Source organism: Lynx rufus, unplaced genomic scaffold (genome assembly GCF_022079265.1).
Source record: "Lynx rufus isolate CCGP_SWC_20201006 ecotype Redwood Valley unplaced genomic scaffold, mLynRuf1.p SCAF_4, whole genome shotgun sequence".
Lineage (NCBI taxonomy): Eukaryota > Metazoa > Chordata > Mammalia > Carnivora > Felidae > Lynx > Lynx rufus.
In genome coordinates this window covers 6940288-7066964 of record NW_025814856.1, presented here as the reverse complement: position 1 = coordinate 7066964, position 126677 = coordinate 6940288, and the positions used below count along the sequence as shown (strand labels likewise).

The 126677-nt window shown below is 56.4% G+C and overlaps 11 protein-coding genes and 1 long non-coding RNA gene across 19 annotated transcripts; 8 read left to right on the top strand and 4 right to left on the bottom strand.

Annotated features, from left to right (window-relative positions):
• Nucleotides 1-10555: 10555 nt before the first annotated feature.
• Nucleotides 10556-19746, top strand: CDC37 (cell division cycle 37, HSP90 cochaperone). The gene is made up of 8 exons (XM_047096157.1): nt 10556-10723; nt 16075-16356; nt 16702-16810; nt 16919-17034; nt 17115-17237; nt 17784-17966; nt 18056-18127; nt 19163-19746. Exons 1-8 carry the CDS (start codon nt 10622-10624, stop codon nt 19316-19318), a joined length of 1143 nt encoding a protein of 380 aa, XP_046952113.1. The 5' UTR covers nt 10556-10621; the 3' UTR covers nt 19319-19746.
• An 8303-nt stretch (nt 19747-28049) lies between these two features.
• TYK2 (tyrosine kinase 2) lies at nt 28050-47665 on the top strand. Of its 3 annotated transcripts, XM_047096950.1 has the most exons (25): nt 28050-28115; nt 28984-29162; nt 29428-29643; nt 33373-33496; nt 33629-33776; nt 34129-34292; nt 36129-36495; nt 36902-37099; nt 37199-37356; nt 39191-39299; nt 39391-39580; nt 39655-39758; nt 39843-40025; nt 40112-40199; nt 41125-41252; nt 42137-42272; nt 42356-42510; nt 43258-43408; nt 43835-43932; nt 44201-44393; nt 44722-44840; nt 45171-45343; nt 45558-45675; nt 46095-46205; nt 46291-47665. In XM_047096950.1, the coding sequence occupies exons 3-25, from the start codon at nt 29448-29450 to the stop codon at nt 46423-46425; spliced, it is 3546 nt and encodes a 1181-aa protein (XP_046952906.1). In that variant the 5' UTR covers nt 28050-28115; nt 28984-29162; nt 29428-29447; the 3' UTR covers nt 46426-47665. The 3 variants fall into 3 exon arrangements, with proteins under 3 accessions (XP_046952906.1, XP_046952907.1, XP_046952905.1); XM_047096951.1 differs by lacking the exon at nt 28984-29162 and having other exon boundaries at nt 28085-28115; XM_047096949.1 differs by lacking the exon at nt 28050-28115 and having other exon boundaries at nt 28395-29162.
• Nucleotides 47666-53905: 6240 nt separating this feature from the next.
• ICAM3 (intercellular adhesion molecule 3) lies at nt 53906-61641 on the top strand. Its single transcript, XM_047096952.1, has 8 exons — nt 53906-53999; nt 54124-54215; nt 54790-55056; nt 59383-59688; nt 60027-60314; nt 60657-60911; nt 61026-61274; nt 61360-61641. The coding sequence occupies exons 2-8, from the start codon at nt 54134-54136 to the stop codon at nt 61551-61553; spliced, it is 1641 nt and encodes a 546-aa protein (XP_046952908.1). The 5' UTR covers nt 53906-53999; nt 54124-54133; the 3' UTR covers nt 61554-61641.
• Nucleotides 61642-62128: 487 nt separating this feature from the next.
• RAVER1 (ribonucleoprotein, PTB binding 1) lies at nt 62129-77726 on the top strand. 2 transcript variants are annotated; one of them, XM_047095476.1, is made up of 14 exons: nt 62129-62587; nt 64161-64227; nt 66773-67242; nt 71456-71647; nt 71804-71933; nt 72276-72370; nt 73272-73359; nt 73650-73861; nt 73970-74063; nt 74139-74275; nt 75047-75121; nt 75623-75763; nt 76176-76259; nt 76357-77726. In XM_047095476.1, the coding sequence occupies exons 1-14, from the start codon at nt 62318-62320 to the stop codon at nt 76501-76503; spliced, it is 2202 nt and encodes a 733-aa protein (XP_046951432.1). In that variant the 5' UTR covers nt 62129-62317; the 3' UTR covers nt 76504-77726. The 2 variants fall into 2 exon arrangements, with proteins under 2 accessions (XP_046951432.1, XP_046951431.1); XM_047095475.1 differs by having other exon boundaries at nt 62131-62587; nt 73970-74275.
• Nucleotides 77727-77798: 72 nt separating this feature from the next.
• Nucleotides 77799-82346, top strand: FDX2 (ferredoxin 2). Its single transcript, XM_047095477.1, has 5 exons — nt 77799-78115; nt 78202-78256; nt 78454-78560; nt 81599-81686; nt 81915-82346. The coding sequence occupies exons 1-5, from the start codon at nt 77962-77964 to the stop codon at nt 82069-82071; spliced, it is 561 nt and encodes a 186-aa protein (XP_046951433.1). The 5' UTR covers nt 77799-77961; the 3' UTR covers nt 82072-82346.
• Nucleotides 82347-82850: 504 nt separating this feature from the next.
• Nucleotides 82851-85858, top strand: ZGLP1 (zinc finger GATA like protein 1). The gene is made up of 6 exons (XM_047094539.1): nt 82851-82949; nt 83183-83595; nt 84449-84534; nt 84887-84980; nt 85126-85251; nt 85398-85858. The coding sequence occupies exons 1-6, from the start codon at nt 82851-82853 to the stop codon at nt 85525-85527; spliced, it is 948 nt and encodes a 315-aa protein (XP_046950495.1). The 3' UTR covers nt 85528-85858.
• Nucleotides 85859-88665: 2807 nt separating this feature from the next.
• Nucleotides 88666-95075, bottom strand: ICAM5 (intercellular adhesion molecule 5). Its single transcript, XM_047096776.1, has 11 exons — nt 94994-95075; nt 93793-94062; nt 93282-93602; nt 92758-93045; nt 92121-92375; nt 91739-91987; nt 91032-91274; nt 90667-90945; nt 90345-90584; nt 89664-89930; nt 88666-88943 (listed from the first exon to the last, which is right to left on the bottom strand). Exons 1-11 carry the CDS (start codon nt 95073-95075, stop codon nt 88666-88668), a joined length of 2772 nt encoding a protein of 923 aa, XP_046952732.1.
• A 1549-nt stretch (nt 95076-96624) lies between these two features.
• Nucleotides 96625-97800, bottom strand: ICAM4 (intercellular adhesion molecule 4 (Landsteiner-Wiener blood group)). The gene is made up of 3 exons (XM_047097317.1): nt 97407-97800; nt 96982-97287; nt 96625-96836 (listed from the first exon to the last, which is right to left on the bottom strand). The coding sequence occupies exons 1-3, from the start codon at nt 97798-97800 to the stop codon at nt 96694-96696; spliced, it is 843 nt and encodes a 280-aa protein (XP_046953273.1). The 3' UTR covers nt 96625-96693.
• A 205-nt stretch (nt 97801-98005) lies between these two features.
• Nucleotides 98006-107590, bottom strand: ICAM1 (intercellular adhesion molecule 1). Its single transcript, XM_047097198.1, has 7 exons — nt 107501-107590; nt 105606-105863; nt 101006-101311; nt 100333-100620; nt 99996-100253; nt 99565-99813; nt 98006-99478 (listed from the first exon to the last, which is right to left on the bottom strand). The coding sequence occupies exons 1-7, from the start codon at nt 107565-107567 to the stop codon at nt 99306-99308; spliced, it is 1599 nt and encodes a 532-aa protein (XP_046953154.1). The 5' UTR covers nt 107568-107590; the 3' UTR covers nt 98006-99305.
• A 164-nt stretch (nt 107591-107754) lies between these two features.
• LOC124524319 (uncharacterized) lies at nt 107755-111622 on the top strand. Of its 5 annotated transcripts, none has more exons than XR_006965215.1 (3): nt 107755-107978; nt 109255-109401; nt 111578-111622. XR_006965215.1 is itself a non-coding variant. In XM_047096525.1 (3 exons), exons 1-3 carry the CDS (start codon nt 108225-108227, stop codon nt 110358-110360), a joined length of 606 nt encoding a protein of 201 aa, XP_046952481.1. In that variant the 5' UTR covers nt 107755-108224; the 3' UTR covers nt 110361-110908. The 5 variants fall into 5 exon arrangements, 1 of the variants encoding a protein (XP_046952481.1); XR_006965214.1 differs by lacking the exon at nt 111578-111622 and adding an exon at nt 109895-110908; XR_006965213.1 differs by lacking the exon at nt 111578-111622 and adding an exon at nt 109733-110908.
• A 1664-nt stretch (nt 111623-113286) lies between these two features.
• Nucleotides 113287-117385, top strand: LOC124524320 (uncharacterized). Its single transcript, XR_006965217.1, has 3 exons — nt 113287-113388; nt 113796-113906; nt 117298-117385. It is a non-coding gene; the product is annotated as an uncharacterized LOC124524320 (long non-coding RNA).
• On the bottom strand, nt 117182-124269 carry MRPL4 (mitochondrial ribosomal protein L4). Its single transcript, XM_047096524.1, has 9 exons — nt 123949-124269; nt 123797-123863; nt 123560-123710; nt 121597-121648; nt 120534-120651; nt 119544-119650; nt 119337-119446; nt 119182-119258; nt 117182-118054 (listed from the first exon to the last, which is right to left on the bottom strand). The coding sequence occupies exons 1-9, from the start codon at nt 124003-124005 to the stop codon at nt 117909-117911; spliced, it is 885 nt and encodes a 294-aa protein (XP_046952480.1). The 5' UTR covers nt 124006-124269; the 3' UTR covers nt 117182-117908.
• Nucleotides 124270-126677: the final 2408 nt, after the last annotated feature.

Here is a 126677-nt window from a genome sequence, read left to right as displayed (position 1 = left end):
GCTGGAAGTGTGTGCGCGCACGTGGTTGGCTGCTGCGGTCTGCCTGTTTCTCTGGATTTCGCTGTGTGTGTATCTGTGTGTCTGTGGGTGAAGGAGGTGTGCGCACGTGTGCCGCTTGTTTGGCGGGTGTGCGCCTCTATGGGGTCTGTTCTGGTGGCCTGGGGCTGTGCATGTGTACCCACGCGTTTGGGTGTGTATTGTTGGTCTGTGCTTGCGGAGTTGTGCAGGCAATTCAGCCTCCGTGGTTTGACTGTGGTATGAGGTAGTCTATACGTGTTGGTGTGTGTGTGTGTGTGTGTGTGTGTGTGTGTGTGGTCGGCCTGAGGGCAGCTCTGGGGTGTTTCTGGGGTGTGTCCCTTTGGTTCCCGTGTGGCTCCAGGAGGACACCGCAGCTGCCCGCCCACCGCTCTGTGTATCGCCGCCTCTTGTAAAGCGCTTCTGCAGGAGGTAAACTGAGGCAGGTCCCCGGCAGCCGCGGGATGCATCCCCATGCCCTTTTCAGGCGAGTAAACAGCCGCGCCTCCTCTCCGCGGCCCCCGCCGGCAGAGCCCCCCTTCCGGCACCTAAATCGGGAGTCGCCGTGACTCACGCTCCCGCCTCCCCCAGCGCCGCGCCGAGCGAGCAAGCAGAGAGCGAGCGGGATCTGAGCGCCACCCTCCCCCCATCTCTGCCGCCCTGGCCGCGACGGAGCCCTGGTGGTGGCCGGGCTTTGGGAGCGCATTCGCCCGCGTGCCCCCACCTCTTGTGGCCGACGCGCTCTCGGATGCTAAACGGTTCTGGTGCGCGTCCCCGGAACCAGGTCCCCACCCCCGCGATCCCCCCCTCGTGGACTCCCCCGGGCAGGCCGTGCCGTCTGCCACCGCCCTCCTCCCCCCGCCCCCCCCCCCGCACTGTTCTTAAAGGAAAAAAAAAAAAAAAAGAGCCCGACTCCAACCCCCACAGCCGCTTTTCTCCCCTCCCGAGGGGGCTCCAGGCGTGGGCGAACGCAGAACAAGAACCCGCCCCGCATTAGCAGCCGCGGGGTATCCCAGAAGCTAGAACTGTGTCTCCCACTTCTCTCAGGGACCCTCCCCCCCGCAGTATACACTCAGAATGGCTTCTAGGTGATCGGCAAGGGCTGTCAGTCCTCCCCAGATCATTTAAGGGTCCTGGGCTGGGCCAAATGCTTTGAGCAGGGGAGTGGAGACTGTAGCGTTGGCCCGGGGTTTTGGGTGGGTATCAGGGATGGGGGTTGGGGGGAGGGCTTGGGCCCCAGTCCGGGGTTGGGAGGACGGTTTGCAGAAAAGAAGCACAAGGCAGTGGGCCAAGGCTGGTGTTTGGAGCTCTGGTCTGAGTCTGGGATGGATCAGATTGGACCTGAACCTGGTAGAGAGTAGAAGGATTATTTGGGGGGAGGGGGAGGAGGATATATTAGACGGAAAGAGGGGGGGGGATGACAGTCATTTCCCTCCCCCAACTGGAAATGAAGCATTTTTACCATGACCTAACCAGAGACCCTGGAGACCTCCAATTGAGTAGATAAGGGGACAGGAAGAGGCTGGAGAGAATGGTGGCCTGAGGAGGGCAGTAGGGGCAGGGGCCTGGCCACTTTCAAACTCATCCTCAGCCAAGATGTGGGCTACAGTGCCCTCGGAGGACCCCAGATGAAAAAGAGCAAGAAACTATGTGAAGCCGGGGCTCACATATACCTCTCACATCTACCCAAGAGAAAGAAAAATGCCAGGCCAGCCCTCCTCCAGGGTCTCACCAGCCACTTTAAGACCTGGAAGAAAGTGCATCCTCGCAGGATAGGAAATAGGGGTGCACAGCTGACTGGTGGGAGACCCACCCCCTAGCCTCTCCCCGCTCTCTCATGGCGGGGGCATCTTTGGGGACTCGAGGGCTGAAACCCTTTCCACAGTCCTGCCTCTGTGCTGACTCAGCCAGCTGCAAAATGGAAGGGATTCCTAGAGGCCGCAAGGGGAGCCTTTGGGGAAGGGATGTCACAGCCTGATGTACTGGGATCCAGGAGAAGATCCAGCTGGTTTTGTGAAAAGCCAGGGGCCTGAAGCATGGAAAGGGCTGGCGGCTGGACCTAGCCCAGCTTGCCCTAAATCTGCACCCCTCCTCCCAGCCTGGTCCCCTCCTGCCTACCTGTCGGCTTTGGTGATGGAAATCCTTGGAGGGACCAGCAATGGCAGCGTGGTGGGCCTTGGTGGCAGAGGGATCCCAACATCCAAGGGCTCAGTCTCAGCCCAGCCCAGGCCAGGACCTGTGGAAAGGCGACGGCGAGGGCGTCGAAGGTCGGCCCCCAGCATGTTGGCACAGGTGGGCTCGGGAGTCTCCCACAGCCTCTGAGGAAGGACAAGGGCAGAATAAGGGCGCAGCCAGGCTGCTCTGAGCCCCTCCCTCCAGTAACACCCTTCTCTAGACACCTGAGAGAGTGGCTGATGGGGATATAGGCTCCTCGTGTCCCCCTCACGGCTTAGCCACTCGCTGATCCCTCCCTTATATCTAAGGGGTGCCCCTTCTCAGCCATAATTCTTGTAGGGCTCCCTTTCGATGTTCCGGTCCTGGGGCTCTGGGTCCTTATGCCTGTACAGGCTGTGCTTCACTGTGAAAACTCTCTAGCACGTCCCCACACTCCACGTCTACAAAAGCCCCTCCTGGCCTCACAATCTGTGGCCCCTCCCCCCTTCACATCACAGACCTTTTTAAGACCTTACCCCCAGCACCCCTCCTCCACCCACTTGAGAAGCCCCTTGGAAGCTCCTGCTTTCTGTCCCTGGGCTGAGAGCCTCTTGATCCAGGCAGCAGGAAAATAATGGGATCAAGGGTGTAAACTGAGGCACAAGGCGATGGATGACACTCCTCAGACTTGAGGATATGGAGAAACACTTAGTGAACAACCCATTGGTCACAAGAGGGCGCCCGTCCCCCGCCGCGGCCCAAGTCCCGCCCCTCAGCCCGGGCCCCGCCCCTCGCACCTCGTCCCGGGTCCCAGCCACGGACAGGACACTGCGACTCCTCTTCATCCCGCCAACCTAGCGCGCCGTTGGGGCTGCGGGGGTCATGTTGGCGCGGGCCAGCGCCTCCTGAAGGAGGGAGCCGAAGACATCCGCCATTAGTGCCCTGGGGCTCCCCCTGCCGACCGAGCCTGAATCCTACCCCCCTTGCTAGTTTTCTCTCCCGAGGCGTGACGTCATCGAGTAGCTGACGCACTGGCCGTCGGTGACGTCGCTCGCCCGTTGCCAGAGCGACAGCTGACGCACGGCTGGGGTCTGGACGGCGTCAATGCCCGGGTTGGCCACTGGGGGGCCGGGAGCCTCGAGACCGGGTCGCCCCAGCCCCCACCCGTCCTCCCGCGGGGGCTTTCCCCGGCCTGGGGATCCCGCAGAGAAGACCGGGAGCTCCCAGAGGCGGCCGCGTGTGGCGCGTGGTCCGAGCCGGGGGCCGGAGGAAGCGTCTCCTCCGAGCTGTTGGGATTTTATGCCTAAACCCGAAATAGCTCCGATGTGCGGGGGCCGGGCACAGCGAGACGGCGGCTTGGGCACAGATGGGGGACGCGCAAGCAGAGGCGCGCAGAGACAGACAGGGACGCGTGGAAATAGAAACAGACAGACAGGGACACAGACGCCGCTCCCGATGATGAATGCGCTCTCCTGCCGGCGATCCTGGTCTGAAAGCCTGGATGGAGGGGGAGGCTGGTTCACTCCACCTTCGCACCCAGGTGCCGTGAATTACTGCTCTGTGGCCATGGGTCAATGACTTCAACTCCCTGAGCCTCAGTTTCTCCTCTGTGAAATGGAATGATAAGCCCTGCAAGGTCCGTGTGAGAATGAAATGAAATCAGACCGTGTTGAATTCCCACAGGACAGTGTCTGGCGCTCAGTAAGTGCTTAGTACTGCCAACATCTGAGCCTGCGAGAGCCTGCTAGAACCCATGTCAGATCATGTCCCTCCTCTGGTCGGAGCCCTCCGTGGCTTTCACCTCACTCAGAGGAGAAGTCCTCAAGAGGAAGCCCACACAGTTCTGCAGGATGTGCCCAAGCACCTCCCTGTCCTCACCTCTTACCATTCCCTCTCAGCTCCTGCTCTAGCCACACTGGTTTCTTGGCTGTTTCTGGACCCACCAGGCACGCTCCAGTCTCAGGGCCTTTGCACCTGCTTCTCCTTCTGCTTCCTCGCTTCCCTTAAATATCCACTGGACCCTCACATTCTTCAAGTCTTTGTTCATATCTCACCTTTTCAGGTGTTTCTCCCGGAGTTTCTCTCCATCCCACCACGTTTAAAGTTGCTAGCTCCGGGGCGCCTGGGTGGCGCAGTCGGTTAAGCGTCCGACTTCAGCCAGGTCACGATCTCGCGGTCCGTGAGTTCGAGCCCCGCGTCAGGCTCTGGGCTGATGGCTCAGAGCCTGGAGCTTGCTTCCGATTCTGTGTCTCCCTCTCTCTCTGCCCCTCCCCCGTTCATGCTCTGTCTCTCTCTGTCCCAAAAATAAATAAACGTTGAAAAAAAAAATTTTAAAGTTGCTAGCTCCTCAGGACTCCTAATCTCCCTTATCCTGCTCTATTTTTCCCTGGGACTTATCCCCTCATAACACACCATGTAATTTATCTATTACACTCATGGTCTCTTCCCACACTAGAATATCAGCTGCAGGAGGGCAAGAATATTTTATGTTTTATTCATTACCATATCCCCAGTGCCTAGAACCAAATCTGGAACATAGTAAGTCCTTATAACTATTTGTTCAATGTCCGGTTATTATTTTGAGGGCGCAACAGGAGAATTATAAAGTTCCTAGCTGGGCCCACTATGGACTCGCTACTCTGCCCCCTACTTTGGCTGTTATTTCTTTTTCTTGCCTTATTGCACTAAGCAGCACTTCAGTTCAGTGTCAACCAGTAGCAATGAACGTACATATTATCTCCTCAACCTAGGCGAGCCTGTGACAGACGGTCGTTGAACAAATGGATGAATGTGTAGAGATAGCTTGAAGGTCACCTCCACTTCTCAGCCAAACCGAGCCAGTCGGTGTTCTGAGCCCCTACCGCTGCTTATCCTGCCCCCAAGAAAGCACTCATCATTCTGAGTTGTCATTATCTGTACGAATGGTGCCCATTCAACACGGCCCCCCACACGTAGTCTCAATGAATGCGGAATGAACACGACGGACACAGGGAGAAAGAACAACTCCCTCTCTGTGAATGCGGTCAGATACACAGAAAGAGAAAGGGCCATGTAGTAAGGGCCAGGTTCAGGCTCCGAAATTACACTCACAGACCTGCATTCAGATCCTTGCTCTGCCCCTTCTTAACTGTGTACCCTTGGCCAAGTCACTCAGAACCCTACCTGTGCTGCATAGTCGGTGCTCACAAAATTAGCCATTATCCTAGTAATAATAGCAATTCGCATCATGGTGGTTGACTGTGTGGAGCTATGGACAGACATGGAAGACAGCAACACATTCACAGAAACCTCCCATCCTCCCCCTAGACCCACTGGCTGACTCACTGTTCCTCAACCCCTTCACACATATTCAGACCTCAGGGCCTTTGTACTTGTAGTTCTCCTGACCCAGAAAACCAGACTCAGATATCCTGTGTTCCTCCCACCGCCCGATCTCCTTGACTGCTTTCCTCTTGTCTCTTTTAGATTTATAACATTCTAACAAGATACAGACTCTATTATTTTTATCAGTTATTGCCTGTCCTTTGATTAGGACATGAGGTGGAGACCTTGGTCTATTTTGTCTCCAGCTGGATCTCCAGTCCTAGGACCATGCTGGCATACAGTAGGTGCTCAACAAACATCTGCTGAATGAATGAATAAATCCACTTGACTCCCTTACCTCCTCAGGCCTCTGCTCAAAAGCACCTCATTCCAGAGGGTTTGTTTCCCTGACACAGATGCCTCCTTCCATGCCATTGCCCTCACTCGGCTTTACTTTTCTTCTCAGTTCTCCTCACCCCTGACATATCGTATATTTACATTTCTGCTTTCAGCAGCCTGAGTTCCACGAGGGCAGGGGATTTTTCAGTCCTGTTTTAGCTATATCGAGACCCAACTTCGCAGACACGTGACCTGTGCCATCGCTCGCGGTCCCACGCTTAGAAGGTTTAATGCACTGCCCTTGTCTTGAAATGCTTCATTCCTTTGCCCGGGACCCCTGCCTTTTCCTCTTGGCCTGGGCTCTTCAAATTCTGTGGCCAGATCCCCAATGCCTGAAACAGCCCATGGGTTTGCAGAATAAAGGAAGGAATGGAGAAGCGGATGGCCAGCAAAAGCCCTGCAGTCCAGGAGAGAGGGACAGAGGCACACAGCGCCGCTGTCCAGACCCCTCTGTACATCTGCGGAAATGGGCCTTGGCAGAAACCCAGGCATGGAAGGCAGGGCCTCACGAACTGGCCTGAGTGCCCGCGGTAGAGGGGTGCCTCTAAGCCTGCTTTCCCTCCCCTGGGCAGCAGGAGGCTGGGAGGGGGGTCCAGATGGCAGAGCAGACTGCTCTGGGCAGCTGGCACCAGGCTCGGGCTGAGTGAGACTGCTTCCCTCACCCAGCTCGTCAGCGTGATCAGCCAGCGGCCCGGTCCGGGGGGCCCTTGGCCCAGCCGGACAATAAAGCGCTGGCTTCAGCCAAGCCCACCGCCCTCAGAAGGATGGATGGCTGACAAGAGGGAAGGAAGTGAGGATAAATGCCCTTATCCACACCTCGGCCCTCCGCATTCAGGCCTGAGAAGTAACAGTTACTAACCAGCTCTATGCCTGGGGCTAAAGCAGGGCTGGGAAGGACTTTCAGGGACGCCAGGCGTGTGTGTGTGTGTGTGTGTGTGTGTGTGCGCGCGCACGCGCGCGTGCATGTGTGTGCATGAGACCATACACGACTGTCGATGTGCAACTGAGCAAATGGAACTTTCGGTGAGTCCGTGACGTGGCACAGCTGAAAGCAGACCATGCCTGCTGGAGTGTATGTACCTGACAGGCTGAAGCCATACCAGCCTATGTAGGTGTGAGACTGGATGTACCTCTGTGTGATTATGGTATGAGTGTGTATGTGGGGAGAGGGGACAGTACGTGCCTGTCGATGCAGTGGGAAGCAGCATTTTACAGCAGTTAGAAATGCAGGTCTGGGGGCGCCTGGGTGGCGCAGTCGGTTAAGCGTCCGACTTCAGCCAGGTCACGATCTCGCGGTCCGTGAGTTCGAGCCCCGCGTCGGGCTCTGGGCTGATGGCTCGGAGCCTGGAGCCTGTTTCCGATTCTGTGTCTCCCTCTCTCTCTGCCCCTCCCCCATTCATGCTCTGTCTCTCTCTGTCCCAAAAATAAATAAACGTTGAAAAAAAAAAAATTAAAAAAAAAAAAAAAGAAATGCAGGTCTGAGTTCAAATTTTTGCTCAGTCACTCCCTGGCTATGTGGCCTCGGACACATTCTCTGGCTATGTTGGCTCTGGCCTGTATATGGTGTTTGTTAGTAAGATTATGTCTGTCTGGATTTAAGTGTGCGTGTGTTCGAAGAGTAATTCAACTCCTCCAGGAGGTTTTTTCTGGATACCCAACCTGAATTGGACCCTTCTATTTTTCTCTCTTGCCAGTCTCCTAATCATCACTGGTTTTTTATAGATTTGTGTTGTTTATTTTTCTGTCTTCTCCATTAAATGTCACCTCTGTGGGGGGCAGGGAGTTGCATTCTGTTCACCCCAGCACCTGGCATATAGTAGGGGCTGAATAAATACTTGTTGAACAGATATGCATCACAGTAGGGCTGTGTCTGTGTTGGTATAGAGAGAGAGGTGGGAGCTGGCTGGGTATCATGGGTTCCTGGAGGGTCCTGTGCTCAAAGCTGGTGTCTGTTTTCTTTCTTTCCTATTCCTTCAGCCATGCTCACTTTATGAAAATGATGCTAATGCCTCAATTCCCTGTATTGCCTTTGACAACATCTTCCCCCTTTTCTGGGTCTTAGGGACTCACTCCCCTCATCTGTAAAACAGAAGGATGGATCGGTTCATGATGAGCCTCCTTCCTGATCTAAAGTACTATGAAAATAGTCCTCATCTAATACCCTCTTTAATTCATTCAACATTTATTGAGCACCTATTGTGTGCCAGGCACTGTTCTGGACCCAGCCCTGCCCTCATGGAGCTCCAGGGAATAAGGGAGGCGAATACCCACCAGAAATCTCATTTCCCCCCCCTCCCCAACCAGATGTGTCATTTCATCCCAAGCACCCTTACCCCGGTCATTCTCTCTGCGCTATAAGATTTTATGGGTCTGGATTCGCCAGTGGGTATCCCTCTCTTCACACACTGACCTTGCTCCCTCGCCAGGCTCAGGTATAGGCACGGCAAGCATCAGGCTGTTCTTGTTGGTTGCTGTAGCCCCACCACCTGGCTACAGTGCTGTGGAGCATAGTAGGCACTTGGGAAATATTCTGTGAAATGAGCTGAGAAATCAATGACGGAGCAAAGGCAGGCTCCCGTGCATGACCTCATGAAATCCTTGGTGTCGTTACCCACTTTGCGGATGAGGAAAGCGAGGCTCAGGGAGGCAGAGCCGATGCTAAGTGGTGTGGGGCTGTGGGATGCAGCAGAGAAAGCCTAGGTAGCTCAGAGGACCACCAGCCGCCCACCCCTACCTCACAGGTACGAGAGACACAGCAGAGGATGCGCTGATGGGGGGGGGGGGGCGGTGGGAAACCCAGGGACGGTGCACATCAACTCGGAGGGCTCCGTGTGTGTCAGTGCCCAGCTGGAGATGCTTTGCTGGCAGATTAGGAAAGTCTTGGCGCTGATGGGGAAGCTTCCGGCGCCTTGTCCCCAATTCTGGGAGCTGGGGCTCCCAGGACCCCGTTTCACTGGGGCCGGTCGGCTCCAGTCTCCAGAGCCAGGGAGAGACCTCCACGGCTACCCGGGGATCGCTGGCATCTGGGGTCCTCCCCACACACCCACAGCCCGGAGGCCAGCCTGAAGCCCTCAAAGGGCGTACGGGTGGGCCCCGGCTTACTTGGGGAGCGGGGAAAGCCCACAGCGTCCTGGTCCCCTCCCTCCGGGGTACCGGGTCCCCTTCCCCACCGCAGCTCGCAGCCCGAAGCTTACCTTGCAGTGGGGCTGGGGAGGGGATGCCCGGCCCTCTCCGGCCTGAGGGGCGGGAGGGGACAGGGTGTCCAGACCCTTTGTTTGCTGTTGTGTGTGTATGTGTGTGTGCGCGACTGTGAGACCCGCTGGGGTGTGGGTCCGTGCGCGCGCGTGCCCGGGCCTTGACGGCCGCGGAGGTGCTGGACTGCCCGGGCTGGCGGGGGGGGGGGGGGGGAAGGGGAGGGGGAGGAGAGGGGGACTCCCCCGCCCCCGCCCGCCCACTCGCGGGTTTGAAAGATGCTCGAGGGGGAGGGGTTGGCAGCGGGCGGGCGCTTTTGTCTGGATGGCCCCTCCCCTTCCCTGGGTAGGGGAATCCCCCCCCTCGGGAGACCTTCAATCCATTTCCTCTAGTCCCTTCTCTCCAAACACCCTTTGGGGTAGTCTGGGGAAAAGCGCCCCTTACCCGAGGGGCTGGAGCTCCTCCCATCTCACCCGCCCCCACGGAACGCCCTTTAATCTGAGATAATCTTGGCCTTAGGCTGCAACACGGCCTTTTATCCCGGTATCAAAACGAGGGTTGGGATGTACGCAAGGGTGCAGCTGGGGTCGCCCAAGCTCACAGTAATGGAGTCTTTAGAGCCCCTGCCGAGGAAGGGGGCCCCAGACCAAAGGGGAGGGGCTACGAACGATTCTAGAGTACCACCACGAGGAAAGCCTCCTTCCGCACCTCCACGATCCCCTTCCCGTCCCCAGTTTGCGCGGGGCCTGGAGCACACACACCGTTGGCTTGACATTAGCGACACCCAGCGGTCGCACAGGTAGACGCCGCGGACAAGGCTCCGGAGACCGTTAGGGTGATCCGGGTGATTTTTAGAGGGGGCGTGTGTGTGCGAATCCCAGCTCAGGAATGGTAGAGGGCTGGGACGCCAGCGGGAGGCTGTGGTCCGAGTCAGGGAAACACAGACCCCTAAGGCAGCGCCACGTCGCCCCCACATCCCCAAAGGCAGGACCGTATTCCTTCTCCGCTTAGACCTTTCCAGGGCAGGGCCCTGTACCCCTCGCTCTGGGAAAGTGCTCTGATCAAGACACCTCTCCCCAGCCTTGTGTGTGGTCCTCGTCTCAAGGGGCAGGGGGAGAGGTCTTCCCGCCGAAGCCCGCCCCTGCAGAGGGCTCGGGCTGACGTCACTGCGGCGTGGCTAAGGGGACTCGCTCTCTGCCCCGCCCCTCGCGGCCTCCGCAAACGCCCAGCGGGGGGCAGCAGGAGAGCGGAAGGGGGGGATCGAGGTCGGAACGCCAGTCCGTATGCCCCCAGGAGGTGCCCAGTGGAGGCCCGCGCCCAATGAGGCGGGGTCTTTGCGGGGACTCCCGGGGGCCGGAACACGTGCGCAGGACCCTTTAAGGTAAGCAGGGTCGCCAGTGCCGCCACCGCGGTTACTAGGGATATAACGTCATGCGCGGGCGGGGACGTGCGCGCCCGGGCGGAAGCGGAAGGGGCGGGGCTCCGCAGGCCGAGTCTCCAGCGCCGCCGCCGCCAGAGTCAGAGCCGGAGCCCGTGCGGGCTGAGCCGCTGAGGCAAGATGGTGGACTATAGCGTGTGGGACCACATCGAGGTGTCTGACGATGAGGACGAGACGCACCCCAACATCGACACGGCCAGTCTCTTCCGCTGGCGGCACCAGGTAAGGCGCGCGCGCCCATCCCCTTCCTTTCCCCCTCCCCCCCTCCCCCGGCCCGGGTCTCCGCTCCAGAGTTCTGACCCCTAGTACTGCCAGGGACCCCGCCATTGCCACCTGGGGTTCCCAACGCATAGTCTGGCCTTTTAATATCGCTTAAGGGTTCCTCGATTCAACTCTAGACCCCAGAACGACATGTCAGGGCGCTGAGTCCCTACCTGAGATCCCAGGCCTCCCCTCCGATTTCTGTGTGGAACTCCCTGTTGACCCCTAGGGCACCTTCCTCCGAGTACAAACTGATAAGACAAGCTTTGGGGGTGTTCCCCGATCCCATCTGGGACCTCCCACTGACTCGCAAACCTCTGCCTCAGAGTCCGGACCCTGGTAATATTTGGGGACGCACTTCTGATCTCGGATAGACCATCGGTCCCTCTCCAATCACTAGAGTCCTCAATAGTTTGAATTTATTCTGCGATCTTCCTCCCTAGTTCTTGGCAGAGATTCCCATTCAGATCCAGAGATCCCGCTCCTTCTCCAAACAGAACAAGGCTCTCTGTCCTCCCCTGAGATTTCTGTTCCTGGCTTGAGATTCCAACCCAGGACCCCTTCCCTAGAATGCAGACTGGTGCTCCACCAGGGCCTTCGGTCCCATCCAGGCTGGAGTTTTGGAACCCGTTTTCCCTCCGGACTGAACCACCAGCTCCACTCTGATGGAGCCTCCAATTCCAGCCACTCTAGCCTCACCTGCTGTGGACCCCATTTCCCACTAGTCCAGGAAGCCCTACCCCGCAGGGCTTCCGGCACAGCCAGAGCCCCTGCCCCTCCTTGCTTTTGCAAGCCCAGGCACCAGCCACCCCCAACAGCTTCCTGTAGGTAGCCTAGGAATGCCTTATACCAACTCAGGTCCAACATCCAAACCCACCTGGCCTCCCTCCTGTCCCCAGCTTGGTCTGCTGCTGTCAGGCACCCCAATTGCCCCTGCTCTCATGAGGGACCCTCCCAATCTGATTCCATATTTACTTCCCTTTCTTTTATCTATTTGCCCCCCAATCCAGATCCTGGAGTCCTACCTGGGTGTCCTCCCGCCTCTCCCTGCCCAGCAGTGCTCACAGACCAACAGAACAGGTCTCATAAGACCTAATATTCTAACCTCTTGCTCCCCCAAATCGGAGCTCCTACACCCACATACTTGTGCATGTTACACTCACACTGAGGGTATATATTTCTCAGAACCTTCCACTTAGGAATTCCCCACCCCACCCTCGCATATAGCAACTCCCAGTCATTTATCCAGAACCTCCTAGAAGGGCCCTTCCCCATCCTGCAGTGTCTCTAGTCCCTACATCTGGTCCCCAAGCCCATGTCCAGCCCTTACCTTAAAGCAGCAATCTCTTGGGCCTTACCTGCCAGGCAAGCCACTGAGTGTAAGAAGAAAGTTCTAGCACTTTCCTTTACTTGCCGTGTGTAACATTTTATTATGAAATGCTTAAGACCTCCGCAGAGCTCTGAAGACTATTCTTGGGAACACCTATTTCTGTCACATAAAGAGGTTAATCTATACAGCTGTGTGAAGAACAGTTTGGTCCTGCCGGGTGGGAAGGCTCCCACCTGGTGCCCCCTCTCCTGCAGAATCCTGCCCGCCATGCCTTCCTCCCTTTGGGCACAGGACCTTTTCCCCGTCCTGCCGAGGGCCCTGTAGCTGTAGCGGAGAGTGTTGGGGCGGGGGAGGGGAGGGAACGATCTTTAGCGCCCCATTCAGTGGCAGGCAAGCTTGGGTTCTAATCCCAGCCCTCCCACTTACTCCTTTACTTTCCCTGCCCCTAGAGACCATCCTAAGACTGAAACGAGATTAGGCCCAGCTGGTACTTGGCTCGGGGCTGGGAGAGAGAGTCCCCACATGGGACGGGGAGGGGGGATTAGTGTAAAGGTAGCCTGGTGTGCTTCCGAGCCGGGGCCAGCACACCTAAGTTCCAATCCTCGCTTCTCAATCACTGACTTACTGTACGACCTCTAGTGAGTCGTCTTCTCTCTTTGTGCCTAAATTTCCCCGGCTGGGAATACTAAGCGTGTCCACCCAATAGGGTCATTGTGAGGAGTTACCTTATTTTTTTAATGTTTGTATTTTTTATTTTATTTTATTTTATTTTTGAGAGAGAGAGAGAGCGAGCGAGCACGCACAGGGGTAGGGGGAGGAGCAGAGAGAAAGGGACAGAGAATCCCAGGCAGGCTGACACGGGGCTCCATCCCATGAACCACGAGATGACAACCTGAGCTGAAATCAGCAGCCGGACGCTTAACTGTGCCACCCAGTCGTCCCTGGGGTTCCCTTCCTTACTTAATGTGTGTAATGTCCTTGAGACAACATCTGACGTGTGATGAGCTGTCCGTAAACTTGAACCGCTCTCTGTCATCATTGTTATTTAGGTAATTCGCGTTCGTGGTAAAGAAAAATTCCAGAGGTTCCAGAAGGGGACAAGGGAGTCTCCCAGCCCCAGTTCCCTGGCTTCCTTGTCCAAATACAGCTACTGTTACTGGTTCCTCGTGGCTCCTTCCATTGAACTGTATGGCATTGAGATTCTGTGAGCCTCGGTCTTTCTGTCCGTACGGCAGGAGGGTGGTGAGCCCTGCCGGCCCCTTCTCTCTGCGGTGGCTTCTGCCCTGCCCAGCCCGCCGCCCCTGCCAGCTCCGGGATGGCTTTATTTAGCTTCAGCCTCCCTGGCGGCCACTCAGAGGACACCGAGAAGAGCTTGGTGGCCGCCCAGCATAGGCCAGCAGGGTGATAGTTTCCCGCCACCACCTGAGGCCAGCTGTAATGCCAACTCCAGAGAGCTCCTCACAAGGCAGCAGGAAGCCTCCAGGGCCCCGCAGGCCCATCGTGGAGGTGGGGGAAGTGATGGAGCCCGCGGCTTCTTTCTCTTTCCCCTCCACGAAGCAAGGGCCTCCTCAACCTTTGACCACGTGGGGGGAAAGTGAGGCTTGGGATTGATTGTATGGCTCCTGTGGGGCATTAGAGGAGGGCCCCGTCTCCTGACCCTCACCCACCAGGTGCCTGGCTCTGTGCTAGAACCTGGAGATGCAGCCCCGAATAAGGCACAGAAGTGACTTAGCAGACCTTTCTGGTGGCGGCGGCCGCGACAGTGGTGATAACCGTGGGGTGTGTCCGTTACTGAGTATGAACAGTATGCAAGCTGTTTCCTTGGAATAGCTCTTGAGGGCCCACTTCACAACGAGGAATACGAAGGCCGTGAGAGTGGAAGCGACTCAGCCAAGGTCACGTTGCCCGAAAGTGGTGGAGCTGGGTGATGTGACTGTGGCAACAACCACTCCCAGTTATCGGGCGTTTGCTCTGGCAAATCCGTCTAAATGCTTGAAGTGCATTTTTTCTTGTTTGAGCCCCAGAAGAGTCCCCAAAGAGAAAGGCAGAGAGAGGGAGTGTCCCCTCGGATAGTAAGGACCGTAGCCACCATGGCTGAGTATCCAGCATGGCTCTGGACCATCTGTCCTAACTTGTAACCTTGGCTTCTCCCGGTGCAACCCCGTGAGGGTGCTGTTGTCTGCATTTGACAGATGAGGAAACTGAGGTCCCTAGAAGTTAGGGGATTGACCCAAGGACATCCAGCCTTTACTTGGTGGCCATGGGGTATGACCCCACATTTGGGGTCCTGCGGCTGTCCTCCAGCATCTTATCCTATGTTCTGATGATCGCGAAGGGGCCTTTGGGGCTCACTGATGCAGAGTGGGGGCACTTGCGGAAGGCGCTGTGTAGGTGGAGTGAGGGGAAAAGAGTTCCAGATGGAAGGAACAGCATGTGCAAGGCTAAGAGTCAAGAGAGGGCTGTTGCATTTGGGGAACCTTAAGGGCCAGCATCTGCCTGGGACCCAGAGTTGGGAGAGGAGAGTGGGACCCAGGCCCCTGTGGGGCCTTGGTGCCATCTGGGCGGCTTGGGGCAAGGGTCAGGGTTCCCATCTGAACCCAGACAGTTCAGGTTGGGGTATCCGGGAGGACTGAAGACAGATGCGCGTATTTCAAAGACTCCTCTGGCAGCCTCTGAGTCTAGATTGGGGGACCAGCGATGGAAGGCACTGGTACTTTTCGGGGCCCCGTCAGTGGCTCTGGATTGAGCAGGCACTGAGATGATGGAGCTGAGCAGGGATGGAGAGCAGACAGGGCCATGCGATGCTACAGGGGGTCCAAGGAGGAACTGAGCGAGAGCAGGAATGAGGAGGGGTGCTATCTGAGCTTGGGGTGCAGCAGAAGAGAAGGTCTGGGGAGCAATAGCTGGGGTGGGGGGGATGGGAGACTGGGGGGGTACCAAGCTAACGCTCAGGGTGGGGTACTGGCCCGGAGAGAGCTGAAGGGGTTTGGGCAGCGGTCCAGGAGCCGTACTTGGGGTGGAGCAAATTGGAGGGACATCTGGAAGTGAGAGCCATCAGGACTGGGTAGCGTAGAAGGAGGGAAAGACAGGGCCAGTGAGCAGGCCTCAGTCAGGGGCAGAGATGGCTGGAGGAGGTTGCTGAGCAGGGGAGGGCACCCGAGTGTCACTGAGGGCGGCTCCAAGAAGAGGGGGAGCCTGAGACCCCCATTCAGTATTTCATTACTTTATTCACCCAACGAGTGTTTCCTGAGCCTTTACTGTGCACTTGTGTGTGCAGACACGAGAGTGAGCAGAGCCCCACCTCCACGGAGCTATTACCCTTAGAGGGGTACGGTGTCTAAAACACGATAAGGGGGCGCCTGGGTGGCTCAGTCAGTTAAGCGTCCGACTTCAACTCCAGTCATGATCTCACGGTTCATGGGCTCAAGCCCCACGTCGAGCTCTGTGCTGACAGCTCAGAGCCTGGAGCCTGTTTCGGATTCTGTGTCTCCCTCTCTCTCTGCCCCTCCCCTGCTCGCTGTCTCTTTCAAAAATAAATAAACATTAAAAAAAAAAAAAAAAAAAAGACTGGTAAGCACGGGAGGGAGTAAGCGGTGGTGGGAGGGAAATCTGGAGAGAGAGCCAGCAGCCGGTACAAATGCCCTGAGGTTTGAAGTGGGTTCAAGGAAAGTGGAGGCAGCCGTTGTGACTGGAGGAAGAGGGCAGGGCAGATGGTGCACAGCCTTGTGGGTCAGGGTCGGGGATAGGACTTGGGCTTTTGCTCCGAGTGACGCGGATGCCGAGGAGGGAGGGTTCTCAGCGGTGGGTGGACTCGCGCAGGTGTGTGCAGGTGGGGCGGAAGGGAAGCCGCGGGTGTCTGTGGTGCAGAGGGTGGTGCGGACACCCGCCTGGGGCCATCCCCGATGCTGCTGGACGGGATGGGGCGGGGCTGGGGTCAGGGGACGGGCCCTTCCCCAGAGTGAAGGGCTGCCTCTGCCCACAGGCCCGGGTGGAGCGCATGGAGCAGTTCCAGAAGGAGAAGGAGGAGCTGGAGAGGGGCTGCCGCGAGTGCAGGCGCAAGGTGGCCGAGTGCCAGCGGAGGCTGAAGGAGCTGGAGGCGGCGGAGGGCGAGGGCAGCAAGGCGGAGCTAGAGCGGCTGCAGGCTGAGGCTCAGCAGCTGCGCAAGGAGGAGCGGAGCTGGGAGCAGAAGCTGGAGGAGATGCGCAAGAAGGAGAAGAGCATGCCCTGGAACGTGGACACGCTCAGCAAGGACGGCTTCAGCAAGGTGCGGGGGCGGGGCCGGGCAGGGTGCACTGGGTGGCGGGCGGGCAGGTGGGGGGCAAGGATTGTGCGGGTGGAGGGAGGGATGGACTGGCGGGCCCCGGGCGGGGAGGGAAAGGCGTGGGGCTGGGCGGATGGAGCACCCCACTGGTACCCCCCTCTGATCTGCCCGAAGGCCCTAGTGCGAGGCCACACCTGCCACACCCACGCTCCCGCCGCCTCGATGCTCACGGCGCCGTCACCGCCTCCGCCGTGGATGGGATGGGCGCTGCGGCCTCGGCCCAGCCGGCCGAGCTGGAGGCGCCGTGCGGCCTCGCCCCAGCCCACTCCCCCTCTCGCCCCATCACAGAGCATGGTCAATACCAAGCCAGAGCAGGCGGAGGAGGAGTCGGAGGAAGTGAGGGAGCAGAAACACAAAACGTTCGTGGAGAAGTACGAGAAACAGATCAAGCACTTTGGTGAGTTGGGCGCGGGGTGGCGGGGGCCCCCTGGTGAGGGGTGCGGACGACAGGGGCTGGCCCCCCGCCTCCTGGGCCCTTCAGCGCCTCACCGACGGTGTCTCGTAGGCATGCTCCGTCGCTGGGACGACAGCCAGAAGTACCTGTCGGACAATGTCCATCTGGTGTGCGAGGAGACCGCCAACTACCTGGTCATCTGGTGCATTGACCTAGAGGTGGAGGAGGTGAGTGGAGCCTGCCCTGCGACTGGGAAAGGCCCTGCCCTGAGGCCACCACTTGGTGACACGCTGCTCTCCCTCGGCAGAAATGTGCACTCATGGAGCAGGTGGCCCACCAGACCATCGTCATGCAGTTCATCCTGGAGCTGGCTAAGAGCCTGAAGGTGGATCCCCGCGCCTGCTTCCGGCAGTTCTTCACCAAGATCAAGGTCGCGGCCCAGGAGCCGGGTCGGGTGGGGCGCGGGCCTCCTCGGGGTGCGGGCCACAGTCCACGTGTCCACCTCAGACTCAGGCCCGTGGGATCAGAACCCGCGATATCAGGAGAGGGCAGAGACGTGCAGGGGCCACAGACCGGTTGGCCTCCAGACAGAATCTAAAAGGGGAGCTGACAGGACGTGCCGGAAGTCCCTACGGGGGGGGAGGGACAGAGCCAAGGGCACCTGGGGTTTCTCACCCAAGCGCCTGGAGGAACAGAGCTACCCGGGCAGCCGGTGGTGGTGATGCAGAGATCGGGTTGGCTGTGCCGACCTTGAGGTGCCTGCAGAGCCCCTCGGGGACGTGCAGGAGGTGAGCGTCACATCACAGGTCTGTAGCTCAGGAGGCGTGCAGGCCGGTGGCCGTTAGCATGTGGACGGTGGGACTGGCTTGGAGGTCGTCCCGTGGAGGAGACTGACCGAGGGTCTGAGGGCCTGCTGCGGGGGGCGGGGGGGTCCTGGGTCCGGCCCAGTGAGTGCCTCCCGGCCCCGACCCTGCAGACGGCCGACCGCCAGTACATGGAGGGCTTCAACGACGAACTGGAGGCCTTCAAGGAGCGCGTGCGGGGCCGCGCCAAGCTGCGCATCGAGAAGGCCATGAAGGAATACGAGGAGGAGGAGCGCCGGAAGCGGCTCGGCCCCGGCGGCTTGGACCCCGTGGAGGTCTACGAGTCTCTCCCTGAGGTGCGGCTCCGGCTCCCCTGCCCCGGGTGGGCAGCAGGCGGGACTCCCCGGGGACCCGGCTCCTGACCCCGGCCCATCTGCACCCGCAGGAACTGCAGAAATGCTTCGACGTGAAAGATGTGCAGATGCTTCAAGACGCCATCAGCAAGATGGACCCCACCGTGAGTAACCGCGCCCCAGGCCCGTCCCTCCCCAGCCCTGCCTGCCCACGTTGCCGGTAGCAGTGTCCCCTCTGGGCTTCCCAGAGGAACAAGGGAGGTCGCGTCCCCTCGTGGCCGGCACGGCAGGCAGCCAGGCTTTCGTGCCACGCGCTCGTTTACGTACGCGGAGCACCTCCGGTGTGACTCCAGCAGCGAACACGGAACTTTCAGCATATCCCCTGCCATTGAGTGTCACTGTCACCATGGGCCGTTTATGAGCATAGTGGGCACACCAGGCTGACTCCACCTTTGCCCAAGAAAGGGGCTCTGCTCCCCAGCCTTGGTTACCCCATCAAACCACGGTTTCTACGCTAGTACGGAAAATGGTTGAACACTCGGTAAACGTCAACTGTTTTATTAAGTGAGGTCTACGCCCAGTGTGGGCTTGAACTCGTGACCCAGAGATCACGAGTCGCGTGCCCTACTACTGACTGAGACAGTCAGGCGCCCCTGGCTGGTGGTGTTACTAGGAACAGTAATAGTGCTGGTAGACAGGACTTTGTGTCTTCCTAGACCTTGGTTTGATCCCATTCCTGCCACTTGGCTCGCTCGTTGGCCACACTAGTTCCGCCTCTGTGAAATGGGTCTAGTCGCAGGACCTGGCCCAGGATTACTAGAAGCTTCCATGAGAATGGCTCTCTAGACCTGGGGTCTTCAAACTGGTTCACGGGCTCAGTGCCTGTCTTTACAAGTAGATGCATTTTACCGGAACGTAGCTTTTGTTCTGGATGTACGTTGTTTAATTTGAATTAAAGTTAAGTAAAATGTAAAGTTCTGTTCCTCCCCCGCACTGGCCACTGAAGTTTTGGCAGCCACATGTGGCTGGTGGCTGCCGTGTTGGATGATGCCGATTACAGGCCACTTCCATCGTTGCAGAGTCCCTTGGGCCAGCTCTGGGCTAGAACAAGCAGTAAGAACGTCTAGGGATATGCAGGGCACGGGCAGGGCCCCTAGAAGGCCGCAGCCCGGCCTCACTCACCACCTCTCTCCCCACAGGATGCGAAGTACCACATGCAGCGCTGCATCGACTCTGGCCTCTGGGTCCCCAACTCCAAGTCCAGCGAGGCCAAGGAGGGGGAGGAGGCAGGCCCCGGGGACCCCTTGCTGGAAGCCGGCCCCAAGCCAGGCGACAAGAAGGATGTCAGCGCGTGACTCGCCCCGGCTGCCGCCTGCCTGCCCGCAGGCCCCCGTGTGCCCCTTTTCAGAAAACAAAAATAGATGCCTCTCCCCAGCTCCTGGCTTCCTCCACTTTCGCTGCTCCCGCCCGGCCCGGGTCAGGGAGAGAGCTGCCCCCATCCCACTGCCCCCACCTCAGTGCTCATCCAAGTCTCTGCTTTGAGTCAAGGGGCTTCACTGCCTGCAGGCCACCCCCCCACCCCCCACCCATCAGCATTATGCCAAAGGCCTGAGGGTCCAGGGAGGGGTGGAGGTCGCTAGGCTGGTCCGTGGGGTGTGGGGAGGGTCCCCAGCCCAGAGGCCTGCTCCAGTCACTATGGGCTCTGTTTTCACTGTTCATCCGCTCTCGAGTCTTCTATATGGTAAACAGCAATGATCTACCAATAAAGGATTTCAGATGCTCAGGGGGGCGTCTTGAGGGCTGTTGACACAGCTCTTCTCTTGGGGTGGGAGGGGAACCCAGTGAGTGTCAGAGGCCTGGCCTGTGTTGCCCCAGGCCTTATCCTCCAGCTATCTCTATTCTGGTTCTCTCTATTCTGGTTCCAGGCTCTTCTTACACAAGCTATTCCACTGCCTAGAACATTCTTCCCCAGGATGCCTTTACGTTAGAGTTCTCAGCCTCACCCCCCACTCTTTGTGGCTTGTCCTCCCGGCCCCCTGCTGCCACCCATTCAGGAACATCATCCTCAATCTCTGACCACTGCCCTCGGTCTCCGTGACCTCCTCCCTGGTCCGGATCCCCGTCACCTCTGGCCTGCAGCCTGCCCCAGCCTCGTCCCCATCTCCCCCTTCCACACCAGACCCCAACAGGCCGTGGCCGGAGGGTGGCCGTGAACAAGGTACATCCTTCCCTCCCAGCAGAAGCCAAAAGCCCTCTCCGCAGCAGACAGGCGTGCCCCTTCTGCCCGGTCCTCTCTCTGCCCTGGTCTCATGTCCTCCCCTCTGTTCTCCCTCTCTCCTTGCAGGTTCTTGAGCACTTTAAATTTCTCTTTATCAGTGTGACCTTGGCAACTTCCTTAGCCTCAGTGTACCCCTCCTGTGCACAATGAGTAATGTTAGTGCCTTTCTCCTGGGGCAGTACTAAAATGACATCATACCACAGGGCAAGCATGGCGCCTGGCACTTAGATGCTCAAAATGCGGGCCTTGGTGTGTCTGTCCCTTTACCCAAACACCCTTCCCTGCAGCCCTCACGGGGCTCCTTTATAAAGTAACGGAACGTTTGGGCCACAGAAAAGGGCCTCAAGAATAGTATGATGAACAAAGACATCAGTTTAAGATGAAACCAACCAGTGAATCCCTCTGCCTGCCCCTTTCCAGGAGACCCCACTCCGGGCAGCTGCTTGTCACTCAGACCAGAGCTCAGTACCACTTTTTCCCAGGAGCCCTCCCTGACCCACCCGAGTTGCCCCTCACTTCCAGCCAGGCGGCTCGGCTCGCCTCACCTGCCATGTGCCAAGCTTTGTCAACCTCGAGTCGTCCTCTCCCTGGCGCTGTGAGCACCACCGGGGCACAAACAGTGTCACGTGGTCCTCGGGTGCTCACAGTGCCCTGGAGGGGTCCTGGCGCGCAGTGGGCGGTCAGTAAACCTCTACCAAAGCAGAGCCTCTAGGTGGTGTTGGTGCACGTTGGTTGCCACCAGGGGGCAACCGTGAGCTGCAAACCCCAGTGGCATCTCCTAAAGCTTTTCATATGGTGGGAACGGCAGCCAGGGATCCAGAGGGCTTGGGCAGGAGGAAGGCATCCTAGGGTCCTTGGTAAATCTCGCCTGTCCAGGATTCATCCAGGATTGGCAAGTTCATTGTTTACTGTGAAAACTTTCCAAGGTAGAATCCATATTACTGGCTTTTCCTTCTGCCTCAGGCTCCAATACAACTCAGCACTGTTACTGATTCTTTGCTTAAGATTTCAATATTTTGTTCGTGGATGGGTTTTGTTTTTTTTTTTTTTTCACATTCATTGTGCTTTTTAAAAATATTGCATTAAAGTATTTATCTTGGTTACTGAGCTTTTTGGTGCCCTCTTTTGCTTTCAAGCCTCACCTGCCTCACCCTAGTGTTGGCTCTCGTAGGACACGGGATTTAAAACGCATCAAGCAATATTAAGAAATAGGGAGACAGCTCCATATCTGCTCATTATCTACCCAGGCGGTTCCCTTCCCCCAATCACAGGACCCCACTGTCCATGGTTTCTTGTGACAACTTCCAGAGTTTCTTTTCAGAAACTTGTTCTTACCCCCCTCCTCTCTTTTACCCAAAACAGCATATCCTATAGTCGGAAATGCATCTTTTTTTTTTTTTTTTCACTGAACAACAGACCTGCAGACTGACCTCCCCTTATCGTCAACACTTCCTCATTCCTTCTATCCTGTGTAGAAAGCTCCAATATACGCCTATCTCAGCGTTGGTTTCACTGACCCTTTTTGATTAACATCTGGGGTTTTCCCAGTCTCTATCTTTGCAAGCAAGAAATACCCTTGTGCACCACTTCCCATGAGTACGGGCATCCTACCTGTAGGAAAAATTCCTGGAAGCAGGATCTCTGGGTCTTAGCTGGGGGGGGGGGGGGGACAGAATTCAACTCAAAAGGGTTTAACAACAATTGCAATCAAGGGGTTGATGTCAGGGATGTGAGCGGGGCAGGGGGATTGGAGAAGCAACAAATGTATACCCAATGTTTTGTTTTTCTAATTAAAAAAAAAAAAAAAACGTTTACTTAGGAGAGACAGAGTGCCAGCGGGACAGGGGCAGACAGCAAGAGGGAGGCACGGAATCTGAAGCAGGTTCCAGGCTCTGAGCTGTCAGCACAGAGCCCGACATGAGACTTGAACTCACAAACTGTGAGAGCACGACCTGAAGTCAGATGCTCAACCAACTGAGCCACACAGGCATTCTTCAAATGTATTTTCTACAGCTGCTGTAACAACCACAAACTTAGCACCTTCAACACAAATTTATTATCTTAGAGTTCTGCAGCCCAGAAGTCTGACACGAGTGTCACTGGGTTAAAACTAAGACATTGGCAGAGCTACGATCCTTCTGAAAACTCGGGGTAGGATCCATTTCCTTGCCCTGTCCGGTTTCTAGAGGCTGCCCACAGTCCTTGGCTTGGGGCCCGACGCCATCTTCAAAGATGGTGAAAATAAGTCAGACTCTCACATCACATCACTCCGACTTCTTTTTCTTTTTTTAAACTTATTTATTTTGAAAGTGGGGGGGCGGGGGCAGAGAGAGAGAGAGAATTCCCAAGCAGGCTCCACACTGTCAGCGTGGAGCCCAATGCGGGGCTTGAACTCATGAACTGTGAGATCATGACCTGAGCCGAAACCAAGAGTCAACCGCTTAACTGGTTGAGCCACCCAGGCGCCCTTCTGATTTCTTTTTCTGCCTTCCCCTTCCACTTTTAAGGATCCTTGTGATGACCTTGAACCCAACAGGATAATCTCCTTACCTTAAGGTCAACTGATTAGCATCCTCAATTTCCGCCTGCAGACTAGTAACGCTCCCTTGTGATGCTTCTCCCTAACGAAGCCTGACATGTTCACAGATTCCAAGGATTAGTTCAGATGCTACACGGACACCTCCGGAAGTCTTTCATTCTGCCCACCACAGGGAGGCACCACATCCTAGGCTCAAGGGTATATGCAGGAAACAGAATTAGCAGAACTCACCGAGATCTGGAGCCATGAAGAAAGTGCTCTTTGCAGAATATGTGGTCACAGAGACACAGCACAGCCACGGCCCAAACTGTGACCAGGCAGGGAGGGAGCAAGGGGACAGATATCCCTTCCTGGACTCCTACTTCTGGTCTCCGGCCAGGCTCCCCCATTGGTAGAACCCACCAGAAGCCAGGGACGTGGAAGCTGGATGAAGCACTTTGTTCTCTTGTGGCCACAGAAGGAAGCCCTCTAGAAAAGCTGCTCTAAGGCAACAAATATCCTGGGGCCTGGGGACAGAGCCTAGAACAAGTTACTCCAGCCCCCATGCCCCTTACCTGCCTACCCACCAAGTGAAAAGCCGAGATTCTCCACTATATTTATGCTGTTTCTTTTTTCCTGAGTGGGCGTTTTGTTTCTTTATTAATTACGATAAAATAAACATATGTAAAATTTCCCATTTTAACCACTTTTAAGCTCATGGTTCAGGGGCATTAAGTACATTCACGCTGCGGTGCAACCATCACCACCGCCCGTGTCCAGAATTCCTTTTTCTTCCCAGACTGAAACCCTGTCCCCATCAAACACGTGTTCCCCTTCCCCCTCCACCTGCCCTTGGCTCCTACCGTCTTCTTTCTTTCTCTATGACTCTGACTCCTCTAGGGATCTGGTATAAATTGGGATCATTTGTCTTTTGCGTCTGGCTCCCTGCACTTCACATAATGTTTTCAAGACTCGTTGACGTTGTAGGACGAAGCACGTGTCAAAGCTTCATTCCTTGTTATGACAATAATATTCCATCGTACGGCTACGTTACATTTTGCGTATCCCTTCAGCTGTTGATGGACACCTGGGTCGTTTCCGTCTTTTGCCTAGCTGATGTTTTTAATTTCTACCCCCTTTCGAGTGCCTGAAATATTTCAGGGGGATTCCCCTGAGTCTGCAGGGAGGGGCCTCCCGGAGCTCCCAGCAGACCAGGGAAGAGCCAAGAGTTGATGAACTAAATTAGAATCTCTTTGTGCTCTTTTCAATGGGAGGATCTGTGGACCCGTCAGCCCGGGATCACACAGTGACTGAGCTGGGATTTGAACCCAGACCTTCTGGTTCCGGCCTTCATGTGCGTTAACTCCTCCGTTTCCTCCCAAGACAAGCAGAGAATGTCTAGTTTCAGGCCGCTGGTGGGACTTGACTAGACTCCTGTATTCACATGTGTGGCTGACAGGGTGTGACAATTCCTTGGAAGGGTTCCCAGAAAACTGACCAACCTAATGGCTGTTTGGGGGAAGGGGCTGACGGGTCCACAGATCCTCCAGTTGAAAAGAACACAAAGATTCTTTTTTTTTTTTTTTTTTTCAACGTTTATTTATTTTTTGGGACAGAGAGAGACAGAGCATGAACGGGGGAAGGGCAGAGAGAGAGGGAGACACAGAATCGGTGGAAACAGGCTCCAGGCTCCGAGCCATCAGCCCAGAGCCCGACGCGGGGCTCGAACTCACGGACCGCGAGATCGTGACCTGGCTGAAGTCGGACGCTTAACCGACTGCGCCACCCAGGCGCCCCAAGAACACAAAGATTCTAATTTAGTTCATCAACTCTTGGCTCTTCCCTGGTCTGCTGGGAGCTCCAGGAGGCCCCTCCCTGCAGACTCAGGGGAATCCCCCGGTGCTAACTTCCTCCTGAAAATCCGCTGGACACCGGTGACCAATTGTCTCAGGTCGTTCAGGACTGTCGCAGTTTTAACCGCGGAAGTCCCCAGCCTGGGAATCTCCCTTGGTCCTGGGTAAGCCCCGGTGGTTGGTGTATCTGTCTGCAATGGAGGAGTTTGAGAAGGAGGCCTTGGGCCCTGGGAGCGGTATCTGAGCCTTCCCTGCCGCTTCCGTGCCTCTTTTATTTTTTAATGTTTATTTGTTTATTTTGCGAGAGAGTGGGGGAGAGAGACTCTCCAGCAGGCTCCACGCTCTCAGTGCAGAGCCCAATGCGGGGCTTGATCCCAAGAACCGTGAGATCATGACCTGAGCCAAAGTCAATGGTCTGACACTTAACCCACCGAGCCACCCAGGCGCCCCTAAAAATAAAATCTTAAAAATAAATAAATAAATAAATAAATAAATAAATAAAGGGGCACCTGGGTGGTTCAGTGGGTTGGGCGTCGGACTTTGGCTCAGGTCGTGATCTCGTGGTTCCTTGGTTTGAGCCCCACGTTGGGCCCTGGGCTGACAGCTCAGGGCCTGGAGCCTGCTTCGGATTGTGTCTCTCTCTCTTTCTCTGTCCCTCCCCCACTTGCACTCTCTCTCAAAAATAAGTAAACATTAAAAACATTAGAAATAAATAAATAAATATAAATAAAAGAAACTGAGAGGGCTCCCTAAACTCTAAGCACTCAGCCCTGGGCCTGGCATCCAGTCTGGGCCAATGTGAGCTATTATTATGATTTATTCTTATTACCGGGGTTATTACCATCATTATGATCATTAGTCATAATAGTCACTTGCCATTTCCCATCCCTCCGGGGATGCTGGACACTCAGTCCCGGGCTCACTCTGTGCTCTGTGGGCCAGCTCTGGGCCCAGTAGAGGCTGTCCCCCGCCTCACTCAGCTGGCTGTTAAAGCATTTGGCACCTTTGGCTTCCTGTCGCTGCACTCCCCGTGGCAGAGAGGAAGCTGAGGCCAGAAGGCCACGGTCAGCCCTTCCACAGCAAGCAGGACAGAAGGTCAGGCCCAATGGCTCCCTAGGCCATTCACCCCACCAGTTTCTTAGGCACCTACCGGGTGTCAGGCATAATTCCAGGTGCTGTGGGTGCAGTGGAGAACCACACGGACCCCTCCGCTGTGGAGCTGACCTTCTAGAGTGGAAGACAGGCGTGAAGATCAGTGCTCAAAGAAACTTCCAGTGAAATGTCAAATTGTCGTAAAGATTCCAAAGTGGGGCGCCTGGGTGAGTCAGTCAGTTAAGCGTCCAAATCACCAGCGCAGGTCATGATCTCGCGGTTTGTGAGTTCAAGCTCCACATCAGGCTTCGAACACTGACAGTGTGGAGCCTGCTTGGGATCTTCTTTCTCTCTCTCTCTCTCTCTCTCTCTCTCTCTCTGTCCCTTTCCAGCTCTCACACACTCTCTCTCAAAATAAATAAATAAACATTTAAAAATAAATAAATAAATTAGTGCCCCATTAAAAAAAAAAAAAAAAAAAGACTGCAAAAAGGGGCGCCCGGGTAGCTCAGTCGGTTAAGAACCAGACTCTTGATCTCAGCTCAAGTCAGGATCTCAAGGATCATGGGTTCAAGCCCCAAGTAGGGCTCTGGGCAAACAGTGTGGAGCCAGCTTGGGATTTTCTCTCTTCCTCTCTCTCTGCTCCTCCCTGCTTGCACATGCGCGTGCATGCACTCTCTCTCTCTCTCTCTCAAAAGTAAACAAAAACTTGGGGGAAAAAAGACTGCAAAGAAAAGTACAGCAGACAAAGGGACAGAAAGATGGGTTTGCTGATTTAGAACAAGGAGCTTCTGAGGAGTGAGTGTTTATTTCTTGGGCTGGGTAGTTGCCTTATTACTGTTGTTCTTTAAAACTGGACCCACAGGCGAAGCCCATGCAAGTTTTCTTTAATGCATGCTAAAGGAAAGCTTTCTCTACTTACAATACTTCTGATACCCAGTATGTGGGTTTTCCACACCAAATAATTCTCCAGTTTTCTGTGGACACCAACTGGGAGGAACTTGATCAGATATCAAAAGTGGCTGACGACTTAAAGGATTCTTTGCTCAGACTGGACAGAACAGGCTGAAGATAGGCTCAGGCCAAGGTCAAGGACTAGTCGAAAAGAGTGCTCTGATTAGTTTGGTCAAGGAGAGGGTCTTTGTCACCTGTCTGTGCCTCAGTTTCTTGCTCTGAGAAATGGGGATGAGCCCCCAGTGGACTGCTGCCAGGACCAAATGAGATAATGCATGAAAACACTCGGTGCACAGCCTTTTGAGTAAAGGACAGCGACTTGCTGTGTGTCCATTAGAACTCAGATAAGGTGGAGGGGCACCTGGGTGGCTCAGTAGGTTGAGCCACTGTCTCTTGCTTTTGGCTCAGGTCATAATCCCAGGGTCGTGGGATGGAGCCCCGCGCTGAGTGTGGAGCCTGCTTAAGAGTCTCTCTCTCTCCCTTGGTGTGCCAGGGGTCTCGGTAGGTTAAGCGTAGGACTCTTGACTTTGGCTCAGGTCATGATCTCACAGATCATAGGTTCTAGCCCCAGTCCGGCTCCCCAAGCGGGCAGTTAAGAGCCTGCTTGGGATTTTCTCCCGGCCTCCACCTCTGCCCCGCCCCTGCTCTCTCTCTCTCAAAATAAATAAATTAAAAAAAAAAATTCTCTCTCTCTCTCTCTTTCCCTCCCCCTCTCGCGCACGTGCTCCCTCTCTCTCTCTCTCACTCAAAAAAACAAAAACCAAAAAACTTGGTGGGACATCCAAGCTGCTACTTTGACAGATTCAGAGGTGTAGGTGATCAGGAAAAGGATTTGAGCAGGTAGGTCAAAAATGCCTCCTTGCGGTGGGGGTGGGGTGGGATGGGGGTGAGGGTGGGGTGGGGTGGGGTGGAGGAGGTCTTCATCCAGCTAGGCGGAGCTGGCCAGGCAGGGACAAGGGAAGAGAGGCAGAATGGAATGGAGTCACATAACAGGACGAAGAAAGACTGAATGGCGGTTGGCTGGGCTGCAGCCTTGATCGCCAAGATAAGGACATGGGGTTTACACCAAGTCCCAAAGCCTAACTTTGGCCCACCGTCCGCGTGGGCAATTGCTTAGGCGTCAGTGGCAGGCCACACTCTCCAGCCACCCCACCGAGCCACCCCTTCCGCATCTCCGCCCACTTTCCCCAACAGCCAGTCGCTGACGCTGAAGCGCATCCAGGAGCCGCCCCAGCCAATCGCGGTTGGGGGGGGTGGGGAAGTGAAGCTGAGGACCAATAGGAACTCCACCATTGCAACGAAAGGACCAATGGTTACCTGCGACGGGTCACAGCGGCGACCAATGACTATGCCCATTTCAGGTGGCCAATAGGAGGCGGTGTCTCGGCGGCAATTTGGCGGCGGCTGCCCTTGGCTGTGGGGCGGGGTCCCGGGTCCTAGCCAGAGTCCGGGAAAGGGTGAGCCAGGTGCCGCCGGGAGGTCTTCTAGAGGGAAGCGGCCGGCGGGAGGCGCTGGTGGAGGCGGGGAGCGGGCGGAAGGGGAGAGGGGGTTGCGGGGAGGGGAGGGGGGGAGTGGCTGCGCTTGGCCGGTGGGCGGGGGCGGGGGGTGGTGGTGAGGATAGCAACACCCGCTGCCCTGTGACTGGTCAATGCCTGGTGGGTGCACCTCGTGGTTCCTGCCCCTGCCAGCGAAGTTTCGAGGTTTGGGTGTTTGTTTGGGGGGTGGGGGGGTGGGCGATGCGGACCTCCTGGGTGGAGACCTCCAACCCCATTTGCAAAGCTGGCTCTGGACCCGGTGGGGATGAGGAAGGAGGAAATGGACGTCCCCACCATATTTTCTCAAATGTTAACACATAATAATAGCGAATATTTATTAAGTACTTACAGCCTGCCAGGCCCTGTGCTGAGCGCCCTTCCTGCCTCATCTCATTGAATCCTCCCAACAACGCTTTGAGGGAGGAGAGGCTGTTATATGCTCATTTTCCAGACGAGGACACAGGCTCAGAGAGGGGCTGATTGCTGAGGAATCTGACATTGTGCTATGGCGACATTCTCTTCTCCGGATCACTGTTTATCTTAAAACTGGAGGACTTGGAGGCCTGAGGCCCGGGCCTGGCTCTAGAAAAAACCCCACAGCTAGATTGAAGGGAGAAAATGAAACACAACCTGTCCTAGGCTCAGGGGAGTCGGCAGTACCTGGGGTTACTCACCGGGGTAGATGTGGGAGGCAGGAATCTTGGCCTGTAAGAGAAGGACGATGGAAGCAATAATAATGATTTTATTCTTGTTTTTGTCATATTTGTTATTTTTTCATGCCTGCGTTAAGGGCTGAGCTGTGATGTTACAACCATCTTTTCATGGCAATGCTCCCAGCATCTCCATTTTCCAATGGGGAAACTGAGGCCCAGTGTGGCTAAGTGACTTGTCTGATTTGACACGGAGAGATCCAAGATTTGCCCCCCTGGTCTGTTTCACCACACCTGCCTGCCTGTTGATTTTGGGAAGGTGGGTTCAAAATAGGTTTTTATATTGGTGCAAACCTGTCCAATAAAGGGGTTCATTATTGTTCATGACAGATCTAATAGGTGCGGGCATGTTCTCTAACTCCATCAAACAGATGTAGAAACAGGCTCAGGGAGAGGAATTGGGTGTCTGAGGTCATACAGAGAGGGGGTTCCAGAATCTTCCCCTCAGGCCTTAGCCTGGATGAGTGGAAGGTTGAGGGGACGTCAGGTCAAGGTCTGGGGGCTGATGGCCTGTCTCTTCCCAGCCAAGCCAGCTGTCAAGAGCATGCCTCTGTGCCGTTGGGGTGCCACCACCAGGGACAGCAGGCCTGATGGGGATGAGGCTCAGCCCATGGTCTCCAGGGGAGGCCTAAAGGTCCTTCTGCACTGGGCTGGCCCTGATGGCGGGGACCCCTGGGTCACCTTCAGCGAGGCCACACTGACCGCAGAGGAGGTCTGCATCCACATCGCACACAAAGTCGGTGAGTCTGGGGCATCGGCCATGTGGTGGGGGTGGGGGGTGGGGGTGCTGAGAGCAGCAGCTGGGCCCATCCAGCCATCCATCCTTCTGCCCATTCGAATATTCAGCAGACATCGAGTGAGGAACTGTAGTGTGCCAGCCCCAAATCACTGCCTTGGTAGAGCTGATATTCCAACAGGAAAACCAGCAAGGAACACAATGAATAGGAAAACAGCAGAGATGGCTGATGGAGAAAAATAAAAAATTCAAGAAAGGCCACTTGGCTGGCTCAGTTGGTAGAGCATGTGACTCTTGACCTCAGGGTTGTGAGTTCAAGCCCCAGGTTGGGTGTAGAGATTACTTAAAAAAAAAAAAAAAAAAAAATCAGGGGCACCTGGCTGGCTCAGTTGGTTAAGCGTTCCACTTCAGCTCAGGCCATGATCTCACAGTCCGTGGGTTTGAACCCCGCATCAGGCTCTGTGCTGACAGCTTGGAGCCTGGAGCCTGCTTTGGATTCTGTGTCTCCCTCTCTCTCTCTGCGCCTCCCCCACTCGCGCTCTGTCTCTCCCTCAAAAATAAAATAAAAACATTTTTTAAAAAATTAAAAAAGAGAGAGACGCTTAACCGAGTCACCCAGGTGCCCCCCAAAGTGTAATTTCTTCTTCCAGAGAAGGAGAAGGTCTGTCCAGTGGGACTTTGCTTATTGGCCCCGTCCTCCAGGAAATTCTCTCAGACCTCCTTACCCACAGTCTGATGGGGGCCTAATGGTGGATATCTATCACACGTTGCGCTTTCCCATTGGGTGGCCGATTCTTCAAGAGCTCAGACAGGAGTTGCCGGGTGATGTGACGCATGCCTGGCAGAAGGAACAGGATTTGTAAAGGGCCCAGACAGCCTGATCTTTGGAGGAAGCAAAAGACCTTAAGAGGGACTACATTGTGAGTTCTAAGAATTTGGTAAGGGAAGTAGGAATTGAAAGCGGAACCTTATTTGTCAGGGTCCAGGTCATGGTTGTTCTGTGCTGAGGGGGTTGGGCTTTCTCATGGGGCAATGGGGAGCCGTGGAAAGTTCAAGCCAGAGAGCAAAACAGATTGGTTCTTTAGGAAGCTGCCTCTCAGGGAGGCATTCTCCTTCTGCGGGAGGCAGTACACTTGGACACAGCGACCTTGAAGAGCGATTTGCATCATCCCACACAGTTCCACTCCTGGATGGGTACTTTACGGTCGCTCCGCTCATATGTTTTAGGAGACGCGTTCCAGAATGTTTGGAGCTGCTTCATTTATTTTAGTGAAGGATGGGAGGCTGTCTCAGGGTCCCTCTGTAGGAGAATGCATAAATTGCAGTCAGGTTGAATGCTGAAATGTTCTATAGTCAGGAAAAAGGAATTTCACCAAAGTTACACATGTCATGTGGGAAGTTTTTTTTTTTAATTTATTTAAGAGATTTTTGATGTTTATTTATGTTTGAGAGAGAGGGAGAGGGAGAAAAAATGTGAATGGGGGAGGGACAGAAAGAGGAGACACAGAATCTGAAGCAGGCTCTAGGCTCTGAGCTGTCGGCCCAGAGCCCAATGCGGAGCTCGAACTCATGGGCTGCGAGATCATGACCTGAGCTGAAGTCGGATTCTCAACCGACTGAGCCACCCAGATGCCCCATTTTTTATTTTAATTTTAATTTATTTTTTAATCTCTACACCTAACACCGGGCTACAAACTCATGACCCCGAGATCAAGAGTCACACGCTCTACCAACTGAGCCAGCCAGGTTTTTAAAACCTATTGTAACTTGAAAAAGCAGGGGCCCTGGGGGCTTAGTCGATTAAGCATCTGACTTTGGCTCAGGTCATGATGTCGCCCTTCTGAGTTCAAGCCCCGTGTTGGGTTTGTGGCTGTCAGCGCAGATCCCACTTTGGATCCTCTCTCTCCCCTCTCTCTCAGAAATAAATAAACATTAAACAAAAAAATAAGAAGGGAGCCTGGGTGGCTCAGTTGGTTATGTGTCCAAATTTGGCTCAGGTCATGATCTCGCGGTTCGTGAGTTGGAGCCCCGTGTCGAGCTCTGGGCTGATGGCTCAGAGCCTGGAGCCTGCTTCGGATTCTGTGTCTCCCTCTCTCTCTGCCCCTCCCCGCTCATGCTCTGTCTCTCTTTCCTTCAAAAATAAATAAACGTTAAAAGGGCAGGATGCCTGGCCTTAGCTCAGTTGGCTAAGCGTCCAACTTTGGCTCAGGTCATGATCTCACGGTTTGTGGGTTTAACCCCCACGTAAGCTGTCAGCTCAGAGCCTAGAGCCTGCTTCGAATTCTGTGTCTCTGATTCTGTCTCTCTCTACCCATCCTCTGCTCGTGCTCTGTATCTCTCTCTCTCTCTCTCTCTCTCTCTCTCTCAAAAAATGAATAAAGGTTAAACCAATTTTTTAAATAAATAAAAATTTTAAAAAGGAAAAGAAAATTGTAGGGGCGCCTGGTTGGTTTAGATGGTTAAGCCTCCAACTCTTGGTTTCATCTCAGGTCAGGATCTCACAGTTTGTGGGTTCAAGCCCTGCACTGACAACGCGGAGCCTTCTTAGGATTCTCTCTCCCCTTCTCAGCCCTTCCCTGGCTGATCACTCGCTCGCTCGCTCTCTCTCAAAAAATAAATAAACATTAAACATTAAAAAAAAAAAAAACCAAATTATAGAAGGACACCTATAGTGTAATATTAGATTTAGAGCTTATAACACTTGAGACTAGATCATAGAGGATATGGAAATGATAAACTCTATTTCAGGAGTATGGTTACCTCTTTACAGGAGGGGAAAGGAAGAGAATGTAGGCAGAGGCTTCCGTTGTAGCAGTCAAGTTTTAGGTCTTTATCTTGTCTCTGTACTTTGGTGATTATAAATGATTCTGGATGGACTATCTTAGATGAAAATATTAAGTGACGTGTGTAAAAGGATGCCTTGGGTGGCCGGTGTGGGAAACAACAGCAAGTCTGGAGGCTGGACTAGGGCTGGGCTTTGGATCGGAAGGAACCCAGGGAGATTGGAGGATGTGGACAGAACAGGCCTTGTGACCCATCTGATGTGGGGTGCTGGGGGGGGAGTTGAGGACAAGGACCAAGTCCTAGTTTAAAGAACTGGGCAGACAGAAGGGAAAAAAAAAAAAAAGAACTGGGCAGACAAGAGGCAGGTCTGGGGACCTGAGACAAGATCTCTTTGAAACAAGGCACATCTAAGAGGGCTCTGGCATCCAGGGGGAGACAGCCAGGAGGCAGGTGGCTCTTCCCCCGGGGCTGGAGTTCAGAGCGAGACCAGGCAGAGTGCCAGCAGTTTGTAGAGTTGGGTGGGTCGGTCTAGGATAGGTTCTCGCTCTAGGAATGGCAGCCTCCCAAATTTTCCTGGGTCAAGGGCAGCAAAGGTTTACCTAAAATCTAATGCAGGTTGAATGATTTACTTCTATCTTGTAGCTTCGGCACAAGGGGTCTCCACCACCCCTGAGACAGGGAAGATGCGAGACAGTTTATTTCCTGGCCTGGGAATCTGCGTCTCCCTTCCGCCAACATCCCGTTGTCCAGAAACCAGGATAGGAAATCTAGTCTGTGAAGCCGCAGCATGGTCAACATATGTTGCATTGCGCTCGATGTGCAGGAGGAGCAGAGGGGAGGGAGGTGGAGGGAGGGGAGGGAGGGGAGGGGAGGGCCGGGCCTATGAGGGGGTCCACAAGACAGATGGCAGCAGCTGTGGACTCCTGATCTTGTTTCTTCCCTGTTCCAGGCATCACTCCATCCTGCCTCAATCTCTTCGCCCTCTTTGATGCCCAGGCCCAGGTGTGGCTGCCCCCAAACCACATCTTGGAGGTCTCCAGAGACATGAACCTGACATTGTACTTCCGCATGAGGTGGGTGAAGGCCCCTTGGAAGTCTCGCCCCCTTTTGTTCTGCCCCCCTCGTTCCCCAGCACCCCACCTTCCTGGAGCTGGTCTGAGTTCACGCTAAGGCCCCAGCTGTTCCCCCTCCCTCCCCTCTTGCAGGTTTTATTTCCGGAACTGGCACAGCATGAATCCTCAGGAGCCGGCCGTGTACCGCTGTGGGCCCACCAGGGCCAAGTCTTCCTCGGAACAGGCAGAGCAGGGGGTGCAACTCCTGGACCCAGCCTCCTTTGAGTACCTCTTTGAGCAGGTGTGTGCAGGGCTGCTGGGGACGTGGGGCTGTTTGTGAGGGACTCAGGGGTAGCTGAGGAGCCCCGCTTCCCTCCCCAGTTCACTAAAGCGAATAGGTTTCAGCCCTTGCCGTCTGGGATCCTTTGGCTGTCCGAACCACAGGGTTCTGAGACAGGATTGCGTGGGAGAGAGTGCTGTGATCAATTAGTGATGTGTGCCACAGGCCGAGGGTGGGGCAGAGGAGGCATGTATGCTGCGTATTTGGCCTTTCCAGAAAATGGGGGTTCCCTCCCATCCCGAGAGTGGACAGAAGCCAGAGAGGGAACAGGTTTTCATGCCTCCCTTTCTGCCCGCTCCCCCCACCCACCCAGGGCAAGCACGAGTTTGTGAATGATGTGGCACCACTGTGGGAGCTGTCGAGCGAGGAGGAGATCCACCATTTTAAGAACGAGAGCCTGGGCATGGCCTTTCTGCACCTCTGCCACCTCGCCCTTTGCCATGGTATCCCCCTGGAGAAGGTGGCCAAGAAGATCAGGTGTCCGGGAATGGGGCGGGGACAGGTATCTGGGAGTCACGGTAGACCTTGCATCCTGCAATGTCTTCATTCGGCAAACGCTTGTCCGGTGCCTGCCGTATGCTGGCGCTGGTGCCGGGTGCCGAGGCCACAACAGCGAACGAGTCAGACAAAAATCACTGTCCTCTCGGAACTCACGTCTGGTCAAGGAGCCAGGCAGCACACAGAACGGCAAAAGCGAAAGGTCCAGGGTTTCAGGTGATGCTACACGCAGAGGGGAAAAAATTAAGCAGGAAGGGAGGAAGAAGGAGAAGGTAGTATTCAGATTCCAAGGTTTGAAGGAAGTGAAGGAGGGAGCGCGGTGCGTATCCGAGAGGAGGGCGTCCTGAACAGAGAGAACAGCCAGTGCGAAGACCCCGAGGCCTGGCAGATATGTTGGAGGATGTGTAGGTGGAGCAGAGTAAACTCGGAGAATTCCTTAGAGTTCAAGGGAAGGAAGGACATAGGAGCATGGGGAGCTGGGAGTGAGCTGTCTGCACCTCCATTGTTGTGAGGGCCTGGGTAATCCGGGTACACTGCCTGGAAGAGGCAGTGAGAGAAATGGATCCTACAAGACCAACAGTTCTTTTTTTTTTTTTTTTAATTTTTTTTTAACGTCTATTTATTTTTGAGACAGAGAGAGAGACAGAGCATGAATGGGGGAGGAGCAGAGAGAGAGGGAGACACAGAATCGGAAGCAGGCTCCAGGCTCTGAGCCATCAGCCCAGAGCCCGACGCGGGGCTCGAACTCACGGACCGCGAGATTGCGAGATCGTGACCTGAGCTGAAGTCGGACGTTTACCCGACTGAGCCACCCAGGCGCCCCTAGACCAACAGTTCTTAAAGCACATGCCCTTTCCATTTCTGTCATGTTATCACTCTGGAAGACCCAGGCTGGGACAACAAAGTCCAAGGTGCTTGGAAGCCCGGAGGGAGTACCCCCTCTAGCCTCGACATCAGAGAATGCTTCCTGGGAAAGTGACATTTCTGCTAAGACCTGAAGTTTGAGTCAGCTTTATCCAGATGTGGACTGTGTTGGCCAAGCATTCTAAGCAGAGGGAAAAGCATACGCAAAGGCCCAGAGGCAGTAGGCAGCAGCAGCCTTCTTCTTGGAGATCTGAACTTGGAATATGGGGGCCTGAGTCCACCAGGGTGTAGTCAGGGGACCTTTCTCCCAAGGGCTCCAAGGAGCCCTGGGAAGCTTGGAAGTGGGGGCAAGAGGCAGCTAAAACCTCAAGCTTTTGGATTGCTCTGATCTAGGGTTGGGAGAGAGGGCTTGGGACATGGAGACTGAGGCTCAGAAATCTGTTAGCTAAGTGAGCTGTACTGGAGGTCAGATGCCAGACAGGCGGTGGGAGAAGAGGGGAGAGGATGAGGGTTTGTGAGGAGCAGAGGGGCCTCCCAGAGCTGTGCCTTTTGTCGATAATCATCATATCGGTGATAAAAACTAATCGTGACTTCTCCAGTAGTAACACCTGATGTTCACGTAGATCTCACTATGTGCCAGTCAGCAGCCCTCAGGCCTCAGGCCTGGAAGTGGGCCCTGTTTGATCCCACCCTATATATGAGAAGACCGAGCGCTTTAGGAGGTTGTCCAAGAGCTGGGATTTTAGCCCCATTGTCTGCTCCAGAATTCTGACACCGGCTGGCCTCCCTGTGCTGGCCCTTTATTGCGTTGCTCTCTTTCCACCTGCACGACGGCCGGCCTGTTTTCTAGACGAGGCAGCTGAGGTTCAGAGAGGTTAGGCCGCTCACCCAGCGTGACGCGGCTAGGCCTGCAACCGGGCTCCTGACCAGCCCTTCCTGGTTGCCCCCCAGCTTCAAGGACTGCATCCCGCGCTCCTTCCGGCTGCAGCTCCGGCGGCACAACGCGTTAACACGGCTGCGCCTACGGAGGCTCTTCCGCAGGTTTGTGCGGGCCTTCCAGCCGGGCCACGTCTCCCAGCCGGTCATCATGGTCAAGTACCTGGCCACGCTGGAGCAGCTGGCACCCCGCTTCGGCACGGAGCGCGTGCTCGTGTGCCGGCTGGAGGAGCAGGCCCAGGCCGTGGGGGACCCCTGCTACGTCCAGGACGGGGGCCAGTCCCCCCCGGAGCCTGGGCCTGAATTGGCCCCCGGACCCCCTACTCATGAGGTGCTGGTGACAGGCACTGGTGGCATCCGGTGGCGGCCAGTCCAGGCAGAGGTGAGCAGAGTGCCTCTTCCACCCGGGGGCCCCGATGGCTGGGGCTGGGCTTCCTGCTCAGCCTTGGCCTCCAAGGGTGGCTGCCGTGAGCCCTTTCCCCACGTGGCGCTGGGGTGTGTCTGTCTGTCCCCTGGGGTGGATTTTTGGGGAGCAGCCTCTGTCTCCCCCCTAGGGACCTACTTTCTGAGGTCTGCATCTCTGAGGGACCCTCGTCTGGTACCTGGGGGTGAGAGGGCTCGGCTCCCCCTCTCTTCCTCCCTGAGGTTCTGTCTTCTGGCGTGTGTGTCTCTTGGGGGGAGGTCTCCGTCCCATCTGTGACACGGGGACTTAGGGGGATGCCTGAGGAGCCTGTCCCCGGGAAAACTGTGCGGGGGACTAAGCTGGCACGGCCCTGCTGGGTTTCCAGGGTCCCAGTGGCGATGGTTGCAGCAGGAACCCCCGTGCTGGCCCATCAGGGAAGAAAAGCAAGGCCCAGGAGGTGGGCAACCAGCCAGTGGACAGGCCTCGGGAAGCGCCATGGGCCTACTTCTGTGACTTCCAGGACATCACCCACGTGGTGCTGAAAGAGCGCCACGTCAGCATCCACTGTCAGGACAAGTGCCTGGTGGGGCCCTGGGGCTGCGGGCCTGACGGGGGGGCGCGGGGGGCGCCTCTGGTCTGCGATGGCTGCCTGACGTCCCCCCACCCCCACCCCGGCCCGCAGGAGCTCATCCTGCCTTCCCGGGCTGTGGCCCTGTCCTTGGTGTCGCTGGTGGACGGCTATTTCCGCCTGACGGCCGACTCGAGCCACTACCTGTGCCGGGAGGTGGCCCCTCCGCGGCTGGTGATGAGCATCCGGGATGGCATCCACGGGCCCTTGCTGTGAGTGCTGGGAGGGCGGCTGGGTGACACGGGGCGACGTGGGGCTGCCAGCCGGGCCGCAAGCTCCAGGGACGGTGAGGCTTGAACGAGGTGTTTGTATCGAGGTCTTCGCGTGCGTTCACGTGTGTGTGTGTGTGTGTGGTGTGTGCTCACCTCCGTGTGAGAGTGTACACGTGCGAGCAAGCCTTCCTATCTTAGTACATGCCTACGCGTGTGAGCGCAGCTGTGAGTGTGGCCGTGTGTAAGCACACACACGTGCACATGCATCTGTGCCTATGGCGTCCATGTGTGTACACGTGTGTGCATGCCCGTGGGTGCACACGTGTTCGCCTGTGTGGGTGCACGTGTGCACGCCTCGGGTTACAGGGGGAGAGAGGGTGCCTGCCGTGGCGTGGGCACGTGTCATGACAGTACCTAGGTCTGGGACTGTCACCACACACGTTTAACGGCTCTTTGGGTGTGCGGCTGTGTTTTATGATTACATATAAAATCGTCATTGCCTGTTTTTACGTGACGGGACGGGTGATCTTTGTGGAGCTGTAGGTTGGACAAACGCTAGTGGCCTTCACATACATGTGTGTTTACATCCCCACAGGTGTGTGTGTGTGTGTCCTGGTCACTGTCTGTGCAATTCTGTTCGGACATACGGGGCCAAGGACGTCAAGTGTCAGTACTTAAGTGGTCCTCAGACACGCGTGTGGCCATCCTGCATGCTCCTGGGTCAGGGTTTGTGACTCGCGGTTCGTCTGCCTCATACCTGTGCCTGGGCGGTCCTGCGCCATCTGCGGCCCCGGGACGGGCCATCGAGGTGTCTAAGAGGTCCGATGGCTCGGAGCTTGGTCTCTACCCCAGAGGAGGGTGAAGCGGCCATCCCACCTCCTGAGGGCCGTGGCTGTGCCATGTCCCAGCCGATGTGCACGGCCACCCGTCCTGGGGTCTGGGGGCCGCATCGGCGTGTGTCCTGGTCTGTTTGGGCGGCTAGGACAGTAGCACTGGCTGAGTGACGTAGAGGCGACGGACGTTTGGTTCTCATAGTTCCGGAAGCCGGAAGTCTAAGTTCAAGGTGCAGGCAGGTCCGGTGTTCGGTTGAGAGCCCCGCCTCCTGGGTCATAGACAGCCCTCTGGCTGGGTCCTCACGTGGAAGGGGCAGGCGAGCTCTCTGAGGTCCTTCTATAAGGGCACTGATCTTATTCGTGGGCTTTCCACCCTCGTGACCTGATCACCTCCCAGAGGCCCCACTTCCTCACAGCGTCACCTTGGGGGTTAGATTTCAGCACAGGAATTCCAGGGACACACGGACATTCAGTCCGTAGTAGCACGTGAGCCCCCGCACACGTAGGTGTCTGGGCCTCTGTGGCTGCAGCCCACGTACTGCCTATCTGTGCTCACGACGTTGTCACCTCTGGGTCTAGGATATCGATGCCCCTGTGCCACCACGTCATAACGGGTAAGCGGCTGTGTCTGTGACTCTTGTCCTATGAACGTGCGACAGACTACGTGCTGCGTGTCAAGGTGGCTGGCAGGGTGTGTGCCCATCCAGTGTCTGAATGCAGTTGACCGTCTGTGTGTGTGTCACCATGTTGGTGACACTGTCCAGCCGTTGTCACACATGAGCATATGCGTCTTGTGGTACCTCTATCGCCCCGGGAGTGTTCACGTGCAAGACCGTGTTTAATTGGTACGCGTCTGTGTTCAGACTCAGCGTCTGCACGTAAGTGCCCGAGTCTGACATTTGTCACGCTCGTTTGCCAGGGAGGTTTCGTGTGTCCTTGTGGCCAGGCGCGGGTCCAGCCGTACCCCGGGATTCCCCGACACGCCCCCTTGTCTTCTACAGGGAGCCATTCGTGCTGGCCAAGCTGCGGCCCGAAGATGGCCTCTACCTCATCCACTGGAGCACCAGCCACCTCAACCGTCTCATCCTCACGGTGGCCCAGCGTGACCAGGTGGGCCTGGGGCGGGGGTCCCGGGCCGGGGCTGGGCGCGCTCCCTGCCTGGACCCCTGCTCACCGCCCCCACCCCTGCCACCCACCCCAGGCACCTGGCGGGCAGCAGCTGCACCTCCGTAAATTCCCCATTGAGCTGCGGGCCGGGAGCTTCGAGCTGGAGGGCTGGGACCGCTCCTTCCCGAGCGTGCGGGAGCTGCGCACCGCCCTGCAGGGCTGCTCGCTGCGGGCCGGGGACGACTGTTTCTCCCTGCGCCGCTGCTGCCTGCCACGGCCCGGAGGTATGGTACGGGGAGCCCGGGGGGGGGCGTCTCCTCCCCGTGCCAGCCCACGGTGATGTCACTTCAACCCCCAGAGCTCTCCAACCTCATCATCATGCGTGGGTCTCGGGCCAGCCCTGGGCCACTCAACCTCAGCCAGCTCAGCTTCCACCGCGTCTGCCAGGATGACATTACCCAGGTCCGTGCAGTCGGGGCTCCGGGGCACTGGGGAGGGCGGCCTCGAGCTGTTGTCATGGAGACGTTCTGTGCTTTGTCCCTTCAGCTGTCTCACTTGGGCCAAGGCACGAGGACCAATGTCTATGAGGGCATCTTACGGGTGGGGGAAAGAGGCCCCAAGGAGGGCACGGCAGATGATGGGGACCCCCCCACGCCCAGTGGGGACCGTGGGCAGGAGCTACGAGTGGTACTCAAGGTGCTGGATCCCAGTCACCACGACATCGCCCTGGTGAGTGAGCACCGCCAGGGGCCAGGTGGCAGGATGGGGGGGGACGGTCAGGGTCTGTGGCCACCTGACCTGCCCCACGTCCACAGGCCTTCTACGAGACAGCCAGCCTCATGAGCCAGGTCTCCCACGTGCACCTGGCCTTTGTGCACGGCGTCTGCGTGCACGGCTCTGAGAGTGAGTGGGTCCCCCACCGCCCCCCGCTTTGCAGTCCCCTTATACCCACTCCCTGGGTTGTACCCTGACCCTTGACCTGTGTCTTCACCCCTGACTCCACGCTCCACCTTGACTTATACCATGATCTCTGACTACACACCTCAAACTGTGGCTACTCGACCTTCAACCTGTACCCCACCCCCTGACTGTATCCCAACACTCACTTTGCATCCTCATCCCTGACTATACCTTGACTTTTCCCTCTACTCCGGTACCTGGCTGTACCCTAACCCTTGACCTACACCCTGACTCCTGGCTGGATCCCTAGCCCATCTACCACCTGACACCCCTAGTCCCCGGCATCTCTCGACTCTCTGACCCCACTGGCATTGTGACCCCACGCAGACACCGGCACCGTTGGGCTCCCCAGTCCTCTCAGATCTCTTGCCTCCGCCCCTACCTCTACCCCTACCCTGTGTGTACCTCAAAACTCCACGTCCAGGGTGACCCCAGCCAGTAGCCCCCACATTCTCAACCCCACCTGTCCATTTCTCTGGCTTTCCCTCCAACGCGGGTCTACACCCCGTGAGTGCCCCAATCTGGTGGGATCCTGTCAGCCCTTGTGATGCCCCTGTCTTAACCTCCACACCTCCACTCACCTGTACCCACCCCCGGTTCCCCAGTGACATCCTCACGTTGTCACTTTACATGTCAGCTTTCCCCGGCCCCACCCTGGACTCAGATGCCAGCGTTCACCTCTGCCTCACCCTGCACCCACATTGCCTACCCTCCATCCCGCATTTCCCCTCACCCCAGCGTCACTCCCAAGTTGCCCCCCGGGCCTCTGTCCCGACACCTTCCCCACCCACAGTCCCAGCCCCCGTGTCCTACCACCTGTGCCCTGGAGGGTGGAGGTAGGTGGGCAGCCCCTGCTGGGCCTTTGCAGACATCATGGTGACAGAGTACGTGGAGCACGGACCCCTGGATGTGTGGCTGCGGCGGGAGAGGGGCCACGTGCCTGTGGCCTGGAAGGTGGCAGTGGCCCAGCAGCTGGCCAGCGCTCTCAGCTACCTGGTGCGTGCCTGTGGGTGGGGCCTGGGTCGATGGGAGCGCCAGGGTGGCCTCAGCATTGGGTGTGGAGGCCTCAACACGTTATTTAATCCACACACTGGCCCTGGGGGATCTTTCCATGAACCTGTCCTGCTCACACACCCCTGTGGCTCCCATCTCCCCCAAGAGAACACCTCACCTCTCTCTATAGTGTCTGAGGTCCCGTGGGGCTTGGCCTCAGCGGCCTCTGTCACTCTTGCCATTCATCCCAGCTCCTCCTGGCCTAGTCACCCCAGTTTCCAGAGCACCTCTGTGTGCCAGGCTCTGTCCTCGTCCCTGAGGACACAATGGAGAACAAAACAAAAGTCTCTGTCGTTAGGGAGCTGGGCACTTAGTTGGGAGGAACAAACAAATAATAATTAACTACGTTGCGTAGTGTTTTAGGAAGTCGTAAGAACTACGGGGGGAAAAGCAGGGTCTGGGGAAGAAGCAAAGGTTTAAATAGTTGGGTGGGGGAAGGCCTCACTAAGGTGACCTGGCGGTGAGGAAGGGAGTCCCGAGGGTATCTGGGTAAGTGCATTCTGGGAAGAAGGAATAGCCAGCCTAGAGGCCCTGGGGAAAGAGCTCCCCGGGCTTGGTTAGAGGAGAGCAGTTGGACCTGACCGGAAGTTTGGCCCCAGCTCTGGGAAAACTGGAAGGACCTACTAGGTGCCTAGTGCAACCCGGTCCCAATGACCACGTATTTGGATCCCCACGATGACCATGATCGTTTTATGGGTTTTGTGGTGTATTTGACCTCGGTTATTTCTTTCACGTGGGCCGTCCCTGTGGAGACCACATGGATGGGACTGGGGGCAGCATCTACAGCGCTCCCCCCTTGGCCACGCCCCCTTTCCACCCCACCACAGGAAGACAAGAGCCTGGTTCATGGTAATGTGTGTGGCCGGAACATCCTGCTGGCACGGCTGGGACTGGCGGAGGGCACCAGCCCCTTCATCAAGCTGAGCGATCCCGGTGTGGGCCTGGGCGCCCTTTCCAGGGAGGGTGAGGACCCGGGCAGGGCTGGGTTCAGGGACGGGCTTCCCCCCGCTCTTTTCACCCTTGGTGACTTCTGACCCTGGCTCCAGAGCGGGTAGAGAGGATCCCCTGGACAGCCCCCGAGTGCCTGTCAGGTGGGGCCAGCACCCTAACCACTGCAGCTGACAAATGGGGCTTTGGTGTCACCCTCCTGGAGATCTGCTTCGACGGGGAGGCCCCTCTGCAGGGCCGCGGCCCTTCCGAGGTACGTCCAGGGCTTGTCTGGGTCCGTCCTATAAAGGGGATTGGCACTTCCAAGATGTCCAGAGGGCATCTTGGACCAGAGGGGTCCAGAGCTGCCTCCCCTTTGGCTGTGTGGCCTCGTATCTCCGGGGCTCCATCAGGTTATCCGTCACTTGGGGTTAACCAGTCCCTACCTACGTCATAAAGTCGTGACATACAGCAAATAAGTGATGTGTTCCGGTTTTAAGCAGAGCAGCCAGGGCCGTGATGAGAGCAGCACAGGCTGTGGGGGTGAGGGAGTACCAGCGGACTCCCCGGAACCAGTTGGGTCAGGCAAGGCTTCCCAGAGGAGGTTTAATCTAAGTGCAGAAATACTGCAGTGACCAGGCTAGGAAGCGCAGCCTAGGCAGAGGTCCCAGCATGTACAAAGGCCTCGAGGGTCTGGTGCGTTCAGATTGCTGCAGGAGCTTCCTGGAGGCAGACGGAGGAGGGGCTAGGCGCAGAGGTGGGTGGAAGCCAGGGCAGGAAGGGCCAAGTGTGAGGTGTTCGAGCACAGCACGCTCAGCTGGACTCGGGATCAAGTCCTGGCCCTGCAATGGTGATCAAGTCTGCTTCCATTTGCCAAGCCTCAGCTGCCGCATCTGTAAAATGGGAGTGACAAGAACGAGGACCTACCTTGCTCTGAGAGCTTGACTGTTCTTTTGGAGAAGGGGACCAGGAGTGGGGGTGAGAGGTGGGCACTGACTCCTGTGGGTCCCCTTCCTGGCAGAAAGAGTGCTTCTACCAGAAGCAGCACCAGCTTCCTCAGCCCTCATGCCCGGAGCTGGCCACACTCACCAGCCAGTGCCTGACCTATGAACCAGCTCAGCGGCCCTCCTTCCGCACCATCCTGCGTGACCTCACTCAGCTGCAGCCCCAGAGTGAGCCCCGCCCCCTTGCTGGGACCCCTGCTTATGCCTGCATGGTGCACCTGAGGTTTCTGCACAGGGACTCGGCATGCGTGCCCGTTTCGAATTCACTTAAGGCTGTACGGATGCCTGTGCTCCCCTTAAAGTCTTATGTAGGGAGAGCCACAACCTCTTTGGACAAATTAGGCCCTTGCAGCAACTCTCTTGCTTTTGCTTTCTCTCTTGATGTAATACCCTTTACCCAATCTAAGAACTTCCAGGCGTCAGTGTTGATGCAGCCAGTTCTGTATTTTGGACAAGAAGTGGAATTTCGCAGCTGTTGCAAAAAAGTTTCCTTATATTTGAGATCAGATGCTGGGGGAGCAGACACCTGCTTTCTGTGCCTCCAAGTAGCTGGAAGAGTTAGGGGTCCAGTGACACCCACTGTGACTCTTCCAGATCTTGCTGACGTCTTGGCTGTGAACCCCGACTCGCCTGCATCAGACCCCACCGTTTTCCACAAGCGCTATTTGAAAAAGATCCGGGATCTGGGCGAGGTGAGGGGGCTGGGGCAGGGCCCGGACTGTCAAAAGCCCGCCTGGTGGAGTAAAAAGAGTTTGGGTCGGAAGTTAATATGGGAAGGGCCTGGCCTATGAGACCCTCAGCCTCAAAGGAGGCCCTGAGGATTTGAAAAGGAGCGCCTAGGCCCCAAGGAGACCCCCTAACACGGAGTAGGTGGGGCCCAGGATTTTCCAAACTGACCCGGCTGGAGTGGGTCCTGGGAAGCCGGGGTAGGGCCGACCCTCCTGCGTGCTCTGGGGCCAGGGTCATTTCGGCAAGGTCAGTCTGTATTGCTACGACCCGACTAACGACGGCACCGGCGAGATGGTGGCTGTGAAGGCCCTCAAGGCGGGCGGGGGCCCCCAGCTCCGCACTGGCTGGCGGCGGGAGATCGACATCCTGCGCACGCTCTACCACAAGCACATCGTCAAATACAAGGGATGCTGTGAGGACCAAGGTGGGCGGGGCTCGGTGGGCGGGGCCAGCAGGGCCTGGCCAATTACAGCTTCTGACTGGAGGACGCCCTCGGGTGGGGTGGTTGCGCCGGGGCTGCCTGCTTCCCACCTTGGCCCGCAGCTGGGGCCAGGACGGATGGGAGGGACCTTCGGTTCCGTCACCCGGGGACGTGGGGATGAGGTTTAGGGTGAGCTGTCCCACCTGAGGACCGGGCCTAGAGTGGCCGAGTCAGGGCCTCGCCTGGGGTGGGGCGAGGGCGCTGCGGGGCTCGGGATGGGCGGCCCCCAGCCCCGGGCTCCATCCCCGCTCGGCCCCGCCTTCTGCATCAGGAGAGAAGTCGGTGCAGCTCGTTATGGAGTACGTGCCTCTGGGCAGCCTCCGGGACTACCTTCCCCGGCACAACGTCGGACTGGCCCAACTGCTACTCTTCGCCCAGCAGATCTGTGAGGTGGGCCAGTGGCCCCTCCTCTTTGGCCTGGCCTGAGGGTCCCATACAGTCGGCTCACCAGTCCCCAGGCCTGGGCCGGCTCCCCGCATCCCCAGTTTCCATTCGCCTGGAATCTCTGTGCCCATTTGGGCACGCCCGGCAGCCCAGTCCCTCCCGATTGTCCCACCCCTGCCATCACCTCTCCCTTTTGCTGGGCTCCGCTTGCCATCCTGCCTGCTCCTGCACCTGCTCCCCGCCATCCTGACCTGATCGCCCCCTCCCCTCCTGGTCCTGGTCAAGACTCCTCAGGCTCTACCCCGCCCCACTGATCCCGGCTCCCCCTCCCCCCAGGGCATGGCCTACCTTCATGCACAGCACTACGTCCACCGAGACCTGGCTGCCCGCAACGTGCTGCTGGACAACGACAGGCTGGTCAAAATCGGGGACTTTGGCCTAGCCAAGGCTGTGCCTGAAGGCCATGAGTACTACCGCGTGCGCGAAGATGGGGACAGCCCCGTATTCTGGTGACCAGACAGGACCAGCTGAAGTGGGGTGTCAGGGTCACCTGGGGCCGACAGGGGGAAGGAGATAGATGCTGGGGTCTCAGATGACAGGGTCTGATCCCAGTGAAATTGCCCCCCACCCCGGTGGGGCCCTAACTGGGACCAGAGAGCTCCCAAGCCCCAGGTAAGATTCTAACCTGGTCTAGCCCAAGGCCTGAGTGCCCCATCCCCCCAGGTATGCTCCAGAGTGCCTGAAGGAGTGTAAGTTCTACTATGCATCCGACGTCTGGTCCTTCGGGGTCACCATGTATGAGCTGCTGACCTACTGTGACTCCAGCCAGAGCCCCCCTTCGGTGAGAGACAGGCCCTCAGCCCCACCCCATTCCAGAGGAGTTAGAAAGGCATGCATTGGATTCCCAGCCCCTCCACTTTAGCAAGGGTTTAATCCCTAATCCCATGGGGTTCAAGCCACATGTTGGATTTAGAGATTACTTAAAAGTCTTTTTAAAAAAAAATATTCTGGATAGATAAAAACAGAGACTTAATAGCAAACACCTGTTTCAGACTTACTCTATGAATGTTAGTTACCTAACTTCTACAGTAACCCCAGCGGTAGATGTTACTGCCCCCGTTTACAGGTGGGTAAACCAAGGCCCAGGGAGATGAAGTCATAAGTGTAAAGTTCTGCCCCAAGAAGCAGCAGAGGCGGGGCTAGAAGCCTCTGTCTAGGTAGACACACCTCCTGAATAGACCTTGTCTTGTTTGGGGGTAGAAATTCATCGAGCTCATAGGCCTCACCCAAGGGCAGATGACGGTGCTGAGGCTCACTGAGCTGCTGGAACGAGGGGAGAGGCTGCCGCGGCCAGAGAAATGCCCTTGCGAGGTGAGCCCTCTCTCCCCCCATTCACCTCCCCATCAGCCGGCTGCCGAAAGAGCAGCCGCCACATTTCCAGTACTTTCCTCCCCAGATCTACCTCCTCATGAAGAACTGCTGGGAGGCAGAGGCCTCATTCCGCCCCACTTTCCAGAACCTCATCCCCATTCTCAAGACGGTCCAGGAGAAGTACCAAGGCCAGGCCGCCTCAGTGTTCAATGTGTGCTGAGGCCTCTACCACCAGCTCTCAGGGTATTGGAGCAGACACCCAGGAGAGGGGCTCCCCGCCCCGAGAGGATCCCAAGGGGGAGAGGTCGGCCTCACCATTCCCTGTGCCTTATTCTGTCTGGAGACCCCACCTCTGTGAACGGACTTTCCTTCTGTCTTAGTCCGCCCGGGTTGCTTTACCAACACCTCTGGTGGGGGCGCTCACCAACAAGTGTATTTCTGACAGCTCCGGAGGCTGAGACATCCAAGATCAAGACACCAGCATGGTCACGTTCTGGTGAAGGCCCTCTTGGTTCGGAGCCCACACCTGCTGGCTGTGTCCTCACAGGGTGGGAGAGGGCTAGGGAGCTCTCTGGAGTCTCTTTTGTAAAGACGCTTCTGAAGGTTCCACCTCATGATCTAGCAGCTGCCAAAGGCCCACCTCCTAATACCATCACACTGAGCATTAGGATTTCAATGTAAGGATTCTGATGGGCGCTTGGGTGGCTCAGCTGCTTACGCGTCCGACTCTTGATCTCAGCTCAGGTCTTGATCTCGGGGTTGTGAATTCAAGCCCTGCGTGGGGCTCTGCACCAGGCGTGAAGCCTACTTTAAAAAAAATTTTTTTGAGGGGATGCACACCTTCAGACTATAGCACCTTCCGTGGTTATGAGCCTGGGGCAGACCCCTGAGGGACCCAGGACCAGCAAGGACCTACTCAGGCCTTCGAATCCGATTTTTTTACCTCCCCGCCTCCCCCGCCAGCTCCCACCCTTAGGACCCACCATTTCCGCTAGCTGGTAATAAACTCCTATTTTCTCTGCTGGAGGCTGTGGTCCTTGGGCCCTTCTGCAGCAGGTGTGTGCGCCCCTGGGGATTGCAGCCGGAGCAAAGTTTCTGCAGAAAAAAACCTGGCTGAACTCTTTAAGCTTTGTTCACCTCGGAATCACCAGCGAGCAGCAGGCCAGTGCCTGGAACACAGAGGGCTCTCAATAACTACTTGCTAAATAGGTGAATTGCAGGGGGGTGGGGGAGAGGGGGGACATGCCACGTAGACGAGTGCCAGACCCACCCTTTCCTCCCCTGCGTGACTTCAGGTGAATGGCTTTCCCTCTCTGGGCCTTATTCCTCAACTATGACCTGGGGGTGGTCATGCTCACCACTGCAGCGGACTAATGTAAATAGCTAATGAGGTCCTTCATGTCAGACTCTTAGCAAAGATACCTGCAAACAAGTACTTAATAAACATTTGATATTGTTAATCTGGTGTTGGCCAAAGCGTTTCTACTCAACACGTCCCTGAGACGGGAGATGTATAACCACATTGTGAAAGGCCGTGTAATATTTTTCTTTCTCATTTGACTTCTCAAGACCTTGTGCGTTGCATCTCCCCTCTTCCAGATAATTCCATACTCCATACTCGTGTATTGAGATCTGCTTTTGATAACAGCTTGCATACTAAATTTGCATTATAGTTGTAAGGCGGGGGGGGGGGTGAGCAGGTAATATTGAAATCAACAGTGAAATGTCTGTTAGCCACTGCTGTCGTCTCTCTGAAGGCAACTAATGTCATCTGGTTTCCTGTTTCTGCTTCCAGAGACACTTCATCCAGATACAAGGAAATCTGTACACATACTATGCTTTGTCATCTTTTGGAAAAATAGTAACGTCGAGTGCCTGGATGTCTCGATAGATAGAATATGTGACTCTCAATCTCGGGGTTGTGAGTTCAAGCCCCACGATAGGTGTGGAGCCTAGTTAAAAAACATTTTTTTTTAATGTTTCTTTTTAAAAAAATTTTTTTAATGTTTATTTATTTTTGAGAGAGAGGGAGACACAGAATCCAAAGCAGGCTCCAGGCTCTGAGCTGTCAGCACAGAGCCCGATGCGGGGCTCGAACTCACGAACCGTGAGATCATGACCTGGGCTGAAATCAGATGCTTAACCGACTGAGCCACCCAGGCGCCCCTATCGATTCACTTCTTCTTATTCTTCTTTTTTTTTTTTTAATGTTTATTTATTTTTGAAAGAGAGCGCGCGCGCGCATGAGTGGGGGAGGGGCAGAGAGAGAGGGAGACACAGAATCCGAAGCCGGCTCCAGGCTCTGAGCCGTCAGCACAGAGCCCGACGTGGGGCTCGAACCCACGAACCATGAGATCATGACCTGAGCCAAAGTTGGATGCTTTACCGACGGAGTCACCCAGGCAACCCCTCCAAAAAAAATGCTACTACTATGCAGAACTCTTTTTTTCCCCTACCTGCTAGAGGTCTTCGGGATGGTTCCACATACCCAGGCCTACAGGATTTCCTTGTTCTAGTTTATGGCTGTGTTGTGGCTCATCATTGAAATGTTAGCATTTGTTCCCTTCTGGGGGTCATTGGTCACTTCTAATCCTTGCAGTAGTAGTAGCCACCTGCTACATCGCCTCCTTGCCCAGGTTCAAGGGTATCTGTAGCACAAATTCTCAATGGGAATAGCTGCTTGTAGGATCGAGCCTGGTAGTGGGCCACCTGGTAAAAGACGTTGCCACTAGAATATATTTTGATATTTGATAGGGCAGTCTCTTTCCAAAATTATCTTGCTTATTCTTGTGTGGCTACTTATTTAAAAAAAAAAAAAAAGTTGGGTGCCTGGGCGGCTCAGTCAGTTAAGTGTCCGACTTCGACTCAAGTCACGATCGCACGGTTTGTGGGTTCCAGCCCCGCGTCGGGCTCTGTGCTGACAGCTCGGAGCCTGGAACCTGCTTCGGATTCTGTGTCTCCCTCTCTCTCTGCCCCCACCCCCCACTCATGTTGTGTCTCTCTCTGTCTCAAATATAAATATTTAAAAAAATTTTTTTAAGTTGTATTATGGACAGTTTAAAGCACATGCAAAATAGGGAAGAATAAGGTAACAAACAAACCTGAACTTAAGCGCCAACATCAGCAGTTTCCAGTATCCACTGCCGAACATGTTTGAGCTCTACCCCCATCCGTTTCCCTGCCACTGGAGAATTTTGCAGCAAATCCCAGACATCATTTTCCCTGTAAAAACTTCCATACGTATCTTGAAAAGATCGAGCCACAAACAATAACTGCAATCATTATCACACCTAAAAAGTTTAACAATAATTCTTCAATATCATTGTGTAGCCTGTGAGTATTTAGATTACAATTTTTTTTAACGTGTATTCATTTTTGAGAGAGAGAGACAGAGTGCAAGCCAAGAAGGGGCAGAGAGAGAGGGAGACACAGAATCTGAAACAGGCTCCAGGCTCTGAACTGTCAGCACAGAGCCCGCCGTGGGGCTTGAACTCATGAACTATGAGATCATGACCCGAGCCGAAGTTGGACACAACCGACTGAGCCACCCAGGTGCCCCCCTAATTGTTTCTTAAATATTTACTGGTTCAAATAAAATTTCAAACAAGGCCCACATACTGCACTGGTTTGAGGGCAGCTTCCTTTAAGTTCTGGGTTCCTTGTTTTGCCCCTTGCAACATATTTGAGGGGCGCCTGTGTGGCTCAGTTGGTTAAGTGTCTGACTTTGGCTTAGGTCATGATCTCAGGGTTTGTGGATTCGAGCTCTGCTTTGGGCGCTGTGCTGACAGCTCAGGGCCTGGAACCTGCTTCAGATTCTGTGTGTGTCTCTCTCCACCCCCCTCCCCACTCTTGCTCTCTCTCTCTCTCTCAAAAGTAAATAATAATTTTAAAAAACATTAAAAACTTAAAAAAACTGGATTGTTCGCCCTGTAGGCTTTATAGAAGTCTGATGTCACCCTTGTGGTGTAGTTTAATATGTTCCTCTGTTCTCCCTTTGACCAACCAATGCCCAGGCTCAATTTCCATTTCTTTCTTTCTTTCTTTCTTTCTTTCTTTCTTTCTTTCTTTCTTCTTTCTTTCATTTTTCTTTTTTTTTTTTTAATTTTTTTTTTCAACGTTTATTTATTTTTGGGACAGAGAGAGACAGAGCATGAACGGGGGAGGGGCAGAGAGAGAGGGAGACACAGAATCAGAAACAGGCTCTGAGCCATCAGCCCAGATGCGGGGCTCGAACTCACGGACCGCGAGATCGTGACCTGGCTGAAGTCGGACGCTTAACCGACTGCGCCACCCAGGCGCCCCTCTTCTTTCTTTCATTTTTCAAAAAAAGTTATGTTTAGTATTTATTTTTGAGAGAGAGAGAGACAGAGACAGAGCACGAGCCAGGGAGGGGCAGAGAGAGAGGGAGACACAGAATCTGAAGCAGGCTCCAGGCTCCGAGCTGTCAGCACAGAGCCCCATGTGGGGCTTGAACTCACAAACCGTGAGATCATACCCTGAGCCAAAGTCGGATGCTTACCCATCGGAGCCATCCAGGCGCCTGTCAATTTCCATTTCCTGGCAAGACTTCCACGGGGGCATTGTGCCCTCTTGACAGGAGGAACTCAAAATCAGCTTGTCCCTCCTTTTGTGACTTAAGCAGCCACTCAGATCCATCAAGGATCCAGTCTTTATTTTCCAACGTTTTTTTTTTTTTTTTTTTTTTTTTTCTGAAAAATCGCACACATCTAGAAGTCAGAAGAATAATACAGTGATTACCCCTAGGATCCACAATTACCTAGATTGCTAAATACTACTTGGTCACACTGTATCTATCCATTCCTCCCATCCATCAACCCATCTCATGATTTAGACACAAATCAAAATAAGTAGATGTGTCATCACCAGCACAATGTACAGCACTTTTGCATCTTCCCAAACTGTCCGCATTAAACACTGATGCCACATCCCGCTCCCCCTCGGCCCCTGGCGGCCACCGCATTCTACTTTCTCCACTAGTTGCCTAGTCTAGGGACCTCATATCTAAGTGCACTATGTGTCCTTTTGTGCCTGGCTTGGTTCACTTGGCCTAATGTTTTCAAGCCTCATCCGTGTTGTAACGTGTCAGATGGGTTTTTCTTTTCCTTTTAGGGCTGAATAATATTTCACCGTATTTATACATCATGTTTCGTTCACCCCTTCGTCCGCTCGTGGACACTTAGGTGGCTTCTGTCTTTTGTGAATAACGCTGCTGTGAACCTTGGTGTCCACATATCTGTTTGCGTCCCTTTTGGATGTATACTTAGGAGTGGAATTGCGGCATTGTATAATTCTATGTTTGTTTGTTTTATAATGCTACTTTTTTTTCACACGTTTATTTAGTTGAGACAGAGGGAGAAACAGAGACAGAGAGAGAGAGAGAGAGAGCATGAGCAGGGGAGGGGCAGAGAGAGAGGGAGACACAGAATCCGAAGCAGGCTCCAGGCTCTGAGCTGTTAGCACAGAGCCCGACGCGGGGCTCGAACTCGTGAATAGTGAGATCATGACCTGAGCCGAAATCAGACACTTAACCGACCAACCGAGACGCCCTGGCGCCTCACTTTCATTCTGGTTTCGATTTGCATTTCCCTAATGGCTAGGGAGCTTGGGCATCCTTTTATGTGTTTAGGGACCATTTATATCGCCTCTTTGAAGAAATGCCTAGGGGCGCCTGGGCGGCTCCGGCAGTTGAGCATCTGACTCTTGATTCCGACTCAGGTCATGATCCCAGGGTCGTGGGATCCAGCCCTGCATCAGGCTCCATGCTGGGCTTGCAGCCTACTTAAGATCCTCTCTCTCCCTCTGCCTCTCTCCCCCACTTGTGCTCTCTCTCTCTCCAATTTGTTTTTTTAAGGTTTATTTATTTATTTTGAGAGAGAGAGACAGAGACAGAGACAGAGACAGAGAGAATCTCAAGCAGGCTCCGTCAGAGTGGAGCCTGATATGGGGCTCGAACCCATGAACTGTGAGATCATGACCTGAGCCGAAACCAAGAGTCAGATGCTCAACCGAGCCATCCAAGCACCGTATCTCTAAAATTAAAAAAAAAAAAAAAAAAAAAAATTAAAAGAAATGTCTATTCAAGTGCTCTGCCCATTTTTAATTGCTTTTTTGTTGTTGTTGAGTTATTCTCTTTTATTCCCCCCCCCCCAAGAATACTGACCTGTCAGGTGAAGGTCTTTAGACCCTGCCTAGTAGTGTCTGCATTGTGCTCTTTAAATGTTGCATTGAAATCCCACCTTGTCACCTCAAGGAGAGTGTCTGGAGATCCCCTGTTCATTTCCTCTATAACTTCCAGGAATTTCTGTAATCTGGGTATCATCCCTTTTCACATACACAGGTTTCTCACGCCATACAAAAGTAAAGCGTTCCCATGAAACCTTTATGAGCCAAAATGGCTTAAAGAGAGGAAGTACTTCTCATTAATTTATACAGAAAAAAATTGTTAGCGTTCCCAGACCCAAAGAATAACCTCTCTTCGTTTTTTCTGAGACCTTAGGGCACATCCTACTAACGGATGCACAAAGTAAATCAAGATAAAGTACGGATGCCCATAGACACAGGTCAGAGCCCTGGGGGCTGGGGGCTGAGATGCTGCGTGTAATCCCCGGGACGGGGCTTGGCGGTGTCCCTCTCCCTGCCTCTGCGACGTCCACTGCAAAACCAATGCCGAGTACTATTTTTTCGCTTTTCATCTTTTCTCATAAAAGGGCAAATCGTTTTCGGATTTCTTTCGGTTCCACAAAAACAGGTACTAACGCAGGTCTTTCGTAAACGTGAAGTGGCGTAACGGAACTTTAGAAAAGTGGGGGATACCGGTATTATTTACAAATACTTTTGATTTTGGTTTTAGGATATCTCGCGGGACTTTGTGGGAAATGGACTGGGGGGGAGACCCGACTGGAGGGGGAAGGTGCTTCAGCTGAGAGAGGAGGGGGCGTGGCCTCAGGATGGGGCGAGGGCATGGGAGCTGGGTGCCATCGAGGACCCCGGCCAGGTCCCTCTCTGGAGCCCCGATCGGAGGCGCGAGGGGAAGGTCAGAAGCTGGGGAGACGGAGTAGATGGAAGTCTTAGGGTCCACCTGACCCCCAGTCCCTTCTCTGGGGGTGGAGAAACCGGCTGCCCGGAGGGGTGGGCAGGGGCGCGGAGGACAGGGGTAAGGACCAGTTACAAGTAGCATCCTCAACAGATGGAGGCTCCAGACTCGGCTGTACCCCAAACACCCGGCCTCAGCATGACCCACGGGGAAGGGGGGGTCCTCGAAGATCTTCAGAGGTAAAGGGCCCCCCAGTAGCCACTCAGTCGACACACAGCCAGTCACAAAGGCCCGATACATGTAGGCTCTGTTCATTTTCACGTCTTCCCTCATCTCAGGGGTCCCTCAGCTGTCACCCCCAAATCTCTTATTCACCCCCACGAGGAATGTTGAGATCTCCCACTGCGCTTTTAGACCCTGCCTAGAAGTCCCCCCCACTGTCAGCTTGAAATCCCACCTTATCACCTCAAGGACAATGTCTGTCAGGAGATCCCGTGTTAACTTCCTCTCTGGGAACAGGACACCCCCCTTCACCCAAGTTCATCAGGAAGGAGGTGTCTTCCTTGTGCTGAGAACAAAGGAAGCCGACTGCGTTCGCATTTCCTGTCAGTGCATTTAGAGGCCAGCGGTGTTAAGTCAGGTCTGCCCCTTCCACGACCCAGCAGCACCCTCCACGTCGTCGCTAGGTCCCCCACTCTGGACCCTCTGGGCCACAGAACATCCCCTCTGCCCTTCCCCAGGTCGGGGCAAAGAGCAGCCCCTGGACTTCTGTCATTGTAACCACTGTGGCTGTGCTTCCGTCCCCGGGGTGCCCCGCCTGCTCCCCACTGCCTTGCACCTCATTAAGGCAACTTCCTCCTGCAGGCTGGCCACGATGTCACCCTCGGGGCTGCTGCGGGGGGCCTGCAGGACCACACTTATCTCCCTGCTCCTGGTCTGCTGTCTGCTGCCCCCAGGTGAGGCAAGTCAGCCTGGGGAGGGCTGGAGTTGGGGGATCGGGGGAGGGTGGGGGAATGGAGAGAGCAAAGCTTCCCACATCCTGGCTGCCGCAACACTTCCTTAAACTCCCACCTGACAGGGGGCTCATCACTGGCCTCAACAGAAAGTTATGGCTTCCTTAACTCAGCCTTCAGGGCTCCCCTGCCTGTGACTTGTCTCCTACCCCAACGCGCGTGCACACACACACACACACACACACACACGCAGTCCCTCCCTGGACCTCTGTCTCTCCTTTTCCCTCTGCCAGGATCACTTCCCTTTCACTCAGATAACCAATTCTGACTTTCCCTTCCGAACTGGCCCGATTTGTCCCCTCCTCCAGGAAGCTTTCCCTGACATGCTTCCTCCTACAGTCTGGATCAGGGTCTCCCCTAGCCTTCCTCGGAGGCTTCCCCAGTTCCTGACCAATCATCCGTCTTCCCCACCGGACTGAAGTACCATGAAGGCAGGGAGGTGATGTGAAAAGGTGGGGCCTGCAGAAGGGTAGATTGAGGCACTGGAACAAACAGCGGTGTCCCTCTGTTCCCACAGGTGCCCAGGGGCAGAAGTTCCCACTGAGGGTGGAGCCCCAGAACCCGGTGCTGCCTGCAGGAGGGTCCTTCTTGGTGAACTGCAGCACGGATTGCCCCAATCCCAAACTCATCACCCTGGAGACATCCCTACCCAAGAAGCCAGTGGGCAATGGCCTGGGCTGGGCAGCCTTCCAGCTCAGCAGTGTGACCAGTGACAGCCAGGTCCTCTGCTCCGGCTTCTGCGATGGCTTCCAGATGACAGCCTCCTCTGACATCACAGTATACCGTGAGTGATTGTGGCTTGGAGGTGGCACTGGCCTTGGGCAGTAGTGGGGGTACATGGCCAGTGGTGCGGGGGAGCAGGGAACCCTGAGTCTCCAGAAAGGAACGAGGGCTCTGACCCAGAGCTTGGACCTGAATGTGTGTGTGTGTGTGTGTGTGTGTGTGTGAGAGAGAGAGAGAGAGAGAGACAGAGAGAGAGACAGAGAGAGAGAGAGAGAGAGACAGACAGACGGACAGAGACAGAGACAGAGAGATACATCTCAACCATATGCCAGGGCAGCAGCTGTGAAATCAACTTGTGTCCCAACAAGGATTCTTAAATGGTACCTCGTGTCTTTTATGTATTACTTTTATTTTCACAGCAGTTAATCATTCATGCATGTGGTTCCAAAATCCAAAAGTATAAAAAGGTGTGTGTTAAACCTCCATTGCCTTGTGCTGGCTGCGAGTGGTCACTGTTTTAAATGTGGACACTAGGGGTTCATTCAGTCTTTAAGAAGTCTCCCAGGCGGAGGAGGTACACTTAGGAGCCCCATTTCACAGATGAGGAATTTAAGCCTCAACGGGGTAAAGTTGCTTGTCAGGGTTCATAGCCTGGAGAAGCGGGTAGTCTGGCCCTCAAACCCTTGTTCCTAACAGATGAGTCTTCCTTCCCAGACCCCACTGTTACTAGTTTCTTTCTCTCTTTTTTTTAAATGTTTATTTATTTATTTTGAGATAGAGAGCGAGAACCAGTGGGGAGGGGGCAGAGAGAGGGAGGACACATGAAGCAGGCTCCAGGCTCTGAGCTGTCAGCACAGAGCCCAATACGGGGCTCAAACTCATGAATCACGTGAGATCATGACCTGAGCTGAAGTCGGACGCTTAATCGACTGAGCCACCCGGGTGTCCCCTGTTTCTTATGGTTCCTGCCAGCATCCCTCTGCACTTAAAAGAATACAGTAGACGAGAAAATAGAGTACGGACGCTCGTGGAACCTACCGTTTTGTGAAGCCTTCCTAGATAAGTGTAGTGTGTGCGTGTGACCGTGTGTAGGCTCCTGCTGTGGGCCAGTATCCGTTTTGTGTACCTGTGTGCGTGTCTGTGAGCGTCTGTATGTGTGTCATCATCTCTGTGTGTCTGTGTGAGTGCACACGCGTGTCTGTGTGTGTGTATCTGAGTGTGAACGTGAATGTACGTGTCTGTGTACGTCAGTATCCACACCTGTGTGTATATCTGTGTAAGCGTGTTTTCTATGTCAATGTGTGTGTCCGTGTGTGAGTGGCCGTGGATGTCTGTGTCAGTACATGTCGCTGCATTCATATCTTTGTGTCCGCATTTCTGTATAGGGCGTACATTTGTGTGTGTTCCAGATGCCTCTGTCCAGGGCTCTGCGGGAGCCTGTAGGTCCTGTCTCGCCGGAGCCGACTGTCCTCACCTTTTCCCGACCCTGTGTCGCATTGGGTAGCTTAAAAGCGGCCATCGAGGCAGTGTTTTCATGGTAGAAATTGGCGTATGCTCCATATTGCGGCTAGCCCACCGCACCCCAACCCCGAGTTCCCGAGCATTCCTGGCATTTGCTGGCCTATCATCACCTCTGACCAGTGGTGCCCCGATGGGGGCCTCTTTGTTAAATATTCTAAAATCGTCAATAAAGGTTTCTCCTACCGTCCGAAAGTAAAGCATTCCTATGAAACTTTTTATAAGTCAAAATGATAGAAAGTGAAAAACCAATTAATTTATATTGAAAAAAATGGTGAGCATTCCCAGACCCCAAAAATAACCTCTCCTAGGCTTTTTTTTTTTTTTTAGCTTATTACTTTATTTTGAGAGAGAGCACATGCTCCCGGAGGAGGGGCAGAGAGAGACAGAGAGGGAGAGAGAGGATCTCAAGCAGGCTCCGTGCTGTAAGTGCGGGGCTTGAACTCAACAAACCGTGAGATCATGACCTGAGCCAAAATCAAGACTCCGACGCTTAACTGACTGAGCCACCCAGGCGCCCCTCCTAGTCTTTCCTGAGACCTTAGGACACATCCTGCTAACGGATGCGCAAAATAAATGGAGATAAAGCACTGATGCTCACAGACACAGGTCAGAGCCCTGGGGACTTGCGGCTGAGATGCTGAGTGTAATCCCGGGAAGGGAGCCTGGTGGCACCACCCTCCCCGTGCAGGGTGCCTGCTCTCTGTATAACTGCTCTCTGTATAGCTGCATGCTATTTTCGTTTTTTGCCATTTTTTTAAATTTTATTTTTTATTTTTAAAAATTTACCTCCAAGTTAGTTAGCATAGAGTGCAACAATGACTTCAGGAGTAGATTCCTCAGCGCCCCTTACCCATTTAGCCCACCCACCCTCCCACCACCCCTCCAGTAACCCTCAGTTTGTTCTCCATGAGTCTCTTCTGTTTTGTCCCCCTCCCTGTTTTTATATTATTTTTGTTTCCTTTCCCTTATGTTCATCTGTTTTGTCTTGTCTCTTAAAGTCCTTATAGGAGTGAAGTCATATGATATTTGTCTTTCCCCGACTGACTAATTTCACTTAGCGTGATACCCTCCAGTTCCATCCACGTAGTTGCAAATGGCAAGATTTTATTCTTTTTGATTGCCAAGTAATACTCCATTGTGTGTGTGTGTGTGTGTGTGTGTGTGTGTGTGTGTGTGTCACATCTTCTTTATCCATTTATCCATCGATGGCCATTCAGGCTCTTTCCATACTTTGGCTATTGTTGCTAGTGCTGCTATAAACATTGGGGTGCGTGTGTCCCTTCTAAACAGCGCACCTGTATCCCTTGGATAAATGCCTAGTAGTGCAATGGCTGGGTCGTAGGGTAGTTCTATTTTTAGTTTTTTGAGGAGCCTCCAGACTGTTTTCCAGAGTGGCTGCACCAGCTCGCATTCCCAGCCATTTTTCTTAAAAGTGGAAATACTCTTCAGATTTCTTTCCGTTAATACTAACTAACGCAGGTCTTTTCATAAAAGTGAAATGGTGTCATGGAACTTTTGAAAAGCTACACTTCCCTGTAGTAAGATGTGAAATATTTTTCATGGCAGCCAGTGCACGGGCCTCTGTGATAGCTGAGATCCGGGCTCAAATCGTTGAGGGTATGAGATGTTTCCCGAAGGAGGCCCAGGGTTTGGTACGCGTGCCTCAGAGGGACACTGCTGTTGCGGCGGGGAGAGGACGCAGCCTGGGGGTGTTGAGTCCCTCGTGACTGTGTCATAGCATCCTGAGAGGCTGCTCTGGTAAGAGCCTGGAGAGCCTCGGATGGATTGAGGGGGGGGGGGCGGCTGGGCCAGGCTCTGGGAGAGGCCAAGGCCAGAGTCCAGGCCAGAAGCTGGGAGTAGCCATGGGAGTCCCTAGATGTGACATCAAGGAGGCAGGTGACTGGGCACCTGGCTCAGTCGGTTAAGCGTCTGGACTTCAGCTCAGGTCATGATCTCATGGTTCAGTTCGTGAGTTCGAACCCTGCACTGGGCTGTCTGCTGTCAGCTTTGGACTCTCCATCTGCCCCCCACTTCAAAAATTAATAAACATTATATATATAAAAAAAAGGAGGCAGGTGAATACACGGGTCTGGAGTTGGGAGTCTCACCTTCTAAACCCAGCCGGGCCCCTTTCTGGCTATGTGTCCTTGGATAGGTCATCTCACCTTCGCCTCTCTGGTCCTCAGTTTCTCCATCTGTAAAGGAGAAGAATAATAGAGAAGATTTCACTTGGTTGCCTGTGAATGAAGGTGGATGACATTTGGAATAGGAGGGGCGGCTGGGCGGCTCAGTCAGTTAAGTGTTGGCTCTTGACTTCGGCTCAGGTCATGATCTCACAGTCTGTGAGTTCAAGCCCCACAGCACGCTCTGTGCTGACTGCACGCAAAGCCTGCTTGAGGGTTCTCTCTCTCTCTCCCTCTCTCTCTCTGCCCCTCCCCCGCTCATGTGCTCTGTTCTCTGTCAAAATAAACTTAATTTTTTTTTAAATTGGAAAGTCTAACGAAAACTCTAAATAAACAGGAACTTTTATGAGTACTAATAATGTTGTATGTGGTCATAAGTTGGTCCCCTTCCTTCCTTCTTCTTTTTTTTTTTTTCTTCCCTTAACTGTGAATTTCTCCAGAACAGAAAATCTGACTTTATTTCAGTGCCTGGCAAGGTGTCCCACGAAACAGGAAATAATAATCATGATGCTAAATGACAATAGCAAACACTTCTGCAGGCACATACTAAGTAAGCTCTCCAGGTTTATTCAAAATTTCAATTCTGCACTGGGGCACCCTCAGCCCCCTCTCTGCTCTCTGGGGTGGGAGTTGCAGGGCTGGCTGCTAAGTGCAATTCTCCCCCACCCCCACCCCTACCCCAGGGTTCCCGGAGCGCGTGGAGTTGGCCCCCCTGCCCCGCTGGCAGCCCGTGGGCGAAAACCTCACCCTGCGCTGCCAGGTGGCCGGCGGGGCGCCCCGGACCAACCTCACGGTGGTGCTGCTCCGCGGGGAGGAGGAGCTGAGCCGGCAGCCGGCCGTCGGGGAGCCCGCCGAGGCCACGGTCACGGTGCTGGCGGGCAGAGACGACCACCTCGCCAATTTCTCGTGCCGCACGGAACTGGACTTGCGTTCCCGAGGGCTGGGTCTGTTCCAGAACAGCTCGGCCCCCAGGCAGCTCCGAACTTTCGGTGAGGGAAGGGACTGCGGACGGTGGGTTATGAGCTAAGCCAGAGTAGAAGCGCCCTGGCCGGGAGGGTTTGGAAAACGGAGTGGACTGGACCTCAACGGCTTCTGGGAAGGCATGCCCTTGGCTACTGGACCGTGCACAGCTTCCGTTGGGAGACTCGCGGCCGCGGTAGCCTACGAGAAGGCTCTGTGGGTGTATTCTGGGTAGGGGGTGATCCAGGCCGCAAGGTCTTCTGGGAAAGGACCGTGGTTGGGGGCACTGAACGAGTCATGGGGTAAGGGGAGACCCTTTCACGGTTCTGGGAGACCTCCTCCTGCTCACGCCTGCCCTTCTCCGCAGCCCTGCCCGTGACCCCCCCACACCTCGTTGTCCCCCGGCTCTTGGAGGTGGGAACGACGTGGTCCGTGAACTGCACCTTGGACCGGCTGTTCCCGGCCTCCGAGGCCCAGGTCCAACTGGCGCTGGGGAACCAGATGCTGAATCCTGCTGTCGAGAGCCATGGGGATACGATCACGGCCACAGCTACAGTCACAGCGAGCGCGGAGCAGGAGGGCGCTCGGGAGATTGTCTGCAACCTGACATTGGGGAGCGACAGCCGGGAGGCCCGGGAGAACTTGACCATCTACCGTAAGAGGGGGCGGAGCCAAGACGGCTCGACAGGCGGGACAAGGGGCGCGGCCTCGGTAGCCGAGTGGCGCCGCACAGATGACGAAGACTAGACTGGAGAGGTGGGGCCTGAGCCTCCAGAGTGGGAGGGGTTGTAGTGTGGGCGGGGCCTAAGTAACTAAGGGTATAGCCCAAGTGTCCCAAGTTGGAAGGGGGCGGGGGGGGGGGGAGTAGGCGGTGGGGACCCGCAGAGTAGCAGAAAGACATGGCCTGATACCTCGAGACGAAACAGGTGTTATGGAGGGCGGGGATCCGATGTGAGGTGGGTGGTCAGTAAACTCCAGGGCAAGGCCCCGCTTTTAGGCTTCAGGGGGCCCATCCTAAACCTGAGTGAGTCCAGCGCCTCCGAGGGGACCAAAGTGACTGTGACTTGCGCGGCCGGAGCCCGAGTCCAGGTCACGCTGGATGGAGTTCCGGCTGCGGCCCCTGGCCAGCCTGCCCAGCTTCAGCTAATCGCCACCGAGAGGGATGACAGGCGCAACTTCTCCTGCAATGCCACGCTCGAGGTGGACAGGGAGATCTTACACAGGAACAGGAGCGTCCAGTTGCGTGTTCTGTGTGAGTAGGTCACTCTGACCTTTAAACCCTTGCTCCCCCTGTTTGGTGGGAAGACATTACTCTTCCTTGCCACGCTGTGACTCCAGTATGTCTAATCATTTGACCGTTTCATAGACGGTCCCAAGATTGACCAAGCCAAATGTCCCCAGCGCTTGACGTGGAAAGACAGAACCACCAATATCCTGCGGTGCCAGGCCCGGGGCAATCCGGACCCCGAGTTGCACTGTTTTCAGGAAGGCTCCCGGAATGAGGTGCCCGTCGGGATTCCATTTACCGTCATGTTAAACTATAGTGGTACCTACTCCTGCCGGGCGGTCAGCTCTCGAGGCACATACACTGTGACCGTGGTGATGAACGTTCAGGGTGAGCCAAAACGGGGTTGTGGATGCAGACGGACAACCCACGCGGGGAGAGTGCGTGTGTTTATACTCCTTGCTTCTCTGCATAGGTCGGAATGCCCATGCTGTCACCATCGTCATGGTGGTGTTAGTGACCCTGGGGTTGGTGACTACCACTGCGGCCTTAGTGTACGTCTTCGGGTTGCAGAAGAGGAGTGACATTTACCAAGTGAACCAGGGGAGCACTTGGTTGCCCCTGACGTCTAGGCAGCCCGAGGAGGCTGTGGGGGAGGGGCCGTCCTGAGCTTCGAACCTGGGGGATGCTGGACCAACGACGATAGGGGTTTGGCTGTATCCCCGGTTCCACACCAATAAAGCCCTGAAAATCCGGAGTCTGTTGCTTGATTCCACTTGCGCTAAGGAGCTCACCCACTGTGCTTTGCGTCCTTTGAGTGACAACTTTTTTTTAATCTTTTTTTTTTATTACATTTATATATTTTTGAGAGACAGAGACAGCGTGAATAGGGGAGGAGCAGAGAGGGAGACACAGAATCTGAAGCAGGCTCCAGGCTCCGAGGTGTCAGCACAGAGCCTGACATGGGGCTCGAGCTCACAAACTGCAAATTGCAAGATCATGACCTAGGCCGAAGTCGGATGCTCAACCGACTAAGCCATGCAGGCACCCCAAATTTCTTTTAATTTTTTACATTTATTTTTGAGACAGAGAGAGACAGAGCATGAACAGGGGAGGGGCAGAGAGAGAAGGAGACACAGAATCCGAAGCAGGCTCCAGGCTCTGAGCTGTCAGCACAGAGCCCAACGCGGGGCTCGAACTCACGGACTGTGAGATCATGGCCTGAGCGGAAGTCGGGTGCCTAACCGACTAAGCCACCCAGGCGCCCCTCTTTGAGTGACAACTTATTGGCAGAAAGGGGTGGGGCCTGTGGCGCCCAGAAGCGGCTTGAACTCTTGAGAGGCGGGCTGGGCCTTAGCCAATGGGCCGAGGGGGTGGAAAAGGAGGTGGGGCTTCTCCTGGCCAATCGGAGGGCGCGCCCTCGTTGCCGCTCTATGCCGCTCCGCCCAGGCTCGCTGGTCCCAGAAGGCGCCGGGTTTCCCAAGATGGCGGCCGACGTGTCCGTTACTCACCGGCCCCCGCTGAGCCCGGAGACTGGGGCCGAGGTTGAAGCTGACGATGTCGCGGAGCGCCGGGCACCCGAAGAAGAACTGCCGCCGCTAGATCCAGAGGAGATCCGGAAACGCCTAGAACATACCGAGCGCCAGTTCCGTAACCGCCGCAAGATACTGATCCGGGGCCTCCCGGGGGACGTGACCAACCAGGTATGGGGGGGGGGGGGAGCGTGGCGGGAAATACCACCGTGCGCGTGCGCGGGGGGAACCGGGCGACACCAACACTGGGCTCCGTTGAGGGGCGTCGGCGGGAGAGTCCAAGCGCGGGATCTGTGCGGGTTCGGGAGAAACCAAGAGCAGGATGGGGGGGCGGTGATGGAAGGAGAAACCAACTTTGGGGTGAGGGAGGACGTTGCTAGGGGCGACCACGGGCTTGGACGAAACCAAGTTATTTCAGGGGACAGGGAATGGAAGGGGGCGGGCAACTTTGGCCTTGTTGGGAATTGTGAATGGGCTGCTATAGTGGGGCCGTGGAAGTAGGGATGGCAGTTGGTCCTTCCTCTGATTGTGTTTTTCCCCACCCCCTCTACCTTGGGGTGGCGGGACCTCGTATCCAGAAGTTTCAGGGTTGGCTAGAGTAAGCCTTTCCGTAGCACGCGTTTATCGACTCCTCTGAGAGATCCGGAAGTTGTAGTAGTTTCTGGGGTCTTTTCTTCCCCAAAGCCCCTGGATTAATTTGGAAAAATAGAGACTCCTGTCCCCAGCTCAAAGACCTGCAGGAAAGGGGGGGGGGGCACTGTTCTTTGCCCCCCACCTCACACTAATCTGGCCCGAGGTGCCCTTCTTTTGGGGCCTACATGGGGCAGGGCTTCCCAGTGCTCTTTGGACCCAAGGAGATTGCATCTAGTCGGCCCTGCCCTGCCGCGCCGCAGTGGGATGGGTTCCTTCTCCCTGCTGCTGAAAAATCTCTGCTCTCTGACCCACCCGCACATCTGCCACTGACTCTCCGTGCCCGTAGGTAGGCACATGGCTGGTGGAGTCCCAGAAGGGAAGGGGTGTGACTTGGCGACAGACCTAGGTCAGGTGCCACTAAGCATGGTCTAGTTTTTTTCTAGAGCCGGTCCTCCTAGTGCTTACCGTCTCTCCGGTGAGAACACTTTATCTCCCGCGGGGTGCACAGTGTGTCTGGCATTAGCTGGCTCAGAGCTTGCCCTCAACGTTGGTTTGCAAGAAGGCCAGCCCTGTCAGCCCGAGGGAATTGGGAGGCAGGTGAAGCCATGCAGTGTGGGCTTATTAAGCACACAGGGTCCCCAGTCAGGTACCCCTGGGTGGCATTCCCTCTGCTGCCCTGACCAACTGCATGACTTTGGACATGTTCCTTCGCCTCTCTGAGCCTCAGTTTTTTTTTCATCTACAAAATGGGCTAATGCGTAATTTGTCCGGTTGTCGGAAAGAGTCAGACTTGCAAACTGAAGTTCACATGGGTTGAAATTATTTCCCTAAGGGGCATACCGCAGAGCTGGGTCTTGAACTCAGACCCAGCTTACTCTTCGGTGTGTTGTGTTAGTTCAAAGCTTGGAGTCTGCAGCTAGGCTCTGCATCCCAACTCTGCCAGGAGTGGCCTCAGCGTCCTTGGACAAGTAACTGCTTTGAGCCTGTTTCCTCCTTTGTAAAACGGGTCTGGTAATTGATCTGCCTTCTTAGCTGGTCCATGTGGAGGTGGCACTGGGTGGCTCCCTTCAGCCCCTGGTGACTCCGTATCCTTTGGCTTCTTTCTCCGCAGGAAGTGCACGACCTGCTCAGCGACTATGAGCTCAAGTACTGTTTTGTGGACAAATACAAAGGGACAGGTTTGTGGGGCGTGTGGGTTGGGCTAGTGGCAGGAGGTGACAGTCCCTCAAGCTGGGAGGGTCCAGGCCCAGTGCTTCCTCTCTTGAACTTCAGGCCCAACATTGTCCCCTAGGTCAGGGCAGGACAGACTGTTGTCCCAGTCTGTCTTTCATCCTGGGTACCCACTGTGGGGCAGCTTTGGTGTTCCTCCCCTGGGCTGCCCGACCTGGGCATTGGGCTCCCCACTTCCCGTGCCCATCCCCCCAGCCAGCCAGTCACCCAGGCCTGTCTGGTCTTCTCCTTCAAGCCCTCCAGAACAGTCGGTGCCCTTCCATCCCTCAGCTTCCTTCTGATCCGTACCTTCTCCATCTCTTCCAAACTGGCAGCTTCCCGCTGGCCTCTCTGCCTCCTTGACTTCAAGCCCCTGCTTGTCCTCCCCCAGTAGCCAGCTCTGATCTAGTTGCAAATCTGATCCAATCTGGTCCTAACCTTGATTATTCTTCTCTCTCCAAAACTCTCCGAGAGCCTTCTCCTGACTCTGCCTTGCAGGGATGTGCCCCAGCCTCACCAGCACCTCGGGTACCCATAAGGTTCCAGGCTTTTCACTCTCCCAGTGTTCTTTTTTTTTTTTTTTTTTAATGTTTATTTATTTTTGAGAGAGAGAGACAGAGTGTGAGTGGGGGAGGGACAGAGAGAGAGGGAGACAGAATCTGAAGCAGGCTCCAGGCTCTGAGCTGTCAACACAGAGCCTGACGAGGGGCTTGAACCCACGAGTCGTGAGATCATGACCTGAGCCAACGTCAGATGCCCAACTGACCTGAACCACCCAGGTTCCCCACCCTGTCCCAGTGTTCTTAGCTGTCCCTTCTGCCATCTTCACAGTGCCCTGAACACCACACCTGTCATGGCACTGTCACCCTGGACCATTGTCACTTTCTCACTCACCTGCCTCCCACACCGAGTGGTTGGTTCCCTGAGAACAAAGATGGGTCTTGTCAGCCTTGGCACCCCCCCACCCCCACCCCCACCCCTTGCATGGGAAGCTCTCTGTGGATGTCTCTGCCTTAAACCTTCCAGGGCCTTTTCTTGCAATCTATAAGATGGGTGAGAAGTAGCTGAGGACAAGTAACCCCTCGAGACTCACCTTGCAGCCTAGAGTAGTTAAGATCTTGGGCCCTGGAGACTAATAGACCTGGGTTCAAGTTCCGGTCTATCCTCACTCTGTGGCCACAGGCCAGTGATGTACCCTCCTGAGCCGCAGTTTTCTCACCAGCAGATTGGGCATGACCTGCTTGAGTTATTCATGAGGCCAAACACACTAGAATACCTAAAAAGCCTGACACCTAGTAGGTGCTTAGTAAAATATTGACAGGGACAATGAGTCAGAAGTATTTACTGGGCATCTAATATGAGGATGTGCGAGGCATTGAGGATCCAGAAGTTAAATGACACTTTCATTCATAAAGTCTTCCAACAATGAGTGTTGAATGTCCTGTGCTGGGCACTGGGTACATAGCTGTTAACCAAATGGAGACAGTCTAGTCTGTGAAAAAGGCTGTTATTCAAACCGCTGCAAACGTGGAGGTGAAATGACCATTGGACCAGAAACCGCAGAGCCCTGTGAGAGCACAGAGCTGGGATCTGAAACAGGAACAGTCAGGGTAGGCTTTGTGGGGGAAGTGATGTTTGCAGGCCGACTGTACGGTGGGTTGGAGTTAACCAGGTGAAGAATCCTGGAGGTCAGTGTTCCACGCTCAGGGAAAAGCCGGTGCAAAGGCCCGAGGCAGAGTGTGCGTGGCACAGTCCAGGAAGTAGCAGCAAGAGGTGGGAGAGGGCCAGCAAGGCCAGTGGGCCAGGCCACGCAGGAGCCACTGGCCCCTGCAGTGAGACACCCCTGGGCACCGGCGTGGCATTATCTGATTATCCTTTTGAAAAGTTCCCTGTGGCTGCCGGGTGGAGAGAGCAAACCAGGAGTGGCAGTGGGGGCTGAGGCTGTGGCGGGTGACAGGGGCCTGGATTCGAGAGGTGTTGGTGGCCTGGAAAGGTGGTGAGGGAGGGGTGCAGAGCAGGGTTCTGGGGTCTGCCTGCCTGGGTTCAAGTCCGGACCCCTTCACTCGGGCAGGAGGCGCTGCTCTGGGCCTCTTTTCTTGCTGGCGAGACGGTGGCGGGCAGGAGTACGTTATTCTTATTTCACGTGAAGACACGGAGACCCCAGAGCCATTCAGGGGCTGGAGCGGAAACCCCGGCCCCAGCGACCACATGCTTAAGCACTCCCGTGTGTCACCTGAGTTAGCAAGTTTTTAGGACCCAGCCAGGCCCGTAGTAGGCGAGCACTGCTGTGGGTTGGGAGCGCAGACGAGGGGCAGGAAGCAGGCCTCACGGAGGCAGGAGACGCCTGTAGCAGTCGTTAAGGCTGGCAACCGTCCCATCCGGCTGGTGCCTGAAATGTCCCGGTTGTTGGATACCCCAAAGTCACACGAGGAGGCTTAAAGGGAGGTGGCGGGCGGCCCCGGGGCGAAGGGTCGGCCTCCGCTGACCCCCGCCCTCCTCCCCCTCCCGCTGCAGCCTTCGTGACCCTGCTGAACGGGGAGCAGGCCGAGGCTGCCATCAGCGCCTTCCACCAGAGCCGCCTGCGGGAGCGGGAGCTGTCGGTGCAGCTGCAGCCCACGGACGCCCTGCTGTGCGTGGCCAACCTGCCCCCCAGCTTCACCCAGCAGCAGTTCGAGGAGCTGGTGCGGCCCTTCGGCAGCCTGGAGCGCTGCTTTCTGGTCTACAGCGAGCGCACCGGCCACTCCAAGGGCTACGGCTTCGCCGAGTACATGAAGAAGGACTCGGCCGCCCGTGCCAAGTCGGACCTGCTGGGCAAGCCGCTGGGCCCGCGCACCCTCTACGTGCACTGGACAGACGCGGGGCAGCTGACGCCCGTCCTGCTCCACTCCCGCTGCCTCTGTGTTGACCGCCTGCCCCCCGGCTTCAGCGATGTGGACGCCCTGCGTCGGGCGCTGTCGGCGGTCCACACGCCCACCTTCTGCCAGGTGAGCCCTGCGCCCAGTGCAGGGGCCAGCGCACCTCAGAGGGGCCCTTTGAAGTCACCTGCCTTTCCTAATCTCCCGGGTCCCTTTTAGTAAGACAGCGGCAGTGCCACTTTGAATGGGATTCTTGTTTGAAAAGCCACGTGGTATAGGGGGTGACAGCCCAGCTAGGAGCCAGATGGCTGGGGTTCAAATCCCTGTGAACCCTTTAGCGACTTGCTTAATCTCGGTGGCCTCGGTCCTCCGTATAACACGCAGGTGAGACCACCTTGGTGAAAGCTCAGTGCGAGGCTCGCTCGCCTCTCGCTCTCGTGTTGATCAGGTTTGTCGAGTGCCTGCTGGCTCCCAGGCCTGGCACGAAGGAGGCGGCTCAAGAGAAGCCCACGGTCCATGTAAGCCTTGAGGTCAGGAAGTTGGGTTTGGTTGGATTCCAGCCGTGCTCTGTGGCTCTGGGCAGTCACTCACTCACTCTGAGTCTTGGTTTCCCTCCTCCGCAAGAAAGGAGTCGATACTCACACATCACGTTGGCCAAATGGTCTCTGGTTCATTCGAGTCACATTTGTCATGCGCTTCTGTGTGTGCGGCACGAGCCCCGGGACAGGCACAGTGTGGGGAGAACGGGCCAGGCCCGGTTCTCAGCCGGCAGATAGTCTCGCCCGCAGACCCCCAGCAGGGACATTCCTTCAGCACCCACCGAGCACATTCCTTGGAATCCCCTCATCCTAATACAGCCCAGAGAAGCAGGTGATATCCCCATTTTCAGGGGGCGCAAAGAACTCAAGCGCCTTGCCGAGGGCTGGACAGCCAGGGCATGGCAGGGCCGGGATCGGAGTGCCGTGGCCTGACTCCAGAGCCCCAGGCCGGCGTGGTGGAGGCTGGTATATGGCTCTGACCCCGGTTCTGTGGCCCGGGTGCGTCCTGTTTCCCTTGTGTAAAGGGAGTGTTGGGCCTGGGGACCCCGACATCTTAGGAACCCCTCTCCTTGCTCCCTTTGCATTTGGTCATGCTGCTGTTTTCCGTTGGGGATCTGCTATGTGCTTGTCCCTGGGTAGGCCTCCTGCCGTGTGCTAGGCTCTCTGGTGGGGCTCAGGACAGATGACTTAGCTTGACAGCGACATCCTCTCTTGGAGGTAGGACAGCAGGGCCACGACCACCACCAAGTTCTCACTCTGAGCCTCAGGTTCCCCATCCGGAAATGGGGCTGACAGTGTTTTGTGATTGGGTTGTTGTGACTGGCTGTTTGTTCCTTCTTCCACTTACAGTAGGTGTCCTGGTTGAATGGAGGACAGGCCCAGGTGTCAGGCACGTTGCAGTTGGAGCCTTAATCTCCCTAGGTGGGAGCCACGAAGCCTTGGTTGCCCTCTGACCCCTCTCTCTATTCATCTGTGAGACAGGGCATGTCGTGAGAAGGTGTGCATCTGGGCCTTGGTCAGAGGTGAAGGTGGAGTGCTCAGTCGAGATGGGCTGATGGCTGGAGCCACCCTGTGCAGGCACTGAGCAGGTGCACACCTAGGGCACGACCTTTCTCTGTCACCGTGGAGCAGCTTCTTGAATCCCCACAACCACCCTTTGGGCTGGGTTCGTTTGCTGGCCCCACCTTGCAGATGAAGAAAACAAGGCCCAGGGATGGGCATGTGCAGTGATATGCCTGCCAGTAAGGTGGGCTGGGAGTCAAGGTCAGTCAGCTGACCCTGGGGGGTATGGGGAGCCCACATTCTTAAGGTGGTCACCCTCACCTCCCAGGAAGGCTGGATGCTGAACTGGGAGTTTGCTGTCCTGCTGGGGAGTGTCATTTTCAACATAACTGAGATGTTGAAAGGAAATCCCGTAGCTCACAGGCCAATTTACATCACATCTGATATGCTGATGCCATAGACATGAATAGAGCACGTATCGTAAGACCTTGGGTGTTGTAAGAAGCCTTTCCCGTTTTATTTTTTTTTTTGTGAATGGGCAGTCCAGTCTTGTTTTGAAACTCAGCACGTCCAGAAAGGTCACTGGCAAAGGCTCCCTCCGGCCCCACAGCGCCTTTGCCTGCAGCCCCTGCTCAAACCAGTTTGTTGTGTCTCCTTCCAGGGTGATTTTATCACGCATTTCAAGCAGATGTTCATATGCCCTTGCGTTCCCCTTTCCCTGACCCAGATACTGCCATGGCTGCTTTGGTTTGGTTCTTACACGCTTTCTTGGACACATTTTCGTGTTTAGGCATGAGAGCTTTCTCATTCCTGTTGAGGCTGCGATATTTTCCATTTCGTGGGTTCTGCCGTCCTCTGTGGATGGACGTTGTCTTGGTTCCAAACCACACTGTGCATCACTGGGGACCAGGAGGAGCATTGTTGGCTCCTTTTTTTAATGTTTACTTATTTTTGAGAGAGAGAGAGAGCATGAGCAGCAGAGGGGCAGAGAGAGAGAGGGAGACACAGAATCCAGAGCAGGCCCCAGGCTCTGAGCCGTCAGCACACAGCCCGACGCGGGGCTCGAACCCACAAACCGGGAGATCATGACCTGAGCCGAAATCGGACACTTAACCGACTGAGCCATCCAGGGACCCCAGCACCATTGGTTCTTAAATATCTTTTTTTTTAATTATTATTTTTTTTTATGTTTATTCATTTTTTTTTCAACTTTTTTTTATTTATTTTTGGGACAGAGAGAGACAGAGCATGAACAGGGGAGGGGCAGAGAGAGAGGGAGACACAGAATCGGAAACAGGCTCCAGGCTCCGAGCCATCAGCCCAGAGCCCGACGCGGGGCTCGAACTCACGGACCGCGAGATCGTGACCTGGCTGAAGTCGGACGCTTAACCGACTGCGCCACCCAGGCGCCCCTTATGTTTATTCATTTTTGAGAGAGAGAGAGACAGAGCATGAGCGGGAGAGGGGTTGAAAGAGAGAGGGAGACACAGAATCTGAAGCAAGCTCCAGGCTCCGAGCTGTCAGCACAGAGCCCGACGCGGGGCTCGAACTCATGAACCGTGAGATCATGACCTAAGCTGAAACCAAGAGTAGGACGCTTAACTGACTGAGCCCCCCAGGCGCCCTGAGCATCATTGGTTCTTGAGACCGCCATAGCCACAGTGAGGCGGGTAGTCTCCTTAAGGCCATCAGCCTGGCCTCATCTGATGCCGGCTCCAGCTCTGTGGCCTGAGCAAAAGGACTGCCCTTCTCTGAGCCTCAGTTTCCTCACCTGCTAAGTGGGCATGCTGACGGTGCCTGCCTCTGCAATGTGGTGAAACAGCTCCTGCAGCGCCCAGCCCATGGGCGTGCAAGGTCCCACTGGGTGTCCTTCCAGTATCTGCTTGCTCTGGGACACCACCAGCCCACGATTCCGGCACCCACAATGCCCTGAAAACCCAGAGGTTTGCTCCCTGAGTTGGTGACAGGCTCTGACCTGACCTGACAAGGGGCCATCTGTGGCCTTTATCTTTGTGCCTTGCTGCAGAGTTATCTGTGTGTCTGATTCATGGGAGCCTCGACCCCACTGGGGGAGTAGATACGTGATACGCAGCGCGGGCCGCATCCTTCTTTCTCCCAAACAGCGTTGATCCTGGAACACATCTGGCCCCAGGGTCTGGATCGGGGGCGGTGGGCCTGAAGTACCAAAGGGCCGCCGTCAAGGGAGGTGGAGGGGCCTCCCTCCCTCCCGGCCCTGCCAGCCTGGAACCCGAGCTTGGAGCCACCTGCCTCACCCCCAGGCTGTGTGTCCTTCCCGGTCCCGGCTGCCGTGTCTGAATTCAGCCTGAGGCTTGTGGTTGAGCAGCGCCTCGCAGCCACCCACCTCGTCTCCTGCCGGCGCGTCCTCTTCCCAGCTCTATAACCCGAGCGTGCCATCCTGCCTCCCCGAAGCTGCCTGTGCTTGGCAGCCCCCATCGGGGCCCCCAGGTGGCGCTGACGAGAGGCCCAGGGGGCTTGACCCATGCGAGGCCAGGTCCCAGCTTTGCCCTCCCACCAGCTGTGCGACCTTGGGCACGTCGACCTATTTGAACCTCAGTTGTCTCCTCTGAAAAGTGGGTAGGGTGCAGCCTCTTAGGGCCATTGAGAAGATTCCATGAGCCAGTGCGGGAGCAGGGTTCGGAAGAGGGTAGGACCAAGAACCCACCCCCTCTGGGGAGTTCGCCGTCATGATCCGGGTCTGGTCGCCGTGGTCACTCCGCGTGAGGGTGGCCACCGTCACTCGGGTGCTCACGTCTGCCTCCCCCCGCCCCACGCCCCGCCAGCTGGCATATGGGCAGGACGGGCAGCTGAAGGGCTTCGCCGTGCTGGAGTACGAGACGGCGGAGAAGGCTGAAGAGGCGCAGCAGCGGGCGGACGGCCTGGCGCTGGGGGGCAGCCACCTGCGAGTCTCCTTCTGTGCCCCGGGGCCCCCTGGCCGCAGCATGCTGGCTGCGCTCATCGCCGCCCAGGCCACGGTGAGTGTGTGCCTGGGACGGGTGCCCCCGGGGGGCGAGCCCTCCTCTCTGGGAAAGTCAGGGTGCCAGCTGGGCTCTGGGGGTGAGAGGGAGGGGCGAGCCGGCCTCCCCGTGGCCGGGTGGCGCCCTGAGCCGCTCTTCTGTTTCTCTCTGCAGGCCCTCAACCGGGGCAAAGGGCTCCTGCCCGAACCCAACATCCTGCAGCTGCTCAACAACCTGGGGCCCTCCGCCTCCCTCCAGCTGCTGCTGAACCCCCTGCTCCATGGCAACGCGGGGGGCAAGCAGGGTAAGGTGGGGCCGGGCAGAGTGGCGGCCGCGGTCCCCATCGCGCTCAGAACCCCAGCCTCCCCAGACCGTTCTCCCATCTGAGCTATAAGGGACTCGAACCCACAAGCAGGGGCTGGGGTGAGTGGCAGTCACCAGGGTGAGCTGGTGCCCTGAGCCCCTCACTGGGGCGAGTGAGGCAGGGTGGTGGGAAGGGGCCGGCCTCCCCACAGCAGACTCCCTTTCCTGGGCCCCTTTTTTGGGCACGTCAGTTGCTCTCTGGGAGCTTCGGGCCCCGGGTTGCGCCTAACCGGGGCAAAGGCTTCCATCTGTGGTCCGCTCTTCACTTCCCGGTCTCCCCCAGGCCTGTTGGGCGCACCTCCAGCCGTGCCGCTCCTCAGCGGGCCGGCCCTGTCCACGGCACTGCTGCAGCTCGCCCTGAAGACCCAGGGTCAGAAGGTAAGTGCGTGCCCGGCCCGGGGCCCCCGGGACCTCCTCGTCCACACGGACTCCCCAGCCCTTGTTTCTCCACTTCACGCCCTTCTCGCATCTGCCGGGGGGCTTGCCGTCGCCGGGGTGATGGGACATCTGGTCGTGTCTGTGGGGCTCAGTACGTGGCCTGGTCTGTCGCAGGCGCTCGGGACTCAGGAAGGGACTCAGTCTAGGGAGGAAAGTCCAGGCCTCGCGGGGGAGGAGTGCGGTCTCTCGCTCCCACCTCCTCAGCGCGCATACAGGGAGACCCGTACAGACCAAGGCACACACAGATAGGTATACCGCGCATAGAAATACATACGCCACGTCACCACTCTCTCGGTGCACGTACGCGGAGACCCGTACGCGGGAGGCATGCGCACACGCCTGCAAGGAGACCCGCCGCACACAGACACACGTGCCGCTGACCTGTCAGGGCCACGTCAGTGACACGGGTGTGTCTGACGGTAACTGACGGGATTAGGGAATTAGGGGCTCACCCTTGCGTGGCTGGTACACACACTGTGTTGGACACTGTGCTTCCGTAATAATCAGGGGGGCTGGGTGTGGGCAGTGTGCCTAGGAAGGACTGTCCTGTGTGGGGTGACAGGCCCTGACGCGTTGAGCATATGGTGCACGCCCCCTGGGGCTCCCCGGGGTCTCAGATGGGCCCTGGCAGACAGGAGGCCCTCCGTCCCCATGGGACAGCTGGATGGGTGATGGCTGAGATGTCGCAGACACTGGGGGACGCTGTGCGCGTCTGCCCGTGACCGGCCGTGACCTGCACTCTGGGTGTGCTGGGTGTTGTGACTGTTGAGACCCTGGGTGCCACCTGTCTGCTGCCCGGGCCACCCTGGTCCATCTCCAGCTGATTGTGCTCTGTCTCCAGAAGCCTGGGATCCTGGGAGACTCTCCCCTGGGCACCCTTCAGCCTGGGGCCCAGCCGGCCAACCCCCTCCTCGGAGAGCTGTCTGCAGGTAACACAGACCCCCGCCTCTCATCTTTCTGGGCCCCTTCCCACTTTCTCTTCCTGAGGCCCCTGTCCTCACTGGGCCTGGGAAAATGGCCTACTGTCTCTGGGTCTCAATAGTCCCATCCGTCCATTGGGCCCCCACCTCCCAGGGTGGCCGTGAGCATCCTGGGAGTTGATGTACTCAGAGGGGGCTGTTCATTGCCCAGCACGTACCTGCTGATCCTTGTCCAAGCTCAGGGCCCCGGGAAGACAGGTCTAGTGTGGTTGGACACCAACACCTCCTTCTCTCTGTAGGGGGGGCCCTGCCCCCGGAGCTGCCACCCCGGCGAGGGAAGCCACCACCTCTGCTGCCGCCACTGCTTGGCCCCTCTGGGGGTGACCGGGAAGCCATAGGTCTGGGTCCCCCAGCAGCCCAGCTCACTCCACCCCCTGCCCCGGTGGGCCTCCGAGGCACTGGCCTTAGAAGCCTCCAGAAAGACAGTGGGCCTCTGCCACCGCCCCCTGGGGTAAGGCTCCTCCCCACATCCAGTACCATTCCAGCCTCCCCCCCCCCCCCCCCCCCCGCAAGGTGCCGCCTGCCAGGGGCCCTCACGAACCCAGCCCTCCTGCTACAGGTCTCACTGCTGGGGGAACCCCCAAAGGACTTCCGGATCCCCCTGAATCCCTACCTGAACCTACACAGCCTACTCCCAGCCAGCAACCTGGCGGGTAAGGAGGCTCGGGGCTGGGGAGGCACAGGGAGAAGCCGCCGCCCAGCTGAGGGCCACCTGCCTCACCCCCCAGCCCCCGGAGGCGGTGGCGGAGGTGGTGGCAGCAGCAAAGCCTTCCAGCTCAAGTCCCGCCTGCTCAGCCCTCTCGCCAGCTCCCGCCTGCCCCCGGAACCAGGGCTGCCCGACAGCTATGGTTTCGACTACCCCTCGGTGAGTACCCGGCTCCCATGTGGTCTGCCCTCCCGAGGGCTGCTGCCGTGGCCCCTTGTCCCCTTGATAGCAAGTCATTCTCCAAACGAGTATTTCGCTAATACTGACTGCCCGGCAAGCACAAGGGAGACAGAGAAGAATGTGCCAGACACTGTCCCTGCCCTGAGTCTCCTGTCTGTCTGTCTCTGCCCACCAGACCTGGTTCCTGTCTGTCTTTTTCTCCCCAGAGACTTTAGGCTGCGCTTCCCCTTGGAGACCAGGATCAGTGTCTTGTCGGTCTCTGTCCTGCTCTCCCGTCCTTGATTCCTGTCTCTGTCACTGGAGAGCTGCTCCTTCTATGATTCCAACCTCCTCTAGCTCAGACGTTGCAGCCTGGCCACCTGTGTAACCCCTGTGTTACGTTACGTTTGGTCCACGTTGGGTTTTAAAAAATTTAACAGCTGAAATAAACGTCACTGCTGACATGTAGAAGAGTTCACACAACCCGGATCCCTCGCCGGCCTTGAAGAACTCCGAACACCTAGGTCCATGGGAGCCACATGCCTTCCCGGCAGCCATCTCTGGGGCCAGGGTGTCACCACTCCTGGCAATGGGGCACACTTTCTGTCTCACTGCAGCTGCCCCACCTGCAGTGGGAAGTTGCCCCCACACAGTAGAGCGTGCCCCCTCTTGGCGGGGGCACTTCCCCAGTAACAGCTGTGCTGTGGGATTCAGCCAGGGGTGAGGTTGGTGCAGACTCCAACCCAGCGTGCTTCTCCCACTTTCATTCAGGACGTGGGACCTCGGCGGCTCTTCTCCCACCCACGGGAGCCAGCTCTAGGGCCCCACGGACCCAGCCGACACAAAGTAAGAGCTGCCCTGTCCATCTCCCCTCCTGGGTGTATCAGTTAGCCTGTGCTGCCTAACAAGCGGCCCCACCACTTTGTGGCTTAGAACAGCAAACATTTTTTCTCACCATTCTTCCTGGTGTGTGTGGGGGGGGGGGGGGTCTCTGCAGTCACATGACGTGACAGTCACATGACAGCACAGCTGGGGCTCAGCAGTCTGCAGTGGTTTTAGCCACATACCGTGCAGCAGAGGCCTCAGCTGCAGCGATTTAGCTGCTGCACGTGGAGCCCATCCTCCAGCAGGCCACCCTGTGATGCTGTCCTGCGTGTGGTGGTGGTCCCGGGGTTCCCAAGAGGAAAGGAGGTTCCCAGAGGCAGGCCCCTCTGCCTTTACAGTCATGCTACCCTCCTGTTGGCCAAAGCTAGTCACGGGACAAGCCCAGTGTCATTTGGGAGGGTCTGCAAAAGGGGTTGGATTCTTCAATAATCTGTCTCACTCAGCCCGGCCCCCTCTCTGCAGATGTCACCCCCGCCCAGTGGTTTTGGTGAACGGAGCGGCGGGGGCGGCGGGGGGCCCCTCTCCCACTTCTATTCGGGCTCGCCCACTTCCTACTTCACCAGTGGCCTGCAGGCTGGCCTCAAGCAGAGCCACCTTAACAAGGTGAGGAGCCTCCCCAGCTGAGGACAGGTCCCCAGGGACAGGCAGGATGCGGGAGGCCCTGTGACCCTTGGTGCCTGGGCCAAGCCTGGGGTGGTGACAGAGCAGGGGTCAGCTTTGCTCAGGGCCGGCCTGAAACAGGCTGTGCTCCCCACACCTGTGTGGCTCGCACCTGGTATTGCCCAGCCTTCCTGGCCTCCTTTTACTCCCTCTCCAGTAGCCCACGGTGTGGGTGATGTTAGCCCCGGTTGACAGATGAAGAAACCGGCTCAGAGGAGAGAAGTAATCTCCCCCCCCCCCCCCCCCCCGTGTCCTAGCTAATGAGTGGGAGAGGCAGGATTTGAGCCCGAAACCCCTTGCCTTCACCCTGGGGGCTGCTTCCTCTCCCACTCCATCTCTCTCCCATGTCTCCCAGGCGGTCGGCTCCTCTCCACTGGGCTCTGGAGAAGGGCTCCTGGGCCTCGGCCCTGGGCCCAACGGCCACAGCCACCTGTTGAAGGTATGGAGCTGGGGAGGGGCAACGGGAGCACGCGGGGCTGGGGAGCGGTGGCCCCCAGATGGCCCCTGACGTGCCACCCCCTCCCCTCTGTCTCTAGACTCCGCTGGGTGGCCAGAAACGCAGCTTTGCCCACCTGCTGCCCTCGCCCGAGCCCAGTCCAGAAGGCAGCTACGTCGGCCAGCACTCCCAGGGCCTCGGCGGCCACTACGCAGACTCCTACCTGAAGCGCAAGAGGATTTTCTAAGGGGCCGGCGCCAGATGCTCAAGGGCCTGCACCAAATTGCTTTTGGGTTTTCTGGTGTTCTGTTTGTGTTTCCCTCTCCCCCTTGTCAGTAATAGAAAAATCTCTGAAAGACTTTGTTGACCAACCAGCCGGAGCCCAAGGAGTGTGGGGGAGTCTGGGGGCCAGCTCCCGGCACGGAAACTCTACAGCCTTAAGAGAGAGGGGCCCTGGCCAGCTCTCTCTCCCCTCCCCTGTATCCGCCTGTGTCTGTCTCTCTGGGAGTCCTCTCCTGCCTCGTCACTCCTGTATCTTGGCCTTTCGAGTGCCTTGGAGGTTCCCCTGGCCTCCCGTGAGGATCAGAGACTGTCCCCCTTTTTTAACTTTGACGATTGACTTTTGTTTCCTTTTCTAATTTGTATTATTTTTTAAACAATCCAGGACGACCCCCAGCTCTGATTCCTTCAAGGTCCAGCCTGTCTGGGCCTTCATTCCACACTTTCGGTTTGAAATGGCTCAGCCCTTTTCCTGTCCTGTCTGCTGCAGGCATGGATGTGCCCTGCCCCTGCCCGCCCACTCTGGCCTGTATTCCAGCTCGGGGTCCCCAGCCTCCTGCCACAGTTCCCTCACCTTCTGATGCCTTAAAGCCGGGTCCCAGGCCCTGTGGTCAGAGCCTCTTAGATGCCGAGCTCCGGAAGCTTGACTCAGGACCAAATGGCTCTGGCCTGGGGATTGGGCCCCTCTACCCAGAGTCCCCACTCTGGGGACAGTAAAAGGCCAAAGCCTTGGTTTTGGCAAACCCAACTCATCATCCCTCCTGCCCAGGCCTAGGTGCAGAGACGGGTTTTCTCTGCCAGCTCAAACCAGTCCTGCTGTCAGTCTGTGGGAGTGGGGTATTGTGCATCTCACTGAGCCTCTGCTGTCTCCCCCCACCCCACCCCCCCATGTTGAAGATGAGCTCCACCTCTCCATCCCCAGGCTAGATCACCTGGAGCTGGCCTCCTGGCCTCCTATGGGCCCAGTGGGAGTCCAGCAACTTCAGGCGGATAAGCTCTGCCCTTGCCCAGCAGCAGGACCTTTGGGCCTGAGGAGAGCCTGGGCCCCTCCCCCTGGCCGGCTGGGCCACCAGCTTCTCTCCCCGGACTCTTGGGGGGGTCCACATCCACTCCAGGGGGGTGTCGTCTCCCCAGTCCTCTCTCACAGACTTTCCTTTGCTGAATTAAAGTTTGTAAGTAAATGGTTTTAAAGAAAGCAGAGCTGTTTGGTTCTTGGGACAAACAGTGGGCGTGGGTGGGAGGTCAGGGATGGCCCCGCAGGACTTTTGTGTGGGTGAGCTAGCCTGGCGCCCTCCTACCTTGGCAGTTCCTTCCTGAAGCCCTTCCTCTCACGAGCCCCACGCAAACGACAGGGCTTATATTCGGGCAATTACGGGCGCTTTGGTCGCTCGGCTGCCACTGGGCATGCCCAGTCCCGGGTCACGTGATGTCTGTCATGGCCGCCTCCGTGGCCCGGGGAGGCGTGAGTGCTGGGCTGCTGCTGCGGGCGGCCAGGGGAGCCTGGTGGAGCCGCCCCGGAGGCAGTTGGGGGTCTGGGGAGGCGGCGGCGCCAGCGACAGCCAGAGGATTCCGAGCGACAGGTACCTGGGGCGCCTCGGGGGCTAGCGTTCATCCGTCGGACCCCCGCAAGGCGCCGCGGGGCCGCTCACCGAACCGTGTTTTTCAGGCTCGCACCCGGCGGGGGAGGAGGAAGCTGGTGGCCCCGAGCGGCCCGGGGACGTGTGAGTGTAGGGGGACAAGGCCCCCATTCTTTATCCCATGAGGTTCCTCCGGTCCCCACCTTGCCCTGCAGCCTCATCTCTGTCCCCTTCTACGTCGTCCTATTCCCCTGACCGTCAACCCCCCCCCCAACCGTACGTTCCACCTGGCCACCGCGTCCATCATCAAGTTTGGCATCTGCACCTCCATCTGTCCCCAGGGTGAACGTGGTGTTCGTAGACCGGTCAGGCCAACGGATTCCGGTGAGCGGTAGAGTGGGGGACAATGTTCTCCACTTGGCCCAGCGCCACGGAGTGGACCTGGAAGGTGGGAGCCCGGCACAGGGAATTGGGGAGGGCCTTATTCATTGTTTAAAAAGACCCGCAAATCAGATAGGGTTCTCCATTACTTAACCCTCCCGTGGCTTCCCATCAAACATGGTTAAAATCCAGATTCCTCACCAATGTCTCTGACCAGCTCTAAACCTCTTCACTCACTCAGCAGTTATTTGCTGAGCATTTGTTAGAGGTTATTTACACCACTGCCCTCCGGGAGCTTGTATTCTCTTCCTCCTCCTTCTCTCTAGTCTAGACACACTGGCTTTCTTGCTGTTCCTCAAACAAAAAACCAAGTTCGTTCCTGCCTCGGGGCTTTTGCACTTGCTGCTCCAGACATCTGAAGTGCTTTCCCACCAGATCTTCTGGCTCTCCATCTCATCCTTCAGGTCTCAATGTAAATGTCACCTTTCTGACAGTCTCATCCCTTCATCCCAGTTAACGTCCCCATCCCCAGTCACACTAGGTTCTCAGTGTGCTTTATTGCCTCCGTAGCGCTTCTCATTGCTTTCTTTCCATTTTGTCGTCTGTCCTCAGAATGAGACCAGAAACCCTCTTTGCCACTTATCGGTTGCCTGTCATGGTATTTAGATGCCACAAGTATTAAGTCAGTGTCTGTTGAGTGAAAGATAATAATAGCAGACATTACCTTAAGCGCGTTAAATAGCTATTGACTTGATAAAATCTTCATAACAACGCTACGTAATAGGGGGGATTATCTCATTTTTTAGGTGAAAAAACTGAGCCCCACGTTAAGTTGACACAGTCCAAGGTCAAGTAAGTGGCAAAACTAGATGCAAAGCCAGTTTATTTTAGCTGCTAATCTGTGCTGCTCTTCTGTGCATATTGAATACCTACTGTGTGCCAGGCAACAGTGTACAAAACAGATAAGGCCCCTGTTGTTTCACACCAGTTTCAACCTAACAGGGACAATGATCTCACGAGTAGACATGTAATCATATCATGAGCAGCTGGAGAGGGCGGTCTGAAACAAAAATATACAGGGTTACTGGTTGGGTGAATATAATACAGAGCCTAAAGTATTGAATCATTACAGGGGGCGGAGGTATTGGGGGGGCTGGGCATGGCAGGCCTACTTCAAGTTCTGTTCTGGGATCCAGTCACCAGGAGACCAGGACAGAGATTGGAACATGAGTTTTCGAGGCAAGTGGCCTACGGTCAAATTTTGCCTGTTACCAGCTGTATGACCCTGAGCCAGGGTCCTTAACATCTCTGGACCTCTGTTTCCTCCTCTATAATATGGGGCAATTTAGTTACTGTGGGTTGCTATGGAGAATTACACAGATCTTGTAAGTAGTGCTTAATCCCTGGCATGTGGTTAGTGCCCAGTGACTAGTTGGGACTGTTACGTTAGATAATCTCTCTCTCATGGGGTGAGGATGCTAATGAGGTGGGAAACAGGGCTGAGGAAGAGATCCCTGGGGACTACCTGGAGCTTCAAGGCCCAGACATTTTCTCCCCAGGAGATGGGGAGGGTGAGCTAAGCCACCGGGTCCCCCAAGGAGCTTCTTTCGGGTCAGGAGGCTGCCTTGCAGCTTCATCGTCATCATCCAACATGTCTGGAAGAGAGAGAATTCTGTCCCGTTCACTTAGAACACGTGTCTCTTGAGCATCCACAGCATGCCAGCCTCAGTGCCAAGTACACAGAGAGGAGGCCAGGTTGACGGAGCATAGGTAAACCCAGAGATTAAGACGGGAACTTTAGACTGTGGTAAATGCTGTGCAGAAATTAGAGTCATCAAGGCCAGGGGGAAGGATAAGAAATCGGAGGTGGGGGAACTGGAAGACAGTGGAGTTGAGTCCCTGAAGCCAAGAAGGATCTAACCATGGAAAAAGTAGAGAGAAGAGCATTTCAGGGCAAGGGTACAGCAAGTGCAGAGGTCCTGTGGTGGGGGATGAGGTTGGCATGTTGGAGTTGAGCAGAGGGGCCAGTGTGGCTGATGTGGAATGAGGGAGAGATCGGGAGGATCTTAAGGATTGGTTTTATTCTGGCTATGAAAACCCTTTGGAGGGGTGCCTGGGTGGCTCAGTCAGTTAAGCGTCTGACTCTTGGTTTCGGTTCAGGTCATGGTCTCACGGTTGGGGGGTTCAAGCCCCAAATCGGGCTCCGTGCTGACAGTGCGGGGCCTGCTTGGTATTCTCTCTCTCTCAAAATAAACTTTAATGTTTATTTATTTCAGAGAGAGAGAGAGAGAGAGAGAGAGAGAGAGAGAGAGAGAGAGAACAGCGTGAGCAGGGGAAGGGCAGAGAGAGGGAAACACAGAATCCGAAGCACACTCCAAGCTCTGAGCTGTCAGCATAGAGCCCGACGCGGGCCTCAAACTCATGAACCGTGAGATCATGGCTTGAGCTGAAGCTGGATGCTTAACTGACTGAACCACCCAGACGCCCCACTCAAACTAAACTTAAAAACAGAAAACAAAAGAAAGAAAGAAAACCCTTTGGAAGGTTTTAGGCCAGGAAGGACATTATCCTGAAGCACAGTTCTCAGTGATCAATCCAAAAGTTGGGAATGTGTCCAGGGAAAAGCAGGAAACCCCAGTTTCTGCGTCTTGCAACCCTGATATTCTGATCTCTTCTCCTGCCACACTAGGTGTGGAGTGAGCTGGTCCCATCTTTAGGAGCAACGGAGAGATGGGTACACCCTTGCCTGGTGCGGCGAGAGGGTCCCTGCCAGGGCTTACAGGCTATGGGGACCCTGCCTGAGTTTTCACCTCTCAGCTACACTGAAGTCAAGTCCATGTTCCTTCATGGTGCCATGCACGTAGGCCACTGGGGAGTCCTTGGGAGACAGGACACCCTGGACGTCCCTTTGCAGGCCCAGCCGCAGTTCGGGAACGGCTAGCTGAGCGAATGACAGGGTGGGGGGGCCACACGGTGCGTGTGCAGAGGACGGAGAGAGGAGGGGCGTCTGGTGAGACAAACGGCCTCTCCTCCCTCATGCCTTCGACCGAGCGGCACCTGCCTGACCGTGTCCCTCACCGGCACGTCCCCACTTGTTGCCCCCAGGGGCCTGTGAAGCTTCCCTGGCCTGCTCCACCTGCCATGTGTACGTGAGCGAGGACCACCTGGACCTCCTGCCTCCTCCTGATGAGCGGTGAGCAGGCGGCCCCTCCCGGGCCTGCGCGGCAGGGCCCGGCCGCTGAGTCCCCCCCGGGCGGCGGTGGAAGGCAGCCCCAGCTTCTCGCCCCCTCGCGGCTGCTGGCGGCGGCGCTGCCCCCTGACCATCCCCCCTGGATTTGGGCAGCCTGCTCCTGCCCGCCCTTCGGGGCCCCCGCCAGCCAGACGCCATGCCCGCCGCTGACGGCTGCTCTCCTTGCTCCAGGGAGGACGACATGCTGGACATGGCCCCCCTTCTTCAGGAGAACTCCCGGCTGGGCTGCCAAATCGTGCTGACTCCCGAGCTGGAAGGGGCCGAATTCACCCTGCCGAAGATCACCAGGAACTTCTACGTGGACGGCCATGTCCCCAAGCCCCACTGACGTGGGCAGCCGTCGTGGCCCTCGGGGCCAGGGCTGGAAGAATCGCCAAGCCGCCCGCCCAGCCCAGAGCGTGGACAGGCCCGAGAGAGATGTTGGGAGCAGCCAGAAGCCCAAAGCCCCTGCTTCAGATCCCATGTCCAGGCTCTGGTTGGGGGGTGCGGTGGGGGGTGGGAGGGGCACCAGCCCCTGCCCGGGAGCCTCCCCCAAACTCAGGAGAATCAGTGTGTGGATGGGGTGGAATCTGACTGGAATGACAATAAAACTGTCTCACAGACCTCCAGCATCTTGAGTGTCCTCGGGGGCGGGCAGGCCTGGGGTCTATGGCTGCATCGTCTTCACCTGGACCCCCAACTCTGCCCTCTCATAGCGGCGATGGGGCCGCGGGGGCGGGGGACCACCGGGGCGGAGACCTGGAACCTCCCGGGAGGAGAGGGCGTGGGGGCCTGAGCACACGTGGATCGGCGTGGCAAGGCCCCGCCCCCACCGCCGCGGAGGGATTCGGAGGGGTCCGGGCCGGCCCGGCGGGGTGCGAAGTCCACCTGAGCCGGGTGGCCAGAGTGGCACCGAGGCTGGCCCGCGGCGCTGACCGGGTGCCGGGCATCGCCTGCTAGAGGCGCCCGACCCCGCTGGCCCCGCCCAGGTGGGGCTCATTGCACCCTCTGCAGAGGCGCCCCCACGAGGCGCGTCCTGCTCCCCTCAGGTGGGGCTCATCGAGTGGGCCCAGGGTGGGCGGGGCCGGGCGCGATCGGGGCGGGGGAGGTGGGGCTGGGCCGGGCGCGATGGAGGCCCGGCCTGTCCCAGACTTCTCCAAGCTCCAGGAGCTGCTGGCGCCGCCGTGTCTGGACCCTAAGGCGTCTCGGGCGCCCCCTCTTCAGCAGGCACCAAGGACCCCAGGATGCCCCAGACCCAATGGCAGGTGCGTGAAGGAGTGGCCCCTTCCCCAAACCTGACCCAGTGGTCAAAGGGTCGGGACCGCTGGTTCCTGGGGTTATCCAGGGGTCACGGTGTTAGTTACTGGTGCTTAAAAAAGAAGAAGTTCTGGTCCCCAGGGAGAGTTGGGGTCATATGGGGGTCAGAGGCCACGCAATCCCCTTAGCCCATGTCTCTGAAGACTGCACAGGTGCTGCCCACGCTGTCCCTTGTCCCCAGGTCCTTCTGGCCTGCACGCCAGGACTCCGTCACTGCCCTGCGTTTTCTCCAAGAAACGGCAGAGGGGCTGGTCCAGCGCCCTGCCCAGGACACCCAAACCCTGGGGGCCTCCCGGGAGCTGAAGGCCTTGGAGTCTCTGGGACCTTCGCCTCTGGCAAGGGATGCCGAGAACATGCTGACCCCAATCGGCCAGCAACGCTGCAGCTCGAGGCCCCCGGAGGCTCCCCCAGCCCCCTCAGCCCTACCCCAGAGGAGGCCCCGGAAGCAGTCAAAGCCCCACCGGGGCGCTGAGAGAGTGGATCCCCGGTTTGAGGGGGTGACCCTGAAGTTTCAAATAAAGCCGGATTCCAGCCTCCAGATCCTAGCCAGCTACAGGTAGGGGCTGGCCCAGAGGAGGGCGCCCTTTTTGCAAGTTATAGTTATAGTGATAATGGTGGGGGCAGGGACCTCCAGGCGTCTGCTCATGGACGCCCACGCCAGCCCTACAGTTACAAAGGGCTCATCTCTGAGCGAGACCTCGGGCTGGTGCCCGTCCCAGCCCTGCTGCTCTGATCCAGCGACGTTCTGGTCTGAGCGCAGGTTCTTTTTTTTTGTTTTGTTTTTTTCAATGTATTCATTTTTGAGAGAGAGCACAAAAGCAGGGAAGGGGCAGAGAGGGAGAGGGAGACACGGAATCCAAAGCAGGCTCCAGGCTCTGAGCCATCAGCACAGAGCCCAGCATGGGGCACGAACTCGTGAACCGTGAGACTGTGACCCTAGCCGAAGTCGGTGAGCATCGGTCACTGGCTTTATGAGATGGGCCGGACCATCCTGAGGGCCGCCGCTACTGTTACTTTTTTCAATAATGTTAATGACTGCCATTTGTCAGGAACAACAATAAGAAGTAACAGGCAGCACTTGATGTGTATGGGCTCATTGAAGGCTCGTGAATCCCATTTTACAGATCTGGAAACTGAGGTGCAGAGGGTGAGATCACTTGTCCAGAGTCACGAGGTGGGGACTTGGAGAAATAGGATCTCAAACTGGCAGGCTGGCCCCAGGCTTCCTGCCTCTTCGTATGATAATCACCATTATTATTGCTAACGAGGGGCAAGGTCAGGCCTTTCAGACATCCGAAGCCTCCTCGGGGGATGCCTGATGCCCGGACAGTGAATCATCTTCATCATCGAGGGGCGCTGCCCTGGACGAGATACAGATCCCCCAGTGCTAACTCCTGTCTATTCTCCAGCCTGACCTGCACTAGCCGCTCCCAGGGTCCCTCCACAGGCCCTGCGGGGGGCCCTGAGGCCAACTCAGGAGGCGGCGAGGCCCTGGGTGAGTCCCGGAGACTTGACAGCTATAAATATTTGTGGGGGGGAGGCAATTTCCCATCGTCTCTGTCTTTCTTCCCGTCCTGCTTCCCCATTTAGACCCATCCAGAAGGAGTCATGGTGCACCTCCCTCCACTCGAGCTGAGTCACCCCCACCCCCGGTTTCCTCCTCTGTTTAGCTTTGCCATCTGTCTCCCTTCCTGGCTTTCCCTCTGCTTTAGATCTGGTAATACCCAGGGCTGGCCCGGAGCCGGGTGGGGCCCTCGTCGAGACTCCAACAACATGCCCCACCTGCACGGGCCTCCTGAGCCCAGACTCTTGGCCTCTGCCCCTTACCCTGACCTCTGCCCCTTCAGGGCCCCGGTGCTGTGCTTCCTGTAGGACCCAGAGGACCCCACTCTGGAGGGATGCTGAAGACGGGACCCCTCTCTGCAATGCGTGTGGTATCAGGTCCTCAGAACGGAGGAGGAGTTTGGATGCTTAGCCAGTGTGGGGCGCCGGGAAGGGAAACACCCTCGGGGAAAGTGGTTCCCTTGAGGCCGTTTCTGGGCCCCTGCTACATCCTGATGTTGGTTTCTTGTACCCCCCACCCCAGGTACAAAAAATATGGCACCCGCTGCTCCAGCTGCTGGCTGGTGCCCAGGAAGAGCGTCCAGCCCAAGAAGTTATGTGGCAGATGTGGGGTGTCCCTGGGCCCCCACCAAGGCCCGGCTCAGGAAGGGTAAGCCCTTCCTCACCTAGCTGAGCCCATCCGGACTCAGTTTCTCCAGGGAGGAGACGGGCAGGAGCCCTCCTGGGAGGAGTGGGGAGACAGCTGGAGTCTTTGGGGGTCTAGCCTTCCTCCTCTCTCTGCCCCCTCCCCTTCAGGGATCCCAGGTGGAAGACCCAGGCCTCCGGCTCCAGAGCCCCTGTCTCAGGGGGCCACTGTGCCCCGTCTTGGCCCCTGGTCCAATCCGGCTTGGCTGAGCCTCTCCTCAGAAAATGTCCTCAGCAGTGACACTCATATTGTTGACAGCAGTAACAATAAAGAACAAAACGACTCTGAGCAAAGCACCGTGACTCGGGGATCGCGTCTCACGCACGCAGGCACGTGGGGGCAGGTGTTTTCTCATTCGGATTCTGAGGGACACACACAGAGAGTCGTCTATACGGGCACCAGCCGCCCCACCGGGAATTAGTCACCTTCACCGCAACTCCCCATACAGGGCGACAGCCACCACACGCAGAGACAGACAACAGTAGACAGACACACACGTGGGGCGCCTGGCTGGCTCAGCCCATGGAGTGGGCGACTCTTGACCTCGGGGTTGTGGGTTCAAGCCCCACGTTGGGGGTAGAGATTACTTACAAAAATAAGATCTTAAAAAGAGAGAGAGGGGCACCGCCTTGGGCGGCTCAGTTGGTTGAGCGTCTGACTTCGGCTCAGTTCAGGTCACGGTCTCACGGTTTGTGGGTTTGAGCCCCACATCCGGCTTCAGCGCCATAGAAGCCTGCTTCGGATTCTCTGTCTCCCTCTCTCTCTCTCTGCCCCTCCCCCCGCTCACTCTCTCTCTTTCTCTCTCAAAAATAAACAAACATTAAAAACAAAAAGGCAAGACAAATACATGAGTGGGGCTGACACACGCCTTCACACACACACAAGACACATGGACAAGCTCACACGTGCTGACACTCACATGAGACAGACCACACACTAGCCAGAAACATGCACTGATACTCACACCTGCTGACACACACACGTGACAACACACAGGAAATACACCTAGATGACACACATTGGCACACGGTGATATCCACACCCTGGGCCCTCTATCTGTCAGCTCTCCCCCTGCCTGCAGAATGTCACCTTCCCATGTCTCTACACATACCAGTCCCTTCTGTGCCCCGCTGCTCCTCTTTCAAGGTCTCTTTCACCCCATCAAAGTGTGTCCCTAGCCTGAAGCCAAAAGCCACGTGGGAGAGGAGGGCCCTGGACACACAGGACACCCGTGCTCACTGGGAGGATGGGTGGGCTGCAGCCAGGGTGGGGATGTCACCCCCCGTGACAGTGAGCGAGACCTGCCTGGCCACATACTCCAGGAAGGTGAAACCCCCTTTGTCTCTCCCGGGTGAGCCCACGGGGAAGGCCTGGGCCCGGGATTCCTCAGCCCTCAGATCCCTGACTCATTCGGTCTCACTCTTCCTCAGCTCAGAACACCCTCCCGCCCTGTCTCCCCATAGCCGCTGCCTTCTCATGACTTGGGGGCAGGGCTCAGCCCCGCACCACATATTCAGAGAAGTCTTCCTTGACCACCCAGTCTAAAATAGACACCCCAATCCCATGCTATGTCAGGCTCTAGTTCAGCTCCTCACTGGTCTCCCTCTTAGAACCTACCAGAATTAAAAAAAAAAAACAAACAAACAAACAAAAAAAACATACCAGAATTTTCAAGTCTCTACTACTCTGAGCTTATTTCATTCACATTCATCTCCCCACCTGGACCGTGATTTCAGAGGTGCAAAGCCACATCTGTGTCCCTGACCATGATAGGCCACCCCAGTGCCCAGCATGAAGTTCCTTGGGGATACACGTTGAACACACAGAGGTCTCAGACTATGTGTGAACTCCCGGCTGTTTTTACCCATTTATTCAGCATTTATGGAGCAACTCCTGTGTGCCAGGCCAGCGGGGACACTATATGGTAAATAGAACAAAGGTCCCCGCTCTAGTGAAGCCAAAATTCTAACGTGACAGTAAACAAATAATTAAATATCTAGTTGAATGGCAAGTAGTGGCTGGTGCTTTATTTAGAGAAAATAAAGTATGTAAGGAGATAGGAGTTGGGGGGGGCTACCTTAGTGATGGTCCTCTCTGAGGGGGGACAGCCAAGGCCTCTCTGACATCTGTGTAGAGACCTGGGGGTAAGGAACTAGCTGTGGGACTTGAAGATGAAGACAGTCCAGGCAGAGTGAATGGCAAAAGCAAAGGCCCTGTGGCAGGTGGGACCTTGTGGGACTCCGAGGAATCGAGAAGAGGCTGGTGGGAGTGGAGAGAGGTGGTTAAGGGTGTGTGTGACAGTAGGGGCTGCACCATGCTTGTGCCTTTTCTCCTTCTGTACCCTGACTAGGCCTCTCGGCAGCCCCCCAGCCCAACCCCCGTTTCCTGCTCTTACCTTTGCTCGGGAAATGTTTGCCTGGGGCAGCTGATGGAGTGGGAGCTGTCCAGGACTGTTTCCTTCTCTCTGGCTCTGTTCCTGCTTTGGAGAGAGGCAGAGACTGCAAGGGTGGGGGGAGGTCCAGCTGTTCTCTCCTTATGCTGCCTGGCGGTGAGGGAGGTGGTGCTGTGCGGGGGGGGGGGGGGGGGGGAGAGGGGAGTGCGGTTGCAGTTGATACCGCGTGTCTCTTGTGAGTCGTGATGGGCAGTCAAAAGGCAGGTTAGGGGTAAACTGAGACACCGTGGATGGATACAGGATGGAGAAGGCATTGAGGGTGGGGGCAGGGATACACCCTTTAACGGGAGGGACATTTTGGGGGCTGACTGCAGTCCCTGTTTGCATTTACTCATCCTGGCGAGGCCTCAGGACGGGAGCCCGGTGTCCAGACCCCTGGGAGGGGCCTCCACCCATCCTGGGGAGGCAGCTTTAGTTCTTCCCGGAACCAGGCCTGGGGGAATCACCTAGCTCCCCCCCCCCAAGTGTTAGCTGGGTTAGAGGGCAGCGCTCTGGGCGGAAGAGATAAAGGGTAGGGAGCTGGAGGAAGGAGTGAGGTCCCCACCCCGGCCCAAGGGTCAGCTGAGAGCAGGAAACTGGACACCGAGAAAGCAAGCCCCGGGTCACACCGCATGAAGGCGGCTTGCACTGCGCCTGACACATAGTAGGCCCTCAAAAACAAACAAGCAAAAATAGTTTATTTAGGAATATCCCGCGGGGTTGGCATTGGAACCTTGGGCTGCTTCCACATCGCAGACTGAAGCAGACGGACCCAGAGTCCTTTATAAAAACTTTATTGGGGGGCGGGGTAGAAAAAGGGGATGACGCCCCTGGAATTGAATAAATAAGTGAATAAATAAATAAATACATAAATAAATAGAACAATAAGTAAGCCCCCCTGTGCCTCTAGGGGGCGTCCCCCGGCCCGCGGGGAGAGGGGAGCGGGCTCACGCTGACGTCAGCTGGATGGCAAAGACCTCGCCCCCGGCCTGCGCCTCCGCGGTGCCCGCAGCCTCGGTTCCACCTTCGGCTGCGGCCGTGCTCCCTCCAGCGCCGCCGCCCGCGCCGTTGAGACACACGGCCTCACCAGAGCTTTCGGCCTCCTGCACGTTATACTCGCCCTTCTTGCAAGCGGTGGACTGCACGTAGAAGGCCAGGCCGGCCCCCGCGGCCAGCAGCGCTGCGCCCCCCGCCGCGCCGCCCACGGCGACCCACAGCCACGGACCTGCAGGGTGGAGATCCTCAAAGAGGGTGGACCGGCTCAAGGCTCCCAAGCCCGGCCTCCTCTTTTCCCTCCCCGCAGGCACAAGGTCAGACCTCCCGGGCCTGGCAGAGAACCCCAGGGAACTCATAGAGCGGGGTGGGGGATAGGAGAAAGCCCGGAAGGCTACCCCGAGCGCCCCGACCCCGAGGAGTGTCATTTCGACATTGGATAGAGGCCCCTAGCCCCAGGGATACCCACAAGTCAACCAACTCACCCCCAAAAGGATGAAGGTGGGGGGAGACCGGGTCATTCCTTCACCCGGAAAACCCACAGAGATACGCGAAGTGGGGGGAAGGGATCTTGGCGAGGGCCCCCCTCACCCGCCTCCTCTGCTCTAGGTCCCTCTCCAACCCCCCTTCTCCACAGCGACGCAGTGAAGGGCGAATTATTAGATCAAGTCTCTTATCACACATAACCGACCCCCAAGTTAATAAGCTCCTTCCGACAGCCATCACAGCCCTGGAGGGTCCCTCCCCGTGAGCTCCAGTCCTCCCTCCACCTTCCGCCCCCAACCCGCCATCGAAACCCCACTCGCCAGGGCGCCCCTGACTTCGGCCCTGGCACACTTCAGTCTCGGGTGCGGCGGAATGGGAGCGGAAACAAGGACCGGGTTCAGGGGCCCCAAGCCGCAGGCCACGCCCCCTGAAGATCCCTCGCCCCGCCCCTCCAGCCGCCACTCACCAGCCACGCGCACTGTGATGCGCCGCGCGTGGCGCCCATGCGCGTTGGTGGCTGCGCACTCGTACTCGCCGCCGTGGCTGCCCATGGCGCCCGCCACGCTCAGCGTGCTGTTGTTACTCGAGAGGCCGATGTTGGGCGCCCCCGGGGGCGCGCGCCAGCTGATCTGGGCTGGGGGCCAGGCCTCCGCGCGGCAGGTCAACGTGAAGTTCCCACCTGGCCGCACGCCTCCGGGAGGCGAGGCCGCCAACTCGGCCACCACCGGGCGGTCTGCAGGGGACAGGAGGTTGGAGGGGCCGCTCAGAGCCGGTCCAGCCACTGACCTACTGACCTTCCACCCGACCACAATCTGAGAGCACCCTTCTTCAGATGGGCAGGCGAGGACCCTGCCTCCCACCAGAGCCACCTCTCCCCATAATCAGGCTGTCATCAGCACTAAAATCCTGTGCCCTGCCTCAAGGAATGAGAAGTGGGGCCCTACACCGGTGCCCTTTTGACCTAGAACTTGAGGGGGCCCGGGCTCCCGTTCCCTAGAGTTTTCATTCTCCTCAGGTTTAGATGAGGAATTCTTGTCCCCAGGAAGGGGTCTGGGGAGGTGCCCTTGAACTGTCTTGGGCAATCCTACTGCTGCAAGTCACTGTTTGGGGGACCGGGTGCCCTCCATCTGGTGCTGCTCCCACTCACATTCCACGCCCACGGTGACAGTCCGTGCGTCCGTGCCATGCGTGTTGGTGGCCAAGCAGCGGTAGGTACCCGCATCTTCTCGGGACACGCGCAGCCGCTGAGGCCTGGGCACGCCCTCCCGGGAGCAGCGCACTTGCGGGGAGGGGCGACCCCGGGCGGCGCAGGCCAGCGCGGCAGCCTCAGTCCCTTCCAGCCACGTCTGGTGACTCGGGCAGGTGGACTCATCCATTTGCGGCGGCGCTGCAAAGCAGCCATGGGGGACGTTAGGGGGGGCGCGGACCCTGGGGCACCCCTACTTCCCACCAGCCTGGGCCCCGCTCACACTCCGTGCTCACGGCGACTGTCTTGACCACGGAGCCGTGCCTGTTGGTAGCGTTGCAGACGTAGATACCAGGTACCAGTTCACTAGAGATGCGGGGGACTCTGGGACTAGGGTCTGGGGGTGCCAGCGGGAGCAGCATCCCTTCACTGGTGCCCTCTGAGCCGATGCACTCCACGCTTGGCTCTGGCTTTCCATCCACCTCACAATAAAACAGCTGCTCAGATCCTTCCACCCATGTCCAATTGCTGGGGCAGCTGAGCTCCTCAAAACTGGGGCCATCTGGGGAGCAGAAGGTCACACAGAGACTGGAAGTCAGGCCAGGGTTATCCTCACCTACCATCCTGCCCCGTGTTGTCCCCACTCACATTCCACCGTGACAGCCACATTTTTGGCTGCAGAACCTCGAGCATTGGTGGCTTCGCAGCGGTAGGTTCCTGCGTGCTCCCGGACCACATGCAGCAGGCCCTCCAGGACCCTGGCCTCCCCAGAGCGCACACAGCTCACGCTCGGCGGCGGGACTCCATGCGCCACACAGCTCAGTGAGACTTCTGTTCCTTCCAGCCATGTAATGTGTTCTGGGCAGCCCACGATGTCCAGCGCTGGGGCGTCTGGGGGAAGATATGTTGTTCGGTTTGGGGTTTAGGGACTGGCCTAATGTCCCTAGACCCCCTTTCCGTCCAAGGGCGGCCACAAAGTGTTGGGCAGGCACAAAGACACTGCACCAAAGAGGTTTCACGCTGGTCGAGCTGTGAGCTGTTTGGAGCCCTTTTTCTGATTCCTACAAAGCGCCCACAGGACTGTCCCCGAGTCTTGGACCTAAAAATTGTTAGAGGGCTTGGAAAGTCCCCCTTTCCAAGACTCCGTCCAGATGTCGCACCCCAGACCCTTAGGGACACGTCTACCTCTTCCTCTCCCTCTTTCCCCAAGATCTTCCCCTAATCCCACTCGCCAGCCTCTTCCCTTTTCCAAAATCCTGCCCAAAGGCACACTTCAGATCCTGTCCCCACTCTTCCTTGTAGGCTTAGTTGCCCCTAGACCCTGTTAGAGATGCGCCCTGTGCACCCCCACTCACACTCCACCGTCAGCGTCACGTCCTTGACTGCCTGGCCCTGGACATTGGCCGCAGTGCAGCGGTAAGTGCCGGCGAGAGCGCGAGTGACTGGACCCAGCAGGCCCAGCGCCAGCACTGCCCCGCTGTCAGGCCGTGCGCAGTGCACGGAGGGAGCGGGGTTTCCTCGGGCTTCACAGCGCAGCGTCTGTTCTGGGCCCTCGGGCCACGTCCAGCTCCTGGGACAGTCCGAATCGTCCAGCCGAGGGGCGTCTGCAGGCAGGGGCGTGGGATACAGAGAAGCCGGACATGGACCTTGAGGAAAAGCCCCACTTCCACAGCAGGGCCAGGGACTGGACAGGTCCTTGGAAATCACGGGGAGGCGAGAGGTTAAAGGCCAACTCACATAGGACGCGGAGTTCGGCGCTCTTGTTCTTGCTTAGGGTCTCCCCGTCCACCTCGAGAGTGGCATCACAGAAGAAGCTGCGCCTGTCGTCGTCCTCAGTGGCATTTAGCTGAAGCTGGGTGGGCTGCCCCGGGACCACGGCTGGAATTCCGTCCAGTGTGACCAGGACTCTGGCCCCAGCTGAGCAAGTTACTGTCACCACCTTCCCTTCGGGGATGGTGGGCTCGCTCAGGGTCAGGACCGGCGCCGGGAAGCCTGGGGACAGGGCATTGGCGGTGAATCCCTTGACCACGCCCCTCCTGCGGGTCGAGGCTGACCCTTATCTACCCGAACCCTCCCGGCTCTGCGGCCAAACTAAGGGTACCGCGCTCCGCCCCTCGGGATGCGCAGGCTCCGCCCCATCTCGCCCCGCCCCCTTGAGGTTGTCTCCGCCAAATCTTTCGGAGATCCTCGCTGGGTTTGCGGCCTTCCCTTTCCGGCGTCTCATATTCCGCCTGCTATTCAGTCTCTGTCACCCCTTATGGACTTTCGGACCACGCCTATTCCTATACTAAGGCCCCGCCCACTATTTGCCCCGCCTTCCCGTTCCTCTGGCTCCACCCCAGAACCGCGCAGGGCCCGCGTCGCTCCCTCTTACTGTAAATAGTCACGTTCTCCCGGGTCTCGCGGCTCTCGCCCCCCAGGGTCACGTTGCAGACCAGCTGGCTGGCCCCCTCCTGTTCTGCACTAGCTGTGGCTGTGGCAGTGGCCATAAGCGCGTCCCCCTCGAAGGTGATATCGGGACTCAGCCTCTGATCCCCTAGCGCCAGGTAGACCCAAGCCTCCGAGGCTGGAAATAGCTCGTCCAAGGCGCAGCTCACGGGTCTTTCTGAGCCCACTTCCAAGAGTCGGGGGGCAGCGAGGCGCGGGCGGTCCGGAGACAGGGCTGGGAGTCACAGAACAGCTTGAATTTATGTATCGAACGCTCAGTATGTACTAAGCACGTTCCATGCACCGTATTATCGTATCGTATCGTATCGTATTATCCTCAAGGCACGTAGGGGAAAACAACGCGCAGCTGGGGCATGTTGGAATTAGGATTAGAATTCAGATTTCCCTGCCTCCAAACTTCTTAACACTTGCCCGACCCCTTTTGGTCCCCTTCTCCCGACACTCACTCACCGAAGGTTCGGAGCTGTCTGGGGGCGGAGCTGTTTTCAAAGAGCCCCAGGCCGTGCGGCCTCAGGTCCAGCTCCGCGCGGCAAGAGAAATTGGCCCCATGGTCCTCCCTTCGCGCCAGTACTGTAGCTGTAAGAACAGCGCCCCGCGCTCGGGGTGGCTCCCCCGCGAAGCTGCGACGGATGAGCTCCTGGGCGCCCCGCAACAGGGTCAAAGTGAGGCTCCCACGAGGCCCAGCGCCCGGGACCCTACAGCTCAGGGTAAAGTTCTCGCCCACAGGCTGCCAGGCAGGCAGCGGCACCAGCTCTACACGATCCGGCCGCTCTGGAAAGGGTAACCACAGCTTTTTGGAAACGCGGGGGTTTAGAGGGACGTGGCGTGGAACCAGGGGCCCAGAGAGGGAGCGCGTGGGGATCCAGAGGGTGGAGCCCGAAGGGGAGGACTCTGTGACCCAGGGGGCGGGGCTTGGAAGGGAGGGAAAGTAGTAGAGTAAGCGTGGCCGCTGAGAACTCACGGAAAGTACGAATGAGCCCACGCGCCTGCAGTGTGCGCCGCGCGCAGCGGAAGAAGCAGACAGGCTGGGTCTCCGGCTCACGGATGTCCACCAGCTGCCGAGCCAGCCAGCGCAAGCCCCTCTGGGTCCCATTCCGGCGCAGCGAGGTCTCCAGGCCACCGCGCTCAGGTCGTGGGCAGTTAGTGCTGCAATTCAGCCACAAAGATCCCCCGCGCTCCACAAGCGCCACGCGGGGCTGCAGATCCGCCCAAAAGGGCTCCTGCGCGACCGCTGCCCAGGGAAACGTGGGCTCAGCCTGGGGAGCCACTTTCCTGGGATCTTAGTGCCCCTATTCGAATCCGGGATTCTTAGGGAATTAGCAGGGGGCAAGAAAGAACTCAGGAGCCCTGCATCCTGTCCCGGCCTCAGGTTTGCAGGCGCGCTCCCAGGGTTCAAACCTCGAGGGCGTCTCTGGGACGGGGCAGCGGAGACACCCCCGTCTCCAAGATGCCCATGGAGCGATGGGAAAGCATGGGGGGGGGAGGGGGGAGGGGATGAAAGATGGGGTCTTTGACGCACACCGCAACGATGGGAGGAGGGGACCTTGTGTGGAGGAAGGAAAACGAACTGGTTCTCAGGATTCTTGCCGGAGACGGGGGAGACAGGTTGAGGCGAGGGCAAAGGGGAGGTGAAACTGAGTCAAGCATAAGTGAGGACCCCCCAAACCCGGGAGAACACAGAAGGCTGGGCTCTTGGAAGGAATCGCGGTAACAGCTGAGGGACTCGGTTGCCAGGGCTCCGGATGGAGCGGGAATAGCTCCTCTGAGTCACGGCAGTTGGGGAAATCGGGTCTTTCCGGACCACGAGTGAGGAAGATGTCAGTCCGTGGACCAGGGTGCATAACAGAGCGTGGGGAGGTACCCCGGAAGGGGACAAGGTAGACACGGGGTATCCAGAGCATGAGGCTGGATTCGGAAGAGCACCCAGGATCTCGAAGAAGACGGTAGGGTAGAGATCTGGGCGAACGAGGAGTCTGGAAGCTGGGTCTCCAGTGTATGTTGGTGGGAAGAGGGATAGAGGGGAAAGGCCAGGGCTCAAGGTGGGGCAGAAGCGTGGGAGTGGAGCGAGAGGAGGGCGGAGCCGGGAGGGGCTTGTGGCCGCTTATCTGGTCCGGGAACTCCGCCCCCACCCTGTCCACCCTGAGCCAGGACCCGGCTCTTACCTGAGAGGCCGAGGAACCCCAGGCCCAGGGCAGCCCAGAGGCCGAGCAACGCCCGGCACAGCCCTGGCGAGGGCCCTGGCATCGCCGCCGCGGGGGAAGCGCAGGAGGCGAGGAGAGCGCGAGCGCGAGCGCGGAGCTGGGCTAGAGGACGGCGCGGCGGGTGGGTTGTGGAGGAGGCAGAGTTGCGTTCGGGGATTGGTTTAACGTTGGTAACTTGGTTTCCAAGGAGGGGGCGGCGGCAGAGGCGGCTGGGGGGGCGGGAGGGCGAGCGTGCTCCAGGCTCCCGGCCTTGGCGAAGGCGTGCTGGCAGGAGCGAGCGACCCCCGGGGTCTACGTGGAAGCCCGCCCCATCGCCCGGAGCCTTCTGGGGGCGGCCGCGCGCTCCCGCGTCATCCTCCGCGGCGAAGCGGAGGTCCGGGGATGCTGGGTTGCCCTTCTCAAACCCCCACGCTACCCCTAGCTTGGATGCCGTGATAATAAGCTGGACTCAGAGCTCCGCCCCCATAGTTATCCGTCCCCCCCCCCTCCGCCTCCGCCCCGCGCCCCTTGAGCAGGGGGTTGAGGGTTTGAGGGCTAGGAGAGATCTGGAAAGAGCAGGATGGGGGAAGGCACAGTTCTAGGGAAGGGTGTGGGGAGGCCTCCCTCACGGATCCTTCTCCTTTTGACCCGGAGAGCTGAGGATTACAGCCACGCCCCTAGTCCCCCTCCGGCTCCGCCCCCGCACGCGACAGAGGGGGTGGGGACGAAAGTGCCAGCGAGTCGGGAACACGTGTGCATGCGCGCAGCGTTCGCGGGCGTCTAAATTAGGGTCGGCTCCGCTCTGGGTCTGTATTTACCCAGCGTGCAGCGGGCACGTGTCTACGCGGCGTGTATGAGCTCAAGCCTCGGAAGAGCACCCCAGAATCCGCTTTCCGCGCGGTAGGCGGGGCCCTGGACAGCCCGGGCCCTGCCAGATACCCAGTGCGGGCTCGGATTCTGTCCACGCGAGACCAAGAGACCAACTATAACACTTCGACCCTTCATCCGGGCCCCAAGCTTTGACACCCCCGCATGTGCCCGGTGACTATCAAGACGTTGCCAGGACATGAGTCTGTGACACCCCACGTGGGCCATCTGATTGCTCCTTCCCTGCAGTCACCACATGGGCACCTTTTCTTCATATCTCTGTCCCTCAGTGTCATGGGCCCCCTCCCATTTGTGCTCTCCCCCCCAGCACTGACAGTGAACTGTGGGGGCCAGTTCTCGCTCCACCCCTGTCCTCCAGGAAAGTGCTAGGTTTTAAGGGGGTGGGGGATAGGAAAGGAAACTTAACATCCAATCAGAGCTGCAGCGTGGCAGCAGCAGAGCCAATCGGGAAAAACCATACTGTGAGCCACCCCCTACCACCACCACAGCCCAAAGCCCTCCAGTACCCAAACTATGCCTATCTGCACCCCTCTGATAATGCCTGCAGGAGAAGTACTTTGCCACACTTGGCTGGAAATGCAGAGGGACTGGGACGCCCAGGTCCCCAGGTGGTTGAGAAAGGAAACCTCAGGTGCCCTAAGAGAGACCAGGAACTTGGAGAAAGTGATTGAGGCAAGGCCAAAAAGGAACCCTAATGGGGGACGTTTAGGCCATGGGACAGAGGCTGACTGAGGAAAGCTTTATTGAACCAGTCAGGGTTCCCCAAATTGCTTCTGATTCCTTTTTCCTCTGGCTCAGCGGTCATGGACCACCCCCTCTGCGCCCCGGGACTGCATCAATAGCCATTTTCGCAGGTAGGTGGCCCCCACGACGAGAAGGATCCCCACAAAGGCCGCGATGGAGGTGGAGGCCAAGACCTTGGGCGCGGGGCTCCAAGCTGGGGACAGGAGGTGAGAATTAGGAAGGGAACACATGTTGATGTGACGCCCCGCATGGAGCTGCCGCTTGGCTCTCTCACCCTGCCGGGGTCATAACCCTTCCCCACCCCTCCTCAAGTCTCCAGGATTCCAAAGGTGCCTCACCGAGGACTGTGAGCGTCATGGGTGCCGAGCTGCTGCGGACCACCAAGCCATCAAGATTGAGGCGTGCGTGGCAGGTCACGGGCTGCAAGAAGTCGCGGGGCCTAGCGGGTAACGTGTACGTCAGCGTCACATTGGCCAGGTCCAGGCCAGTGAAGCGCTCCAGGTTCTCAGAGTAGATGACCCGGCCGCCGCGCCTCAGAGTCACCACCAGGAAGCCCACGGGGAATACGTGTGTCACGTGGCAGCGCAGCGTGTACTCACTGCCCACTAAGACTGGGGGATCCAGGATCACGCTGTGCGGCTGTTCTAAAGCAAGAGGGGGCCGCTGAGCAAGGTGCGCGTGCGCCCCCTAACGCGACTGTCAAATACCCCCCCCTCCGTCCCCCTCCCCTCACCCCAGGAGAACCTGAGCCCCAGTCCCTCACTGTAGGCGGTGATCTTGGCCGTGGCCCCCCGCGTTTCTCCTGCGCAGGTGACGAAGCAGCGCACCTCGGAGCTCCAGGCCCTCACATCCAACAGCTCGTAGGATACCCAGCCGGGCCCACTAAGCGTTCGGCCCCGCCGCAGCCGAGTGCTGAGGCTGGAATTCTCCGGCAGGGGGCAGCTGCTGCTGCAGTTAAGCCACACTGAACCCCCCGGCGGCACGGCCTTGAACGCCGGGCTCACGCGCACCCAGAAGGACGCCGAGGTCTCCGAGGGCTCCGGAGAGTTGCCTCCGGGGCCTTGAGCCCGCGCAGCCCGGCGCCAACGCGCGCTCCCGCCTCCCCGGTAGGCAGCCGCCAGCAAAACCAGCAGCGAGAGGGGGAGCAGAGACCCCATGGGAAAGGGCCCAGACTGAGGGGCCCCGCGCCAGGGAGCCAAAGCTGGCTGTGGAGATAAGGAGGCCCGCAGCCCCGCCTCCTCAGCCCCACCCGGAGAGACAGAGGCCCCTAGAGGGCCCTGGAGCCTGCGTAAAGACCCTCAGCCCCTCCCTCGGCTCAAGAACGGGATTCCAAACCACCAGAAACCAAGGGTCAGAGAGTTTTCTGGAGAGGAATCTTTAATTTTCGCTAGAATCTTAAGAGGTTCTGAAGAGCCCCAGATTTGGACTAGAGCCTCAGGGGTGGGCCTTGAACCGGCAGCCTTTTCTTAGGGGAGGAAATGGGAGGATGAGGAGGAAGTGGGAGGATGGGACTAGAAAGGGCTCCAACTGGACGTTGGACATCTTCCCTCAACTCACACAAGGCAGGCGCACTGAGAAGAAGCTTTATTAGCACAAGAAAGAGGCTTCTGGAACTGGGAGGGGAATCCTCCCAGGCCCCTCCTCCGCACTGCCTGCAGGGCCCTTGTCTCCGCTGGAATTTGGAGCTGCCAGAGTGCTCTGTTCTTGCAAGGTCCCAAGATGGAACCAGGTAGGACAAGGCAGAGACACACAGCGGTTGGGCATAGTTTCATGGGACTATATGGTTTAGCTGTCAGTGAATGGGCATTCATGTTTAGGCACGCCACAGTGTCACTGTGAGCACTAGCAGATGCTTATGGGCAGAGAGGTGGTTAACGGAGGTCAGTGTCAGAGATGGGGGGAGGAGTAAGGGCTCAGTGGTTGTCCCTGGGCAGGTTACCAACTAAACCATATCACCATTGCCAGTCCCCTTCTGGAGGAAAGCAGCTTAGCCAGCCGGAGTAGGAAATTCCAGCCCCGCTTGATCTTTTCGCCAGGCACTCCTTTGCAGTGCACAGCCAGTACAACTGTACCTGGCGGCCCTGAATGAGACTAGACTGAGAGCTCCCTGAGGACAGGAACCTATGTTCCTCTTCTTTACTATTCTAACCCACATAAAAGGCACTCAATAAATAGCTCATAAGAGAACAAATTAATAAATACATCCATCAAAAGTTGGGGACAGTCAATGGACAGCCGCACTGGAGCTGGCATGTCATCGGAAGGATGGGGCTATGTTTCCATGCTGTATGTGTTTGTGCAGGCCACTTCTCCCTAGGACTGCGGGGCCTCAGCACACGCGGCAGGGGTGAGTTTCACTGTTTCACAGTTGGGTGTCCCAGGTCAAGTGAACCACCACACCCCCTCTGGTCTGGTCAGGCTTTGGCACCCCTCACAGTCATGACCCAAGTCCCGCCCCCTCCTCATGGCTCAGTCCTGTGACTACAGGTCAGGTGTGAGGCTTGGGGATCCTAAGTGTGCATGTGCCTTGATCCCCAATGCTGTCTGTATCCTGTCCTCGGGCGTCCTGGGAAGGTGGGTGGAGCTGAATGGACCGTTGTTCAATGTGGCACCGCTGCCACTGTGTGGGGGGCTGAGGAGGAGGCCCTGTCCTGGGACAGGTTCAGGGTGGCGTGGCTGGTGTGTTCAGCTTCATGGCAGCCGCCTCCTGGGCCTTCTGTAACTTGTATTTCTGGATCTTCCGCTGGCAGTTATAGAAGTAAGCAGCTAGGCCCGCAGCTCCTATGGTGAAAGCAACTGTCACCAGAATGGTGGTGAGGATGTAATTCCGGTGGTCTGTGGGGGAGGACACAGTGGGTGATGAAGGTCGAGCCAGGCTCACTGCCTCTGCCCTGCCCAGCCCTAAACACCGGCACACTCACAGATCACGTTCACGACCACTTCACGGGTGACCTCACCACGGGGGCTCCTGGCCTGACACAGGTAAGTGCCTGCAACCTCCCGCGTGACAGGTCTCAGGTCCCCGATGGGCAGCAGAGCATTATCCCCCTTCCGGCGACACTTCAGCTCAGGAACTGGATTTCCCCAAGCTTGGCATGTCAGGGTCTGCTGGGAGCCTTCCTGCCACGTCCAGTTTCCCAGACAATCCCTCTTGTCTAATCGGGGACCATCTGGAGAAACACAGCAAGATGAGGGATGAGGTCAGGGACCAGGACACCCCTCACCACCTGGGACAGGAGGACTCTGGAATCTGGGGAGAGGGCTGGAGGGGACCCCCAGAGGGCAGGAGCTCCAGAGGCCTTAGGGGTTGGGTCTTGAGGATTAGGAGTCATTGTCCAGCAGCTCCACTCACACAGGACACGGAGCTCCCGGGTCTGGTTCTTGTGTAGCACCTGCCCGGCCACCTCCAGGAGAGCAGAGCAGAAGAAGATGCGCCCATTGTCCTCGGCGCTGGCATTTAGTTGGAGCTGGGCCCTGGGTCCTGGAAGCCTTGCCGGGACCCCCCCGCTCAGCATCACCAGGGCCCCGGCCTGGGCTTCACACTCCACGGTCACCACAGTCTGTTCGGAGACCTCTGGCTCACTCAGGGTCAGGTTGGGAGCCGGGAAGCCTGGGGGCGGGGCACACGGTGAGCACCGCCTCCCAGTACCGGTCCCACCCCCTGGAAGCCCCGCCCCGTCTCTACTTACTGTAGATGGTCACATTCCCCTGCCACGACCGGCTCTGGTGTCCCAGGGTCACCACGCACGACAGCTGCCGGGTGCCTTCCTCTTCCATGTTGGCCTTGTCATGGGCCGTGGCCAAGAGGGAGTCGTTGTTGTGCGTGACTGTGGGGTGCAGATTCCGGCCAGACAGCTCCAGGCGGACTTGGGCCTCCGAAGCTGGGAACAGCCCGTCCATGGTGCAGTTCACGGGCCACTCTGTGCCCGCTTCCACAAGGCTGGGGGTAACAAGGTTTGGGTGCGTCTCTGGCAGGACTGGTGAGAGAGGGTGGGTGTGAACACAGAGGGGACAGACAACCTAAAGCCCTTTTCTGGGGGCATCTTCATTCCCTCATCTGGGGCATCCTCTTCCCAAGAGCCTCCGTGGCCCGGGGTCACCCCTGCCCCGGCACACATATGGGGTTACCTATGGGGTTACCGCCTTCTCAGAAGATTCTGCAGCTGGGGCGCCCCATCCCAGCGCACCCCACCCCAATGGCCAAGAACATGCTCTTTCCCAGGAGCCCTTGTAATCTAGGTAGGTCACCACCTTAGCACCCCCATGACCAAAGGCCCCTTTCTTCCCCACGCGCCAAGCAGGAACCCCCCCCCCCCCCCCCGGCCCCAGCCTATCCTCTCTGGCAGCTCCCCAGCGCCTCACCGAAAGTTCGGAGCTGCCTGGGGGCCGAGCTGTTCTGGAACAGACCCAGCCCTCGGGACCGCAAGTCCAGTTCCGTGCGGCACGAGAAATTGGCGAGGTGGTCGTCTCTGCCCGCCAGCACCGTGACCGTGGCCTCGGCAGGCTCCCCGACGGCCGGCTGCCGGCTCAGCTCCTCCTCCCCGCGGAGCAGCACCACCGTGAGGTTGGTCCGGGGCGCCCCGCCGGCCACCTGGCAGCGCAGGGTGAGGTTTTCGCCCACGGGCTGCCAGCGGGGCAGGGGGGCCAACTCCACGCGCTCCGGGAACCCTGGGGGTGGGGGGGTGTTGTGTGAGCCAGAGAGGCTGCCCGCCCGCAGGGGGCGCTGGGGCGCCGGCTGCGTCCCGTCCAGGGGCCTCCCCCCTCCCCGCTCTTCACGCGACACACCCCAAACCACCTAAGCCAGACAGGAATGTTAAGAGCTTCTGGATAAACCGGTGGGAAGTCCCCAGGTGGCTGAGAAGGGGGCAAAAACAATTTATCCACTGCAGCGTCTAAGAGTGAAGGGTGGGAAAAAAAAAAACAAAAACCAAAAACCTCAAAATCTATCACCGGGAGTCCCGTCAAATACATACAGTAAATTTAAACTGCCCAGTCCAGTAGAGATTGAGTAGAGATTGTTTTTAAGAGACCCTATGCTCCCCCCTTCTCTTCTTCTTGGCCTTATTTCCCCCCACAGCACCCCTCACTGTCCGACACCCAAGGGTGACACACATCTTCTCAGTTAACTCGTTTCTCTATTTCCCTGTCCTGCCAGGTAAGTTCAGCCCGGGGGGGGGGGGGTCTTTGTCAGCTTTGTTCCCTGATCTGTTGGTGGCACACAGTAGGTTCTCTGTATTTATAGAAAAAATAAGTTTGAGCCACCCGCACTGACTTAAGGCCTTTCAGGAGCCCCCTTTTAGGGGAAAGAAGTTCCCAAATGTGCTGCGTGGTCCCCTGAAATATTAAAAATGCAAGAATAACCAACAGACACTCAAAACGGAACTCTGAGTATCCCCTGAAAACACAACATGTGGGCTTGGGTTTTGCAGGCCAGGGTCCCCGTTACACATAAAGTAACAGAATTTGAGGCCGGGACTGAAAGTGAAAATTAAAAGCAGAGTCCCAGTGAGCTGTGACTTAGCACTGAGGGCCCTGGGTTTGATTCCTAGCTTTGGGGCTTCTGTGCTATGAGCTGTAGGCGAGCGACTTTGCCCTGGAAATTGCTCCAGCCCTCGCAGTTGGGGAAATCGAATCTCAGTTTCCTGAGCTGTAAAATGGGTTATTGGAGGTAGGGCTTTCATTAATGCATTTAAGAAATAGAATGACTGTAAATGGACATGAGGTTTCCTTTTAGGGTGATGGAAATGTTCTAAAATTAGATGGTGGTGAGGGCTGTGCTACTCTATAAATACATGCAAATTTGTTGAATTGTACACTTGAAAGGGGTGACTTGTGTATGTATTCTGTAAATGATATCTCAGTATAGCTTTAAAAACAAACGGGGGGGGGGCAAGAAAACCTTTAGACGTCCAGTGCTTACCCATAAGCACCTGCTGCAAACACGAATTTGCAGAGCTGGGTGCAAACCTCAAACCTCAGCCCCCAAAAGGAGTTCCTATCTCTTGAGCACAGCTCCTTGCCCTGAAGGCCAGACTGGGGGAGGAGGTCTGTCTTGCCCCTGCCTCTCCCTGAACCCCAACCTTCAGTCCTGGTTAGTTCCCTCTTCCAAGTATTTGTCTGCCCTCCCTTCCTGTACCCAGCCACTGCCCACACATGTGGCCTGGACGAGGTCCATGGCCAACTGCTCGCTGGCTTCCCAAAAGGCCAGCCTTCTGCTAATGATTTTTTTTTTAAGTTTATTTGCTTATTTATTTTGAGAGAGAGAGAGAGCCAAAGAGAGAGACGGGGGAGGGGCAGAGAGAGAGAAAATCCCATTCGGGGCTTGAACCCATGAACCGTGAGATCGTGACCTGAGCCAAAACCAAGAGTTGGATACTTAACCAACTGAGCCACCCAGGCAGCCCAGCCTTCTGCTATCTAGATCCCTGGCCTGCTCTCACACCCTCCATGGCTTCCTAACACCCTGAGGAAATCCCCACCAATCTGCTGGTATTCAGCCCTTCCTAACACCGACCCCCTCCGTTCGGCATGTTTTCCCACTCAAACCTAGGCTGTTCCCTCTGCCCTGAAAGCCTGTCTATACCAACTTCTACTCACCCTTCAAGGACCAGTTAGGGGTCATCTCCTACAGGAGGTAACACGCTTATCCTTTCTAGAGAAAGTTCAGCCACCCAGGGATCTTTACACCAGGGGTGGGGCAGGACCAAGCTAGATAGGGCCTCTCCTAGGTGACCCCCTGCCTGTGTGTAGGACATCGGCTCCGTTTCACAAAGCTGGGAATTAAGGCAAAGCCTGGTACCCAAAGTCACAGAGGGAGAGACGTGGCAGACCCAGGCCCCAAAGTTGGAGCACTGGGTTTTCAACTATCACGCCAAGATGCAGAAGTCCCTCGAGGAGGTTTGCCTGGGGTTTTGCAGGCCACTGGGAACGTTTGGGGACTCTCCTCAGCTGGCCAGAATCTGCCCAAACATGCTCCAAACCAGAAGCAAAGCCGCTGTTTTCCCCAAAGGCTTTGCCCAGACACCACGATGGTGGAGTGTCCTTCACGCCTCAATGCATCATTACACCCACGCGAGGAGGTCTCATGGCAAAGTCAGTGAACAAGCCACATCCCCCGTGGCCACCCGGTCCATAAAGGCCATGCTGGGACTGGAACCCAAAGCTGTCTAACCCCGAGAGCAGTTGGCTAACTCTTCCTGTCCTTTCTGCCTTGTTTGTTTGTTCCATCTTGTTTTCATCTGAATTTTATTTATTCATTGCCTATGGTAATAGTAGTTCTCACAGTTGAAAGTGCCCAGAGAAGAAGAAGGCACATAGAAAACACTGGCCCCATGCCCTCTCCCGGAGCGCCCCTCCCCCAGCCTCTCTCTCTCATTTCTTGGATTTCCTCTCCTGGCTCCTTTCTGTGTCAACACGGGCGGCCCTCACCCCACCCTGCTGGTCCTCAACACCAAGGATGGCATGCCCCTCGTTCTGGGCACGCCTCTCTTCTCTTGAACGTGACGGGACACCTTGGAGGTCACTTCTCTTTCAGGACACGGGAGCTTCCTCCTTCTCTTTGTGCAGTTGCATACTGCGCCTTCGAGTGAGCAAACTACAACGTCTCTCCCCCGTGCCCTGTGCCCGAGTGGCTTGCAAACTTCTGCCCATGCAAATAAAGCCACAGTAAAATAACGCCATCCCGCAGCCTGCGCCGCTCCCGCGGGGCTGGGGACACACATAAGCCCAATCCCGAGGAATGGGGTTTCTCTGTCAAAGCACACATGCGTGGGCCACTTAGAGAACTGACACCACTTCCCCACTCGGGGCTGTGCTTCTCTGTTCCCACGTTGTCAGCGATGTCCCAGGACTGCCCGCTTCCCCACCGTCTTGCCAGCATGGCTGTTATCAACCCTTTTGATTGCTGTCAATATGCGAAAATTACCATGTCCGGCTACTTTTAAATTGCATCTTCTTTAACATTTTGTTTTAAATGTTTATTTATTTTTGAGAGAGAGAGAGAGAGAGAGGCCGAGCACAAGCAGGGGAGGGACAGAGAGAGAGGAAGACACAGAATCTAAGCAGCTTCCAGGCTCTGAGCTGTCAGCAGAGTCCCGACGCGAGGCTCGAACTCACGGACTGTGAGATCATGACCTGAGCCAAAGTCAGACGCATTTAACCCACTGAATCACCCATGTGCCCCTAAACTGCATCTCCTTCTTTGTTAATGTTTATTTATTTTGAGAGAGAGACAGAGAGAGAGAGCATGTATAAGCAGGGGAGAGGCAGAGAGAGAGGGAGAGAGACAGTCCCAAGCAGACTCCGCACTGTCGGTGCAGAGCCCAAAGTAGGGCTTGAACCCACAAACAGTGAGATCCTGACCTGAGCCAAAATCAGGAGTCAGATGTTCAACCGACCGAGCCACCGAGGCACCCCTAAACTACATCTTTTAAAAAGTCATATCTAGGGGCGCCTGGGTGGCTCGGTCGGTTAAGTGTCCAACTTTGGCTCAGGTCGTGAGCTCGCGGTTGGGGAGTTCGAGCCCTGTGTTGGGCTCTGTACTGATAGCTCAGAGCCTGGAGCCTGCTTTGGATTCTATGTCTCCCTCTCTCTCTGTTCCTCCCCTGCTCTTGTACTCTGTCTCTCTCTCTCTCTCTCTGTCAAAAATTAAGATTTAAAACAATTTTTTTAATAATAAAAAAAAAAAATAAAGAGTCATATCTAGGATCTGTCACATGTTTCCAGAGGCCTACAGTACTCAAATGTACTGAATCTCTGCAATACGCTAAATGCACCCAAGAAAATTCAAGAAGGGGTTTCAAACGACAATGAGGCTTTCCGAAGATGTGCCCACCAGTGCTCTGGCGAGCCAGCTCTGTCCCCACTACCAAGCAACAAAGGCTGTCCCAGCCCGAGGGGACTCGCACGCGTCCACCTCCCCCACCCAGCCTGCCTTGTCCAGCCCCTGGGCCCAGCCACTCACAGTACACGGTGAGAGACATCGAAACCATTGTCTGTGCTTGACAGTATGAGAAGCATATTGGGGTGCTATCTTCCTGCACACCACTCAGTTCAAACATCTTCCAGTTGTCCCCCTGAGCGACCTCCTTCTTAGTCAGCTGCGTCTCCAGGCCCAAGAAGGGGCGATGGTCACAAGAAGTACTACAGTTCACCTGCACAGAGCCGCCTCGGGGTATGATGGCTTCTAGGGGGTGCACTGATGTTTGGGCCCCTCCAAGTCCTAGAACAAAAGATGGAAGTCAGGACAAATCGGGTTCATCAGCAATTACCGTGTACCCAGCCTGGGTTGAGGGCTGGGCACAGAGCCCTGAACGAGGCAAAACGCTGCCTTCAGTGTGGGAGCAGAAAAATTCATAGGCAAACAAGATAATTAATAACTGATGTTAATAAGAGCTTTGGCAAAAACAAAACAGGGTGAGAGAACAGACAGTGACTTGGTGACAGGGTAATGTGTGAGCAGAGATCCGAATGATGAGAAGGGGCTGGCCATTCAGAGAAGAGAGAAATTAATTCTAGGCAACAGGCACAAGTGCAAAGGTCCTGAGGCAGGGTGGCTGGAGAGAGTTAGTGAGGAGGAAGAGCTGGGAGAAAGGTCAGGAAGATGGATCATGTGGGCAGGGCAGGCCATGCCAAGGACTTGTTCTTCATTTGGAGGGCAGTGGGGAGCCACGGCGGACTTGAGCAGAGGAGGGACATGAAGTCAGTGTGCTTCTCTCTCCCAGGACGTGAGGTGGAGGAGGCTAGCCCTCCAGGAATGGAAAAGTTCCAACTGAGTTGTCTCCTCACTTCCTCTGCCAAGTGGTCTCCGCTCTCAAGACCTCAATTTCCCCTTCTGTAAGGTGGGTAAATATAGTCATCCCAGCCCCCGCTTAATGCAATGGACTCCTAGCACAGGGCAGACAGTGCCTGTTTGCAGGGAAGAAGGGGGCTTGTGGTGATTAGCTCCCTCCGACTCCCTGGTGCCTCCAAAGCTGAAAAAAAACATCTATCTGGGCCCTTCCAAAGGGCCTATCTATCTGCCTCTTGCAAAGATTCCTGTCCTCAGCTTTGGGTTCCTCTATCTGGATGGAGGTGTGGGAAAACAGCAGCTCCGTGAATTCTCCGAGAGTGATTCTGGGATAGTTCCCATTTCACAGAGTGAAATGGTGAGGCTGGGAGAAGTGCGGTTACTCAGCTGAAAAGCAGTAGAAACCACATTGGCATCTGGACTAGAACCCTTTGTTGGGCTGGTAACCACAGGTGTCCCTTTCCCACTCTCCGGCTTCCCAACACAGACCACCATTTGGCGCTCCCCCTGTCTCCCTTCGGCAACCCCCAGACTGGGGTTGGTGGAGGGGTGCTGGGGCATGCCACTCTCAGCCTCTGGCCTTTGGGCAAGTCAGCCCTGGAATTCCCCTGAGCAGAGGCAGTCCTGGACTTCCCCAGGGGCAGGGGGGACGAGGAACAGAATGTACATGTGTGTGTGTTGGGAGGGGGGGGGTCCCCAGCCTACTCAGCTTGGTGCCGGACACGTCCGCACACAATCAGACCGAGTCTTGGAGCCAGGCGTGGCACTCGGCCAGGACACGACCATTTCGAGTGGCCGCTCTTACGTTCTCCATCTTACAGCTGAGAAACTGAGGCTCCGGGAAGGTCAACCTCTAACTTGAGGCCTCCCGTGGAAGTGATCCAGGGTCTGGATTCGAACCCACTGCTGTCAACTTTCAGCCGGCGGCTCTAGCCCCAACTTCCCCTAAACAGCTACCTACGTACGACAGGGGCTTATCCCCAGCCGGCCGGGAGCGGGTCCTCCCCGTGCGCCTGGGGCGCAACGGGGATCCGGGGAGTTGGCTCGACGGCAGCCCCACCCCGACTCACCTGGGAGCAGAGCTCCGATCAGGGCCAGGAGCGCTGGCAGCGCGGGACGGGCGGTGCCGAGAGCCATAGCGGGCCGAAGCTGGGAGAGCAGGGCACCGACCTCCGGCAGCGCAGAGACGTGCGGCTCCGACTGGGCTCATGGCCGCAGCGCGTGGGCCTTTTATTGTGGCCGGGCACGGGGGGCAGAGGGGCGGTGCTACTTTCCCGGAAACCTCGCGCCTTCCCCTCCGGAACGAGGGCTCCGGCATTTCCGGATTGAAAGGGTGCCGAGCCTAAGTCGCGTTGTCCCCCCTCGTTGGCCGCTGGAGCGCTGGAATTTCCAAACTGAAGCAACGAGGGGCGCGGCGGCCGGGCGAGCTCAGGGGGGGGGGGGGGCTGCTCCCGGTGCGACAGGTTCGGTCCCGGGGCCGGGCTCACCGCGGTGCTGCGGTGCCGCTGCTCTAAGCGCTCTACGGAATACCGCCAACTACCCTGGACGGTAGGGACTGTTATTGTGCCCATTCCACAGAGGGGTAAACCGAGCCTCCGAGCGGCGAGGAGGTTCGAACTCGGCTGACTGTCCAGCGCATGCAGGCCTCTTTAACCGAGTGGACGATCACTCTTTAGGGTGGGGACCCAGGAATCTCTTCGGGGCACTCTCTATCAAGGGTGCCCCTCCCCCAAGGGGCAAGCCCTTGCTCAGCTGACAGATTTCCCAAGAAGCGGCAGGAGCAAGCCTGGGCGCATGCAAGGGTCCGCGAAACCATGGGGTGAGGACTCGAGGCGTCATCACGTCCGGGGCCCTGCATCGCACCCCCCCCCCGGCCGCCCCCGCGGCCGCGCTTCTCCTTTCGGCCTCCGCCGCGGGGGCGTCTTTACAGCTCCAGAAAAAGGAAGGAAGCCGCGTGGTCCTGACGCGCCGAGGTCCCCGCTGCCGTCCCCAGGCCCCTCGGGGAAACTGAGGTAGCACACCTTGAATGGAGAGGGGGCGCTCGGACCCTTCCTTTCCACAGGGAAACAACTACGCCCCGAAGTGGGGCGAGGAGAGGAGGCGGTCAAACTCCAAGCGCTGCACCTGGCTCTTGGAACTTGAACTCTGGGCGCCAGCGGTATATTGTGCGGATATTTGCTGGGGCTAGTTCCATTAGGAAGGGGCGTGGGGGGAGGGATTGTGTCTATAGACCGCCGCCGCGCCCCCCACCCCAAGGCCACGGCCTACGCGTGTGACCCCAAGGCTTGGCATCTACCACGTCGAGGCTGGGGGCCCTGGGGTCTCCCAGCGCTTAGCCACGCCGCCTAAGACTTCCTGTTGTGGGATGCGCGCCGCGTCGCCATGGAGACCTCTGAGGGGCCAGGGAGGTCGCGCAGCAGAAGGGGAAGGGAGGGAGCCCAGGGGACGTTCGAGCCCTTCCTTCGGAGGATAGGGCTTCGAGTCACTCATCAGCTAGAAAAGCATCCCTTCTCCTGCCCTGATGATTCCTAAGGGATTTCCACGGGGATCTTCCTACGCGGGGTGTGGTGGGTGCTGAAATCCCTCCCCGAACTGCCTGGGCAAAGGTGCAGGGTAGGACCAGGGACGCCCCAAACCTCGAAGGGACTGGGAAAATCCTGTGCGGGAGGGAGAGGGGGGGTTATTTTCCGGCGGATTTTTCTCGGGCTTTCCGCAATGGGTCTCTGGACTTTGGTCCACAGTGCGCGGGCGGCGAGCTCCCCCGCGCGGCCCGAGTCTTCCTTGCAGCCATAAAAGCGCGGTTCTTTCGGATCTCTCCCGACAGGCCCTGCGGTGTTCAGTGGGTGCCTGCTGTGATAGAAATCCTTTCGAGAGCTGGCGACAGGGCAGTGAAAAGGAAAGACAAACATTTCGTCATTGTGCAGAGATGGTTCCAACGTGGGAGGACCGATAAGAAACAAAAATATATGGGGTGAGTGTTGGTGATTAGTGCCGAGAGGAAATAGAATAGGAGGGATAGGGAATGTGAGGGTTAATGAACTTTTAAGTAGAGTACTCTGGGAAAGACTGAGAAGGCGACATTTGAGCAAAGACACGGGGAAGTGAGGAGGCTCCTGTGACAATATCAGGGAGGGAAGATACCAGACAGAGAGTGCTGAATGTGCAAAGACCCTGAGGTAGGGACAGCCTGGAGGCCCATATGACTGGAGTGCAGTAAGGAAGGGAGGAGGAAACGAGGGCAGGGAGGAGATGGTGCCCGGCATGCTTGTCAGTCGGCAGAGGACTTTGGCTTTTCTTCCCAGTGAGGTGGGAGCCATGGAGGAGGGACAGCCCCAGCTCCAGTGTTTATAGGCACCCTCCTGAGACAGCAGGGGCTATGTCCCAGGGCCAGGGAGGACAGGAGGCCAGAGAGGAGGTGACTACTCTAGTCGAGGTGGGTAATAATGGGCCCTTGCTCTGGGCAGTGCCATCGGAGAAGTGATCTGACATCCGTTTTGGTGGCAAGGTCACCTGTGCTTGCTGGGACATGAGGACAGAGCGGAGTTAAGAATGACTTCTTGGTTCTGGCCTAGGTCCCCTGGGAAGACGGAGAGCCATTTCCTGAAATGAAGATGGGGTGGTAATGGGGGCCAGGGTAGCGAGAGGAGCGTCCGCCTCCTGGTCTCACATTTCCTTTGTGTTCCCTCTAGGAAAAGGAAAGCGGAGGCTCCCCAGCCCTTCGCTGAAGTTGCCAGGAAGGGCAAGGCTTCCTCCCGGGTGCCAGGCAGTCTTGGGCAGTCCAGTGAGTGGACCCACTACAGACTAGAGGCCACGGACTCATGTCCCGCTTTGTGGCCTGGCCCCTGCTCTCCCTTCACTCTGAGCTGTGGCGTGGCCACCCCGCCCTTCCTGGCAGCTTCAGTGAATTTCTTTTGTCCCCGAGCATTCTGAACATGCTGTTCCTCTAGCCCAGAATTTCCTTCCCACCGCTTTTACAGGAGGTTCTCAGAGCATTTCACCCACAAGGTTGTGACAGGAGGAGCAGATTGGGGATTTGGATCCAGGCTCTGACAACGTAGCGGCTGTTTTAGTGGACGTTCTCCCCAAAAGCAGCCCCTGGAACCAAACTTGGTGTTCTGGCAGTTTATACCTGGGATGGGGGTTTGGGGGGAGTCGGGGAAGGCAACCAGGAAAGCTGTGGGTTAGTATGGAGACCTCCTTTGGGGGCCACTGTGGTTCAGTCTCACTGAGGAACCCCTTGGAGATGGGCGGACTTTTTACGCCAATCCTGTGCCTCGCTCAGTCGAAGCTCCTCCAGGAATGTCAACTGCCTAATACTTCGTTACTCCATATGTACATTTCTATTCATTTATTTAAACAGTTTTTGGTCACCGGGCTGTCCATCGCATCCCAGGACCTATTTACCTTGTAACCGGAAGTTTGTACCCTTTGACCCGCTTCACCCATTTCCCCCACCCCCTGCCTCTGGCAACCACCAATCTGTTCTGTATGTAAATTCAGGTGTTTCTTTTGTTTTGCTTTATAGTTGATTTATTTATTTTGAGAGAGAGGGCGGGGCGTAGAGAAAGAATTCCAGGCAGGCTCCACACTGAGAACAGAGCCTTATGCAGGATCACACAAACACGAGATCCTGACCAGAGCTGAAATGGGACGCTTAACCAGCTGAGCCACACAGGTCCTCCTCAAGTGGTTTGTTTTTGTTGTTGTTGTGTTGTTGTTGTTGCTTTTACGATTCCACATGTAAGTGAGGTCATGCAGTATTTGTCATTCTCTAACCTATCTCACTTAGCGTAATGACCTCAAGGTCCATCTGTGACGTAGCAAATGGCAAGATTTCCTTCTTTTTATGGACGAATAGTATTCCGTTGTGTATATGTGTGTGTATACACTTATATGTATACGCATATACATGCATACTATATGTCAGTTATATATGTGTATACATATTTATGTGTGTGTGCGTATGTATATAGTATATATCTATATCTATATATCTATATCTATCTATATATATCCGTTCATACATTGATGGACATTTAGGTTGTTTCCATGTCTTGGGTATTGTAAATAATGCTGCAGTAACATGGGGGTGTAGATATCTTTTTTTTTTACTATTTTTTTTAATTTAATATTTATTTATTTTCGAGAGAGAGAGTGTGAGCTGGGGAAGGAGCAGAGAGAGGGAGGGAGACACAGAATCCGAAGCAGACTCCAGGCTCTGAGCTGTCAGCACAGAGCCCGCCACGGGACTCGCACCCACAAGCCATGAGATCGTGACCTGAGCCGAAGTTGGACGCTAGAACGACTGAGCCACCCAGACACCCCGGTAGTACTATTTTTAATTTTGGGGGAAACCCACAATACTAGTTTTCAAAGTGGCTATACCAATTTACATTTATATGCTGTGTGTGTGTGTGTGTGTGTGTGTGTGTGTGTGTGTGTATATACATATATATACACGTATGTGTATATATATGTATATATATGTGTGTATATATGTGTGTGTGTGTATATATATATGTATGTATATATATATATATATATATATATATATATATATATATATATATTTGAGACAAATTCACAATACAAAACTTACTTTTTGCCCTTTAAAAATTTTCCTGTGTATTCACAATCTTGTACAACCAGTATATGATTCTGGAATATTTCCATCACCATCCCCAAAAACCTGGTACCTCCCAATCCTCTCTCCTCTCAGCCCCTGGCAACCACTAATCTGCTGTCTCTATGGGCTTGCACATTCTGGACATTTCCTATCAGTGGAATCACACACTACGTGGCCTTTTGTGTTTGGACTCTTTCCCTTAGCATAATGTTCGTGATGTTTAGCATAACGTTTCGTCCATGTTGTAGCATGTATTAATACGTTTTCCTTTTTTTAAATTTAAATTTAAAATTTTTTTTTTTAATTTTTTTTTTTCAACGTTTATTTATTTTTGGGACAGAGAGAGACAGAGCATGAATGGGGGAGGGGCAGAGAGAGAGGGAGACACAGAATCGGAAACAGGCTCCAGGCTCCGAGCCATCAGCCCAGAGCCCGACGCGGGGCTCGAACTCATAGACCGCGAGATCGTGACCTGGCTGAAGTCGGACGCTTAACCGACTGCGCCACCCAGGCGCCCCTAAATTAAAATTTTTTTATTAAGTGGGCTCCACACCCACTTAAGAGTCGGACTCAACCAACTGAGCCCCCCAGGCGCCCCTATACTGAATTTCTTTTTAGGGCTGGATAATATTGCATTGTATGGAGATAGGACCTTTGCTTTATTCATTCACCAGCTGATGGACATTTGGGTTGTTTCTCCCTTTTGGCTACCCTGAATCATGCTGCTATGCACGTTCATGTGCAAGTGTTGGTATGAAAATTTTTTCAGTCCTTTCGGGATTATACTTAGACGTGCAATTGCTGGGGGGGGGAGCGCCTGGGTGGCTCGGACGGTTGAGGGTCTGACTTTGGCTCAGGTCATGATCTCGCGGTTTGTGAGTTCGAGCCCCGCGTCGGGCTCTGCGCTGACAGCCCGGAGCCCGGAGCCCGGAGCCTGCTTCGGATTCTGTGTCTCCCTCTCTCTCTGCCCCATCCCTGCTCATGCTCTGTCTCTCTGTCTCTGTCTCTCAAAAATAAATAAACGTTAAAAAAATTTTTTTAGAATTCTACTTTCTGCACATCCTCATCGATACTATTGTCTGTTTTCAATTTTTTTTTTTTTTACATTTTATTTATTTTTGAGAGAGAGAGACAGAGCACAAGTGGGGGAGAGGCAGAGAGAGAAGGAGACACAGAATCTGAAGCAGGCTCCAGGCTCTGAGCTGGCAGCACAGAGTCCGACGGGGGGCCTGAACCCACAAACCACGAGATCGTGACCTGAGCCAAAGTGGGACGCTCAACTGACTGAGCCACCCAGGCACAGAAGGCTTTTTAAAGCTCCACTGGCATCCAGTAAGTGACATTTTAGGGATTCCTGTATTTTGCCCCCATTTTCTGTTTTGTGATTACTGTTATTATTGCCATCCTACCGGGGCAGGAGGAAGTGATATATCATTGTGGGTCCCCAGTCCTTCTGACCTGCCCAGCAGACAAACCCACCATGGTCCCGTGGCACTGACGGTTGGGGGGACAGCAGGTGTCAAGGGTTGTGGTCAGGATGCTGACAGCCCCTGTCATAAGCTGTGACCTTGAGCAAGCCCCTTTCCCTGGTTGCGCCTTGATGGCCTCAGCTGTAGAATGGGATGGTAACCCAAACCTCAAAGGGCGGCCATGGGGTTCCGCTAACACAGTGTGGATGCAGCGCCCGACGAGCACAGAGCCAGAACAGGTAGTAGCAGTCGCTGTGTCTGTTTCATTAGGACTCAGCTCTGAGAATCTCGCCTCCAACTTCCCAGGCAGAAATACACATTTCCTCTGTGTTGCCACCGATCTGGTCGATACATCACATTTCGTCCTCGCAGCCCTAGCTGGTAAGGCAGAAAAATTCATGCTGTTGACATCTCAGTCAAAACACAACTTCGCTTCCTCTTTCGCCCCTTTATTCTGTGGTGGAACCTTCCCCCCCCCCCCCCCCCGGCTGAGAATTCTGCCCGGGACTCAGGCTCAGGTCGGTGGCATAGTCACGCCTCCGAACTTGGCTCAACGTTGGATGGGAGCCCTCTCCAGGCTGGAGGCCTCGGTGGGGGGGAGAAAGGGTCTGGTCTCTCTGCTGTCAACTCTTCTGTCTGCCTCGCCCCTTCTCACTAGCCTTTGGATCCCTCCTGCCCGGGTGGGGACATGACAGCTGGTGGCTTCGCCCTCTTTGGATGACCCAGCAGTGTGTTAACTTTAATCCACTCCTGGTGGATTGGTGGGTATGTGTTTGGGAGGAGGTGCTCTGAGGCTTTCTTTCCTAGACACCCTTTCACTGGAGTGGGGACATCTTTGGTCTGGTTGTGGCCCTTCCCTCATCCCCGCCCAGTGGGCCTCCGTGCCGACCCCCAATAAGTAGACACCCTAAATCCACCATCAAAGCTGCCTGCCTTTCGCCCCTGTGTTTCCGGGGAGTCTGATCCCAGCCCCAGTGGCTCGATTTTGCTTTCAGTTTCCTTCTTTCTCTCTTTCTTTCTTTCTCTCTCTCTCTCTCTCTCTTTTTTTTATGTTTATTTTTTTTTAATTTTTTTTAACGTTTATTTATTTTTGAGACAGAGACAGACAGAGCATGAACAGCTGAGGGGCAGAGAGAGAGGGAGACACAGAATCTGAAATAGGCTCCAGGCTCTGAGCTGTCAGCACAGAGCCCGACACGGGGCTCGAACTCACGGACCGTGAGATCATGACCTGAGCTGAAGTCGGACGCTTAACCAAGTGAGCCCCCCAGGCGCCCCCATCTCTCTCTCTCTTTTAATGTTTATTAGTTTTATTTATTTTTGAGAGAGAGAGAAAGAGCAGGGGAGGGGCAGAGAGAGAAAGGGAGAGAAAGAATCCTAAGCAGGCTCTGTGCTGTCAGCACAGAGCCCCATGTGGGGCTCGATCCCATGACGCTGGGATCGTGACCTGAGCCAAAATCAAGAGTTGGGGGTTCAAATGACTGAGTCACCCAGGCACCGCCGTCTCTCTCTTTTCAGAAAGGCTTATTATAGAGAATTTCAAACACAGGCAATCATGGGTCCAACTATCTCTCCTTCCTGCAAGGAAAAAGAAAAAAAAAAGCACTAATCCTCAGTATCTGGGAATGATTAAGATGAGGTTGGGGTGGGGGGGTGGTGGAACGAACTCAACATGACTGGCGTCCTTATAAAAGGGGGGAATCTAAGGCGCCTGGGTGGCTCAGTCGGTTAAGCGTCCGACTTCGGCTCAGGTCGTGAACTCACAGTTCATGGGTTCGAGCCCCACACTGGGCTCTCTGATGTCAGCACTGAGCTTCGGATCCACCCTCCCCTGCTCGTGCACATTAAGTAAACATTAAAAAAACGGGGGGGGGGATGGTGCCCAGGGGCACCTGAGTGTCTCAGTTAAGTGTCTGACTCTTGGCTTTGGCTCAAGTCGTGATCTCACGGTTCATGAATTCGAGCCCCACATCGGGGTCCACACTGACAGTGCAAAGCCTGCTTGGGATTCTCTCTCCCTCTCTCTCTGTCCCCCCCCCCCCATAAATACATAAAAAAAATAAATAAACTAAAAAGGAGAAACCTGGACACATACACAGAGACATTGCCATTCGAAGATGAGGGCAGACCTTGGAATGACTACCAGCCATGTAACGTCAAGGTTTGCCAGCAGATGCCCAGAAGCCAGGGGAAGGAAGAGGTTGGGACAGACTCTCCCTCACAGCCTCAGAAGGAATCAACCCTGCCGACACCTTGATCTTAGATTCCTAGCTTCTAGAACCATGAGACACTACATTTCTGTTGTTTCACCTCCCCCAGGCTGTGGTACTTGGTTAAGACAGTGCTGGAAAACTAATGTGTACATATTCATACTGCCTCCTGATTATTGGAAAGCGCGTTTTAGTTATCGGATTTTGTTTTTGTTTTTTTTCCTTTTTTTAATGTTTAGTTTCGAGAGAGAGACAGAGACAGAGCACGAGCAGGGAAGGGGCAGAGAGAGCGAGAGGGAGACACAGAATCCGAAACAGGCTCCAGGCTCTGAGCTGTCAGCACAGAGCCCAGGCGCCCCAATCAGGTCGTTTTCCTAATGCCTTTTTCCATCCTTGGTCTGGCTGGGGTCTCCGGTGTGGCGGGACAGGTTCTGACCCTTCTTTTCACAGTCTATGTGGGCAGAGGTTGGCCTTGCTGTTGCCTGACCGCTGTAAGGTAGATAACTCCACGGCCTTACTTGTAGCTAGAAAGATCTAGAGTAGTCTGGGCACCATCAGAACAGCTGGGTCTTACCCGAAGCCTCGTGTCCCCGCGTGGCCGGCCAGACGCGCAGGGAGAGGTAGGTTAACAGTTTGGCTTTGGCCCAAGCAATGTTTTCCCACCCGCCCTCTGCACCCCTTCTTAACTACTGGCTCCAAGTGGCTTTTTTACTTAGTCAAATCTGGTGCTTTAAGGGATCAAAGTTTGTATCCGCAGAGGATTTTCAAAGAATGTGTTATGAGCTCTGAAGGCACTCCCTAGAGAGGCATTCCAGAGATGTTTTTGGCCAGGGGCAGCCCAGCCCATGGGTGGTCACCGCGGCCACCTGGCCTGGCCGGGCCTACATCCACAGGTGGCAGTTCTGGAGAACTTTAAAGAGATTGACCACATCGCAGTCTGTGTTAGGACTGTTTTTAAAGATTAACTGGGGGAGCAAACAGCAGACTCAAGAGTTAGGATACCGGTTTGGGGGGGGGGGGGTGCGCCTGGGTGGCTCTGTCGGTTAACTGTCCAACTCAGGTCATGATCTCACCGTTCGTGGGCTCAAGCCCTGCGATGGGCTCTGTGTTGACAGCTTGGAGCCCGGAGGCTGCTTCAGATTCTCTCTTTCTCTGCCCCTTACCCACTTGTGCACTCTCTCATGACAATAAGTAAATATTAAAAAAGGGAGGGGGTGCCTGGATGGCTCAGTTGGCTAAGTGTTTGACTCCTGGTTACTGCTCAGGTCATGATCTCGTGGTTTGTGGGTTCGAGCCCCACACTGGGCTGTACGCAGAGTGTGGAGCCTGCTTCAGATTCTCTCTCTCTGCCCCTCCCTGCTCGTGCTTTCTCTCTCAAAATAAGGAAATAAAACTTAAAAAAAATTTTTTTTTTTAAATAGAAGAGAAAAAAGCATTAGGATACTGTTTTGGTGTTTTTAAAAAAACGTGTTTATTCACTCATTTATAGACCACATGGATTCAGACTCTGCTTAGGGGAAATCATTATGACGACAGCTCAGGTCTCCACTTCCCATTTTTAGATCCGGTTTTTAGACTCAAACCCACTGCTTGGCATGAAGGACCATGACCAATGGCACCACAAACCCCATCAGGGACGTGAATTCTTGGTGCCAGTGCTTGGGAATGGGGACGCACCAGGAGCGGGCTCCTAATGACACCAGTGCCCCTGGTTCCTCGAGTCTGAGTTGCCCTGGGAAAGCTGACTGTGTCGCTGCTATCGACAGCCCTGAGGTTGTCCCCAGGAGAGGTACCCAGCAGCGCCTAGCACTCCGGAAAGAGCTTGACTTGCCACATGGAGTTATTTACAAAATGACAATGTGCTGTTCTGTTTCTCTCCTTTGATTAAAAAATAAAATTGATCTTCAAAATGAAAGAGAAAATGGGGGCCAAAGTTCAGTCGGGCTGTCTGCCAAGTCGCCTCTTCCTGGTAGTGACACCGCTCAGGCACTGTGTGGCCTTCAGCTTCCTACTGGGATGGGGGGGGGGGGTTGGGGCGGTGCGGCTCTGCCCTCACAGGGTGGGCACAAGGCTCCCAGGCCCGCTGGCGGCTTGGCCCGGCTCAGCAGGCGCCCGCGTGGAGCGGTCCAGGGAGAGGGCGGCCGATGGGCCCTGAGGTGCACAGGGTCACGGCTCAGGGGAAGTCCCGGTAGGGCAGGCGGAAGGGGTAGAGCGGCGTGTAGCGGGAGTCATGCCAGAGCAGCTTCTCCTCCAGGAAGGCGACCGTCTGCAGGGTCAGGACCAGGGTCTGGTGTTTGAGCATGCTGTGCACGTTCAGGCCTGGGGGGCGGGGGAAGAGGTGCAGTAGAGGCTGGGGTGCCCTACCACACCCGGGGTCCCTTTCCCTCCCGTATTCCCCTAGAGGCACCATGGTCTGGCGTGGGGTCACGAATCTTGCAGTCTAGCTGCTCACTGATGGCAAGACCCCGGGCAAGGGACTGTCCTCAGCCCAACTTGTCATCGAGAGCCTCCTGCGTGCCTGGCCCTGCCCTGCGCTCGGGCTGTGATTCCCACCTCGTGCTGGGAGGCACTGACCATAACCACAGCAGATGTGTAAACAACGTACTGCGGGAGGCCTGTGCACCTGCGGTTAGTCGGGAGGTGGAGGGGTGGGGGGGGGATGGCCAGGGCAGGGAGAGGATGGGGCAAGTCGTGCGGGATCCTGTGGGCCTCGGGAAGAACTTGGGCTTTGACCCAGAGGGAGGTGGGACCCGGAGAGGGCTGGGGGCAGAGGCGGGAGGAGCTGGACTCAGGTCGCACGGGCGCCCTCTGGTGGCCGCAGGGGAGAACAGAGTGCGGAACGGAGCAGGAACCAGGGACCAGGGCAGAGGTGACCCCACCGGTCCAGGAGGGAGATGGGGGTGCTGGGTGGAAAGAAGTGGTCGAATTCTGGATATGTTTAAACTCAGAGCTGACAGGGGGAGGTAGTAGGGACGGGAGCAGAGGCTGACGGCATGCTCTGTGGCCTGAGCCACGGGAAGGAAGGAGTTCTCGTGCCAAGGTGCCTATGAGACCCCCACCCCCGACCCCGGAAGCAGCTGTCAGGGAGGCAGCCAGACCTCAATCAGGACACCAAGAGAGAGCTCTTGGGGCCGAGTCAAGGTAGTGACGGGTGGGATGGATCCCACCTCGCAGCCTCTCTAAGGAGCCAGATGAGCAGAGCCGGCAGCCCTCACGCTTACTCTGTGCCGAGCACCGAGGCCCGAGCTGGGACAGACGCAACCTCAGAGCCTTTCCTTAAGGGTGCCATTTTCCCGATGCTCCGTTTGGGCAAGCTGAGGGCTGGCTGGGGGAGGGTGGCCACTGCCCAAGGCCACTCAGCTGCTGAGTGAGTGGCAGGTATCGAACTTGAACTGGCCCATGGACTCTTGGGGGCCTAGGGGGAAGAACCAGGGCCCTCTGCTCACCGACGGCCGGGATCAGGTTGAAGGTCTTGAGCCCGGAGGTGGCGGCCACGGCGTTCTGAGGCATGTCCTCGTGTGCTCTGAAACGGAGGCCAGAAGGTGAGCGCGGCAGAGGACAGCGCCCAGCACCCCCACCCCCGCTCTCCCCGCACCCTCACACGTCCACCAGGAGCACGGAGTCCCCCCAGTGGCGGTAGCGGGCCAGCTCCGTCAGGTACTGGGGGTCCGAGGTGGGCAGCTCCAGGGAGTCCACGATGTGCAGGTAATCCTGTTAGGAAGAAAGGACAGTCTGAGCCCCCCACGGCTCGGCCCCCACAGCCCACACCCTAGGACCCCCGCGGCCCCTGGCGGGATCGGGCCTGTACCTGGGCCAGCTTGACAGTCAGAGCCACCTTGAGGCCCTGAACCCGCACTTTCATGGGCAGCATGTAGTAGTAGCTCGTGGGGCCCCGGGGGCCGTGGGCAATGCCTCCTGCAGAGACAGAGGTGTGCGAACAGGTGAGGACCCCCGCTGGGCTTGGGGGCAGAAATCGGTCACGATGGCTGGTGTAGGGAGGCTGCCCGCAGGCAAACGGAACCGGCAAAGAGGACAGGGCCTCGGGTAGAGATGGGGAGGGGATGTTGGATTGAGGATCACCTGGGACAGGTGACTGTGCCTCACTGGGCCTCGATTTCCTCAGCTGTCAAACCCTGAGTGGGGATCCTCTTCCGGGCCCTGGGAGTGCGGCAGGGAACAAGATGGACAGGAGCCCTGCCCTCATGTCATTCATATTCAGACACAGGCTCAACAGCAGAGGGAATCGGGGCTCTCTTTTCGGAGCAGCACGAGGAGTTGCTGGGGGTCAGGGGCCCAAAGGAGGTCAGGGAGGGCTTCCTGGGGGAGGCACAGCCCAAACACATCATAAGGATGAGAGGCATTGGCCACGGGAGGTGAGAGAGGACACGGAATCAGCTGTGTCTGGTCAGAGAGGATGTGGAGGGACAAGGGGGGGGTCTGCAGGCACCCGTGCCTGGAATGCCAAGGTAGGGAGCTCAGACTTCCCACAAAGGCTACAGGGACTGGGAGGTTTAGGAAGAGCACCCTGGGTGCTGTGTGAAGTGTGGGCCACGAGAAGTGAGACGGGAGTTAGGGCCAAAAGGGGCTGTGGCCATAGTCTGATGAGAGACGCTAAGGCCAGAGCTGGGGAGGGCTGGGAAGGTGGACTCTCAGGTCTCTGATCCGCACATGGGCAGTGAGGTCCGTGGGCCTGAGTCCTGCTGCCCCTGCCCAGGTAGAAGGAATGGGACTGACGAGATATCACCCCAGATGTGTGCGCAGAATCACCCAGGGCCCCTCCCCTCCCTGCCCCGCTCACCTCCTCGCCAGATCGGGGAGCGGATGCTGCCATGCCTAGAACGCCCACTGCCCTTCTGTGGCCAGGGCTTCCGGCCCCCACCCTTCACCTCGGCCCTAGTCTTGGTCTTGGCGTAGCTCTGCAGGCACAAAGGGAGGAGAGGGTCAGGTTCCCGAGGCAGACACTGTCGCGGCTTAAAGGCACCAGGCCTGGGAATACAGCAGCGAGCCGGGTAGACTGGGGCTGGGGAGCCCGGCAGGAGGCACAGAGATTAGGGGGCCGGGACAAGCACACAGCACTTCGGGAGGGAGTGAAGGATAAAGAAATCAAGAGTTCCCTCATCCACTCCAGAATGTCAGCAGCCTCTCTGCTGCCTGGCACACAGCAGGCGCTCGGTAGTTTTTGAATGATTTCAATGTGGTGGCAACTGAAAGGAAGGTGTGGCATAGGGAAAGGTGTGTGCAGAGGCTCGAGAAAATCGGGGAGAGGTATGGGGTGAGGGATTTCCAATGCCAGGCTGAAGACCTCATTTCTAGGACCAGGGTGGACCAGGGAGGAGGACTCCCTAGATTTCTGAGATAAGCAGAAGGGAAACAAAGAGATCCTGATTGATAACGGCTTCTTCAATGCACTTGGCAAAAACTCCAAACTATTCACCATCGCTCCTGCTGACCTCTGTGACCACACGAGGCTCCCTTCTGTCCCTGCCGCAGGACTTTTGCATGTGCCGCTCCCGTTAGCGCCACTGCCCCCCTTTACCTAGTTAGCACCTACCACGCACCCGAGGTTAAATGTCTCTTCCTCTGGGACGTCTTCCCTAATCATGTATTTACAGGCATGACTACTCGACTCAAGTTCACCTCTCCGACTAGACTACGAGTTTCGCGAGGATAGAGATCGTGCCTGTCTTGTCCACCAGCCCAGTGTCTCATCTAATGCACAATGGGTGTTCAGAAAACACCTGGCAAGTAACCCATCGGCGAATGGTTCAGGAGAGAAGAGAAGGCCTGAGCCTAGCAGTCCAGGAGCTTCCCTCGGCCTCCCTCCCCCAGCCTCCTCCCTCCCCCCCCCCCAAGGCACTCACAATTCTCTTGAAGTTCTTCTGCCAGATGGCAACCTGGTGCAAGATATCCATCCTGTGGAGAACGAACAGGATGTGAAAGGCCCCCCTCCAACTGAAGTCCTCGCCACCTCACGAGATGCAAACAGGGGCTCCTCCCTTCAGTGCCAGGGCCCTGTGTGATCTGCGCCCCGCCCCCTCGGCCCCATCTCGCACCACCTCCAGGCCCGCTCCGTCTCCATTCTGTGAGATGGGGTCCAGCCTCCATGCCTTTGCGCTCACTGTTCCCTCTGCCTGAAATGCTCTTCCCCTGGCTGGTCCCTTCTCGGCCCCAAACAACATCTCCGAGAGGAGCCTCCTTGCTAGGAAGAGGGCCACCTCTTCCTGCTTCTCCCAGTACCTTACTCTCTTCCTAGGCTTCCAACTTACTCATTGCCACCCTCTTTATGGGCTGCTTTGCCTCTCTAGCCCTGTGACCCCATTCAGTAGACACTGGTCACAGGCGTGGTCATCGAACGCCTGAAGTGTGGCCAGTGCCACGTGTTGCAATGACGATATTGTAGACGCAGCAGGTTAAAGAAAATAAATCCTTGTTTCTTCCTTTTTTTTTTTTTAAACGTGGCTACTAGCAAAATTTAAGTTATACGTGTGATTGACGTTACGTGGCTACATCGGACACGACTGCCAGGGTAGTCTGCCAGGGGTTGGCAAACTATGGCTAGTAGGCCAAATCTGGCCTGCTGCCTGTTCCTGTCAATATGTTTTACTGGAACACAACTCCGCTTTTGCTTACAAACTGTCTGTGGCTGCTGTTGCGCTCCACCACAGAGATGAGTAGTTGCCATGGGGACGTTATAGCCTGCAAAGCCTAAAATATTTTCCTATCTGGCCCTTCACGGGAGAAGTTTGCTGACCCCTGCTCTAGACTGTAAACAACATTGGCAACCTTGGCGCTCATTCACTGCTGTATTCCCAACACCTAGAATGGAATCTGGCACATAGCAGATGCTTCCTAAGTATTTATAGAATAAGCAAAGTATGTTGTTTTTAATTTCTTTAAGTTTATTTATTTTGAGAGAGCGCACGGGGGGGGGGGCGGGGAGAGAGGGAGAGGGAGAGAGTGAGTGAGTATCCCAAGCAGGCTCTGCCCTCTCAGCACAGAGCCCAGCTCAGGGCTCAAACTCACGAACCGCGGGATCATGACCTGAGCGGAGATCAAGAGTTGGATGCTTCACCAACTGAGCCACCCAAGTGCCCCATGTTGTTTTAAATTTAATTTTGTCACCCTCTACTAGATTGAGACTTTGAGACTCTGGAAAAGTAGGGGGCAAACCATACCAATACCAGTAATAGTAATAAATAAACAGCACTTATCATGTGGCAGATATGATGCACTTCAGAGGTATCATATGCTTTGGCAAGCCATAACCCAGCCCAAGGAGTCGGTCCACACACGGTTGAGATCCTGGCTCTAAATCTTACAAGCTGTGTGATGCCAAGCAAATTTCTTAACCTGTCTGTGTTCTCAGTTTTCTTATCTACAAAGCAGGAATAACTGAACCCAGGGTTGCTATGACGGTCTGCTTAACCAAACTGCAAATAGACTATTCCAGGCACATAGAAAGGGCTTAACCATCGTCATGCTCATTTTTACAAAACTCAATTAACAGCAACGATAATCAATGTATCTATAGAACTTCTGCTGTGCCAGAATTAACTTGCTTCATCATCACAGCAAACTCTTGAGGTTTCACAGAATGGGGACACTGAAGCATAAGAGGGGAAGGCAGGATATGAACTCAGTCACTTAACTCCTCGTAGATGTTACCTCTTAGATCTCAACCTCACACAACTCTGTAGCTGGGAAAATCATCATATCCCCCTTTGGCAGGTGGAAAAACCGAGGCTCGAGCCCAGATCATCCTGATTCCTAAAGTCTCGCGTCTCATCCTTCTGGCACTCAGTTCACCATTTCACTCTCACTCACCTGGGCGCCGTGGAGAAAACGTCGGGGTGCAGTTCGGCCAGACCCACACGCTCCTGCTGGTAGCCCCGCAGGGACTCCACCCAGGCCTGCACCGGACGCCGGGTCGCGGGGACCGGGAGCTCGCACCTGCGCAGCACAGGCGCCTGGGGACCTGAAGCGATTGGGAAGTCAAGGGTCAGGACCGAGCGTCAGGGCTCCCGGTCGCCGCCCCTCCTAGGGCGACCCTGACAACCTCACCCGCGCTAACTACTGCCTCTGGCTTCGCCACCGGGTGCACTGCCTCTTCCGCCAGCGCGTTCAGGCCCTGTAAACCGTGCACGAGAGTGAACGACGACGCCCGGAACCTCCAACCTTTGTCCTCCCATCCCGTCCCCAGTCTCGGGCCTCACCCGGCAGCCGGTGGGCCGAAGCCAGGCCCGCGCCCCGGCCCGCACTAGCTGCAGCATTGTCCCGCAGCCCCCCACGCGGAGAGGTCACGGCTCCTCTGGGTGTGCGCGACGCCCGGTGATGACATCACTCCCGCGACACCGCCCACCTCGCTCGGCTCGGCGCTGGAAAGCTGAGTGTGCAAGAGCGAAGACGGCGGGGCCTGGCCCGGCGTGCCTCCATCTCCGCCCCAAGACTAATCCCCAAGGCCCAACTTTCACGCCTGGCCTAAAGGACCCTCTGCGACCCCTGGAAACTCGACTTGCAGCAAATAGCCGCGCCCCCTGCACACGCCCAGCTCTTCTTGGGGTCCCGCCCCCTAAGAGCAGGAATCCAGCCAATGAGACCTCCGCGCCGAAAGGCACCCTCCTCGTTCAGCCAATGAACGTTAAGCCTGGCACAGTGGCCCCGCCTATGGCTGGGCGGTTCTGGGGCAGGCTTTAAGAGAACATGACCAATAACCGTTACCCTTTTGGTGTCGGTCACGCCCTCCATGCCCCTCCGCGTCCCATGTATCTTCCTAGAATTTCTGAGGTGGTTTTGGGGTTTCCGATAACGTGCTTTTGTGTGTTTAAGTGCAGGGCCTTATCTCCCACAGAAAGCTCTTAGGACTGAGCCTGTGGGACCGTGCCTCTCCTCTCAGATCCCCCAGAGCAGGGGTATGTTCCCTCTCAAACCAAAGATTAGGTCTGTCTTCTCCGCCTCCTAGGCCAGGGTGCGGTCCACTGTCAGACCGCTCTCCGAAAACAGAGCGAAGTGGGGAGTCCGCAGATCCTGGATTCCCTCCCTCGTTGCGCATCCTTACAACCGAAACGCAAATGTTCATTTTTAGGTTCTTGGCCACTTTCCCCGCGCGACCTCCAGAGGGCGTCACGAACCCCTCGCTTCGCTGCCTCGCCAAGTCTGAACACCCGGCTGCCAGGGTGCCCTGGACCAGGAGGGGAGCTCAGTGGCCTAGAACGTGGTCTGGGAGCCAACCTCAGTTTCCTCATCTGGAAAATGGAGAGGTCATGAGACTTCAATGAAGTGTTGAAGGCCAAGCCTTCCATGCCTTGCACAAAGTGAACACTTAAAGGGGTATTATTATTGTTATTATTATTGTTACTGAAGGTAAGTTTTGTCATCAAAACAAGGCAAGAGCCAAGGCAGGGATGAGGGGGACCCCAGAAGACTTGAATGCTGTGCTAAAGATGTGGGCGCTTTTTTTTTTTTTTTTTTTGCATCTGATATGTATCATAGATATTTTTGTGTAATAGCAACAAAAATTTACAATGTATTTCATTGTGTACTTTATCCCTGCTAGAATAATTGTGGATGTGAATTTAAAGCTCCACCCACCTTGTAATTGAAAAAGGTCTTTAAATCCTTCATGTTGTAGAATTTTATTCATTCATTTTATGTTTGTGTAGGTGACTCACACACCGGGTAAAGAAAATGTGAACAATTACAAGAGTATAACTAGAATGAAATGTCTCCTCCAGTCTCTGACCTCTGCCCCTCCCTGTTCTCTCCCAAAAGCCGCTACTACAGCTATGTGTCTCCTCCCAGAACCAGTTTATGATTTCAAAGGCAGATTTACAAGTCTGTCCTCTGCCGGGAAGTTTGGGTTTCATGTAGCAAACGATGGAACAGTACTTAGTTGCTTAATGATTTATTAGGCACCTACTGTGTACTGTGTAGGTAAATCCAGCAGACATTAAGATACAGTGCAGTGCAGAAGACTGAAGAATCAAAACAGGGGAAGGAAGATCTACAGGGTCTGTGGAAGCCCAGAGGAAGAACTCCTCACCCCTGGGGGCAGGGATCTCAGAGGTGAATTCCCTAAAGCTGTAACCTGAGAGCTAAGGTTTGAGGGTCCGTCAGGAGTTCACCCAGAGGAGAAAAGGTGTTCCAGACTGAAAAAACAGGATTCCAAAGGCCAGGAGTGGGGAGAGAGTGGCAGGGCTCAGAGGCGGCCGGCTGGACCTTCCTGATGGCAACTCCTTCAACTTGAACCCACTGCGGGGCCTTCACACTGTTCCTTCATCCTGGAACATACTTTTCCCAGGGCTCCACATGGCTCTATCTCTCACCTCCTTCAATTCTTTGCTCACACGTCACCTCCTCTGAGAAGCCTGTCCTGAACACCCTATTCAAAACTGTAACCCCCACTCCTGGCCCTTATCCTGTCTTATTTTTTTTCCCACCCGTATTTATCTTCTAACATCCTCTGTAATTTCCTGGGTTTTCATGCTTTTTCTCTGTCTCCTCCATTAGAATATAAACCCCCAGGACAGAAATTTTGCTCTGTAACACAGTAGGGGCTCAGGACGTGTTTCTTGAGTGGATTCCTTTCCTAATCACCCTGCTGCAGGGGTCTTACCAGAAACACAGAAAGCCCTCCCTTTGTCTCCTGGGTCTCAAGATCTCCATTCCCCTGGATGCCACAGGCACATAAGGTACAAGAAAAAAAAAAAAAAAAGATCATTTACCCAATGACACTGTAGTCACCTAGACACAGGTTCAAATTTAGGGGGTTGGGGCGCCTGGGTGGCGCAGTCGGTTAAGCGTCCGACTTCAGCCAGGTCACGATCTCGTGGTCCGTGAGTTCGAGCCCCACATCAGGCTCTGGGCTGATGGCTCGGAGCCTGGAGCCTGTTTCCGATTCTGTGTCTCCCTCTCTCTCTGCCCCCACCCCGTTCATGCTCTGTCT

What these genes read in the sequence shown, in the direction of transcription:
- CDC37 (XM_047096157.1), top strand. Translation starts at nt 10,622, where the DNA reads ATGGTGGACTATAGCGTGTGGGACCACATCGAGGTGTCTGACGATGAG. An exon ending in TCTTCCGCTGGCGGCACCAG is followed by an intron (nt 10,724 to 16,074) that starts GTAAGGCGCGCG and finishes CTCTGCCCACAG; the next exon opens with GCCCGGGTGGAGCGCATGGA. An exon ending in TCTACGAGTCTCTCCCTGAG is followed by an intron (nt 17,967 to 18,055) that starts GTGCGGCTCCGG and finishes CTGCACCCGCAG; the next exon opens with GAACTGCAGAAATGCTTCGA.
- TYK2 (XM_047096950.1), top strand. Translation starts at nt 29,448, where the DNA reads ATGCCTCTGTGCCGTTGGGGTGCCACCACCAGGGACAGCAGGCCTGAT. An exon ending in GGGCGCCCTTTCCAGGGAGG is followed by an intron (nt 42,273 to 42,355) that starts GTGAGGACCCGG and finishes CCCTGGCTCCAG; the next exon opens with AGCGGGTAGAGAGGATCCCC. An exon ending in GGGGACAGCCCCGTATTCTG is followed by an intron (nt 45,344 to 45,557) that starts GTGACCAGACAG and finishes CCATCCCCCCAG; the next exon opens with GTATGCTCCAGAGTGCCTGA.
- ICAM3 (XM_047096952.1), top strand. Translation starts at nt 54,134, where the DNA reads ATGTCACCCTCGGGGCTGCTGCGGGGGGCCTGCAGGACCACACTTATC. An exon ending in GGAGAACTTGACCATCTACC is followed by an intron (nt 60,315 to 60,656) that starts GTAAGAGGGGGC and finishes CCCCGCTTTTAG; the next exon opens with GCTTCAGGGGGCCCATCCTA. An exon ending in CGTCCAGTTGCGTGTTCTGT is followed by an intron (nt 60,912 to 61,025) that starts GTGAGTAGGTCA and finishes ACCGTTTCATAG; the next exon opens with ACGGTCCCAAGATTGACCAA.
- RAVER1 (XM_047095475.1), top strand. Translation starts at nt 62,318, where the DNA reads ATGCCGCTCCGCCCAGGCTCGCTGGTCCCAGAAGGCGCCGGGTTTCCC. An exon ending in ACGGACCCAGCCGACACAAA is followed by an intron (nt 75,122 to 75,622) that starts GTAAGAGCTGCC and finishes CCCTCTCTGCAG; the next exon opens with ATGTCACCCCCGCCCAGTGG. An exon ending in AGCAGAGCCACCTTAACAAG is followed by an intron (nt 75,764 to 76,175) that starts GTGAGGAGCCTC and finishes CATGTCTCCCAG; the next exon opens with GCGGTCGGCTCCTCTCCACT.
- FDX2 (XM_047095477.1), top strand. Translation starts at nt 77,962, where the DNA reads ATGTCTGTCATGGCCGCCTCCGTGGCCCGGGGAGGCGTGAGTGCTGGG. An exon ending in CCACGGAGTGGACCTGGAAG is followed by an intron (nt 78,561 to 81,598) that starts GTGGGAGCCCGG and finishes TGTTGCCCCCAG; the next exon opens with GGGCCTGTGAAGCTTCCCTG. An exon ending in CTGCCTCCTCCTGATGAGCG is followed by an intron (nt 81,687 to 81,914) that starts GTGAGCAGGCGG and finishes TCCTTGCTCCAG; the next exon opens with GGAGGACGACATGCTGGACA.
- ZGLP1 (XM_047094539.1), top strand. Translation starts at nt 82,851, where the DNA reads ATGGAGGCCCGGCCTGTCCCAGACTTCTCCAAGCTCCAGGAGCTGCTG. An exon ending in GGGCGCCCCCTCTTCAGCAG is followed by an intron (nt 82,950 to 83,182) that starts GCACCAAGGACC and finishes ATGTCTCTGAAG; the next exon opens with ACTGCACAGGTGCTGCCCAC. An exon ending in AGGAGGCGGCGAGGCCCTGG is followed by an intron (nt 84,535 to 84,886) that starts GTGAGTCCCGGA and finishes CTGCCCCTTCAG; the next exon opens with GGCCCCGGTGCTGTGCTTCC.
- ICAM5 (XM_047096776.1), bottom strand. Translation starts at nt 95,075, where the DNA reads ATGCCAGGGCCCTCGCCAGGGCTGTGCCGGGCGTTGCTCGGCCTCTGG. An exon ending in CGTGACGCTGACGGTGGAGT is followed by an intron (nt 91,275 to 91,738) that starts GTGAGTGGGGGT and finishes ATCTTCCCCCAG; the next exon opens with ACGCCCCAGCGCTGGACATC. An exon ending in AGTCGCCGTGAGCACGGAGT is followed by an intron (nt 90,585 to 90,666) that starts GTGAGCGGGGCC and finishes GCTGCTTTGCAG; the next exon opens with CGCCGCCGCAAATGGATGAG.
- ICAM4 (XM_047097317.1), bottom strand. Translation starts at nt 97,800, where the DNA reads ATGGGGTCTCTGCTCCCCCTCTCGCTGCTGGTTTTGCTGGCGGCTGCC. An exon ending in GGCCAAGATCACCGCCTACA is followed by an intron (nt 97,288 to 97,406) that starts GTGAGGGACTGG and finishes CTCTTGCTTTAG; the next exon opens with AACAGCCGCACAGCGTGATC. An exon ending in CATGACGCTCACAGTCCTCG is followed by an intron (nt 96,837 to 96,981) that starts GTGAGGCACCTT and finishes TCCTGTCCCCAG; the next exon opens with CTTGGAGCCCCGCGCCCAAG.
- ICAM1 (XM_047097198.1), bottom strand. Translation starts at nt 107,567, where the DNA reads ATGGCTCTCGGCACCGCCCGTCCCGCGCTGCCAGCGCTCCTGGCCCTG. An exon ending in GATCGGAGCTCTGCTCCCAG is followed by an intron (nt 105,864 to 107,500) that starts GTGAGTCGGGGT and finishes CTTTTGTTCTAG; the next exon opens with GACTTGGAGGGGCCCAAACA. An exon ending in CCGGGAGCTCCGTGTCCTGT is followed by an intron (nt 99,814 to 99,995) that starts GTGAGTGGAGCT and finishes GTGTTTCTCCAG; the next exon opens with ATGGTCCCCGATTAGACAAG.
- LOC124524319 (XM_047096525.1), top strand. Translation starts at nt 108,225, where the DNA reads ATGCAAGGGTCCGCGAAACCATGGGGTGAGGACTCGAGGCGTCATCAC. An exon ending in GGCCCCTCGGGGAAACTGAG is followed by an intron (nt 108,443 to 109,254) that starts GTAGCACACCTT and finishes CTCTCCCGACAG; the next exon opens with GCCCTGCGGTGTTCAGTGGG. An exon ending in AAGAAACAAAAATATATGGG is followed by an intron (nt 109,402 to 110,119) that starts GTGAGTGTTGGT and finishes TGTTCCCTCTAG; the next exon opens with GAAAAGGAAAGCGGAGGCTC.
- MRPL4 (XM_047096524.1), bottom strand. Translation starts at nt 124,005, where the DNA reads ATGCTGCAGCTAGTGCGGGCCGGGGCGCGGGCCTGGCTTCGGCCCACC. An exon ending in AGAAGAACTTCAAGAGAATT is followed by an intron (nt 120,652 to 121,596) that starts GTGAGTGCCTTG and finishes TTGTGCCTGCAG; the next exon opens with AGCTACGCCAAGACCAAGAC. An exon ending in CAACCTGATCCCGGCCGTCG is followed by an intron (nt 118,055 to 119,181) that starts GTGAGCAGAGGG and finishes CCCGCCCCCCAG; the next exon opens with GCCTGAACGTGCACAGCATG.